The 144,179-nt window shown below is 40.0% G+C and overlaps 6 protein-coding genes and 1 long non-coding RNA gene across 8 annotated transcripts; 3 read left to right on the plus strand and 4 right to left on the minus strand.

The window, feature by feature from the left end:
• Nucleotides 1-5,364: 5,364 nt before the first annotated feature.
• Nucleotides 5,365-9,489, minus strand: LOC102789454 (gap junction alpha-3 protein-like). 2 transcript variants are annotated; one of them, XM_087836840.1, is made up of 4 exons: nt 9,421-9,489; nt 8,619-9,169; nt 5,905-6,178; nt 5,365-5,826 (listed from the first exon to the last, which is right to left on the minus strand). In XM_087836840.1, exons 1-4 carry the CDS (start codon nt 9,487-9,489, stop codon nt 5,365-5,367), a joined length of 1,356 nt encoding a protein of 451 aa, XP_087692966.1. The 2 variants fall into 2 exon arrangements, with proteins under 2 accessions (XP_087692966.1, XP_006804141.1); XM_006804078.3 differs by having other exon boundaries at nt 5,365-6,178.
• Nucleotides 9,490-15,634: 6,145 nt separating this feature from the next.
• On the minus strand, nt 15,635-19,803 carry LOC102789163 (gap junction beta-2 protein-like). The gene is made up of 7 exons (XM_087835814.1): nt 19,776-19,803; nt 19,609-19,657; nt 18,807-18,978; nt 16,730-16,882; nt 16,343-16,491; nt 16,060-16,266; nt 15,635-15,913 (listed from the first exon to the last, which is right to left on the minus strand). Exons 3-7 carry the CDS (start codon nt 18,975-18,977, stop codon nt 15,826-15,828), a joined length of 768 nt encoding a protein of 255 aa, XP_087691940.1. The 5' UTR covers nt 18,978; nt 19,609-19,657; nt 19,776-19,803; the 3' UTR covers nt 15,635-15,825.
• Nucleotides 19,804-23,105: 3,302 nt separating this feature from the next.
• sap18 (Sin3A associated protein 18) lies at nt 23,106-28,760 on the plus strand. The gene is made up of 4 exons (XM_087836103.1): nt 23,106-23,279; nt 27,593-27,702; nt 28,253-28,375; nt 28,483-28,760. The coding sequence occupies exons 1-4, from the start codon at nt 23,208-23,210 to the stop codon at nt 28,637-28,639; spliced, it is 462 nt and encodes a 153-aa protein (XP_087692229.1). The 5' UTR covers nt 23,106-23,207; the 3' UTR covers nt 28,640-28,760.
• An 8,145-nt stretch (nt 28,761-36,905) lies between these two features.
• On the plus strand, nt 36,906-40,419 carry rtraf (RNA transcription, translation and transport factor). The gene is made up of 8 exons (XM_006804076.3): nt 36,906-37,080; nt 37,556-37,680; nt 37,811-37,910; nt 38,735-38,815; nt 38,948-39,036; nt 39,429-39,497; nt 39,633-39,681; nt 39,832-40,419. Exons 1-8 carry the CDS (start codon nt 37,020-37,022, stop codon nt 39,984-39,986), a joined length of 729 nt encoding a protein of 242 aa, XP_006804139.1. The 5' UTR covers nt 36,906-37,019; the 3' UTR covers nt 39,987-40,419.
• A 59-nt stretch (nt 40,420-40,478) lies between these two features.
• nid2a (nidogen 2a (osteonidogen)) lies at nt 40,479-94,482 on the minus strand. Its single transcript, XM_087835599.1, has 32 exons — nt 93,417-94,482; nt 91,753-91,938; nt 91,436-91,552; nt 80,657-80,758; nt 80,145-80,284; nt 79,494-79,626; nt 76,029-76,334; nt 75,561-75,672; nt 72,927-72,966; nt 72,483-72,592; nt 72,253-72,386; nt 71,371-71,482; nt 70,847-71,047; nt 70,536-70,766; nt 61,144-61,284; nt 59,644-59,772; nt 57,974-58,099; nt 57,433-57,566; nt 57,176-57,281; nt 56,418-56,545; nt 55,996-56,101; nt 52,338-52,471; nt 51,923-52,028; nt 50,907-51,036; nt 50,702-50,802; nt 50,424-50,596; nt 49,568-49,697; nt 49,281-49,452; nt 45,120-45,277; nt 44,782-44,905; nt 44,561-44,673; nt 40,479-42,715 (listed from the first exon to the last, which is right to left on the minus strand). Exons 1-32 carry the CDS (start codon nt 93,618-93,620, stop codon nt 42,705-42,707), a joined length of 4,350 nt encoding a protein of 1,449 aa, XP_087691725.1. The 5' UTR covers nt 93,621-94,482; the 3' UTR covers nt 40,479-42,704.
• A 9,821-nt stretch (nt 94,483-104,303) lies between these two features.
• On the plus strand, nt 104,304-118,980 carry ptger2a (prostaglandin E receptor 2a (subtype EP2)). Its single transcript, XM_006804075.3, has 3 exons — nt 104,304-104,463; nt 106,987-107,833; nt 115,896-118,980. The coding sequence occupies exons 2-3, from the start codon at nt 106,988-106,990 to the stop codon at nt 116,169-116,171; spliced, it is 1,122 nt and encodes a 373-aa protein (XP_006804138.2). The 5' UTR covers nt 104,304-104,463; nt 106,987; the 3' UTR covers nt 116,172-118,980.
• Nucleotides 118,981-130,769: 11,789 nt separating this feature from the next.
• On the minus strand, nt 130,770-139,815 carry LOC148096264 (uncharacterized). Its single transcript, XR_015717232.1, has 4 exons — nt 139,760-139,815; nt 138,281-138,350; nt 133,204-133,300; nt 130,770-130,949 (listed from the first exon to the last, which is right to left on the minus strand). It is a non-coding gene; the product is annotated as an uncharacterized LOC148096264 (long non-coding RNA).
• Nucleotides 139,816-144,179: the final 4,364 nt, after the last annotated feature.

Here is a 144,179-nt window from a genome sequence, read left to right on the forward strand (position 1 = left end):
GCAAAACTGATGGGAAGGAAAAGTGCAAATAAGAAGAGCATGTTTTTCAGTTAAAAAAGACCCAGCTGGACGCAAAAAAGGCTCACAAACAGTGATGGCAGATGCAGTAAAAGATCTGAAAGAGTATCTCAAGGTATCAAGCACAACATATGGTGCAGTCCAAGGGTTCCAGAGAATCATTGACTGCACAAGATTTTAATTTTTAAAAAAATGTAAAAAACAAAACAAAAAACAAAACACTCCTTGCACTTAAAATGATTGTTGTTTGTCCAATTGAAAATGGGGGACTATGTAGAATCACTGAGGGTTAGATTTAATGTATCACCAAAAATTTAATTAAAGAATCTTTAAGTGTTCCCTTGGAGCTTGGAAATAACTAGAAGTGGCTGTGCATAGTGTACATCTGCACAAGTAAAGAAGAAACAGATAAATAGCCCACATTGGCTGAGAGGCAGAAAAAAAGACTGATGCAACAAAACCATGAATATGCTAATTAGCACTCTCAGTTCAATTCAGTTTTATTCATAAAGCACCAATTCACAGCAGTCGCCTCACGGCTTTGTAAAGTAAAGGCCCTAAAATATTAGAAAAAAATCCCAACAATCATACAACCCCAATGGCCAAGCACTTTTTACCAGGAAGAAACCTCTAGCAGAACCAGGTTAGGCTAAGTTTTAACTACTTTCCATTGAAATCAATTGGTGACATTGCTCCGGACCCCAAAATATTCCAAAACAAGCAAGAAATATAGGTATGGTACAAAATATTTATTGAGTAACAGTTCTGTAAACATCTGAGGTAAATCAACATTTACATCAACATGTTCTTCAACAAAAGGTTCAGACAAAAGGCCCTTCTCTTCAAAGACAATCATTTTACAGTGGGAGTAGTCGCAGGGGTTATTCTGTGTGTGCTCCTGCTTGTGTAGATGATAAGTCCATTATATAATCTTCATCATTTCCCATCAGAAAGTCTTTGATTCAAAGTACATCCACTGGTAAAAGCTAGAGCCAACATCTCTTCAACCATTTTCAGGACAGAAAAATATCACTTTAGTTTAATTTCTTGTCCATTCCAAGTCTAATTGTGTTTGTTATTTCCACAAATAAACTAAATATGTTAATAAATCCCTCTTTATACGAAACCCTTCTGATTTTTGCTTCTCTCTAAATATTTCAATGTCTTCATAACTGTCTAACTGTGCAAAACTTTACCTACATGTCAAAGATACTAAGAACAACTTGGTACAATAAAGTTAAAAAAAGAACATTTCAGCAATAAAAAAAGATAATACCTTATTTCAAAAAGTCATCTTTTTAAAAGAAACTCTAATATAATGTATTTTCTGTATTATCTCTTTGGTGGATATTTCTTTGGTTTGGTTAAATCAACACATCACAACTGGCAACTTCCTCTCTAAGAATAGATTAAGTGGTTCAGCATCTACAGTGTGCTGAATTTATTGTCACCCAAACTTGATCAGAGACATAAACTCTATCCACAAACAGCATTTATGGGGGGGCTTATTTTATGCATTACAAAATGATTTGCTCTTAACTACAAAGTATGTAGAACAAGTTCCTTTCGCAGTATATTGACTCTAATTCATCACCTTGTTTCTTATGTTCATTTATGCACTTTAGGAGTTGAACTCTTGACAAGATGGAAATCTTTAACTCCGAACTTTGAAAAGTTCCAAACATGAACCTGAGGGTGACCCCATCAATGGTCTGATGCCATCTAGTTTTACAGAAAATACATTCTTAATCACAAACTTAATGACTGCAATAACATCATAGTCAAATAAAACAGAGGTAACACTCTACGAACAGATTCAATGTCACTTGAGGCATGTCCCATCTCCAGCGAATAGCAAATATTTGGCAAGTACTGTGGCATTCTCCTTCACTGTTTTGATATTGATATTGGTATTAGGCCATTAAAAAATACCCTAAGGATGTCAACACTTTTAAAGATTGATGAAACCTGAAATGTGACATAGTTAATGTCTGAAAAGGGCTCTGGTTTGTACCATGAACGTGGTAGATGCTTGCAAGGGATATTGTATTTTGGGGAAACAACCACATTTGCTATGTTTTTTAAAATTTATACTAGACAAACGATCCAGCAGATCCAATTGAAGCGCTATTTATCTGTGAATCTGTAAATCCAAAAGATAGGTGGTTGTGCTAATCAATATGGCTGGGAGCAAGGGTAGCTATATATAATATATAAGCTAGCAGTCTAGTAGCGGCATTAGCATCTTTGGAACAATAGGTCAGACCCTATTGTTCCAAATTCCTGAGGCAAAGCCCCTAAGGCTCTCTGAGCAACGGAAAAGGGAAGGGGAGCATTAGTGAGTGTCAAATCCACAGTCCAGGATGAAACATAGAGCATCCACGAATACATCAGGAGGATGGACCCCTGAGATAAGCAGCTGCAAGAATGCCTCTGGCAGCTGAAGACAGAGGGCGATAGACGACCAAGCATAGGATGTACCATCGACAGATAGAGGAACTAGATGACATCAAGATTTCCTACTAGTGGCTAGAAAAGGCCGGCCTAAGGGACAGCACAGAGGCACTGATCATGGCAGCACAAGAACAGGCCCTAAGCACCAGATCCAGAGAGGAAGGAGCCTACCACCGCCAACAGGTCCCAAGTTGCAGCCTGTTCAAAGGTGCCCAGGAGACTATCCACCACATATTAGCAGGATGTAAGATGCAAGCTGGGGCCATTTACACTGAGAGGCACAACTAAGTTGCTTGGATGGCGTACAGGAGCATCTGTGCTGCATATGGATTAGAAGTCCCCAAGTCCTGATGGGAGAACAGCGCCAAAGGTGACTGAGAAAAACAGGTTGAAGGTCATGTGGGACTTTGAGTTCCAGACAAGCAGATGTTGGCCAACCAACCAGGCATAGCGGTGGTTGAAAAGGAGCAGAATACTGCAATCGTGATAAATGTGGCAATTTCAGCAGATAGAAACATCAGGAAGAAAGCGCTTATGAAAACAGAGAAGTACTGAAGGAACAACTGCAATAGGAAGGGAATGGAAGGAGCTTTAACCCTAAAACTGGAAGAGTGGCTCCAGCAGATTCCAGGCACAACATCAGCAACATTCAGTTTATTCTGGAAATTTAGAACTTAGCTTTATTAAGAATATTAAGTTGACTTTATCCACTACACCATGTCTACGCCATCCAAAAAGTGGAAAATATGAACCTTTTCAAATTGAAATGAATGCACATTATCGAACAATCACTAGATCTATGTTTATGCATTTGGTTTCAGTATATGAGCATTACTTAAAGCACTTTGATATTTGACAGCTGAGGTGTGAAGTATGTGAGGAAAAAAGTGTTTAAATTCAAATGTTAATCACTGACTGTTCTTTGGCAGGCTGCATTTTTTTCAAGTGTGTCATTTATAAGCAACTCAAATCTGTTCATAGAGGAACACAAAGTTGCAAAAACACAAAACACAGTTTGCTCCAAACCACTCTCTCTTGCTGTCCTGATGCAAGGCTGACTTTTACCCCCCCCCCCCCTCCCCCCCATCCCAATGGATAAAATTGGGTAAATTAAATCTTTAGGGAAGTTACTAATAAGCAACATAACAACCTAGAATGCATAAACCATTATCTGTATGTTTTCTTGTGTTTTTAATCTGGCAGGAATTAATAGAAAAACAGGACATAAATGAACATTCCTATGTGGGATGTGTTAAGTAGTGACAGCAAAGTAAAAATGAACACTTCTTAGATCATATTGCTTTCTTTTCTCTCAAAAAAATCTAAGCGCTACAGCATAATCTACAGCTCATCTAGAAAATTAACTTAAGAGTCCTCCTAAACAAAACAGCTCCAGGGAACTCAACACTTCTGTGCCACACTGCAAACACAACCAGCAGAAAGAAGGCAGTTTTTATACTCAGTTCAAGCTGCAAAACTTAAACCTGTTCAGTAAGGAACTTTGAAATACTGTCTTATTAGTCGACTCAACTCTTATGCTAAGGGGTTTTGCATAGCGACAAACTTTGGCTCAAAGTCAGTAAAATGTTAAAGCATTTATGGTTTTTGGTTTCTTATGTAAAACTGCAGTTTGATCAGAGACAAACTTTTTAAAAACATAGGTAGTTCTGTATAAAGTCTTGTCGTGCATATCAATGCTGTTAATTATTATATATTTACATATTTATATATAGTTTACCCTGATGTAACTGCAGAGATATTATTTTGTAAACACGAAACATTATAAATATACCTAAATGCAGACACACACACAGCCTGTAAAACCTTAGAACTACATCTCTGGGTGGGCCTGCTTTATGGTCACCTGCTATTTCCTAATGCTGGTGAATCCCTCTATTTATTAAAACTACAGGCTGTGTAGAGAGCATACACAGAGATGGACGAGTTCTACACACTTACGACACTTCAGCTCCACCATCACATCACAAGAAAAATTAAAGCTCAAGAAACAAAAGTGCAAACCTTTCCTCTGATGTCTCACAGGAAAGAAATAAAAGAAAGATGAAAATAAAAAACTGCACAAAAACTTATTAGTAGGTCCAGTCATCATCATCATCACAATAACCTTTCCTTATTTGTATTTTTGCTGGCTGTGTGGATATTTTAAGTGTGCAGTTACATTAAATATCATCTAGATTTCTTATCCTGTATTATTCTTTTGTCAAAGAGGAGTGAGAGAATGGCCAGAGAAGCAAAATTAAGTAGCAGCAAAATTGACTTCTGCATTTCTGTCTTTGTGTCAGTAAACTACTAAAACAATGGATTTGATATGATTAGCTTAAATTGGCTGGGGGCTGTTTTAGTGATACTTTTTCAGTGGGCAATATCATGGCTACAAGAAAATTCCTGAAAACTCTAAGCTGAAATGACAACCATGGCCTGACAGGATTTTTGGTCTTGAAAGATCTATATACAAAAGATATAGTTTCTTGGTCTATTTAATTTCGCCTCTAAACCTAATAATAAAAAAATAAAATAAAAATAATCTGGATGTTTTTATATGTTTGTAAACGAAAAAAATGGACCCCCATGTGCACAGCCATTACTCTAAACAATTTGAACCTCCTTTGAACTGAAAACTTACACGTTAAGAAACTAATGTGGACATACCCTGTTGAAATATCTATGTAGGGCATCATTTCAGATTCGCAATGCTGACTATAAACTAAGCAGCCAACTCCAGTAGGCATCAGGCTCATGCTGAAGTGCATGCTTAGGTGTGGTTTTATGCTGCAGTGCATATTAAAAGAAAAAAAAGCAGGTGTAGGCTCTCTCTGTGTATAGAGCATGCATGCATAGTTGGGTAAAAGTGTGAGTGCGTGTGTGTTTTAGCTACACGGCCAGGTCATCGGGGCGAGCTCGTCCACCGCCACTCTTGCTGGCCCGACTTGGCTTGCGGTTGTCTGTCCCCGCAGCAGCAGGAGGCTGATGCATCTCCGCCCTGGTTACCACAGTGAAGTCATTGTGCAGGACCTTAGGTGCTGTGATGACAGCGGTTTCCTCTTTCATTGCTGTCTCCTTTGGCATGAGAGAAGAAAGAGGGGTGTTGCGCGGAAGTGTGGGAAATGCAGATTGCTGCTCCTCTGGTGTTGGGGTCTTTTCCACTTCAGGAGAGGAGGAGGCTGAGGCTGAATTTTTTCCATTCAGATCGTGGACTTCCAGCACCATGTTGTTCCAGTTCTGCTCCATCACCACCAGCTGTCCTTGACTTCCAACACCCACTTTCTCACTGCTGCTATAAAAAGAAGCAGCATCCAACAAGAAGTCGTCTGGGTGGAACGCCGTGTTGTCCATCTTCATCCCAGCAGGCACAGGGGTGGTCGCAGCGTTTAAGGAGGTCACAGCAGGGGAAGACTCTGGTGGGCTGTAGGCCCCTCCCTCAGCTGCCCCGTCTCCCATCACACTCACGCTGCCAAATGTCGGCAGACAGTCGAGCACCAAAGGAGAGGTCTGCTCAGGGATCGTCTCTGCGTCTGTGGGCTCATCTTCAGCCAGAATCAGTGACTCGCTGTCAGGTGCAAACTCATTGGTGACCCCTCGCTTTACTTTCTTCCAGCCTAGGTGATAGATCTCCAGCAGGTTGAGGACCAAAGAGACACAGGCAACGACCAGCATAAAGATGATGAAGATTGTCTTTTCAGTGGGCCTATGGCAACAGAGGAACAAAAAGAGGTTGTGATTAACAAATCACACCAGTGTATAATAGGAAATGTAACATTTAAAGAAGAAGAAGGAAGAAAATCCAATGTTATTGTTGGATTTCTCATTGTTAAAGCGATAAAGGCTGCAGTGGGAACACTTGGTGATAATCAATTTTAAATAACCCAGAAGGGCAAAAATGTTAGTATTTGAACAATATCTTCATAGACTAAAGTAACTAGCTCCTTACTATTCAATATACTATTTATTCATACTGTGTCCTTTTACTTTAGACTCCCTCTGTAAACACAAAATCCTCTTGTGTTAACTGAAATGAACCTTATTATACTCGCTGTACGCTGTACTTCCAACTGGGTCTCTCTCCTAGAGTAGCTTTGCATGATTGTCAGTTCAAAATAATTCAAAATAATCCTTGAGCCTTTTTGCAGGCCCTAGATTAATCCACATATTGAAATAAGGCTTCTCTTTAAGCCCTTTGCTTTGATTCATACTGACTGCCACTTACAAACAAAAGATTTGATTTGACCATGCTAAGGTTATCACTATTATTGACATCATACAACATACAAATGTGATACAAACTGTCTGATAATGAGTGTTAAGAGCATTTTGTTTATTTATAAATAAACTGACTTAACTATTTTAACCTTTAGCCAAGCTGGCCCCTTAATGTTTTTAACATAGTATTATGTGCTCGTGTATAAATGTAATTTAGCTTCTTTAGCCTCATTCTTTTAACACAGAATCGCAAAGCTTTAGTCTTGATATGTAGCTTTAGCCTTACACTTTTTTTAAGTTATGTACCTTATGCCTTACTCTTTGAGTATAATTTAAACTAACATTAGTGTCACCTCTTTAAAACAGTGTGTATATTTCAGTGGCCATGGCCCAGATTGGTAACAAGCCCATCAGCCTTGTTTAATTATGGGCTGGTTTGTTTTACGCATGTGCAACACACCTAGAGCAAATAGTCAGACTCACAGCTACACACTAGCATGTCATCAGCATAGAAGCCCTTCAATGTGAGTGATGGAAAGTTTGCCAAAGTAAGCTGTAGGAGGACCAGTGCGAAAAGCTTCTTAAAAACAGACCTAATCAGACACTTAAACCACCCTCATTTAGCTCATTATTTCTACCTCTTCCAGGAAAGGAAAGATGATTCGTAATTTGTTTTGTTTTTTTTTGCCCCTGTGGTATTAAAATACTATTGGGTATCAAAATTCTAGTAATGTGGCAACCCTGTTGGACACAGGTATATTAATTCTTGTTTTCTTTCAACTCTTTGAAGCAGTCTATTAGCCACAACACTACAACTGATCAAACTGCAATGCCAGCCAGAATTGCTCTTTTTTATTTAGAAACAAAAGGTCCCACATTGCAGACAGGTCTGGACCGGATCTGGCATCAAGCTAGCACTTCTGACTGACTGGTGTCATGGCAGGATGTATGTCTACCAGATGTGGGCCAGGTCTGGCAATGATGGCACTATTTATGTTCCTATTTTCCTATTTTAGTTAGAAGACCCAAATGCCATGTTGCAATATTATACTGCTATTGTAGCCAACGTTTCAAATGCAGGTTTGACAGGTTTGTGAGCGTACACTTTATCCAAAACCTAGTGAGGGTTTACTCATGTTTATCACTACTGATTGGAAGGTTAGTGGTTCGATCCCTGGCTCCTCTAGTCTGCATGTCAAGAGTGTGAATGTGTATGAATGTAGTTAGGAAGCACCCAGTTTAGAGAGAGTGTGTGATTGGGTGAATGTGGAGCACTTTGAGTAATCCGGGAGAGTAGTAATGCATTATCTAAGAATCAGTCCATTCACTGTCTGAACAGAGTTTCGTCATGTTACTTTTGCACTATTATGTTCTGGCACATGTTGTTATTACATGGCTTGATTAAGGTACACATTAGGCTGACATCTGGGGCCAGAGCTGAAACTGTTCTGGGCCACCACAGGGCCAGCAGTGTGTCTACAACTGGCCCATGGCTGCACACAACTTACACATGGCCCACATACCACAAAGAATGACGGCCCTTTGGTATCCCAGATCTGGTTTGCCAGAGGTAATCCACACATGGGCCAGCACAGGACCACCAGTGTGTCTGCAACTGGCCTTGTGCTGGCCCATGTGTGGGCCACCTCTTGCAAACCAGATCTGGGCCACCAAAGGGCCGTCATTCTTTGCGGTATGTGGGCCATGTCTAAGCACATTGTGTGGGCCAGATCTGGGCCGTACCAATTTTGCTATGTGGGGTGTTGTTTAGACTATTAGTGTTGTACAAGAACATAGAGAGTGATAGACTTAGTAAATATAACTAAGTGACAGGATGTATGTGTAGAGTATAATGAAGAATTATTAAACAGACACAAAGAAAAAAATCTTTGATTGTGATGCAAAACAATAAAACTGAACTTTCTTACCTGGAGATGAAGCAGTCCACAGTATTGGGGCAGGGCCAGCGGCCACATTTATAGAGAGGCCTCAGCTGGAATCCATACAGGAAGTACTGCCCCAGAATGAAGCCCACTTCAAACAAAGTCTTGAATATTATGTTGAAGATGTAGGTCCTCAATAATGCCCCGCGTATCCTGATTTTTCCATGTTCGTCACGAATTGGGGGTTTCTCCTTTTTCCCTCCACCATCACCAACTCCATTGTGATAGAGAGGGTCATGGTCGTCCTGGTGTCGTCCGGCCTTTCTGAGCTCCTCTTCCCTCTCCCTCCTCTTCTCCTCCATGCGAACAATGTGTAGTACATGGCCCAGGTAGATGAGGGTTGGTGTGGAGACAAAGATGATCTGCAGCACCCAGAAACGGATGTGGGAGATGGGAAATGCCTCGTCGTAGCAAACGTTTTCACAACCGGGCTGCTGTGTGTTACAGGTAAAGTCTGATTGCTCGTCACCCCAAACTTCTTCAGCTGCTGCACCCAGCACCAAAATTCGAAAGATGAAGAGGACTGTGAGCCAAACCTGGGTCGGACAAACATGACAGTTAGAAACACAGTAGTTAGTACTTCCTGGATAATGCAGAGGGTAACTAAAGCTTGTGGTTTCTCCACAGTGTCAGTATGGTCTACCCTTTACCAAACTGAAAACCAGAAAATGTCGTCAACAATGTTGGCGTATCAAAAGTTCTATGAAAAGGAAATACAGTAAAAATCATCAAAAGGTGAGCTTAATATGTTTAACAGATCATGTTTTTGTTATCAATAGTCGGTCACCTTTCCAATCACAGTGGAGTGTTCTTGAGCATTCTCCAGCAGTCGCCCTAGAAAACTCCAGTCACCCATGCTTCTCTCAGTTGCCTGCAGAGAGACATGAGAGTCTATGGTGAACAACAAAAAGTCAATTAAAGAACAATACCACAGAAAGTCAGTATTTAGGGTCTTATCTGAACTTTTATGGCTGATACTGTTTTACCTTGTGTCTCTATATCTGATTGTAGGTGTGTGTGTGTGTGTCTGTGTGTCTCATCACAGCAAATCATGTCAATATGTATCAAAATCTCTGAGGAATGTATACAGCATCTTGTTGAATTCACAAAGAATTAAGCCAGTTCTGAAAATCGGTACTAGCAAGTGTCCTAATCAAGTGTTCGGTAAGTGTATTTTCCATGACGTTTATGAGGAATCATTCGATCTCCGTCAGTCTGTTTCCCTTTTTTCTTATGCCAAACATTCGCTTTCTCTTCCTGTAATCAGTTTGACACATGAAACATAAAAAACTAGCATTGTTCCATTTTTAGTCTGTGTCAAACACAGACTAGAGAGTCCTAATGAGATCTAACGGCCAGTTCATCTATAAACTCTTTAGCCTAGAAATTTTTGAAAGTATTCATCTATGGTAAATGGCCTGCATTTGTATAGCGCTTTTCTAGTCCTTAAGGACCCCAAAGGGCTTAACACTAGATTCAGTCATTCACCCACACATTCACACACAGGCGATGGCAAGCTACATTGTAGCCACAGCTGCCCTGGGGCGCACTGACAGAGGCGAGGCTGCCGGACACAGGCGCCACCGGGCCCTCTGGCCACCACCAGTAGGCAAACATGGGGTTAGTATCTTGCCCAAGGATATTTGGCATGCAGCCAGGAGGCAGCCTGGGTTCGAACCACCGACCTTCTGATTAATGGCTGACCTGCTCTGCCACCTGAGCTACAGCCACAGTTATTCATATATTTAGTTCAATTCCATTAAATTTTATTTATATCTCAACAGTAATTGTCTCAAGGGGCTTTATATTATAAGGTAAAAACCTTACAATATAAAGGCTATCATCATCAACAACAAAATTCTTTGATAATCTGAAATATTGCTTCATATAAACGAGTGCTGTTAATACTTACCAACAAAATAATTGCATTAACATCTCAAGCAGTATCTTGCCTTACAATACCTAGAAATATCTTCTTTTACCATTTAAACCTTGGTGTTTCACTGTAAAATTTTACAAAAACTTGGCTGCTGCCCAAAAAGCTCTTTTCAACTGAGCACAGAAAGCATAACTACTTTCGAACTCCAATGCTAAAATCAAGAAGAGAAAAGACTTCAAAATAAAATTTCAAATAAGTTGGATTGTTTTGAAAAAAAAAAAAAGACAAATTAAGCTGACTTACTAAAATATAGTTGTGTTGTCAGTGATAAATCCATCGACCAGAAATCAGAACCAAAACTATATCTGGAAGGAAGACACAAAATGCTTTGTGTTAGCTTTTTAGGCTCATCATCATACAGACATCACACAAAAAAGGATACAGGGCTTTTTGATGCTGATGCCAATATGAATCTTTTTTTTAACCAGAAACATTTTAGTGCACAGTAGGTACAAATGATGCCATATACTTATAGTATGGCATCGGAAAGGGTCTTGTTACTCCTCACCTGATGCTAGGATTAGTACCAGTGCTAAGAACTGTCCAAATTTTTTAAGCAGTTCAGATATTTTAAATTATCAATCACACAGGTCTATAGAGTGATAACTTCAAAATTAATTCTGCAGCATGATGAAAACCCCAGAAACATAGCACAAGACATAAAGAACTAGCTAAATTGAGTCCGGCAGCGAATGGTATTACCTTTCAGAACATTCTCATTCCCAACATGTAGCATAACTACGATTTGTCACGTCCCATGGCATCTCAAAGGTAACCTTCCGCATCCCTATGATACGCTCCGGATTGTGGATGGAATCCAAAAGAATGATGCTCGCGGAGGTAACACACATTCCAGCTGTGTATTCCAGCCCTAACCGTAACCTTAACCCTAACCTTAACCATATCAGATAGTGTTTTCCAAAGCGATGCATGATCAGAACGTAAAATAAATTTACATGTGTAGATTCATTCCAAACGGTTCTCGTGCCTCCGAAAGCTTAACATACCGACAATCTATCTCATAGTGTCGGTATGTTACGTTTTGGGATGAGAATGTGTTGGACCTTCACAGAGTCCAGGTTTCAGCTTCATAGATTCCATGTGGAATTACATGAAAAAAGAGAAAGAGGTTCCACAGAGGACCCGGAACAGTCAAGTACTCTGAACAAAGTGTACTACTAAGAATTGGTAGCTGCAGTTTAAAAGCATTCATTTATCACTATTTTGATTTAATTTCACTCTTTTTCTTCATCTGACATTTTGGTGCAATCCAATGCTCACAGTAGCACTGCATGTGTCTGATTGTTTGATAGTTATTCCATGGTATACATTTGCTTTTGTGCCAAATTTGTGTGTATTTGCGTTGGTATGTGTGTGTGTGTGTGATGCGAGACTGGCTGGTTAGTGAACAATGGCTGGCCATCTGTGAGAAGTGAAGTGAGTGAATAACAGGTTGTCGCTGTTGAATGCCGGACTCATCACATCCCAGGAATGCTGATGGGGGCAAATGTTTGCCTGGGATTGACTGATATGAACGCACACAAACATATACACGCATTCTAAAGTTTCAGCAGTGTTCTGTACTCCTGCATACTGTGTAACTTACTTTCAAAATAAAATGTAAATCCAGGAATTTGTGTCTGATGAGAGGTAGGTCAACTGAGTAAAAAAAAAAGAGAAAGAGAGAGAACGGAAGCTCCATAGACAGAAAGGAAATATCGCGGTCATGATTTAACTGTGTTCTTAAAAAACTGCTTAGAAACACAAATAAATAAATAACAAAGACTTTTCAGATGTCTTACACGTGAAACATATTCTCAAATGACAAATGGCTACTAATTCACCGGTCTAACAGTGGTATGTGTACATGTACATGATGTGTTGACGTGATGAAATACCATCGGCCATGGTAGACAATAGGGAAGCTGCCAGATGGATATTGTTCTGGCTGCTGTGTGCTTTTGATGGATCAGAGGTCTTTGTGCTAAAACAGCCCAAACAGTTAACTCCTGGCCTGCCATTTGCACAACGAAATCCGAAAATATGCACAGTCACAATAAAAGACAATTCTGTTCATTACTCAGTTAATCAACTACCCTATGTCCAGAAACTTGAGAAGACCGTGCTCAGTGTTTAAGCAATTAGTTTCACATGGTGTGGAATAGTACTGAAGATGATTAAATGCAGTTTGCCAGGAAAGAGAAGATATTTTTGATACATATATTAAAAATGTAAATGTATGTCTAAAAGTGCCATTCCAAAAATGTGGAAAGAGTTTGTAACTGTACACACAAGTGAATAAATGGGCCCAAAGTTGCCTAAGATACTAAAAGTACAAAACATGTTTTTTTTAAAGTGTGCAAAGATTTATAGAGTGGCACACAGCATCTAAAGAGAGTATGGAAATAATCAATTCAGCAGCTGGTTGGCTGGTAAGGAGCAGCAACTTATTTCCTCCATTTACTACAGCAAGTCAAACAGTACAATTCCAACAAGCAGAAAAACTACAGGAAGGTTCTTCCTTTCGTGGTAACATTAGACAGTGTGTCTCCTATACAAAAGATAAACAACTAGCACTGGGTGCATTTAAATAGCCATCAAAACTAAAATGTAAGCTTCCCTGCAGTTGACCTCAAATTTATTTAAAAACAAAAAACAGTCCTACCGCCTGTTTTCCATTAGTTTCTTGTCCATGACTCTTTAAAAAAAACTTTTTTTTTAAACTAAAGTATCAAAATCTAGCCTAAGACCCCACAAAATGCATTCTTTTTTTCCCAAAGATATTGGGATATTGGTTTGGATTTGTGGCTTCCTGTCTGCCGTCTTTCCCACATGGATGTGAACGCACCATGAGAGGTGCTGATAATCCAGCAGGTGGAAAGGTGATAATCCCTCTTCCCTCCCACTTCAGCCTCCAGCATCACTCTACGGTGACCCTGCTTACCGTTCGGTACCGCGTTTCTTTTCTTCTTTTTTCTTTTAGTCCCACGGAGGTTCTCGGGGCAACCAAGACAAGATTAGGCAGATTGATGGAAGGGAGAAGGGAGGGAGAGAGACACAGAGAGAGAGCAATACACAGAGTAACAGAGAGAGGAAGTTAACAACAAAAAAGGAGGGAAAAAGAAAAGAAGAATACGCGAGGCTAGTCTAGTCTAAAAAAAAGGGCGCGTGTGGAACCTGTCCCGCGAAGGCGAAGCACAGCGGCTGCGTCCCGCGTGGCCAAGGCCATCCGCCACTGTCAAACATTGGTGTCCCCGTGCAAGGGGCGCACGAGGGGGGTGGTAAGGGGAAGGCGCGCGTTTGAGTGCGCGCGAGTGTATATGTGGTGTAACGCAACTATCACACTCCTGACCAGACAAAAATTTTCTTTAAGAACTTCTGTTAAGGGTAAAATATATATTTGGATTGTTCCTTTTTTTTAATGCAGTATGAGGTAAAACACCCTTTAGCTAATAACTTACTAGTTTTTTTACTGTCATTACAAATAAACATCAATATGGAAGATTACTGATGTCAAAAATGGAGAAATCAGGAAAAAAAATAGACAAAAATTGAAGTGTAAAAGTAAGCTCATCTTTCTACAAGTTCTTCATATTGCAACAGTTTTTAGCCCCCAAAAGGAATTACATGTTAAAGTGTTACATTACATACATGACATTTAGTTACAAGTAAATTACATTCCGTTACTCATTAAGGGTAAACCTCACTTACAAAGATGATATTTTAAATGATTTAAAAGAATAGACACATTAAACACCATCAAGTTTTAATAATAAAAGATACAGAAAAACAGAAATTAAACACAACAAAATACAAATGTAAAGACAAAAACAATATAAACAGAAGCAGAAAACACAGAAACTAAAATCAGTTATCCCAAGCTTAGTACAGACATGAAAATCTTGCAGCAATAGTCAGCCGTGTGGCCAAGCTTAATATGGCCCAGAGCACCAGTGTACAATAAAATGAATTCTATCCACCCAATGACAGCCTTATAATTAAACACTGACATATAGCCCATTTTCACATCTTTTAAACAGAAAAGACTACCTCAGTATTCATGTGAGATTAAGTGATTCATAGTATAAATGTTGACTGCAATAAATGTGAAAGGTAGAGTGATAAATAACATCCAGTCTTAAGAATGCAGGCAGAGACAAATAAATTATAAATGTCACTGTAGCTTTTTTAAAAAAAACTTTTTTCACTCCAAAATGTTGCAAAGTTTTTTCTTTTTCTGTACAAGAAAACACGTTTTTGTTGTTGCTTCTTAACAACTACAAAGGATGGGGTGACACCATCTATTCACCTATGTTATCATTTAGTTTTGTGTCACCCAAAGAAAGAAAAGCATCTGGACTTCTTTAAGTTACTTGAAGACGTTTCACCTCTCATCCGAGAGGCTTCTTCAGTTCGTGAAGTTCAGTGAAACGTCTTCAAGTAACTTAAAGGAGTCCAGACGCTTTTCTTTGCAAGCTCCTTTGACTACGATGACCTGGATGACTGAGAACCTTCACAGACACCCAAAGAAAATCCCTCTGGGTAGGGGAAGGAATTGTTGCAGACCTGTTTGCTCACCAGCAGGGGTCAGCAGAGTACAGTACCTCATTACAGAACAAAATAATTCATGGGTTTGTCTTTTTCATTCCTTTAAAAACAAACATCATAAATATCATAAGAATATACTACATAACCAGTCAAATGAAAAGAAGATTAAATGTTATCTGGAGAAGTTTTACATTCAATTAATTATTATGAAAAATACAACTTTTTGTAAATATTTGTACATCAGTGGCTTTTCATCAGGACCTTTCGATCAGGACAAGGCCCGGGGGTTGGGGACTGCTGCTTTACATTACTGCCTTCTTGTGGTCTGCTTGTTTTGTACTCATAGGAAATTGTAGCTGTCCCCATTTTTTTCTTTCTACAAACAATTTCTAGAACATGATTCTGGACATTGAACAGAATAAAAAGTATTTAAAATGACCTCAACATTAAACACATGTAGTTAAATACACATGATCTATTTATATTTTTATTTGTTAAACAGCTTATCTACATACAACATGAAAGTATAGTTTTAAGATGCTAACATCCTCTCCACCCCTTGATTTTCTATAGAGTATCATCAAAAATGTCCGATTTGTGAGTTGTATTTACATTTATGATTCTCACACATGCATTATATCTCTAAAATGACAATGTTTTTATCAATTTCTTCTCCACCCTCCGTCTTCTAGCTACATTTCAAAATCAGGTTGAAACAAGTGACTTCTGGTTAGTCCTGATCCGCATCTTCTCTCTGCTGCCTAATTTCCTCTCCTTCTGATCACAGAGAACCCTGCAAGAAAAAATAAATAAATTATATATAATATAAAGAAGTGCATATGGAATGCACAGCTTAAAGCTCAAAAACAAAAAGAATGCAAAAAACAAATTGCGTCAATCAGCTGATTAATCACCTGACTGTCTGATTAATACTATTACCTAGTGACAGCCTTGATGACAAGATATACAAGTTCAGCCATGTTAAGGACCATGCAGATAGATGAGGTAGTGGCCATGAAAACAGTGAAGATGGTTTTCTCAGTTGGACGTGAGATGAAGCAGTCCACCAGGTTAGGACATGGCCATTGATCACATTGCACCAGCCGCGGCATCTGGAAACCATCGTACACCACATACAGAGCATACCTGGAGACACAGATATCGTACCATCAAACCAAAACAGCCATCTGAGACTGATGGAAAAAGGAAGGACTGATCTTACATGAATCCTGCTTCAAACAGCAGCCTGAACACCAGGCTGCAGGCATATGTCCACCAGAGGGCACCAGCTATTGGGAGCCTCCGCTTTTTCAGAGTCTCCAACTCCTCATCTTGGCCCTTTGCGCTGAGAAACCCAGCTCTACCAGGACTCTGTCGCACAGGATGAGATCATTTGAGCACTCAAAGAGCTTTCTACTACAAGTCTCATTCACCCAAACACACACATTCATACATGCCTAAATGCCTTTTTATCTAGTATTAACTTACACACACTGATTGATGCATTGGGGGCAAATTAGGTCTCTGTCACAGCTGCCCCAAATGACATCATCATTTTGTCTGTCATCACGATGACTTTGCCGTAATCATAATAAAACAATGCACACACCTGAAGGAGCTTCCTCTTATCTCTGTGGTTACGATAGGCCACATACATGGCAACCAGGAGTGTTGGCGTGGAGACAAAGACAAGCTGAAGACACCAGAGACGGATGTGGGACACAGGAAAGAACTGATCATAGCAGACGTTTTCACAGCCAGGCTGAGGGGAAAACAAACCCACCATGATCGTCACAATTATGACAACATCAGTGTATAGTTAATAGACCCTGTGCACGAGAAAATGCTAACTTCCTGGTTTGAGACCGGATGTGGGGTTGTATATTTCCGGCAGCTTTACTTTGCGGTCAATCGCTACTGCGAAGATATACTCCACAATCATGTCCAAAACTCGAAAACTGAAAGATCGCGTTAAGTTACAAAGAGCAGAAGGTGGGAACACTCACCACTGTTCTGTCATAAAAAATCTAATGATCAATTTTGACGTTTAAAGAGTTTAGATCGATCAGTTGTTTACATCACTCAACACAAGCAGAACTGCAGCAGAAGACACATCGTCCACATTCAGAAGCACATCTCTGTATAGTGACTGGTCTTATGATTTAAACAGGCAAATGTTCAGCATTCAAACTACAGGTGAAGAATAGTCAAACCAGATGTTTCCCGTTATGTCGATATCAGCTAGTCAAGTACACACCTACACAGCATGTCAACAAAAGGTGAAAAAAGCCACACAAAAAATGAATGATTGCTGGTAAGGGTTTCTATACATTAGTATTTATGAAGGGTATGTTGTGACTTACCTTAAAAATTACAGCGGTCCCTCGCTATAACGCGGTTCACCTTTCACCTCGCTGTTTCGCAGATTTTTTAGTGCAAGTTTGCATGCTTATTTTTACGTCACATTGTGTCCTGCGTCCTGATCACTGCAGACAATCTCCTCCGTGACGTCTCTCCTGTACAGTACAGAATCGCTGCATGGATCGCTAGCAGTGTGACTCTGAAGTGCAGTACTGTATGTCCACGATGTCCACGAAACGTTTTGCACCGTCAAAAATATAAAATTGGCTACTTGATTTCACCCATCGCTGGTTATTTTTAGAACATAACACCCGCGATAAACGAGGGACAGCTGAGAAATATAACATTTGAATCCCTTTTCTCTTTTGCTCTGAGGCTCAGGGAAAAATATCAACAAGTTGATGAACATCATTTACAGATATATTGGGTAAATGCCCAAGACATCTATAGAAATGTAAATCGCCGCTTGATTCATTCATTTGCTTAACTTGTTTTGGACCGTAAACAAGGCGAGAATAGGACACCGGAAACAAAGCTCCCCACAGGAGTTTCCGCACCGGAAGTAGCAAATGCTAACGTGCACATAGTCTATCTCTTTGCCTGGTCCACTGAAATCAAAGCTCAGCTACTGAGTAAAAAGTAGGTGGAAGCTGCTAATAATTATCACACTCTGTGTCATCTTATACGTCTTGTCCATACGTTTGTACCTGTGGACAGTTTATTGCAGTACAAATGTACAAATTTATGCTAAAAGGCCAAGATCATTCTGCTTTGAGATAGTCTTTGTGTAACTAAACTCACCAGCGACTTTGTTAGTTACACTTCACAAGTACTGGGATGAACCTGTTTTTGCCTTCAGAACTGTCTTAATTCTTCGTGGCACCAATTCAACAAAGAGCTGGAAACACTCCTCTGATACTGCGGTCCATGCCATCACTCAGCTGTCATTTAAAATTGTCACAGTCTCCGTTTCCTGTTCCTAGCTGACAGGAGTGGCGCCCGACACAATAAAAGCACAATAAAAATATTAAGTGGTGATAGATAGTGACTACTTTTTAGATTATTAATACTTTATGTTGTATAAAACTTTACAGTATAACTTTGAAGTCAGTTCTTAGACAGGAAACCAGTGGAGAGAAGCCATCTGTTAAAACCAGTGAGAAGAGTAGATTCTGTATTCTTCGAGAACTAGGGGTGAGAGAATGATTCTTTGAGCTGCAGAATTCAAGCTCAGACAATAAAACCCAAATCTTATTTTAACAAATAAGTGTCATTATGACTTACATCCCATGTGTGGATCAGATATAAAAATGGACACGTCCTACCTGCAATGTGTTACAGGTGAAGTCAGACTGCTCGTCCCCCCAGACGCTCTCCGCGGCAACAACCAGCACCATGACCCGGAAAATAAAAAGCACAGAGAGCCAGATTTTACCCAGGCTGGTGGCATGACGGTTCGCCCCGACCAACTGAGTGTACAGAGCGGGCCAAGACATCCTGGGGGAAAGGACAGTGACAAGGGAATGGGAATGCTTGCACTACAGAACAGGGATTCATCAGCATACTCTTTTGCATTTCTTGTCATTACACGGTCGTGTTTATCTGCTTCTTTTACAGCCTCTACACGTCTGACACATGGACACCGATTTCAGACATTTACAAGGAAGTCAGTGGCAAACGATGAAAGCAGAGACCAGCGCTGAACAAAAGACGAGTTTGAAAGAGGAAGGGATGAAAAGGAATGAAAGTGAGAGGAGGAGGGGAGAAGGTCCACTGCCAGCATTCATGTGAACTGATGAACCTCTCTGCCCACTGTGGACTGTACTGAACCGAGCCCACTCATCTAAAAGCACACTGAAACACACTGTACAAGCACACTGCTGCGGTTCTCACTGAGCTTCACCGTTCACACTCGGTCACTGATTGGTTCATTCATATTTTTTAGATGATGTGTACTTGCACTGAAAGAACCTGGGATATACTTCACATGACATGCTTATTAAGAGGTTTGTTTCTAGCTGGAGATGTTTTGTCGTAAAGTAAAAACAGAAATTCTGATAAAAACCTGAAGCAACTATAACCAAATTAAGATTAACCTTTGCTTTGTCTTTGTTGTCGTTTTCTTACCTTGTGTCTTCAGTGTCAGGATTTCTCCATGAAAGTATTCCACATGATCCTTTTCAGTATGAAAGCACACACACACGCGCGCGCACACACACACACACACACACAGCCTGTTGTTGCATCAGTCACATTTAAAAGAAAATCTCAGTCTAAGAAACTAAAACACAAACCTGCAGCTCCTGCTTCCTTTGCATGAAATCAAAGATGCGCCTCTCAGTGTGAAGTGAGCCAGGATGATGTCTGATAACTTCCTGTGATGACTTTCAAAATAAAGCAACACAGTGCAGATTGTGCATTTTAGGAGGAAGAGATAACAGAGAGGAGAAATACAGATAATATTTTTAGCAGAAATGTAGCAACAAGAAAAACTCTGGATTTTGACAAGAAGCACTCAGAGAGTTTTGTTATTTGCTCTGTTAAAACCCATTTTAAAAGGCTTGACATAATTTAGAAATTATTTTTATGTGGATATAGTGCATTTATTTTATTACCTAGTAAAATCAGTTTTATTGTTTAGGAATCAATGTCAAATTTAAAACGTTTTTGATCACAACCTTATATTGTTTTCAACAAAACCCTTATTTAGGAACATTGTGCAAGGATATTCATATTGTTACGTATTTAACTGGTCATAGCCTGTTATTGTAATGTACATGACAAAGTCCTAATGAAATAAATGTTGGTAAAAGCTGATTTTTAAGCATGATTTTAAGGATAAAAGGCATTTTATTAAATTTTGATCTTATTTGACCTCAAGAAGAGGTCAGAGATCCAAAGAAAGGTGATAGCTAGAATCCCCATATATCACTCCCTATATGTCAATATACATATAATACAAACAATGGCAATAAGAAACATAGTTTTAAATAGCCTTGTCTAGAATTATTATTACTTTGACCTTCAGATCAATCTACTGATCTTGAAGCAGAGGCCAAATGTATTTTTATTCAGTGCTTTCTGTATGTTGATAATACACACCAAAACTTGTAAGATTCATAGTTTCAAATTATAAGGTTTTTGTCCATTTTCCACCAGTAACCATTAAGTTGACCTTGAAGTCCTCGATGGATGTAAATCAACTTATAATGGACTGTTCACATGACCTCACTCTACACCGCTACAAAGTTTTATCAAAATCTAATCAGGAATATGAATTCAAAGTAGTAATGAGATGAAACACCAATTATTGATCACGACTAATAAGGATAGGGCGTCGTGTGCAGGCAGGAGTGGTGAAATGGAGGACCTACAGTGCAGACTCCAGAGACAAAACACAAACTCAAAAGTAACAAACTTCAAAATACAAAAACTCAAGCATGCAGACAAAACACACAGCTTGAATGAGGGTGGATCACGACACAGACAGATGAAAACACAGGGCTTAAATACACAGAGGGAACAATCAGGGAATGAGAGACAGGAGGGAAACACAGCTGAGGCAAATCAGGGCTGACGAGACAAAGGAAGCAAAACCAGATAACATGAGACAGACTTTCAAAGTAAAACAGGAACTACAGACTGAACTTACAGACACAGACTCACAAGCAGGCACTGCAACAGAGGGAACAGAGACGTGGGACCAGGGCAGACACAGTCACTGACTGGACACAGAACAGAGGGAGTATGGAAACCAAAACTTAAGAACTACATAATCACACACCAAGAAGAACTTGGGAAAATAGAAATGCAAAACAGAAACCTAAATCTTCACAATAATAAACTAAGATGAGAACACAAATAAAAGGTACAAAACTAAAACCACTGGGTCAACGACCCAGGTACCCTAACACAGAGCAGGCAATTACTAAAGAGGGGGAAAAAAGATAACCTGGGCAGGAAGTAAAAGAACAAAGGGAATGCAAGAAAGGTTTGCTTCCATTAAAGTTTCATAGAAATTTTCCACTTTTAGTGCTCTTTGGAAAACAGCTCAGTTTCATGTGCAAGATGAGTGGGACTAGTCATGTTGCCTTTTCTTTGACATACTGGATTTTCCCAACTAAATAAACTTGGTTTGGATGACCATCCACTGCACCTCCTCTGCAGTGTGGAAGTCAGAGAGCAGAAAGAAGCAAAGCTGCGCTGGGGTTTAATGTGTGTGCGCGATCTGTTTGGGGCTGTAAGCTGAAACAGGTAGAGTCAGATGATTTTTCAGGTCCAAACCAGGACTTGGCAACAGTCACCCTGCAGGACAGAGCAGCTCTGTTGCTGAAGGCTGTGACCGATGAGCCTTTCCCACCGTTTGTCAACGTGTGGGAGGATAAAGCGCAACTTCCTCAGTTTACAATAAGGACGCTCAGAAATGAAGACTATTGAGGAAGCTCTAACTGGTTCTGCATTCTGTGCTGCAGTTCGAGTGGTACGGATATAAACTGTGAAACAAATATTTTGCAAACAAAAAGGTGCCAGCTTGTTAAAAGTTGACGAATGAAGCAGGAGCGTCCCCGTGCAGAATTGCAGACATCCTGGCTGGAATCTCATGTGCATAACTACACGTAACATGACCCAGCATGATGAGGAGACAAGAGCTGAGACAGAGAGGGCGTTAGTGATTGTAATGGAGTCATTAGGGGAATAACAGCGGCATTTATTCTTGATGCATATCAATGAATGAGTATCAGTGTCAGGGCCCAACTCAAAGAGCCACTGTTTGATCTTTCAGTCAGCACAGGGTGAAAACAGAGGGGTGAAAGCTGGCAGATTGGCTGCCCATTCTGATGAGAGGAGGTGGTGATGCAGTGGTGATGGTGGGGGGGGGGGGGGGCTCAAAGACACGCACACACACACAGTGAATGGGTGGAAAGAAAAAGAGAGAGGTAAAATAGAGCTGATTGTTAGAGTAGCTTCTGATCAGCCACAACTGCAGGAGAACAGAGAGGGGCACTGTTAGGATACACACACTGCACAAACACACACACATACATACTGTACAAAGACGCACTGTACAACCCTCACATGTATGTTACCCAGAAATCTACACACGCTCACCCTCACACCATGTAATGAGTGAGGGGGAGAGCAGCATGTGACTGAATAGCAGGTTTCACATCTGTAGGTGGACTTGGCTGCCTGATCTCAGATCAGCCACTCTGTGGAAGTTTGTACAAGTGCTGCAGGATGAGCATTTACCCCCCTTCAGTAACATCATCTGAAAGGCTACTACAGGTGTTTCAGACAGGGGTGCACTGGCCACCCCCACTCCATATTGAGAGAGCGAATTCAGATTTCAAAATCGTATTTGCTTTCATATGTACCTATTTTCAGTGATATTAACTTTAATAGCAGGAAATTAACAAGGCATATAATTCTTTTCTTTCTGTCTTATATAACTTATATTTGACAACAACATAATAAAACCGCTAATTCTCTTTTTGGTGTACCACCCAATATTTTTAATGGCTCTCCATACAGCCGCCCCTGTGAAAATAAATCTGGAGCCGTCCCTGACCAGAAGGTGGCAGTAACTTATTCTGCGGTGGACGAAAGCACACGGGAAACGGAAACTACATGCTATCCGCCTCATTTTTGGCTGCAGCCTAGCTGAACTATCCAACACGGAGGCACAAGTCACCTAACTGAAGCAGTAAATTATTTAAAAAGTAGCAATGGCACTTGAATCGCGGATCACACAGGAGGAAATAAAGAAAGAACCAGAGAAGCCAATTGACAGAGAAAAGGTAACCAGCGGATTTTGATTCGCGTGCTGTTTTTGTTATTAGCTCCGAGCTAACCTGAGTTAGCCCTGAAAGCTAACTGGTCAGTTTGATGCAGACTGGCTGATGTTTGCTCAGAACTGTCGCAGTTTTAGGGGTAAAAATAGATAAAGCTGCATTTGCGCTTTGTTTTCAGGATATGCAGCGTTAATGCTCAGAGAGTCGCCAGTTTGGATGGAAGTGTGCTAGTTAGCTAAAAGTCAGTTCGATAGCATCCAGCGGCACTGTTGCATATGATTTATGCAATTGTTTTCGTTGCATATATCATGTTAACCTGATATAATTTTGCAGCTGATTAGTAACTGTTTGCTTAGTGTTTACGTCGTAAAATAGTAAGAAAAAAATTAAATTAAATTAAAAAAGCAAAGCTGTTATTGAATCGTAATTCACAGCTGGCAAAAGCACGAGGCATTTCTTTCCTTTTTTTTAAAGCTAGAATACCTTTAAGGTCTTTATCGAAATATTGGCGTTTTGAAATGTGCCTGTAGGCAATTGCAAGCAAAAGCATTTATCACTTAATTTAGCTCAGTTGTCCTGTTAGATTTAGCGTTCAAGAATTTCAGTGATGTCTTACTATGAGTTTACTTTTGTGGTATTTTGAGTAAACAAGTAAAATAGCTCTGCAGTTTAAAGTTAGATTTGTAAGCAAAAGTTCAGAAATTAGCAATCAGGGAAACATTGTGAAGTGCGTAAAATAAATCGGTCAGTAAAATATGAAGGCTCTAATGTCAGGGCTCGCAAAATTTCAAAATCCCTGGTAGCCCTTCGGGCAGGGACTCTTCAGTTTTTGGTAGCCCAAAATAAATTTAAGTAGCCCGAATAAAAAAGAGAGCAATTTTTTTCATTGATGCTTTGTTTCCTGTTTTGTTTCATTTACAATATTATACATTAAAGTATAATATTGTAAGGGAAACAAAACAATCAAAAAAACACAAATTACAACATTGTATAAAAATTACAATCATCAACTCAAATACTTGGTTCTAATTGAACAGAAATTTCTATGAACTTGTAAGAACTGTGTAGAACATGAATCAGTCTGTGTCAGATCCTGAATTTGAAATTTCCACTGAAGTCACGGGTAAGAGGCAAGTGGAACCAAGATCGAGGCCATTTGCTTTTTGAAGTTTGCAAAGACTGCTAAATTGTGCCAGTGGTAGTTCACTCTTTGCAACATAGTACGCTGATCTAAACAGATGTCTCAGGTTTATTTTTAGTATGTTATTTGCAATTGGTGTTGGTTCTGGGAAAGACATTGCAGACTGAGCAATAATGCATTTCTTGCATTTCTCATGGGTTCTAATGGGGGCCTTTCTTAAAATTACTGGTCCCAGTAACAAAGGCGCTTTTCGACTCAGAAATCGAGGGAAAACCAACAACACACCTGGCAGAACATTATGTTATTTACACGGGTGCACATAAGTGGTCCGCATGTGCGCATTCGCTGTCAAAATAAAAGACGCGCACCAGATAAGAAGTTGCAACGCGCGTTTGCGTCCATATAAAAGGCTGTTTTTGTCCGCTAGAGTGGGATTTTCACGGCACATTCTGCACCACATCTCTGTGCGTTCATCATTTGCTTGAAGCCAGCTCACCTCCTGCAACCTGCGACCGTCGTGAGGGTGTCGCCGCAGTTTCTCACACTGCGCACGCGCAAACACAAATGTCAGCGAAAAAGACGGCGCAGCACGGCAGTGCAGCGTGTGATCTGGACACAAGCGATGGAGGCACTTGTAGAACTTTGGAAAGCTCATCCGAGCCTTTTCGATGTGGCCTCACAAAATTATCACGACCACAACAACCGTGAAAATAGTTGGATTTACATTGCTGCTCAATCACAGCTGCCTGATCAGTGTTTTTCATTAGCAATTTAGCAAAGTTGATGGTGGTGGTGTGTGTCTGTGTGAGTGAAAGACAGAGAGGAAGAGCGAGCGACAGAATTTCTGTTATAACCTTCATTTTATGGACGCACAGTGTGAGCACTCGGGTCGCATCAGAGCATAGGGCCGTATAGTGTGAGACCCTGCATCGTGACCTACGAACTTTTAACCCCTGCGAGTCAATCGTACAGTTTGAGCAGGAGCCGAATCGCGCGACTGACAAAATCGCACAGTGTGAGCCCGGCATAAGATAGCCCGACGGGCAGGGCAGAGATAGATTTTGGTAGCCCGACTGGAGAAATCGCTAGCCCCGGGACGTCGGGCTAGCGATTTTGCGAGCCCTGAATGTAGAGCAGGGCGATATGACCAAAAGTATTTATCACGATATACATTTGAAAATTTGCGATAACAATAAAACTGATGATATAATTGACACTAGACAAAATACTTTACAACTTTATTAGTGCAAAACAAAACAAAAAATCAATGTATTTTCACTTAAACAAGCAGCTGTTTTTTTTTAATGTGCATTAAAAGTTATATAAAAATTTAACTGTGCAAATGCAAATTCCTTGCTGACAGTTTAACCAAAAGGCATTTCCAGTGGAAACTGGCCGACAGATCCTCAGCATAACCATGTATAATATCTATAAAACTTAAAAAGAGGTTATACACACACAATATGGTAATATTATGTTGAAGCACAGTACATATTACTACGCGAGGCTCCTATGTATGACAGCCGTAATGCTCCGACAATCCATCAAGGGGTGCGATCCACTTTCGCCCTTCTCATTCTCCGTCGCCGCCATGCTTTTTCCGCCATTTTCGTATGAAAACAAAGGCACTGCACATGCGTTTTACCCATGTTCTATCGCGATATTTCATTTTCTTATCGTTGCCCAACATTATACCGGTATTACCGTGAACGGTATGATATGGCCCAGCCCTACTCTAATGCGTCTCTTACATATCTTTAGAACAGTCTGCTTGCACCAGACAAAATGGAAACGCATTGATCTTATTACTGTGATTGAATGGTGTGTAAACAAGCCTGTGCCTCAATCACCATAGATTCCCTTTGCTTGCTTTCTTGATTGAGATTGGGAAGTAGATCTTACATCTTTCAATGCAGAATAATGAGATGGAAGTCAAAGCAAACAAAACTTTCACTTAATTTAATCTTGCAGTAAAATAATTTTGACCACATTTCCATTAACTGGCTTCACTTACTGTGACATTGGTAGTGAGAGTTTATACAGTCTTTCTATCAACTGGAAAGTAAACCCAGATTTTTCCAGTCAGACTACATTGTGCTCACATGAAAGGAGCTGCCTTGGCCATGCTAGTGCATTACAACTGTAAAACAATTTGTACCTTGTTCTTTCAGCTGCAGCCTCTGGAGTGTTTAGTGCTCTGACAAAGTAAAAAATAAGAATGAGAAGAGTGAAAGTGGATCGTTGAATGAAACGGATGAACCAGAATTGGTTTGTAAAAATGCTGCAATTTCAGTGGTGTGGAACTGGTTTAGCTTTCGTCCCTCAGATACAACAAAGCACTATTTTTGGTAGAGCATGCTAGCGGGCCGTTGTTATTACCATGTTGTTTGGAAAATACGGCACACTTAAAATCAATCCTTTAATTTTTCTGAAAATCGACAGTTCCCCTTATAATCCCGTGTGCCTTATGTATGAATTCTGGTTGTTTACTGACCTCGAAACAATTTTATGTCGTACACGGCACTCGAAAATCTGTCAAATGTTTTAGTACGACTTTGCCAAGCTACAAACCCACACCGCTTGATGGATTGTCGGAGCATTACGGCTATATTAGGCAGGCGCCTCGCGGAGTGATACGTACTGTGCTTCAACATAATATTACCGTATTGTGTGTGTATAACCTCTTTTTAAGTTTTGTGGATATTATACATGGTTATGCTGAGGATATGTCGGCCAGTTTCCACTGGAAATGCCTTTTGGTTAAACTGTCAGCAAGGAGTTTGCATTTGCACTGTTACATTTTTATATAACTTTTAATGCACATAAAAAACAGCTGCTTGTTTAAGTGAAAATACATTGATGGGGTTTTTTTTGGGGGGGGAGTCGTAAAGTATTTTGTCTAGTGTCAATTATATCGTCAGTTATATCGTTATCGCAAATTTTCAAGTATATATCGTGATAAATATTTTTGGTCATATCGCCCTGCTCTAGTATCAGGTTCTGTTATTTTGTGCAGGGTTTCTTAGTAGTCATTTAAAAAATAACAGAGAATACACACCTGAATTATTTGAAATCAATATTTTTTTATATCTCTTATGAATCAAATGTTTTCATTGTGTTTCTTCCATTGTAAACTGAATTTGTTCAGTAATATTATCATTATGTTTCTTTGCTGCAGACCTGCCCCCTTCTGCTGCGAGTCTTCACCACCAACAGTGGGAGACACCACAGAGTCGATGAATTTGCTCGAGGAAATGTTCCTTCCAGCGAACTGCAGATATACACTTGGTAAGATCACAGATGTGTCACTGTTTTTTTTTGTTTGGTTAGTTGGTTTTTTTGTGAGTGTTTTGGCTGGAGTCGAGGATTTGCCAGTGTTTTAAGCTGAGTTTGTAAAACAACAGAAACATAGTGTTATGATGCTCTTCGGGGTTAGATAATTTTCTCAAATCAGTGCTCCTGGCCATCTCCCTGTAGCATCGCTGATCAGTGATAGCATTGTTGCTGTGGTGACAGAGGACGTTGATTGATTTGGCAGTCGTGGTTAACATAATTGGAAGCACATCGGCTAAATAGTTTAAAGAGGACTAAATAAAAACATTTGCAGGCCCTTTACTTTTTAAGTTAGAGCTATAGTTCTCATGTATCATCCAGTTTGTTTTCTCTGTGTCATATCCCACCTGTCTCTGGCTCTCTTTTCATATACGGTGGATTTTTCCCACAGACAAAAACAATATTGTGAAAAAGTTAAGGAGATAAGGGTGTCGTTTTTCTTCTCTTTTTTTTTTTTTGAATAAGGACACTGGAGCTGGTCTCTGATTGTGTTTATGTGTTTCAGGATGGATGCTACACTAAAAGAGCTGACCAGCTTGGTGAAGGAGGTATATCCAGAGGCCAGGAAAAAGGGCACCTACTTTAGCTTTGCCATTGTCTACCCTGATCCCAGAGGGAAGATGTACAAGTGAGTATCACACCAAAGACTGCGCTCTTTGGATTCACGCAGCTAAAGAATGTGGTGATCTATGTATATTGCGTCTTTAATAACCTCTCTTCTCCCACCTCCTTCAGGTTGAAAGAGATTGGCAGTACTGTGTCTGGCAGAAAAGGTGCAGATGACTCAATGACACTGCAGTCTCAGCGCTTCCAGATTGGAGACTATCTGGATATAGCCATCACACCACCCAACAGAGCACCGCCCCTTGGCACACGCATGAGGCCATTCTGAAAATACACATGCACAAACCTACACCTTCTGTATTTTGTCTTATTTTCATCATCTTGGATGATTTTGACTCAGTTTTTTTTAGAATGTGATCTGTAATAAAATTGTCCCTTTTTTTTCCAAAGTCTGAATAGTTTTTTCTGTGTCACTGTGAGATGATTATTGAACTTGTTAAACTAGCAAAGAAACAGAAGTGAAGCAGGGAGCTTGCCTCTTCCTTGAATGCTGTATTAATTTCCAGGATTGGAAATGTAGCCATTTACTGAATTCACATTATTTCGCTACCTTTGTATTTGTAATCTATAATATTAAAATTAACTGAATTGCATTTTAATTAAAAACATGAATAAATATTACAAATTAAGTGCAAACCAAAATTGAATGCCAAAAAGTTCATATTCAATATTCACAGTACCCACAAATCACCAATGTCAAATGAGTCCAAGCTACATGTAAGGCAAGAACTGCTTGATCAAAATGTTCTTTTCTTTTGAATGCAAATCTATAGTTAAAGCTCAATGAGAAAAACATGGTCGCCATCAGTGTTCCCTCTAAACTGCGCGAGTGCACAATTGCGCACTGCTGGCACGAAAAAAAATCTAACCTAAATTGAAATTAAAACTAACAATTATGTTTTGCAGTGTTAGTGACTGTCTGCTCCCGTATGGGATTAGAACGATGCTACCTTATCCCATAGTCCAGCCAATAATGCGATTCACAGCTAATCAACGTCGTTGACAGGTTATAACAGCGTCCTTATGGGCTGACACATCCATTGGAGATGTGAGCAGGACAGACGGAACAACTGACGGAAAAAGTGTGGACTTTATACCAGTTTTTAAATTGTGTTGATAGGCCACGTAAAACCAGAGTTATGATAAAAATATCTGCACTGTTTGGTTTTCTTCCTGAATACTATCGTTTATATAGTTTATTAAACCCCTCAAAATATGACTATCCAGAGTTGGGACCAGGAAGCAGAGTTGCAGTCTTACACGCCTCTCTGCAGCTTCTCTCCTCCTGCTACCCCCCCCAAAAACCCATCTCCATAGAGACTGTGTCTGCTTCCAAAAAGACAAAAAACAAACTAAAAACCAGCAACAAACAACTTAAACATTTACAAAGAAAGAACAATACAGTATCCACATCTGAACCAAAGAGTAAAACAGTGAAATGTGGATTATTAAATATTAGGTCTCTCTCCTCCAAGTCTCTGTTAGTACATGACTTAATAATTGATCAACAAATTGATTTACTCTGCCTTACAGAAACCTGGTTGCAGCAGGATGATTATGTTAGTTTAAATGAATCAAATGGTAAATGGTAAATGGCCTGTATTTGTATAGCGCTTTTACTAGTCCCGCCTAGGGACCCCAAAGCGCTTTTACACGTCCAGTCATCCACCCATTCACTCTCACAGTCACACACTGGTGGAGGCAAGCTACAGTTGTAGCCACAGCTGCCCTGGGGCAGACTGACAGAAGCGAGGCTGCCATATCGCGCCATCGGCCCTTCTGGCCAACACCAGTAGGCGGTAGGTGAAGTGTCTTGCCCAAGGACACAACGACCGAGACTGTCCGAGCCGGGGCTCGAACCGGCAACCTTCCGATTACAAGGCGAACTCCCAACTCTTGAGCCACGATCGCCCGATCACGATCAACACCCCCGAGTCATTCTAACTACCAGAAATCTCGAAGCACAGGTCGAGGGGGCGGTGTGGCAGCAATTTTTCACACCAGTCTATTAATTAATGAAAGACCAAGACAGACTTTTAATTCATTTGAAAGCCTGATGCTTAACATTGTCCACCCCAGCTGTGAAACTCAGAAACCAGTCTTACTTGTTATCATCTATCGTCCATCTGGGCCTTACACAGAGTTTCTGTCTGATTTCTCAGACTTTATATCTGATTTAGTTCTGAGCTCAGATAAAATAATTATTGTGGGTGATTTTAACATCCATGTAGATGCTAAAAATGACAGCCTCAACGTGGCATTTAATCTGTTGTTAGACTCAATTGGTTTCTCTCAAAATGTAACAGAACCCACCCACCACTTTAATCACACTCTAGATCTTGTTTTAACATATGGCATAGAAACTGAACATTTAACAGTGTTTCCTGAAAACCCTCTCCTGTCTGATCATTTCTTGATAACATTTACATTTACAATAATTGATTACGCAGCAGTGGAGAGTAGACTTTATCAAAGTAGATGTCTTTCTGAAAGCGCTGTAACTAAGTTTAAGAATATAATCCAGCCACTGTTATCATCGTCAATGCCCTGTACCAACACAGAGCAGAGCAGCTATCTGAACGCTACCCCAACAGAGGTCGATTATCTTGTTAATAATTTCACCTCCTCACTACGTACGACTCTGGATACTGTAGCTCCAGTGAAAACTAAGGTCTCTAATCAGAAGTACCTGACCCCGTGGTATAATTCTCAAACACGTACCCTAAAGCAGATGACTCGTAATCTGGAGAGGAAATGGCGTGTCACAAATTTAGAGGATCATCATTTAGCCTGGAGAAATAGTTTGTTGCTTTATAAGAAAGCCCTCCGCAAAGCCAGAACAGCTTACTACTCATCACTGATTGAAGAAAATAAGAACAACCCCAGGTTTCTCTTCAGCACTGTAGCCAGGCTGACAAAACGTCAGAGCTCTTTTGAGCCAACCATCCCTTTAACGTTAACTAGTGATGACTTCATGAACTTCTTCACAAATAAAATTTTTATCATTAGAGAAAAAATTACCAATAATCATCCCACAGATGTAATATTATCTACAGCTACTCTTAGTACCATTGATGTTAAGTTAGACTCTTTTTCTCCAATCGATCTTTCTGAGTTAACTTCAATAATTACTTCCTCCAAACCATCAACGTGTCTTTTAGACCCCATTCCTACAAAACTGCTCAAAGAAGTCCTGCCATTGATTAATTCTTCGATCTTATATATGATCAACCTATCTCTAATAATCGGCTATGTACCACAGGCCTTCAAGGTGGCTGCAGTTAAACCTTTACTCAAAAAGCCATCTCTAGACCCAGCAGTCTTAGCTAATTATAGGCCAATCTCCAACCTTCCTTTCATATCAAAAATCCTTGAAAGAGTAGTTGTCAAACAGCTAACAGATCATCTGCAGAGGAATGGTTTATTTGAAGAGTTTCAGTCAGGTTTCAGAGTTCATCACAGCACAGAAACAGCTTTAGTGAAGGTTACAAATGATCTTCTTATGGCCTCTGACAGTGGACTCATCTCTGTGCTTGTCCTTCTTGACCTTAGTGCAGCATTCGATACTGTTGACCATAATATCCTATTAGAGCGATTAGAACATGCTGTAGGTATTACAGGTATTGCACTGCAGTGGTTTGTATCATATCTATCTAATAGACTCCAATTTGTGCATGTAAATGGAGAGTCCTCTTCACACACTGAGGTTAATTATGGAGTTCCACAGGGTTCAGTGCTAGGACCAATTCTGTTTACATTATACATGCTTCCCCTAGGCAGCATCATTAGAAGACATAGCATACATTTTCACTGCTATGCAGATGACACCCAGCTCTATCTGTCCATGAAGCCAGATAACACACACCAATTAGTTAAACTGCAGGAATGTCGCTGAAAAGCTTAGAAATATGGTATCTAACCAGATTCTTACTCTGGATGGCATTACCTTGGCCTCCAGTAACACTGTGAGGAACCTTGGAGTCATTTTTGACCAGGATATGTCCTTCAACGCACATATTAAACAAATATGTAAGACTGCGTTCTTCCATTTGTGCAACATCTCTAAAATTAGAAATATCCTGTCTCAGAGTGACGCTGAAAAACTAGTTCATGCATTTATTACTTCCAGGCTGGACTACTGCAATTCATTATTATCAGGATGTCCAAAAAACTCACTGAAAAGCCTTCAGTTAATCCAAAATGCTGCAGCAAGAGTACTGACAGGGACTAGAAAGAGAGAGCATATTTCTCCTGTTTTGGCTTCCCTTCATTGGCTTCCTGTTAAATCCAGAATTGAATTCAAAATCCTGCTCCTCACATACAAGGTCTTAAATAATCAGGCCCAATCTTATCTTAATGACCTTGTAGTACCATATCACCCTATTAGAGCACTTCGCTCCCACTCTGCAGGCCTACTTGCTGTTCCTAGAGTATTTAAAAGTAGAATGGGAGGGAGAGCCTTCAGTTTTCAGGCCCCTCTTCTGTGGAACCAGCTTCCAGTTTGGATTCGGGAGACAGACACTATCTCTACTTTTAAGATTAGGCTTAAAACTTTCCTTTTTGCTAAAGCATATAGTTAGGGCTGGACCAGGTGACCCTGAATCCTCCCTTAGTTATGCTGCAATAGATGTAGGCTGCCGGGGGATTCCCATGATGCATTGAGTTTTTCCTTTCCAGTCACCTTTCTCACTCACTATGTGTTAACAGACCTCTCTGTATTGAATCGTATCTGTTATTAACCTCTGTCTCTCTTCCACAGCATGTCTTTTATCCTGTCTTCCTTCTCTCACCCCAACCGGTCGCAGCAGATGGCCGCCCCTCCCTGAGCCTGGTTCTGCCGGAGGTTTCTTCCTGTTAAAAGGGAGTTTTTCCTTCCCACTGTCGCCAAAGTGCTTGCTCATAGGGGGTCATATGATTGTTGGGCTTTTCTCTGTATCTATGAAGCGCCTTGAGGCGACATTTGTTGTGATTTGGCGCTATATAAATAAATTGAATTGAATTGAATTATATTTACTGCGGGAAGAAACGCTCGAAAGCACTCTCTGCCCGTGAGCAAAACCAAAACCAAAAACCCCACCTTTCCTATTCGACGAAAAAAGTACCATGTCGACCAATCAAAAAATGATATGGCAACATGGCGTTATTTAGGAAGAGGGAAGTTTTTGGAGTGACAGTGGTGTTTTAAAAAATGCCATTTTTAGGTAAACAGCTGCAAAAACTTTGTTGTTTGCATAGCTCAGTTACTTTTTTGAAGAAGTAACTATATAATCAATTGCCCAACATTGGTCATTATTTACTGTATTTTGCAGACAGAGTTACAGGACTCTCTCCCAGACCACAGACTCATAATACAAGTCAGAGCTTTATTGAAAAGAAATTAAAACAACAGCAGCAAGCTTGATCAGCTGTTGTTAGAATTTATTTAATATTACTTTCTAGTATCAGCTGATGTTTGCTGGAGCCACAGCTGTAAAAGCTGCTGGTCATGATATGGATTTTGGATATGTGGTGAGAGGGAAACATGAAGATGATACAGATCATACATATATACCAAGAAGACAGTGTACATCACTGTCACAACAGCGTTTGTTTTAATTCAAAGGCTTTATGGTTTTTCCTATAATACCTGGTGGTGTAGTTGGCTGATTTTTTTTGTCAGTTCAGGCTTATAGACCAAAACAGCCAATCAGATTTTTTTGCATCCAAGTCTGTGATTGGCTGGTTTTGTGGCACAACTATAACGGTGTACAGAAAGAGTTGAACGCGCACGGGCAGAAATGTTGAGAGCAAATGCAACACATTGCAAGCAAGGCAAATGCAAAAACTGAGCGAGAGGGGCTGCTATTGTGCGTGTGTGTGAATAATAGCAAACACTGAAATACATTTTTTTGCATGCAGCAATGAATTTTGTTCACTCAAATTTAGCTTTTCTTCGCTCAAAATAAATTTCTCCTCAAAATGCAGCACTTGCACCTGCAATTTTTTTTTACGTGCGCTCAGAATAGTGGCACAAAAATAACGCCAAGGGACCGCTCAGGGAGTTTGTGTGTTTGCTCAGACACATGAAAAATTAGAGGGAACATTGGTCACCATTCGTTTAATTTTGTATAAACGAATTTAAACGTGTTCAAATCAAGCTACTCTATTAAAAATAACCAACTATAACTAATCTAAGTACAGATTTCCTCTAGGCTGACTATAATTATTTTGTAACTGTTTTAACCCTCTACAGCATAGCGTTGCCCTGAGGCAACAAACCACATTTTCATGCATTACACTGGCCCTTCAAAAAAAACCAAACTTTTTTTTTCAAATAATGCTACCAGACACATCTCTTTCCAATAAAATGATGAGTTGAAGGTGGTGTGACTTTCATTTTGGTGGGGGAGGACCCCTTTCTGCAAGCTGCACTGCATGAGGGACATCTCCATTAGGAGGCAAGATAAAGATCACTATTTTACATGTTTATAGTGAAATAAATGTATATTAAAAAATACTTGTATGTGCATGAATATGTTAAGAAGCATATTTGATTGTTTGTTCTACTTTTGTAAATTTATTTATACAGTAAAACTGTTAATTTTCATTCGTTGCCTCAAGGCAACACTGCGCAGTTAGCCCAAAATTTTTCAGGCATTATAATGCATTTGCATATGAGTGTAGAGATGTGTTTGTCTGCATTTATATGATCATAGTCAATGTTTTTTACTTTACAATCTACTCATAATTACAGGACATGGATGTAAATACCTTTTATGGAAGGAAACCAAGGGAATGTGCACTTTCTGTCCTCAGAAAGTGAGGACAGTGAGCTTCCAGGGAGTGACATTGAAGTAGAGTAGTGGATCCCTGAATGAGGTTTGGGGGATACTTAGGAGCTCAGGGGTCAGTTGGTAAAGTAACTGTGTCTGTGTGTGTGTTAGTGCCCACATAGCAAGCAGGTCTGGCCAGGATCTGGTATCAAGTCGGCACTGCTGGCCGACTTCTGGCATGATAAGACGTATGTCATCAGGCCTGGCATAGATGGCACTGTCTATGTGATGGCATGCCATATCTGGCTTGATTGTGGCTTGGTTTATGTGGCCCAGGCCTACAGAAAACAGGTCTGGCCCAGATCTGGCATCAAGCTGGCACTTCTGACTGACTGGTGTTTTGACAGAGTGTATGCCAACCAGATGTGTGCCAGGTCTGGCAATGACGTCACTGTTTATGCGATGGCGTACCATATCTCAGGTGGTAGAGCAGGTTACAAACTGATCGGAAGGTTAGTGGTTCGATCCCTGGCTCCTCTAGTCTGCATGTCAAGAGTGTGAATGTGTATGAATGTAGTTAGGAAGCACTCAGTTAAGCAAAAGTGGGTGAATGTGGCATGTTGTATAGAGCAATTTGGGAGAGTAGAAAAGCGCTATATAAAAATCAGTCCATTCACTGTCTGAAGAGAGTTTCGGCATGTTACTTTTGCACTGTTTTGCATGTTCTGGCACATGTTGTTATTGCATGGCTTGATTAAGGTACACATTAGGCTGACATCTGGGGCCAGAGCTGAAACCGTTCTGGGCCAGCACAGGGCCAGCAGTGTGTCAACAACTGGTCCGTGGCTGCACATCGCCTACAGATGGCCCACATACTGCAATGAATGACGGCCCTTTGGTGGCCCAGATCAGGTTTGCCAGAGGTAATCCACACATGGGCCAGCACAGGACCACCAGTGTGTCTGAAACTGGCCTTGTGCTGGCCCATGTGTGGGCCACCTCTGGCAAACCAGGTCTGGGCCACCAAAGGGCCGTCATTCTTTGCGGTATATGGGCCATGTGTAAGCACATTGTGTGGGCCAGATCCGTGCCATACCAATTTTGCTGTGTGTGTGTGGAAGTGTATTACTTATCGTTGTGGGGACACAAAATTTGTTTACACACTCCCATTGTGAGGTCTCGCCTACTTTATGGGGACAAATTGCAAGGTAAATCATTTAATTTTAGGGTGAAGGCTTGAGTCAGGGTTAGGGTAAGGTTCAGGCAGGGACTTGTGATGGGTAGAGTCAGGATAAGTCTCCAGGAAATGAATGTAAGTTAATGTAATGTCCCCAAAAGTGATGGAAACACAACGTGTGTGTGTGTGCGCGCGCGCGCGCACGTGCATGCGTGCATGGGGTTACGGTCAAATGTTGGATGTATTTTGGTGTTTTATTGTTCTGTGAAATGTTTGCATTGTTTATTTGTTGTTTATTTATTTGTTCATCCTTGTTGTACTAATACAACTTATTATAGAATATCTTGGAATTTTACTACCCTTGTCGCACAGTGTTGCCTTGAAGCAACAAACCCATATCTGTTTGGGGGGGGGCAGGGTGTCAAATTTTATGATTGATATATTATTAGGGACCCTAAAGCTCCCCCAAAATAGGGAGAAATATTTTTTTCCCAAAAAATTAAAAAGTCATGCAGTAGAGGGTTAACTAATTAGTTTACTCTTGTTAATGTCTAACGGCGGTAGTCAGTGTGGGAAAAGTTTTATTTTGATACCTATAAGAGGAAGTCGTACGCTCTCCGTCAGCGCATGCGCGAAGCTACATACTGAAGGCTAGCAGAAAATCCAAGTGACTGTTAGCTAAAGAAACTATTTGGTTTTCGTATTAAACACGGGGTGAAATGTTTCGGAGAAAACTGGGCGCTCTGGATTATCACAACCCCGACGGCTTTGACTGCACAGGTAAGAATAAACTTATGAAAGAGCAGTTCGGTTGGTCAGTTGAGTTGAACGTGGAGCCGGCTAACGTGTCCTGTCTGTATTGAGACAGAGCTGCCAGATTAATAACGTAGAACATATATGTTCAGTATGAGACAAACGTGTATCTTTATGAAAAAAGCAATGTACAAGGTGCTTATGCTCGACACTTTTAATAATTTTAACTAGTTTTGACTATAGGTTGTTTGCATTTTACACGCAATAAACACACACTCGGGCTTCATTAGTAGGTAGGCTGCAGATACCAGCTTAGCACAGTCATACCAGTAAGTTCAAACGCTGACTACTCCCTGGTGCCAAAGTAAATTGTTTGCGTCCTGTAGTGAGTGATTCAGCAGATATGGTCTTGGAACCTCAGTTTTATTTATTCACTCCTTCACTTACTTGCCATGTGTCGCTGCTGATGTGTTGTTATCGGTATTGTCTCATTTCTGCTCAGATGAGACTCAGTTTAGGAACTGCATTGTGTGGCTGGAGGACCAGAAGATTCGACATTATAAAATCGAAGACCGAGGCAACCTGAGAAACATCCCCAGCTCAGAGTGGCCCAAAGCCTACCAAAAGGTAAGACTGCTGAATCATCTGAAAGTAATCACTGCTGTTATTAATGGCTATTACTAACATAAAACTGCATTTCTGATATAATATGAGGAGCACGGTGAGTTGTGTTTGAGTTTTCTTTACCTGTGTGCAGTACCTACAGGATGTGAACTGTCCATTTGAAGTCGATGAGAGGAAGGAGGCTGTAGATTGGTTACTGGGCCTTGCTGTGCGGTATGAATATGGAGACAATGGTAAGGGATTTCATTTGGGTCACATTTACTTGTATAGTGCAAGAATCCCTTAAAAAAAAGACTCCTGGCAGAACCAGACTGGAGGTGACCACCATCAAGTGCAAAAGTGCAAGTAGCTACAGTAAGGGAGTTTTTCCTTCCCGCTGTTTTCCAAGTATTCTCTCAAAGTTGGTCATGTGATTGTCGGGGTTTTCTCTCTGTATTATTGTAGAATCTTTGCCTTATAATATAAAGTGCCTTGAGGTGCCTGTTGTTGTGATTTGGTGCTATATCAATAAAACTGAATTGAATGCAGTACATGTAGAGAGCTGTGCTACAGAGCAGAGGTTTATTGGGGAAACCTGAGGGTTAACTTGGATTTACAGGTTTGCAGAGGGGCTTCACATCAACACGGTTGTGCTGCACTCCTAATCGGACTTTTAGTAGGTTATGGTTAGGATAAGGGATAATGTGCACAAAACTGCCACCTACTGGCCAGTCAGTTTCCTGGAAAAAAGTATCACCAATCTATTATTGCGTACCCTTTAAGTTGTGTGCATATAACAGGTTACATGAAGACATTTTTTGTTTTATTGGTGCCACTAGAACAAACATTTTTCTGTGTCATTTTAACCTGTGTCACTAGTTGAAATGCCAACGATGACCAGGAGATGGAGACATTACAAAAGGAATACTTTTTGCTAAGTGTCAGATCATATGTCTACTTTTACTGCAGAATAAGAAGAACAAATTGTTACTCTTCTACTCGTTACTGTGAGCTCCCCTGTTAATGTAGTGCAAGTCAGTCTGTTCATCAGTGACGTGTTTTGTGTGTCTCTTCACAGTGGAGAAGTACAAAAACTGTCAGCCCCTGGCAGCTTCCAGCAACAGCAATAAAGCCGTGGACCCTCTGGTGAACCTCGACAGTAAGTAAAACTTGGATTTGAGCTTCCTCTGTCCTGGCATTCTTTCTTCTTTCCCTCTTTAAATCTTTGCAGGATAAAAGTTAAAACCTGTGTGTGTGTGTGTGTGTGTGTGTGTGTGTTTGTTTTTTTCAGGTAATTCTCCAGATTTCAAAGCAGGAGTAACAGCTTTGTCCAACATCCTCAAGATACAGCGGCATGACGACTACCTGGTTATGCTTAAGGTGAGAGCGCACTAAAAGGCTCTTTAATACTGTAGCAAAGCTTACCTGGGCACAGAGGAAGAACAAGTTGGTCAGTTGGTGAAGTTTGCGTTTGCTTCACAATAAAAGCCCTTAAAATGATTTAATGCTTTCCATGTGAGCCGGCAGCCCTGAGTCGTTCTTTTAATGCAGGGTAATGGTCAGACTGATAACACGGAGATAATAGTTGGCATTCAAACAATGCAGAATAGAAATTTTGCACTCTCACTTGCCACTCGCAATAGAAAGTAATCCTGTTAACCATATTAAGGGTATGGTTTTTTTTTGTTTTTAAAAAATGGAAGTCTTATGTATTAGAATGATCTCAAATCATTAAGAAGAGAGTTTTTCTTGTTTTTCTTTGCAACTGCCAGGCTATTCGTATTTTGATCCAAGAGAGACTTTCTCCTGAAGCCATTGCTAAAGCCAGCAACAATAGAGAGGTAAACTGAAGACACATGTGCATAATATGCATCAAAAATCATATGTCTGTGTATAGACTGCTGCAAGTCTAGAGTCATGATTTCAGCGGCGTTACTGACAAAACTCAGCTAGCTATATTTTCTTTTTTCCTACAGGGTGTTCCAGTAGCTTTAGACAAGCACATCTTGGGTTTTGACACTGGAGGTGAGTTATTTATTTAATTAATTTTTTCAGCAGAAAGGCTGAAAGCCGATGAGCAAATGCTATGACGTTCAGTCTGCCCACAGTTCACAAGAATTGCTTCTCTTAAAGTATTGGTCAGATTTTGGTAAAACTTCTGTCTTTTCTCCTCAGATGCAACTCTAAACGAAGCGGCTCAGATCCTGCGCCTGCTGCACATTGAGGAGCTGAGGGAGCTGCAAACCAAGATCAACGAGGCCATCGTAGCTGTTCAGGCCATCATAGCCGACCCCAAGACAGACCACCGGCTGGGCAAGGTTGGCAGATGAGAGCGAGGACGGTGACGGACCGCAGAGGAAGTGAGGGACAGAACCTGATTTGATTTTTGAGAGGAAAAACCTTTTGTTTGGTTAAAGGACATCAAAGAATTTTTGTTTTGTTTTTTTCCGTTGTTGCATGAGATCGGACTGTTTAAATTGGGAATCTCATAAATAAAAGACCCACGTGTTCATGTGTGGACATGCAGCCTGGATAAGTTCTTAAAACTTAATAATGTATAAATAATAATAATTAAAAAAAATGGTTTCCATTAATTATCCAGTAACAAAGTTTTAAGCTTCTGAAACAGCATCTTTTCTTCTGCAATATTCAAACGGACTGTTATATTTGTTTCTGGTGTTTTTGATGAAATATTTTTGGCAGATGGACAGAAATTGTTATTTTGAGGTGTGAGGGGAAAATATATAAATCCAGCTGCACGCAGTTTGACTCCTGCGCTTCTTTTGTGGTGAATCAGACAAATGTTCAAAAAGCATCTCCCGTAACAAGTCACATTTTATTTTATAAATATCACACCTTATGAAAAAATTAAAAAGCAGAAGAAGAAAAACTATTTGCTAAAAAAATGTCATTTGTGTGAAATACAATTAGTAGTGCAGATATGTATAGTAGGGCTAATTGGATGGGGGAGGCTGGAGAAACATACTCCAATTATAGTAATCGGATTACAAAAACTGGTAAGCATACAACAGTATCAGTGACAAGGGTTACAAGTATCATGATTCCTTGGCAGGTATCGATACATTTGGGGAAAAAGATGCTCTTACATTTTACTTTGCTGATATAAAAGAATCAAGTCATCTTTAATCTTTAGTGTTAGGTGCTGTATTTTATCCCTGCTTCCACTCGTTCAGTGATTGTAAACCAGTCTTCTCCTGACTGTGGCTCTATGTTTAAGCATATACTGTATATAAAAGAAGAAAGTAGCCACTGTGACTTTACCCACTGAGGCTATGTCCCCACGTACCCGGGTATTTTTGAAAACGCAGATTTTTCTATGCGTTTGTACCTTTCGTCCACACGTAAACGACATTTCCGGTCACTAAAAACAGAGATTTTTAAAAACTCCGGCCAGGGTGGAGATTTTCAAAAACTCAGTTTTTGCATTTACGTGTGGACGAGGAAAACGGAGAAAACACAGCGTCAAGGTGTGCGCCTTTTTTGACGTCACACTGTGCGCCATGTTATTGTTTCGGTGAAATGAATTTCTACAATGGCGGACTTTAGACAAAATACTGTTAATTTTACTGTTTAAATGCTTACATATATACACACAGTTTATGTCCCTCCACACATAGGACTCAGTTCTGCTTCTATGCGCCATCTTTGTTTACTCTTTCCCACCCAGGCTTCTAGGCTTCTGATTGGCCAACATTTCTACACGGTTAGGAATATATCGCCACCTATTGTTTTGGCATGTTCCTAGCAGCGTTTTCCTTCGTTTTTGCGTTTACATGTGGACAGGATTTTTTTTTAAAAAAAAACGAAAACGGAAAATCTCAGTTTTCAAAAATACCCGTGTACGTGTGGATGTAGCCTGAGTGAAATGCCAAGGTGTAAGATAGCATGGCATAGATCTGACTGAGAAACTAGGACTTTGCACGCTGAGAGTTTAATGTCTCAGAGTTCTTATTCTCTTAACTGTTATTTCTTACAGACTGTTTACAAGACAGTCCAGAATGAAAGGGGCTCAGTGGAGCAGTAGCCAGACAATGTCTCCTAATAACAGTCACCAACAACCAACTTCTAAAGTCTACCTAAAGTCTAACATCAATCAAGCATTTTCTGATGTAAATCTTTAACAGACATTAGCATAATGCTAGCATTTTTTGGGCAAAACTAGCTTCAGTGTAACAAAGACATAAGTGTTGTTTTATTACAATTTGGACACATTATCAAACCACGTAAAGTGCTGCAACACGAAGTGCGCAAAAGTCGCCAAAATCTTCTAACTCAGTAACCGCCGAGTTTCGAACCTCCTCTGTCATTAACATCAGCACAAAAAGCTGTGTGCTAGGAACTTCATGGCATGGGTTTCCATGGATGAGCAACTCCTTTAGGTGTAATGTGTGGCAAGGACTTTTGTCCATATATCGTATATCCAGTTTTGTCTTAGTCTGTGTATTTGGTTCACAGATGTGAGTGCAGTGTTATTCCCAAAAAGTATTCCCCAAAAAGCCAGACTGCACCTTTAATGTGCAGTTGTTCTTGTTGTTAACCAGAGACCACTATGAGTGCAGCTGTAACTTCTCAACTTAATGGCCAATGTTATTTGTTGATATATAAAAAAAACCCAACAGCTTGATGTTAGTTTTCCCAAAAGGAAAAGCTTCAAATTATTCTTCTATTATAAGGAAACCCCCCAAAAACAACAACCATGCATTTTAACATCTGATTTCATTGTTCTGCACCTTTATTCAACAGAAAAACAAAAATCTCAAGCAATACAAAAATACAGTAGAAAAAAACTAAAAATGAGGTATAAAACAAATTTACAAATCATTTACTTTGGGTTACATTAAGGTGAGATACTGGGGTTGGCGTGGGCGTAAATTTGCTCTGATTGCTGATCTGGCTGTCGGAAGCCATCTTTCCTCCCTGCTGAGTGTCCTTCTTCCAGAGGGACACCAGAGGGCCTGGACCTGCCCTATGTCCATGAATCGCCTCAGAACTTTAGCACCAAAGCACACTGCGGGTGCAGGCTGTCGTTAGTGGCTCCCTGTGACACACACACACAAAGATAAAAGCTCATCACTTTGAATCATCATCCCATAGTGGAAGTACTTTAAGGATAAGTTAAAATGAGAGGTTAAAGGTTTCCTTTTCTGTGTGAATCCAAATGTGACAGGATGAAAACTTGGGCGCTGCAGTGCTCTAATGACAGAACAAACAGTCGTGCACTTTGTAACTGGAAGCGACTGAGAATTATCTCTGTAAAGAATGTGTGTATATTTATGTATTGCACAATAAGAGCTTTTAAGCTTCTCGCAATCTCCTCCCAAAACTTCAGGATCTGTGTTTTAGACCTGTCATCATGGCAACAATTACACCACACATCGTCATCTTTAAAGCTAGCGACTATAATCTAGTCTGACTGTTGAAGGATGTGACTTTTACAGCAACACACACCAGTGATAGTGTTCCTTCCGACTGTTTTCAAAGGCAGATGCATTGTGACGAGTTATGTACTCTGCAGATGTGTGTAGCTTTAATGGTGACATTTGCCAAAGTGCTACTTTAGGGATTATCCTGTGTACTTTGTACTTTAACGTGAGGCTTTGAAAGGACTTGAAGCCATCTGCAGACAACAACACATCAAACATGATACGTGCAAAAAAAAACAGGTAGAGGGTCGCACACAGCTGTGTAATCTTTGTTCTTTGGTCTCTCACACACGCAGGTCACAAGTAGAGGGTCACAGACAGCTGTGAAATCTTTGTTCCTGTCTATTTCATGGGTGTATGTGAAGTCACCCCTCAGACACATATATCTGCAGAGTGGTGGGTGTTAGCCAGCTGTGTGATGAGTGCAGAGTGATCAAACACGAGCTGTGATTACTTCCAACAACAAAGACTGACCAAAGAAACCAGTTTGATTAACCTTTATCAGTAACATGGATTTCGGAAAAAATTAAAACGTACAGCTCTGCTATCACTTCCAACATAAATGATGGCAGGAAACTAAATAGTAGTGACGTTTGTAGGGTTACTGAAGTTGGACTAGCTGGTATATAATAAAATGCTGTGTGGTGGCTAGCTAAACAGCTATGGTTAGCATAACATAGCAAACACAGTGAAGCTGGAGGATGAACGCTAACTTTTTTCCACTCGATAAAAGTTAACATGAGGGTTCCTGATGGTTAGAGACAAATGATATCGCATGGCAGGATGCTGTAAATGGACTAAACTTCAGTCAGGAGAACAACTGAGATAATCCATCCACAATATACTGCTGCATGGGCTGGGCTGTAGTTACATCGTAAGGTTTTAAAAACTGAGCACAGTAGCTGCATGTCCTGGTTAGAGAGAACAATAATGGGTGATAACCATTCTTAAGGATAGCAACAGATGGCAGAAAGATACCCTACTCAGAAATGTTTCTGATGAACTGAGATAAATGTAAATCTCACACAAGTAACACCATTCATTTCAGAGGAACTGTAATCAGTGGATATGCAGCCTGCACAACATGTTGCTGAAGGCATCTAGTTTCATTTCAGTCATACTGTCAAATGTCATATGTTTTTCAAAGGATCTGTGAGATTATAGGAAAGTGCAGTGCAGGAAAAGCAAAGTTGGTACACAAACCAATAAGTTCACTGTCTGCAACTCCTTTAAGTTAGAGTGTGTGCATAATACAGTTAGTTTTCCTTCAGTTTAGCCCATTGACAGACTGGCAGCCTATCCAGGGTATATCCTGCGTTTCACCCAATGACAGCTGGGATAGGCTCCAGCTCTGCCCCCTGCCATAACTCTTAACTGGACAAGTGGTTAAGAAAATGGATGGATGGGTGGATGTTCCTTCAAACTTGAAAGACTGACTCTGATTACACAATATATCTCACCTGGTAGGCAGTGGGTCGTTGCTACGGTGATGCCATACAAATGAGAGCGCTGCTCAGGCAAGTACTCATCAGTGAACAGACTTCTGTGTTTGTTCACTGCAATCACGCCATCCCTGTGAGTAACAGGTTTGAGAGGAATGATATCAGCGATATACACATATCAACTTATTGAACTGCAACCACCACTGTGATCTGAGTAGAGGGAGATGAATGAAGACTACCTCCGCCAGTCAGTGTAATAGAAGTGGTTCCTGTAGTAGACCATGCTGAATGGGTAGTTGAGGTTGGCGTGGATTACTCTTCGACCTGAACCATCTGAGGATATACACTCTAGACGCTTTGTACCTGACAGACACAGGAAGACAGCATGGCTCATTACAACATCAAGAAAATATAGGTTAGGTAAATTCTAGAGTATTAACTATCTCAATAAGCAAGATATGACAGTATATAGTCTGAGAGGCAGCTGTACACTGTTTACAGATGTCTTAAAACCCTGGGACAATAAATAAAGGACCAATTGACATGAATGCAGCATCAGCATAGAGGCCATGTTTACCTGCATCAGCCCAGCAGATCTGTTCAGAAGCAGAGTCATATGTTAGAGCATTTGGCAAACCAATCCCATCAGACACTATCACCTGGCGATTTTGACCATCCACTGATGAGCTCTCGATCTTAGGGGCCTCTCTGTTCCAGTCTGTCCAATACAGAGTACTGCAGGGAGACACAGAAAACTTATTACTTATTACTCTTACTCTGATTGTTCCTTTACTCTTTTCTCCATAAAGACAACATTTGATAACCTCCCCCGAAACCATGATGGCGATTTTTTTACACCTCAGAATATATAATATATCAATAAAGACATGATTTGACGGCTGTTAGAATAGTGTCCAGGTTTTTCCAACAGGTAGCTGCATATGCAGAAACCACCCTCATTAATTTCTGATGCAAACCCAGTCATTTCATTCTTAAGTAGGCCTGGAATATAACAGAAACTACTCTGTTGGGAAAAGAAATTCAAGCATTTCTTCTAGTGAGCTTTCAGGGACTAAAAGAGTTAAAAGGGACCTACTTGTGGGAGTCAAGCAAAGCTACTCTAGAGTCCAACATTAAAAATATGGAGCTGGACATGAGCAGAATGAACCCCTTTCCACCCTCTTCCATCTGGATTGTTGACTACAGTCATTTTGCATTGATTTGTTTCAGTGCCGGGCACTTATATGAGTGGTAAATCACACACACACGACTAAAGGGACCAGTGGTCTCCTGATAATGAGGTCAAGGTCAGGCTTATCTTTTTAGTTTTTAGTCATGCTTTATCTCTTTATAGAGAACGTGGACCACACTGCCTCACACATGCAGGCATATTTATCAGTGTTTTCATATTTTCTGTTTAATGAAGATTTAAATAATATTTTAAACTGTGCACTGTGTGTGAGCTGCTTACGTGCTGGCAGTCCTCTGGGAACTACAGGTAATACACACCACATGAACATTCAGCTTATACACACACACACTTATGAATTTGGTGAAGGTGCAGGGCAGCAGATGTCTGACACGTTCACACATGTGTATATGCTTTTATAAAGCCTTTGCGTGTCATTTTTTTGTGTCTGCTTCCCTGAGTGTCGTGGTTAGGGATGAGAATATTCAGAGACCCTCCCCAATTCGGTCTATTCGCCTGATATTGGTTAGGGTTAACTGCACGTGTTCACTTTACAGCCTAAGAAACCACAGAGGACATGCTTAATCATAAGTGCATAAGTGTGCCCGTATGGAACAGTAATTGCTTTTCAAACCTGAGTTTTTGTCAGAACACACACACCTCATATATTTACCCCTAAGTCAGAAACTAAGCTGTAAAATCAATAATGTCAAGCAAACATTTCAGGTTTTATGACCAGGGTTATTGCTGCTGTGTTTAATCATTTGTAACAACCACATTAACCAACACACACACACACAAACATGCACGCGCATAACTGTTGATTATGTGATTAGTTGCTGTGATGAAGAGCAGATGTTATTCCTGGCGAGTTGGCCAATCAAGGCCTCTTGCTTTCATCCTATGAGCGTGTGTGTCCAGGATTAAAGGCATCAGTAAATTCAGGACAGTCTTCTTGGCTCAGTTTGCTGTGACACACACAGAGACAGCACTAAAAGTCACTTGTGATAGAATTAGCAAACATGTGTTACTAAAGACAGACTCCACCTGAAAATCCCAATTCCCATATTTTTTCTGAGTGCCAGTCTCATAATGATGAAGTCATGTTTTGGTCACAGTCTAAATCTTAGAATCCAGACTCAACAACCCCCCTTACTGCCAAATAGCTTTAAAAACAGAGTTTGCACTGTACTAATGAATTAGGTACAGGCCTCATTGAGTCATAGCCTGTTAAAGAACTAGTGTTTAATTTTCATTCTCGTAGTAACAGACTGAAAACCATCTGTGCCCTCTTCTTCCATAAAATCTCTGTGGATACAGTGAAGGCTATCTCAGCAGAGCACCTCCAGGTTGTTGCAAGACAGTGTGTGGGCTCTTGTTTGTTTCTTGTTCCGTGTCTGCAAATCCAGATTATGTTAACATACTTTTCTTCATTTCTAAGTAGAGCTTTTATGCCTTTCTGTATTTTTTTCCATATACATATGTTGTGATGTTGTTGAGACTTCAGACTGCTCTAAACACTCAGCCAAGGCTATCCTTATTTGTATGGGAGAACTGAGTGGTAACCCTGCAAACATTTCAATGTTCAGTACATTTTATCCTATATAGTCTGAAAAATACTTTCAAAATGAAAGCTGTGCAGACACTGAGATGTAAGTTTGCCTTCTTGAACATCACCTGCATGCCTCCGTTTGACTGTTCAACAATGGTATTCTGTGTTCAAGGCAGACTTCATATTATCCCTTCTTACAATTCTTCTAATTCTTCAAACTATGACGAAATAATTTAAGCAAAATATTCTTGATAGTGACATCAAAAAGCCCTAACCTTTTTTGTCATAATACTGCAGCCAGTTTCAACCCAACAGATTAGATTGCATACGCATATCTCTTACCCAAGCTATGGCTAGCAATCTGTATCCATGAACATATGGTCGATGTTTTGTTTTTTTAATATATATCTTAAGAACAACTGGCTGCTTTGATTAGCAGGTCTGCTGACAGCAGATGTAGCTATTAACTGTTTGCTAGGTCTCTTCTCTACTAATGGAATTATCTAACAACTTGCTATGTGGCACAGACTATCAAGAACTCTGTTAGCATTAGCTGACAACTCAACATTCAGTCATCTCATCCAAATGTGATTACGTCAGGGTCTAAAAAAACAACATAAGTGTAGCCAAATTGCTAATGTTGAAGCTTTCGTATGGGGAATCCAGAACCCCACAGAAGACGTCACTGTGACTCCATTGCTGTGTCCCAATTCAGGGTCTGCACGCTTGAAGTACGCATTTTAAGTGCGATTACGTCACCGCCACGCGACGACGGCTGTCCCAATCAGTGTTGCCAACTCCTCAGTAAGAAAAATCGCTATTGGTTGTCCTAAAAGTCGCTAGAAGTCGCTAAATGACGTCATCACCTAATTTGCATAATTGGTCATGCTAATGTAATTGTAACCTATGCTCCTGGAGAGAGAAATAACATCGTGGACGAGACATAAAGTGAGCAAAAAACGTCCTAAATGCATTTAGAATTTATTTAGAACTACAAATTAAATTTCTTTTAGCAATTATTGTTTTTTGTAATGTCTTTCACGTCTTTTTTTAGCGACTTGTTTTAGAAAAAAAGTCGCTAGGGGGTCTGAAAACTCGCTAAATATAGCGACAAAGTCGCTAAGTTGGCAACACTGGTCCCAATTCGAAGTGTACTTCAAATGCATACTCCAGATACGCCGTCGATTTCCCCAAATATCAAGCGTGGTCCGGTGCACGCTTCGTGGTCCCATATATCCCACAATTCATAGCGCGGCGGTGGGTGTGGATAATTTTGCCGCAATATACGGCAGAAGGGAGCGGCCAAGAGTGAACTGTCAAAAGTAAGTACTGGATATGACGTCACTTAATTATGTGCGAATGTTTAATAACGAAGAACATTAAAACATTGCTGTTGGCCACATGTTGGCAAAGTTGTGTGACATTAGTGATGTTTGTACTTACAGCGTTAACTTGGTTTTAAAGCCTCTATATATATATATATATATACAGAAATGAAGCCCAACAATCATGTTTTACAGTCCCGTGGCCTCAGCCTCAGATACTCAACTAATCAAAGTGATGTCATGACAAAATATTTTTCTCCTTCATTTCTGTCAAACAATGCTGTATGTAACGTTTCTCACGGTTAGTATCATGGTTGCTAAGCAACCTGAACAGTGCGACGAAGCATTTACCGTCCCATTTCACAAGCCTCTCACTTCCGCACTTCTTGTACTTATAGTACGTGCCGTATGTAGTACGCATAATGCGCGTACTTCAAGCGTGCAGACCCTGAAATGGGACACAGCCAACCTGTTCAAATCTGCTCTTTGTGAGAGGCAGTGGGCTTAAGGGAAGGAGAGCAAGAGTTAGAGGAAGAGACGGGTTGCTTCAGACAGTGCATCACATTGACGTCAACAGCAAGAAGGACAGTTTTTTTTCAAATAACACTACGGATCTGGAAATTGGCATTTTGAAATTAGTGAAAGCAAAGAAAGATGAACAAATGGTTTTACCCGGTGGAAGAAACCACTATGATTGCACGGGGGTTGACCAAGTCTGTGTCAAACAGGGTCCTCCTCCCACTGCCGTCCAAGTTGGCTCGTTCAATCACATCAGGAGTAGAGTCAACCCAGAACATCAGCCGGCGTTTAACATCCACTGCCAAACCTTCTGGACTGACGAGATCTGCAGAAGCGAGAATAACGGAGATCCGGACATCATAGAGGAGATATTGAAATCATTTAAGGCATTCCACAACAATCATTACAGGAACAAGCACCACACAACTGTGAAAGCTTACTTGTGTTAATGAGAACCTCAGGCTCAGCACCAGACACCATTGAAGCTCTGTTGATTGATCTCGCAGACAAATCTGTCCAATAGACTTGGTTTTCCTTGCAGTCATAGGCTATACCAACAACTATGGAACCCTGGAGACACACACATAAATACAAGCTTCACCAGTGTTGACATACATCAGTTCACACAAGTGTACCTCGAAGATGAGAACTCACCTCCAACATTTTGGTCATGGTGTGAACCAACAACAAAACTCAAAGTTAGTTATAGATACTATGAACTATGTGCTTTTCTTCTATTGTGGTCTCTCTTTCCCATCACCAAATTGGTCGAGACAGCTGCCTCTCCCTAAGCCTGATCCTGCCAGAGGTCTCTTCCAGTTAAAAAAGGAAGTTCTTCCTCCCCGCTGTCACCAAGTGCTTGCTTATTGGGGACTGCCTATTCACTGGGGTTCTTTCTCTAATATTTTAGGTAGTTTTTCCTAAAGTATAAAGTGCCCTGAGATGACTAAAAATAACTAAACAAAATAACTAAAACACCATACTTATATATCTGACAGATTTAAAACTTCCTACCCAAATATGTAATGCTTTATATTTATATACATAATATTTATTATACTAGTCAGATATTTTCTATAATCGAGGTGCAGGGTATTCACAATGACATACAATTTGAAATACAGGATGTGAAGTCAGTTTTTACTTATAATTCTGAGACATAATTCTGCTTAAGACATAATGCTGACAGTTTTTTTCTTTCTTTCTTTTAAGTAGCAAACAAATTTACTACAAAAATTAACAAAGATTAAAAAAAATCATTTTATAGAGTATGTGATCTACTCATTAATTTCTTACATGTAGAGCCAATAGTGTTTTGGATCGTCTTTCGTCTAGTCTGGTCCCGTTGAGAGGCAGCGCTCCTATTTTCTGGCCCTGAGCGTACAGCAGTGTGATGCCAGTGTTTGTGGGAGGGGTGACATCTGGACGGGATGTTGGACGCACCGTAGGCGGTGGCACTGACGAAATGCCTGGGATGTGATTGGTTTGATAAAAATGTTTGAGTCATAATTAGTGAAAGACAAAACTTATATAATACAGAACAATGACATGTATCTTTGACAATTATTGCTTACATGCAGGTTTGACAGCATCATCTGATTTGGTTCCGGGAACCATGTGTCCACTCTGGTCCACACACCAACAGTAGTTGGTCTCCCCGTAACACTGGACTGGACTGGGATGGTGCAGGCAAACGGAAAAATCAGAAGATTTTTAAACAGCAATGCAATTATTTTTTTCTTGAGAACTTCCTTTGATGACTGCATATCTGCTGCTTACCTGAACTCTCCATCTGGCTCACACTGAGGTACATACTGCTGTGGACCAGGTTTTCCACCATAGTGCTCAATCAAACTGGCTCTCCATCGCTCACACATGCTCTCAGGGCGTTCTGTTGGAGTCACTGCAACTAAGGGGAAGCCAAAAACCCCAAAACAACCCATCAGTACTTCCATTCATAAAGCTAAAGATAAATTACAAGTCAGATGATATTCTTCGGTAGTTCATCATTATTTGATCAATTATACTTTCAGGATGTTCCCTACTTTGCTGAGTTTATACTACAGTGTTAGTTGGAGGCTAATGGTGAGGGGATGCCTCGTGTTTAAAGAGGCACACATATACACACATCGTACTTTTGTCAGCATTTCTGGCTTCTACTTGTGTTTATGCTAGCCTCACTCTCTCTGTGTCAATTTTGAATGTGAGACTTTGCTGTTTGTAGACTGAGAAGGAGAGGAGGACACAATTTGAAAGGGAACAGTTCTCTATTGTGAGATAAAGACAAACCAAACAATTAAATGCAGTTAGCTTTTCCAGAAGTGTTTATTATAGTGGCAGTTAGCATGTTGCAATTTAGTCTTCTGGATCAATTGGTTTTGCTTCTATTTAATGTTCAGACTACCCACTAAATATGGTGGTTTGGAAAAGAGCAACAACTGGATGATCCATCAGTTCCATCTGCAGACTGGCAAACTAGGATGGCAATGAGTTATGTGGAAGCAGATAAAAACAGATAGAAAAAAAGTTTACAATTGAATTTGAACAAAATAAATTTGTCAGTATGACTAAATCAGACAAATTGCCTGTGTGGGCCAAATATCTTCAGATCCTAAACCAAATGTGAGTGAGAAATGTTGTCATTATGAAATAATAAACCTCGTTTGCAGTTCATAGACTATATATTAAAGATGTACTTGTTTGGCAGCTACAACTTAGGCATTTTGTCTGTTGTATTCTTGGTGATTTAAAACTGGTTGTGAGAGGTGAGGGGGCTGGGGGTGAAGAAGTCTCACCTGGTCTGTCACAGTCTACAGGTGCTGCACCAGGTGGAGTCCTGGTTCCTGCTCTCTCCTCTCCTCTACTGTCCACACACCAACAATAGCCAGTGGAGCCATGGCACTGAAATAAAGATGAGAAATACATTCCATTTTGGGGAATTCCTTGACCTTTATTTGATAAACAGTGAAGAGTTTTCAGACATGAAAGAAGGGAGGAAGAGTGGTGGAAACCACGCAGCAAAGCTCCGTGAGTGAGAGTCGAACATAGACTGCTGTGTTGAGCTTTTCAGCATAAAGTTGCCTGCTCAACCACGTGAGCTAAACTAACACCAATAAAAACAGTCTTAAGATAAACAAAAAGAAATCACTGATAAAAGCCAAAGAAGAAACTGTAGTTATTCACTAAATAAATATAAAGTCAGAGTTTCACCTGCTGAGGTAGATAATGTCCTTCTGCATCACACTGTGGTTTGTAGACTCCAGTTATGGGCTGTCCATCAGCACTGGTGGTCTTTACACTGTCGCTGTGGTGCTCACAGTGAGTTTTAGCACGCTCTGGTTGAACTGAATGAGAAAAAAGAAAAAAGGAAATTGATGCCTTGTTGTGCCAACAGGAAATAAACCTGAATAAAAACAATCTGAATGAAGTACGGGCCACTGGAATACCAACAGCACCCAGAGAGAACAACTGCTCCTGAAGGAAAAGGGCTCCACTAAAACTTTAATATTTGTGGACGCTATTATTACTGCGTGTCACCCCTCCCAGGGTATGGGCCTCCAAAGGTACTGTAGATCTCCAGAGATTTCTGTCCTGGGCCATTATTTCTAGTTGGATCCAGATCTTTTTTGCTTCTGCCTCGAGGTCCTGTCGTCAGGTGTTTCTTGGGCGGCCTCTCTTTCACTTGCCTTGGGGATTCCACCTGAGAGCCTGCCTGGTGGTGTTGGTTGGTATTTTGCGTAAAGCGTGCCCTATCAAGTACTAGGGCTGGGCCATATTATACTGTTCACGGTAATACCGGTATAATGTTAGGCAACAATAAGAATATAAAATACCGCGATAGAATATGGGTAAAACACGCATGCGCAGTGCCTTTGTTTTCATACGCACATGGCTGAAAAAGCATGGCGGCAACAGAGAATGAGAAGGGGGAAAGCAGATCGTTGAGTGAAACGGATGAACCAGAATTGGTTTGTAAAAATGGTGCACCTTCAGTGATGTGGAACTGGTTTGGTGTTTGTCCGTAAGATACCCACCAAAGCACATTTTTTTTGTAGAACATGCAAAGCTGGCCGTCGTTATTGCCGTATTTATCGGACTAAGGTGCTCGTAAATCTGGGTCCAAAACTCCATCCGCTTCTGGTCCCAAAGTCAAATGAACACTGCGGCACATTGAGAGTTAAAAACTGTCTAAATTATTTCACCTTTAATAAAATGATCAGCATTGCTGCTTTACCAGGTGTAACAATTAAGTTTAACATCCAGGCATCTATGAAAACAGAATTTATTACATTTAACGGAGTTAGAAGTTAGCAGGAAGTTTGAGGAAGTTTGAGGAAGTTTGAGGAAGTTAGGTAACTAGCGAAACTAGCAAGCTAATCATGATATAGCATGTTCTGACTGGGAGATTTCTGAAAAAATTTAAACGTACAGCTCTGCTATTACTTCCAACATAAATGAAGACAGGAAACTAAACAGCAGTGATGTTTGTAGGGTTACTGAAGTTGGGCTAGCTGGTATATAATGATGTGCTACGTGATCGCTAGCAACACAGCTATGTTAGCATAACATAAACAGTGAAGCTGGAGGATGAATGCTAACACTTTTCCATTCGATAAAAGTTAACGTGAAGGTTCCCGATGGTTAGAGACAAATGCAATCGCATGGCAGGATGCTGTAAATGGACCAAACGTCAGTCAGGAGAACAACTGAGATAATCCATCCACAATACGAAGTTAGTCATTAATATACTGCAACAACATGGGAATAGAGCAGCTGTGATAGAAAAAGCATTAATGAATCAATGGTACAGAAGTGGAGGAAGCAAGAAGAATGAGTTGAATAAAGTTTGATTTATTTGACCGCTTTGTTTTGCTTAATGTGCCTTATAAACCCATGCACCTTATGGTCCGAAGAATACGTATTTGACTTTTTTATTTGGCACACTGCAGTTTAATGTTGCAAAGCATCTCTTTTTAAACCATTGTGGTGTCCTCGGGATTCCCATATGCTTGTTTGCCATTCACCTAGGGACCATTTGTGATCCAAGGACACCACTTACCTTTAGTGGATATTATACATGGTTATGCTCAGGATATGTCAGCCCATTTATACTGGAAATGCCCTTTGGTTAAACTTTCAGCAAGGAATTTGCATTTGCACTGTTAAATTTTTATATAGCTTTAATGCACATAAAAAACAGCTGCTTGTTTAAGTGAAAATAAATGGATGGTTTGTTTTGCGCTGGTAACGTTGTGGAGTTGTATTTTGTATTTTGTCTCGCATCAATTATATCGCCAGTTATATTGTTATCGCAAATTTTCAAGTATATATCGTGATAAATATTTTTGGTCATATCGCCCTGCTCTACTCAGCACCATCTTCTCTGCCTGATTTCTTCCTTAGCAGCGAGTTGACAGGTTATTTCCCATAGTTTGATGTTACTGATTGGGTCTGGCCAGCGAATGTGGAGAATCCTTCTGAGACAGCTGTTGAGGAATGTCTGGATTTTCCTATTTGAGATTTTATTTGTCTTCCAGGTTTCAGCCCCTTACAGCAGTACTGACTTCACGTTGGAGTTGAACAGTCGGATCTTGGTAGTCAGGGTCATCTCTCTGGATGCCCAAATGTTCTTGAGCTGGATGAAGGCGGCTCCTGCTTTGCCAATCCTTGTCTTGACATCTGCATCGGTTCCACCTAGTTAAGTAAAAGAGTGTATTTCCTCAGGGGACTTCTACTAAGGATGACTGGGTTGTTACTATTGGAGTTGATCCTAAGGATTTTGGTCTTCTCCTTGTTGATGATGAGTCCAACCTGTGCTGATGCGGCTGCCAATATGCTGGTCTTTTCTTGGAGCTCCTCAAAGTGTTCAGACCATCTTTTCATCTATTGCACTAGTTCTGTGATGGCCTTTCCCTCTTTGTCCTTGATGGGTCGTTCTGGCTTGCTGTACTTCCCAGACAATTTCTTGATTATTGCGTAAAGGTGTTTCATGTTACCATTGTATGCTGCCTGTTCTGCTTCAGCTCCCAGTCCATCTATGTAGACATTCTTGTCTTTCCTAATGCTCTTCGTCACTGCTCTTTGGGCTTCTGCCTATTCCGCTTGGGCCTTGGCTTTATCTGCCCTAGTCCTGCTGTTGTTTACTGCCACCTTCTTGTGTTTTCTCTCTTATATCTTGCCCAAGGTCTCAGCTGTGATCCATTCTTTATGATGCTGTTTCTTTATTCCAACCACTTCTTCACTGATTGTTCTCAGTGTCTTCTTTATGGTCTGCCAATTGGCCTGTATGCTGCTTTTCTCCTCTCCCTGGTGCAGCTAATTAAGCACCTTGATCTTGCTCTTGAACTGAACTCCTCCCTTTATCTTTAATTGACTGACATCATACTTTGCTCTACGTTGTGTTGTTTTTGTCCAGTTCTTCTTTAACTTCAGCTGCATGTTGGCTACTACAAGATGGTGGTCAGATGCCACATCTGCTCCTCTTCTCACCCTAACATCCTGGAGAGATCTTCTAAACTTCTTGCTAATGCTGATGTGGTCAGTCTGGTTCTCTGTCACACTGTCCGGTGATACCCAGGTTCTTTTGCGGATCCACTTGTGCGGGAAAATGCTACCTCCGATGACCAGGTTGTTGAATGCACACAAATCAACGAATCTCTGCCCATTATCATTCATCACTCCCAGCCCATGTATCCCTATGATTTGATCATATCCTGTGTTGTCAAACCCAATCTTAGGTTCACATTAAAATCTCCCATAAGGATAATGATGTCTCTGATTCGGAACGCTAGATTGCTAACAAACAGACAGACAGAAAACCAAACAAATGGAACTGATTACATAAATCTTTGGGGGGGAACAGCCTCACCTGGTCTGTCACAGTCTACAGGTGCTGCACCAGGTGGAGTCCTGGTTCCTGCTCTCTCCTCTCCTCTACTGTCCACACACCAACAATAGCCAGTGGAGCCATGGCACTGAAATAAAGATGAGAAATACGTTCCATTTTGGGGCATTTTGACCTTCATTTGATTAGCAATTAAGTGTTTTCAGACAGGAAAGACACACAGCAAAAGCATCTGGGACAGAATCAAACACAGGACGCTGCATTGAGCCCTGTAGTTTACATTTGCCTGCTCAACCAGGAGAGCTAAACTGCCACCAACAAATGATTTGTTAGGAAGAACAAAAAGAAGTTATAGACAAAGGTCAAAGAGAAACTATAGTTATTCACTAAATAAATAAAAAGTATAAATATATAAAAACGTAATATATAAAAAGTTACAGTTTCACCTGCTGAGGTAGATACTGTCCTTCTGCATCACACTGTGGTACATAGACTCCAGTTATAGGATTTCCGTCTAGACTGGTGGCCTTCACGCTGTCTCTGTGGTGCTCACAGTGAGTTTTGAGACGCTCATCTGAAAGAGAATATTTAAACACTGATCTAAATCTCTCTGTGTCAACAGCAAATAAACCTGTGTAAAACAATCTGAATCAAGTACGGGCCACTAGAATACCAACAGCATCCAAAGAGCACCATTGGTCCTCATGGGCAAAGGCTATACAAAAACAGTGATATTTTGTTTTTATTATACAAAACTTTATCATCATTATACAAGAATGTGTAACAAAATCATTAATAATTACATTTCATTACAACATGCTGACGTCAGTCTGGTTTTTAAGGTTAGCTTTGACCTTGAGTGTTAACAATGAAAGTCAAAGTCAATTGGTTAGCCAACCTCGGTACTCATGTCCCCCAAGACCCTGTATATTGTTATGAAGTTTGAATGTAATCTGTATAAACTGGTGAGTAACATAAAATGTTTACTACTTTTCACATTTGGTGTGACCTGAACTGATTGTCACTAAAATGGAATTAGCTCAAGCTGTTATTGTGGTCTGCCATCACAAATCATACACAAAGGCCAATCCAAAACTATATATTCGCAACAGTGGACGCTAGTTTGCTAACAAACAAACAGAGAGACAACCAAACCAATGGAACTGATTACATACATCCTGTCTTTGGAAGGAAACAGTCTCACCTGGTCTGTCACAGTCTACAGGTGCTGCACCAGGTGGAGTCCTGGTTCCTGCTCTCTCCTCTCCTCTACTGTCCACACACCAACAATAGCCAGTGGAGCCATGGCACTGAAATAAAGATGAGAAATACATTCCATTTTGGGGCATTTTGAACTTTATTTGATAAACAGTGAAGAGTTTTCAGACATGAAAGAAGGGAGGAAGAGTGGCAGAAGAAACTGTAGTTATTCACTTAATATATAAATCGTCACAGTTTCACCTGCTGAGGTAGATACTGTCCTTCTGCATCACACTGTGGTACATAGGCTCCAACTATAGGATATCCATCAGCACTGGTGGTCTTTACGCTGTCTCTGTGGTGCTCACAGCGAGTTTTAAGACGCTCCAGTCGATCTGAATGAGAAAAAAAACACAAAGACAGAAAAAAGCTATTAGGAAAAATAACAAACAAACCAGAAAAAAGCATAAATTCCCGAGTTGCAAGAGACAGTCTGTCAACATCAGAAGTTTCTGACTGGCAAAGACACCTGTTTGGAAAGTCAAGGGTGAACAGTTCAATTCCACCTGAAATCACAAAGCCCCTCTGGGGTTAAGGCACAAAGAGCTTCTAGTGTAAAGCTATGAACCAAATCAAAAGCCCTTGTCAGCAGGGACATATATTAGCCCTCGACACAACCCCTTAGTGGTTAAAATCAGACTGAATTGGAGTCTTTGCCTTTAAACCAAAGGCATCTTTTGGAAAGGCACTGGTTGACTAGATTTAGAATACAATAATACAATATCCATGGAGTGCTACTGACCTTCCTGCTGAGAGCAGTAGAAACCATTCCCAAAAAACCCCAGCTGACACTGACACTGGAAAGATCCCAGTCCATTAATGCATCTGGCATTGATGTGACATGGAGAAGAGCTGCACTCATCTATATCTGAAAAAGAGAAAAAAACAGAAGGAGAGAAAGGAGTCAACAACCACAACTGGACTGGAAACTGCACTGCCAATACAACTAAACACTCACACAAAAAATACTACCTGGCTGCTTAATAGATGTTATTTACTTCAGTGGTGATTTATCAGTAGTATGATTATCTAAATGTAAAGTATTATACTTAGTGTTATTTTTTCTTTTTTTTTCTTCTTTTTTTTGGGGGGGGGGGGGGGGCCTCAAAGAAAGTTCATCAAAAGTTCACACTGTTGCGTGAAAGGAGGACATGTATGCGCGCACACATTCACAGACAGACACACAAACACACACACAGGCAGGACCTTGCTCCTCCACACATTCCAAAGCAACAAACACATTGTGCCATTGCTCCATTTGTCTTTCCCTTAACCCCCACCCGCCCTGTCTAATCTCACCCTGTCGTTCTCACATTAGTTCTGTTCTCACATTTCTCATCTATCCTCCCCTCTGCCTGTGTTTTCTAGCTTTTTGCAGCTGTGGATGAAGAAATGTTGTAGCTCTGCTTGGACAAACAAGTGGACCTTTTTCCAAATATTCAACTCATTTTGGAACTTGGAGGACAAAATGCTCCGAGAACACTTCTCAGGGGGGCAGTTAGTCCAGCTGACAACGGATAAAATGCAACAAAGGCAGAATGGAAGAATGATGTGGTTGCCACAAAATATATGTGTGCACATATTTGGTTAAAATTTGCATTTGCATCAAAGGTACGGTATGTGAAAGCACACAGGATGCCACAGCTTAAAAAGTCAGCAGAAACCCACACGTTTCTAAGCAGAGATTGATAAAACTGACACGGTGTTATGGCTTCCAGTTGATTTCTTTGCACACAGGGGATATTCTTAAGTGGGAATTCTGAAATGCTAAACATTCGGTTTAGTTGAAATTAACTGTCTGTTCGCTGAAGCTAATCATCAGCCCTCCACCACCGTCATCATCATCATCATCAACCGAGGGACTGGATCCTCTCTAGAGAAGCAACTGAATAACACCGAGCGCCACAACACCAGTCACCTGGCTAGCCAGCTGACAAATAGTGAAAAATTTCAAAATAAGAGCTCATAAGAAAGGGTTTTCCAACAATAAACTGATGATAGATGATGTAACACATGTCAGTTCTTATGCAGAACAACTGAAAATGTTCACACTTGTTGCTGATGATGTGATTAAACTGATAGGAGGCAGTTCAGAATGTGCCGGCTGCAAGTGTCGCAAGGAAGTTGATATCAGCCCTTAATGTAAACAATCTGAGAGGCAAAAGACGAAGAATTCATGCAAGAGATAGCAAAAGAGGTGGACGAGAAGTAAAATAACATAGAAAAGAAGCACAACATTTTTGGCTTCTAATGAAATTATTGGATACAGTTCCATTGATTGATGTCAAGACATTCATGTTTCCCTCAGAGCGACCCGTAATAACTGATGAGATCTACTGACTTTGCAAAAAATTTCCTCTCACATTTTATACAGATGTTTTGTGCATTTCTTGAAGGAATTTCCAAACTCACCAACACAGGTACGCCCATCGTAGCCAAATTCGTAGCCCCTCTGGCAGTGACAGCGGTGACTCCCAGGCAGGTTCACACACTCAGAATTATCCCCACATGTGCCCAAACCCTCAGCACACTCATCTATGTCTGCAGAGAGGGAGACAGAGAAATTAGCTTTTCTTTACATTTACAAGTCTGTAAATCAGGAATTCCTTGTCAACACATGTAAAAGCTGTAATTAGGGCTCATTACTGGTGCTTTTACTGTATAAAAAGAAAAAGCAAGGTTTCATAGGACCCTGTGCAGTCTAGGAGTACACCCTTAACAGCTTCTAAAGGAATTAAGAGGGTAAATAACAGTCAGGTGCTTCCCTTGATTAAGCGATCATCACCAAGTTTGAGCACCTCTAGAAAAGCAGGGGTTTTGGCAGTTTGCTGTTCTGACACATCCAGGTGTGTGCTAACACAATGCCACAATCTTCCAAGAAGTAAATGGTAGTCAGTACAACTGACGAGTTACAACTCAGACTCTACAGACCTCAGTTAGCATGTTAAATATTAAAGGTTGGTGGAGGAGTGATGATTCAGGGTTAATTTGAGGGACCTGGGGACTTTGTAGCCATTAAGTCGACCAGGATCTCCTCTGCATACCAAAGTATTCTAGACAAATGTCAGGCCATCTATCTTACAGCTGAAGCTTGGACATACTTTGGCTATGCAAAAGGATAAGAATCTCAAGCGTGCCAACAAATCTACAACAGAAATGCTGAAAAAGAAAAGAATCAAGGTGTTGCATCCAACCATTCGAAGTCCAGATCTTTACCCGATTAATATGTGTGGAGGGACATTAAGAGAACTGTGCATGAACGAATGCCTGCACACTTCAATGACCTGAAGTGGCACTGCAAAGAATAATGAGCCAAAACTCAACAATTACTTCAAGTTATTGCTGCTAAACTGAGAAATGGTGGCGAGTCTTGTGCACATTTTTTTCCTCACATGACTGTAAAATGCATTGTGTAATACAACATGGAGATCATCTGAGCAGAAAGGCGCACTGAGGCCCATCCATGAGAACTTAGGATGAGCCTGGGGCTTTCTTTGCTGTCAGCAGCGAAAAAGACCTGCTGCTGGGCTAATGACAGACCACACACCAGCTTGAAGTCCTGAAGGCCCTTTTAACTTGAAAATTAACCTTGAAGAGACGAATGGAGAGGAAGGATGAAGAAAAGAAAAAAAAAGAAAAGAAAAGAAAAAAGAAAAGAGTGATTACAGACGATTCTGCTCAACCAGCCTGTACTTGACCCCTCTACACTGGCTGGACAGATGTTGATAAAACACAGAAAAACTGTCTTGGACTTCGACATTTTGTATGCGACAGAAAACGCTAGACTAAACAAAGGCAGAGGAAGCACTCTGAAATGTACATAAACCATCTCATTGCTGCACAGTATATCCACAGAAGAATTCACTCTATGTGCTTGTTCACAGAAGGACTGACACAGACACAGATAGATACCGTAACAGTTGTGCCCATCTCCTGTATAACCAGTAGCGCACTGGCACTGGAAAGCCAGGTCCTCTAACGGGATGCACTGGGCTGTGGTGTCACAGTCGTGGGTCCCGGCATAGCAAGGGTTGTACAGCTCAGGGCCTGGAGCTTCCATTTCATGAGGGAAGAAAAAGAAAGGATTGTGTTTTTAATCACAGTGGATGCAACTTAACAGTGACTGAGAGTGACAGTGAAAAATTACTCCAAGATTCCTAACAGTGCTGCTGGAGAGAGGATCCGTTTGGACACCAGGTGTCTATGATTTTTAGGGTCGAGTACAATAACTCAGTTTTGTCTGAATTTAGAAACAGGTCATCCAGATCTTTATGTCTTTTATACATGCCTACAGTCTAACTAGTTGGTATTTGTCATCTGGTTTCATGGATAGATAAGCTGGGTATCATCTGCATAGCAGAGAAAATGTATGCTATTCCTTCTAATAATACTGGCTAAGGATAGCATGTATAATGTAAATAGAATTGGCTCTTGCAAGGAATCCTGTGGAATAATTAACCTTAGTGTGTGAAGAGGACTTCCCATTTACACAGATAAGTAAGCTTAAGTACTTTTTATATGCTAACTTTCATATAACTCCCTGTAACCAGTGTCTAATATAATTTCCTTATTTAATATAATATATATACTTCTGCCATGTTGGATTTTTCATGTTCAAAGTTTCATTTGAGGTCAGCCTTAAAAATAATTCAATATTTCCTCTATTTCAGACATTATTTTGTCTTACACTGGCTCTGTATGATGACAAGGAGAGACCATATCCCTGTTCTAGTCATCTCAGTCAAATTGTTTTGGCTATGGTTACAGAAGCCCCACCCACTTGCTGGTAAAACCTTCTGTTTAGGAGTAGCAGCCAATCAGACGAAAGATGGCCTAAAGAGCCAAAAGCAGGTAAAATGGCTTGTTTCAGGTAACCTGATGGAAATCATGCAAAGCTACTCTATTAGAAAAAAAATTGCTTGTGTACTGTCAGTAATGTCCTGTTGTCCATTTGATTTCATTTTCATTATCTAGTCTTTCAAAGCACATTAAAAGTGGCACCTTCAACAAATGTTAAAAAAGAAAGAATTTAAAGAAGCAGACAATAACATTAACAGACATTATGATCTGAAAATAAACTGCATTAGACATAAAAGAGCAACATTGTTAAAGCTGGTGTGAGAAAATTCAACCAGACAACCACACAAAATCTGCTACACACCAAATATCCTGAACTCAGATCAACTGAGGTCTGGATTATTTAGTGAAACGTCAATGATTAGGGCAATGATTACAGGGCAAGTTAACCAAACACACATGTAAAATCACTCCAGACAAACTCCCACAGGACGGACTCCTCTTAGGAAGCAACTCCCTTCATCTTCATGTTCTCTACGTTCAACATATGGACAAGCTTAGACGCATATGGGGGGGGGGGGGGGGGGGGGGTAGACACATGGACAGAGGGATGAGTGAGCGGATGTGAGTTCAGGGTTTCTTCATACTGCTGCGTGGCTCAGACAGACAATTTCAAAAACAAACCTCAGACTAATTTTGAGAAAATCAGAAATATAAACAAAAGAGCAAAGAAAACCATGGGGGAAAAACAGAAGTGTTAAAGATGAATAAATATGCTTCAAATTGTCTCTGTACAGCAGGATACAGCAATGATCCTGGCACTGTTATAAGAATGCTCCAACTCTTATTTTTTTGTATTATTATAACTTAAGCAATATTATAGTGTCGTTAAAACAAGTCTGAGCATCTTTGATCGATAACTTTGGTCTCGTGTCATGTAAAAATATTATCTAATGTAAAATACCCCACACTGCTCAGGCATTCTTTAAATATTCCTTCTACCCACACAATTTAAATATTGGCCCAAATATGGAATTTAGATTCGGCTCAAACACAAACCTTCAGTTTCTGCATAGTTTCGCTTTTATTTCAAGGACATCTATAGTTAGTCGGGTCCAGTTGGCTGGGATGTAAAATATTCTCAGTTATGCACATGAACACATCTGTTATAATATCTGTTTTTAATAATCTTAGAGTGTTTCATGCTGGGCTTTTGCTTTACTGTCAGCTTCATCATATGCCATAAACAACAATACACTTGCACATAAACAAAAACAAACACACACACACACAGCTTGTTTTCATCTCCTGAGGCCAGAGAGCAATTTTGGCTCATTATCACAGAGAGAGAGAGAGAGAGAGAGAGAGAGAGAGAGAGAGAGAGACCTTGCAAAGTCTGAATGTGGCGGTAAAGAAGGGGAGATGAGAGGGTGAGATACACATGGACTGAAGAAAAGGCTGAGGGATAATTAAAGAGAGAGAGAATGGGAGAAGCACGCACGCATGCACACACACACACACACACACACACACACACATCATCATCATCATCATCATCATCATCATCATCATCATCATCAAAGTGGTGAGTGCAGTTTCCCACCTGTTGCTTTTCAAAAATCTCCTCCACACACACATAAACACGTAGACACAAACAAACTGGGTTTATGCACTGGACACTTAAAGTCCAGCAACACTGAATCATCTGAACGCACTAAAAGCTGGATTTAAGTGGTTTATCGGGCAAAAAAAAAAACAGCACAGCTAAGGAGAAAACTACCCAAATGAATCCATAGTGGTGTCAACAGTTAGCTAAAGGGAGGCTGTAAATAAAAAACTAACTGCAGGCATGGTGCTTAAAACATGGGGGCAATTAACATGCAGTTCTTTTAAAATATGCAGCTTTGGCTTTTGCACTACGGGGAATGTACAACAGGGGCCCGAGTCTCATTAACAGACTCAGACTCTTTAAAATGACGAGATGTTTGTTCAAAGCACAATCCAGATAATTAAGACGAATATGAATCATTTTAGGTCTAAAATGCAATCTAAATTGGCCATAGGTGTGAATGCGGGAGTGAATGTGAGTGCGAATGATTGTCTGTCTCTGTATGTTAGCCCTGCGACAGACTGGCGACCTGTCCAGGGTGTACCCCGCCTCTCGCCCTATGACAGCTGAGATAGGTTTCAGCGCCCCCCGCAACCCTGAAAAGGATAAACGGAAGCGAATGGATGGATGAATCATTTTAGCGGCACCGTGGCACGGTGGGGTCTTTCTGTACGGAGTTTACATGTTCTCACAGGGACGATTGTGGCTCAAGAGTTGGGTGTTCGTCTTGTAATCGGAAAGTTGCCGGTTCGAGCCCCAGTCTCGGTCGTTGTGTCCTTGGGCAAGACACTTCACCTACCGCCTACTGGTGATGGCCAGAGGGGCCGATGGCGCGATATGGCAGCCTCGCTTCTGTCAGTCTGCCACAGAGCAGCTGTGGCTACAACTGTAGCTTGCCTTCACCAGTGTATGAATGTGAGAGTGAATGAATAGTGGAATTGTAAAGCACTTTGAGGGGTCCCGAAAAGCGCTATATAAATGCAATCCATTATTATTATTATTATTATTATCACCATGTTGCGTGGGTTCTCCCCGGTTGCTCCGGCTTCCTTCCACAGTCCAAAGACATGCAGTTAGTGGGGATAGGAAAACACTAAATTGCCTATGGGTGTGAATGTGAGTGCAAATGGTTGTCTTTGTCTATCTGTTAGCCCTGAGACAGACTGGTGACCTGTCCAGGATGTACCCTGCCTCTCACCTTAAGACAGCTGGTATAGGCTCCAGATGGATGAATAATTTCAAATATTTACTTCAAAACTATTTACTCCAATACTTTAAATAACAGGTGGCTACATTAGATTCAATTAAATCATTGAAAATAGGGGGCCCTCAATAAACTATACCACAACTAGTTAATTTGCAGTTTAATAAAGCGTATGCGTGAGTAGAAAGCCAAGTGTGCTAGTGGAGTAGGCAGGTCCACCAATTTTAGCTTGACACTAATGTACGTAACAATGTAACAAATCTACTGGTTTACCTGTCAGTTCAGCGTCTTTTCTTCCACAATTCTCATGACATCACTAGTCAGCTATTCTACCTGGCAACCCCCATTCAAGACGACCCCCCCCCCCACTCCACAGCACACATGTATGCCCTCTGTGTGACAGGCTCATACTTAACCCATGTTTACAAAATCCCTTATCCCCAAAAGCTCTTCCAGCTGTGGTCTGGGTGGATCATTGTGTGTGAACATGTGCATGTGTGAGATATGTCATCATAACGTTTTTAATCAGCGTGCTGACATCTCAACGACAGATTCCTGGTCTGAATCCAAAAACAAGGTGGTGGTGTCTGTCTCAAATTCTTTTTCAGACTTATTTTTCCCGTCATCTTACAAGATCACGTATCCAACTGTCACTATCTGCTTTTCAGCAGACAAAGTGGGTAAAGACAGCACAACTGCTGCATGTTGACAGAAAAAGAACACAACACATGTTCTGTCCTGTGTTTATATATCTATGAACATTTTTTCTTCCATTGTTTTAAGGAGAGCAGATGAAGGTAATGGACATAAAAATTAAAAACAATGCGGGAAAAATGGTTGAAAAACTTTTCATCTAATGTAACATAATTCATCTAAAAGGATCTTTTCTTTGGCTTAGCAAGCCACAAAGACCTCTGTGATTCTCAAAGTGCTTGATTTACCATTCACTTGGGTGCAGTAAAGCTTGAACAACGATAAAACTGTAAATAGGAAAGATTACATCAAATATGCCTGTCAGCCACACACACTCCCCAAACACATTCAAATCCAACCCATACCTTGGATAGCACTGGACCTGACTGCCTACAGTTACTATTCTGTGAACAACGCAGCGAAAAATAAAATGTAAGTTGTAGGACGCAGTTGAATTCCGAATGATCCTTTATTCTTTTGATACCTAAAGACCTTCGATCAATTCAATTTCATCACTTATTTGAAATCATGTCAAAGTTCTAGCAGAAGTGCCCAGATGTTCTTTTCCAAGGTCATTACCTCCAGCTGTTCTTTCCCAGGCCATCAAAGAAACATAGTAAATGGTAAACTGGTTCTTATATAGCACTTTTCTACTCTTCTGAGCACTCAAAGCACTTTACACAACGTGTGCATTCACCCAAGCACATTTTCTTAATTTACACACAGATTCATACTACAATGGATGCATTGGAGAGCAATTTGGTATCTTGCCCAAGGATATTTGGCATGCAGACGAGGGGAAGCCAGGAATCGAACCACCAACCTTCCGATCAGTAGATGACCTGCTCTACCGCCTGAGCTACTTGATTCAATTCATCCATCCATTCGCTTCCGCTTATCCTTCTCAGGGTTGCAGGGGGCACTGGAGCCTATCTCAGCTGTCATAGGACGAGAGGGTACACCCTGGACAGGTCGCCAGTCTGTCGCAGTGCTAACACACAGAGACAGACAACCATTTGCACTCACATTCACTCCCGCATTCACACCTATGGACAATTTGGATTAATCAGTTAACCTATCCCCACAAACTGCATGTCTTTGGACGGTGGGACTAAGCCGGAGTACCCAGAGGGAACCCACGCAAACACGGGGAGAACATTCAATTCATTTCAGTTCAATTCAATTCAATTTATATAGAACCAAATCACAAAAACAGTTGCCTCAAGAGGCTTTGTATTCTAAGGTAAAGACCCTAAAATACTACAGAGAAAACCCCAACAATCAGATAACCCCACTCTCTTTTAACAGAAAGCAGATGTCTTTGATTTGTCTTCCTCCCCTCACCCCCAACCGGTGGTAGCAAAGTCTGCCCCTCCCTAAATTTCTGGTTCTGCCAGAGGTTTCTTCCCATTAAAAGGAAGTTTTTCTTCCCACTTTCTCCAAAGCCTTAGCTAATAGGGGGTTATCTTATTGTTGTCTAAATTTTTAGGGTCTTTATCTTACAATATAAAGCCCCTTAAGGCAACTGTTGTTGTGATTTGACATTACGAATAAAATCAAATTAAAATGAATTGAAGAAAACTCCAGCACAGCCAGGCTCATGGAGGTACAGCCATCTGTTGTGACTGGTTGGGGAGGGGTAAGAAAGGAAGACTGAACCAAAGAGACAATGTGGAAGTCAGCCAGAGATTAACAATAACTAATGATGAAATACGATGCTGTGTCCCAAAAGGTTGATTCTGTTCATCTGGACGTAGCGTTTTCTGGGAGAAACGTTTCGTCACCCATCCAAGTGACTTCTTCAGTCTCAGCTGACTGCAGGTTTCCCCAATCTTATAAACAGTACATTTGCATAATGACTGAAACCAGCCCACTGAAGGAACAATGGGCTGTGAGGTCAGTTCCTTGATCATTAGATTAAGGTGAAGAAGAAGAAGAAATGCTCAGTGCACCATGGGAAACCCCCAGCAGCCTAAGTCTATTGGGACGTACCAAGGGAGGGTTCAGTGTCACCTGTCATCCAATCCTTACTATAAGCTTCATCAAAAGGGAAAGTTTTAATCTTAAATCTAGAATAAAGGCTGTCTATCTCCCAATTCCAAAGTGGAAGCTGGTTCCACAGAAGAGAGGTACTTTTAAATACCCTCCTTCCCATCCTGGAGAGGCCATCCACAGTTTCTCAGCTGAGAACCAGAGACTCAGACTCTGAGCTGCTAATTGTCAGCCACCACACACAAGTGGATCCTGTGTGAAAGTGAGTTTACTAAAACTCACATCCTCTGCCTCTTCATGGCTCCTAAAAATTCTGTCCATAAAAGTTGTAAACAGGGTTAGTTGCACCAATAATACTTTAATAATTATAACAATTACTGAGTAGTATTCCAAGCACATTACTTTTTTATTCCTAGGTTGCAGACGATAAGGCAGAACACAAACTTGGGGGCAAATGCCACAGAACCAAACCAATCTGGTTTGGTGGTTTTGGCTTGTGCTCTGGAAACAGAAGGTGCTTTTAAAAACAGAGTCCAACAGTAAGGCAAATCTTTTTTTTCAACACTGAGATTTTTTTTCCACTCATGCTAAGTTCTCATTAAATTCTGTTGGCCTGCTCCTTGACCAGCTCTTTAGGTTAACTGTGTTAACACATGTCTGGATTCATCTGCAGCTGAATTTGTTAAAATCCTTAAAGACAGCTGTGACAGCTGTGACGTAAACTGTGGTTCAAATTATCCTTAAAAGGGTCTGGTGTGTCTGCCCCATGGTAGACACTGAAGTGAAAATGGAGACATTATGACAACATTTTCTATGGTTTCAATCTGTAAATCCACAGCATGTGTTCTTAAACCTGTGCTCTATCCAACTCTGTGCCATTGGTTTGGCTGAGGTTTCTGTGGCAACCCTGCAAAAATTAATAGCTGAATGGTTAAAGGCTCTGAAAGAGAAGTCATGTTTCCAACACTGTAGGCATTGACTGAAGCTGAAAGACTGAAGTTACAAAATATGTGCTACAAACATTCTCGGGACTAGTCTGGCTTGTGTTGTTGGTCCATCCAAGTTATAACATACAAAGAACTGAAGTGAAAGCAAGTGTTAAAAATGATGGGACATGTCCACTGCAGTCACTATCTGTGGTTTTCATATTGTATTCTTTATTATTATCTTTGATGGAGTTTTGTGTGCTTCTCTCTTTCCTCTGCCGAACTCTGTTGCGACTCCCTTTGCTGTTACGGCCCACTTGTCAACCAGTTAGCATTCGACAACAGACAGCTTGATCTGCATCCAGCAACGTGCAGTTGGGTTTTTGGAAGACTGCACAGGAAGATGTTTGCGGTGGGTGAAAACCCCTCACCAGAAACTGTCCATATGGAATGCCATACGCAAACAGACACAACTGGTAGATCATAAAATATACATGAGAGGGATGGTCTGAAATCCATTTAGCCATTAGAACCATAAGATTTGTTGATTTAAACTTTAAATTAGATTAGATTAGATTAGATAAAACTTTATTAATCCCTCGGGTGGGTTCCTCTGGGAAATTTGTTTTCCAAAAAGCACAGCACCGACAGAAGTTACAGAGTTAAGAATATTATATATATATATATATATATATATACACATATATAAATACAAAGACATATATAGATAAAATATACGAAGGGGATAAATAGAATAAATAGGAATAAAAATAAAAATAAAAATACAAGTGAATTGCACATATCAAATATGGAGTCTATTGCACCGCTGATTATTAACAAAAAGTATTGCACAAAAGGTATTGCACAGTGAAGTGAAGAGGCACTACAGCTTAGTTGTTCCCCCCTCCTTTGTCCTCCTGTTTCCCCTCCCTCTCCCCTCCAGAGAGGAGTTAAACAGTTTGATGGCGTGTGGGACAAAAAATTGTTTCAGTTTGGAGAACAGCCTGTTTTTTTGGTCATCATGTATGACTGTATCATGTATCAGAGTATCTAATAGATGTTTTTATGACAGCTTGTTGAGAAACAGTTTGAGTAACTTGTGTGAACGTGGCATATTGCATGGAGGGCTTTGAGTACTCTGGGAGAGTAAAAAAGCGCTATATAACAATCAGTCCATTTACCATTTAAAGAAAAATGTCAGCTCAAAAAATTGTCACAGTCATCGACACCTCCAGTCATTAAGTGAACTGCAGTGTCAGTTATCTTTTCATGAGTTTAGGTTCATAAAATGTGTGCAACCTTGTAAACACTGTCCATTGTACCATGCGTTATTTATCTTATATTACAAGTAGGGGAATGGCATGTGTACTAAATACCTATATCTATATACCAAGTATCATGAAAATGATAACTTTTTCACTTTTGGCACAAAAAATGCCAGCTGGCCTGCTAACCACACCCATGCTGGCAATTACAGCGTGAAGCAAATGTAGTTGATTTACCGAATACTTTTATAATTTTATAACAAGGGGAAACTACTCAAGACAGTATTTTCTTATGTGAGCTTGCAATCTGTCTCTGTCGGCAGGGAAAGACAAATATTATCCCGAAACCAAACAGTCCCTTCATGAATCAAACGCCCTATTGATGTGGGCCATAGCAATCACTTGGCGAGCACATTTCTGTCTAGACAGACTTCAGTAGACAAATTCTTCCTGCTAATGTTAGCTAAAATTTAATGTTATTCTTATTATTATTTATTGCTGGCCAATAAATACTTAAATAAATACAGCACTTCAGGTTTTTAAACTGCTGTTGTGTTGTGTTGTTGTTTGCTGTTCATGTGTCTAAATTTGTTGACTTGATTTTATAAGAACTTTGCATTACGTGTGGTCAGAGGCTTGACAAGTCGCAAATGTTCACTTTACTTCAGGTCAAAGCACAACTTGCTATGGTCGATTTAAGAAAACACTACCATGTTAAAACTTACACATTATAGAACTAAATATGTAGTATATACAGTAACTGGACCACCTGTGAATTGCTATTAAAGTGTGATCTCTGTAAACATAGTTTGTCTCACCTCTAACTGGGCTGATTTTGTTGGTGATGGCGTATCTCAGGATCCACTCCTCCTTCACGAACATGACAAACACCCTCTCCATAAGGATCTGCAAAGTCTCCGGGGTGGCAGCTTGGTTGTTGTGTGGGCAGTCACGGTAGGTGATATTCTGTTTCAGCTGGAAAGAGAAGGACTCGGACCCTCGGTCTGCTGTAACCACTGAATACTCTCTAATAGAGGTGGAGGTTGCAACTGTAGAAAGAGAGATGGAGTCACTTTAAGCAACAAAAAGGGCAATCGAATGATGTATACTGTTCAATCCTTGACTTTACCTGAGGGGTAGTACTGGTAAGTCTCTTTGAAGGGCTCCATGGTAACTTCAGCACCAGGAGGAAGGAAGGGCACACTGCCGCTGATTACAGTACCCACGGTTAGGTGGTTGTGGTCATCGAGGCCACGGGCCGTCTGAATAATTAACAAGCGCTGGTTGCCAGGGTAAAATACAACCTCTGCGTGACGACTGAACTCAGCACCTTGTAACACAAATAATCATCAATCTTTTATTTACTGGTTTATATATAACAAACATGCAGAAGCTACATTTCAAAAAAAGTGCAGTTTCTACAATGGTTACACACTAACACAACCACACAGCTGTTTCCCATTAGTGAGGGGAGGGGGAAGACTGATATCACATCACATCCCTGGAGACACTACATCTGGCTGGGAGACCAGAAACACACACATGCAAAGAAACATACACATGATGTCCTTGCTATTAAGGAGTTCCCTCATGTCTCTCCAGAATGTCAAGAGTCAGGACGTACAAGGCAAAAAACTGTGCAAACATGTTTACCTGTCAGTTTGAATCCCGCTTGGCTATTCTGCAGCTCCAAAGCAAACAGCCATCCAAATAGCTCTCCAATGGGTGCAACTGGCATCAGTGCCCAGCCCACTGGTTCTGGTACCTGACCAAGAGAGATAAAGTTTGCTAAGTTGACTAAGTTTACGTAAATGATGCAAGACATTAAGATGTTAATTTTTTCAGAGGCTTTTTAACCAACATATTTCAATTTCCTTTCCTTAAAAATGATTAAATCCAAGGTGGATTTGAAAAAATTGTGGTTGAAAAAAATACTGAAACACCAAAAACTCAAATTCCCCCAATGGACACTTAAGGCTGAGTGTGAAATCATCCTATATACTTTGGTACACAGAGGAGTTTATAGTTGACTTAATGTCATGACATTAAACATTGATGGGCTCAGACTCTACAGGCCTCAGCATGCCCACGCTGCATGCTGTAGAGTCTGAGATGTAGTTCTTGGTCTGACATTGGAATGAATTCACTGGGATTTCCATTATGTTAACACACCTCAATGCTCCAGACCAGCAAACTGACAAAACTTTTATAGAGGTGCTCAAACCTGCTGATGTCAATTAATCAAAAACATTTGATTAGCCAAGTATTAGGGTTACCCTCTTAATTCCTGTGGAAGCAGTAAGGGTATGCTTAGTTTGTCTTATGTCAACGTGCAGTCCTCTGAAAACTTTCTTTTTCATGACTGTACGTTAAACCTTGCTCCTGATCTCCTGATCTGATAAGTTAGCCCCACTCTGAATGCTTACCAGATTGGTTCCTTAAATTTGTTATGGAAAAAGTACTGGCTGTCTTAATCTTAATTACAACATAGAAGAAGCTTGTACACGATTAATGGGGCTGTTTTTCAGGTTGTACCTCGCTGATGGCAGTATACGCCCTCCCGTCTCCCACCACAATGTAGGCATGGAGATCAATGTTGTTCAGCGATACTGGAGTCGACCCCACATACACAGTGCCGCTCACCTTACCGCTAACACGCTGGGGGGCACCTAGATGAGCAGCACAGAACGCACACAACAAAGCAGCTTTAATATGTAAAGACAACCAATGGGCACAGCACTTAGAAAAAATGGCCAAGATCTAACCATCAGGCAGACACTGGCGTCCATTTCCATAGAAGCCTGGTTGGCAGTGACAGCAGAAGCCTGTGGCATAGTCAGTGCAAAATGCATTCTGGGAGCACTGCTGCAGGAATCTAAATGAGAAGGAGAAAGTTGTAGTTTTAAGTACGATCGGTGCTTTTTTGATATGTATTCATGGCATCAGACAAGGCATGAGAATGGACAAGTGTCAGATCAAGCAGACACTAACTTAAAATATTATTTCTGCAGGAAAGAGCTTTTCTTTTTTAAGAAAGATCTTCAGATTCTGAGAAAGCAACTTTTACTCTTTACACTGTTTTGAACAAATCTCAGTGTTGTTAAGACACCTAATATAGTCGTCTTTGATGTCTTTTCAATGTCTTACCAACAATGTCTGATTGGCTGTGTAGGTAAGCAAATTAAATTGCATGTCTACTCTTTACATACCTGGCACATGTTTCCTTATTCTCTGTAGTATATTGAATCACTATGAGAGAAAAAAAAACTAAGATTAGAGGAAACATGATACATAGATAATACACGACATTTAAACTCATTAGCCTAATGTTTCCACTCTAATGCTTCAGTTATACCCACTACATTGGTTAGTTTGCGCTCCACTGGTGACATCATCACTCAGCCATATTCATTTAAGCTCTCTGTTATGGCGCAGGTACTTGCAGTATTCTCCTGAACAGTAAATGTTGCTACTCAGACAAAAACCTTCATATTGCTGATGGTTCAGGGGGAGAAGAGTTTTTCCGACTGAGTCTTTATCTTTAAAGTCTAAATTTATGAAAAAGAATTTATAATGATCAACATTATATATTATTTTTATGACTTTTACCTGAAAATGAGCGATGGGAAGATGATTCACTTGAACAATTTATATTTTGTCTCCAATCTACACATTGTACAAAAACTTCAATTCAAATGTATTTGTATAGCACCAGATCACACCAACAGTCAGCTCAAGGCGCGTTATACTGCAAAGTAAAGACCCTACAATAACACAAAGAAATCAGATGACCCCCTATGACCAAGAACTTAGTGACAGTGGGAAGGAAAAACTCTTTTAACAGGAAGAGACATGCAGACATATATGCATACACTCCAAGATGCTATAGGAAAAGAAAACCAGCTGCTGCAGTCCTGCTTCAAACATCCACATATGCACATCTTTCCTCTTTAATGAGAACCTTCATTGACATAATACATCGTGTAGTCTTGTAACCCTCACCACTCACTGGCTAAACACAACCCTAAACTAAGCCAAATATTAACCTAAACCTCAATACCAAGTAATAAACAGTCCTTGGATGTGGCCAAGATGAGACCCAATGTCTTCACAGCATATACATGTTCTGACTACGACTCTAAACAGACTCTAAACTAAAAGACTGTTTATTTGTTGAAAGTGTCTCTGACTTGAATGCTGCTCAAATTTCTTTTTTGAATCGACAAAAAAATAAATAAATAACTGAGTCAGCAAGAAAACTGCTGACTTAAGATATTTTGCATGAAACCTTAAATGCCTATTCTTATTAGAACTGCTCAAGTCTGACCACAACCTCACATGCTTAAGTAACTTCACTTAACAAAAAACATCACATGGAGCTTGCATAACTCCTGAGCGACTGCATTGTTCTCTTTGACTTTCTCATTTTCTTTCTCTCTTTTTGGGGGGGCAGGATGTCGGAATTTTCTAGGGAGACAAAGATGTAACAATTCCACTCCAAGTTTCATAAACATCAAATTCATAAAAATGCCGAAAAATATAAATGTGCTTTCTAAAAACTTCAAAACACATAAATATAGCACTTGACATTTGACATTTTTAAAACCCGCTTGAAAACACACTTGTATTCTTTAGCTTTTTATTGTGACTAGTCTTTCATTGTTTTTTTTACTATGAATGTTTACTATTTCCATTATGTACAGCACTTTGGTTCAACCCGTGTTGTTTTTAAATGTGCTTATGAAAAAATTTGCTTTGATTTGATTTGATAAATATAGCCAAATACTCTATGTACGTATACTAGTACATGAAGTCTGATATTCTTTAAGTCTACAAGATATGGTCTAAAATGGCCTTAGCAGCACGATGCTCCATATCCCATCCTGCCTGTTTCCACTTTTACTATAGCTCTATAACAAAATAGTGAGCTTAAAGACATATCTTGTTTTCCTAAAAACATGCATAAAACTGTCAGATGGAACATTAAACACTTGGCCACAGATCTCGAAGGCTTCTCAGAAAAAACTGTTTCTTTTTCCCAAACTGACCTAATAAGATGAACTCACTTACACAGACAGTTTGCTTGACCTTATATAAGAGGTTTACTGAGAACACATTCTTATTTATGGCAAAATCCTGTGGGAGCAGTTTGAAGGGGAGGGAGCGTGAGCACACACACCTGGTAGCTACACAGCACAACGGCAGTATTGTATTAGGTACCGCTTGGCAGCTGGCCAAGACAGCGAGGTAGCGTTTTCCATGAAACTAATTTCAAAGAGTAGAGAAAGTGCAACCCAGGTTATTTTGTTATAGCTACAATGTACAGATGTCCCCAAATACATCACATGCAGGCAGTGACAAAGTTACTGATATGAAAAGAGGACAGCTATGAGAATTCACTCTCTGTATATGTGTATGGGTTTGACTGTGCCTGTTCAAAATGTGGCTGTGTGAAATAGGCACATTGTTGGCTGTGACTTTCTTGAGAATGGCTCCTCAAAACATAGTCTCGTGTGACTCACTTCATTGTCACAGGAATCCAAAGACAAATAAATAAATAAAATTGCATGAAAAAAAACAAACATAGTGTGTACTTGCCCAGTTATCACTATGACAACTTGACTGTGAAAAAGATTGAACTTTTGACCAGCTGTCCTTTTTCTTCTGACGTCCTTTAAATGGCCTATTTTGGCCTAAGCTTGGAAGTAACTTGGAAAACTGTTGGAAAGTGTATCTAGACGATTCAGATAGGTACCACATATTGATACTCTGTGCACTTCTTTAGGATGAAGTTTGCTGATAAGTTTTAAAAAAAGAAAAATACTCATTGTTTTTTTTCTTACCTCCTGTGTCAAAATTAACCTGTTCTTCATCCACACTGACCACATGTGCTCCAGGGGAAAGAGGCAGAGCATTTCTATGTGGGGTGTGCACATTCACCACTTCCAGAGGCAGCTGCAGAGGAAGACACAGGAGAAATATGTTCTGGCATTGGAAGCAATGTAGCCTGTAGCTGTAATTCTCTACAAATATCATAATCCAGAAAGTTATGATCTGCGCTATGTTCTCATTATTTTGTTGACAACACCATTCCACTATGACCATGATATTTTCTTAAACTGTCCTTTGAATTTAAATTCCTTTTAACACCTGACAACCCTGCGGTTTCAATTCCCTTTTTTCATATCTAACTAAGGCAGTTGTGATGGCAAAAGGTGTGCATAATACCAAGTTGTGCATGATAAATGGTTAGTGGGTTATACTACAGTTCTTTGCACATTTGAACCACTTGCCCTGTTTTTCAGTGTTACCTGTGGTTGCTGTTCCTGGGGCTGCTGAGCACCTCCCTCTGCGACTGTCTGTGGAGGATTAGGGGAAGCGTACTGCCTCTCTGGTGGCTCGAAACCATACACAGGTTCAAAGGTCAATGGTATATTGTCGCTCCCATGATGGTTTTGCGGTAGAAGGAAACTTGATCGGTCACCATCAGCAGGTGCAGGTTGGAATTTAGGGTTCCTCCCTGTTAAAGGATAATCATCTTCTCTTTCTTGGGTATTAGGGTCGAACGTATTCTCCACATATTCTTCAAACTCATCATAGTCTGGGGTGGTGGTGCCCTGGAAGGAAAAACAATGGAAAAGTCAGAGGAGTAAAGAGCAGCATGGGTGTCTGAGGTTGTGGTGGCAGCTAATAAAACTGATTGGACTGGGGATTATCTAAAAAAAACATCAGAAACAGTGTGTAAGATAAAGAGCAGTGAAAACCAGCATAACAGGAGGGTTGTGTCTGACTGTCTTATCTGTTGGGAAGCCCAAGGTGGTAGAAATGTCCTACACTGGTGCCAACTCCACCCAACACCCAAAGAAGGGTCACACCAACAGATTGTACTGTTAAACAAGTCTAAGCCCTCGATCAGATGGTGGCAAAACTTCCCCTATGCAATAGGAGCAGGCGGTGGTTAACTGAGGGCAGATGGAAGAACTGCAGGCCCAGGCCGAGCGGCACAACCTGGTGCTGGAAAACCTTGTGGTCTGGTCTGGGGCCGCAACTCAACTGCCTCTACTTACCATGGTTCTTTGATCATGCCACACAAGACAGTGGAGACGTATGACCGCAGCTGGTCTTGGATATGTTTGAGGATACAGTGTTGGAGGCTGGTAAGCAGCTGGTGGAGGAAAAGGCTGTGTGGCTGCTTCCCCTATTGTCTGGGGAAGGGCAGGCAGCAGCGCTCAGCCTACCAGCGGTTTTTCAGGGGAACTTTAAAGATGTCTGGAAGACTGTGCTGGACTGCTTGGGCTACTCCCATAAAGACCACTGCTGCCAATTCCACAACTCCAGACTGGGAGTGGGAGATCAGCTATTGGCCACACCCAGCTGGCTGTAACTAGGGATGTTGTAGTGGGAAATGTATATCCTGTTGCTGGTGGTGCTGCTAATATGATAAAACCACAATAAAATCATGACCCAATTCTTCTGGATGAGTCCTACTTGGAATGCCAGTCAGGTCATTTCACTGGAGTGCACAAGGATATCCTTTTGTTTTTAGTCTTGGTGAATTATGCAACACAATATCATGAAGAGGTGGCTTTGTGAAGCATTTCAATTTCTGCTGAGAGTGTGGTGCATGAGCTGTTTCTGGTCATATTCTGAATCCCAAAAGAAATATTTACTGACCAGGGCAATTTTTTCAAATCTCACACATGGGCTGGTGGAGTGTGTGAATAAAGCATTAAATTCCATGATGTTTAAGGAGAAGTTCATTCACAAGGATGAATGAACTTGGGACTGGTGGTTAGACCCACTGTTGTTTCCACTGTAGGAGGTGCCCCAGGCCTCCACTGAATTTTTCTTTTCCTTTGAAATGCTGTTTGGCAGAAAACCACGTGTGGTGTTGGACCTACTTACAGAAAACTGTGAGAAAAGTCCAAGCAAAAATAAAAGAAGAGAGGATGTCAGAGGATGACAACAGAGAGGCTAGACTCAAGTAGTTTACACCAGGAGGTAAACTACTTGTGTTTCTCCCATCCTCCAGCTGAAAAGTACTGGCCTAGTAGTAAGGGTCTTTTGTGGTCACACATGATGGGTGGGTGATGTCAATTATGAGTTAGCACATTCTGCCAGGGGTAGAGCCACAAAAATATACTGCCTGAAAGTGCAGAGGCAGGCAGATCCTGTTTCTCTGGTGAGCTTGATGAAAGACAAAGATGGGTTGGGGCCCATTCCTTCGTGACGACCATCTCACACAAGCCCAGAGAGCAGATGCCGTTAGGTGGTTCTTGGAGCTGAATGGGTTCATCATGAACTTTGCAGAGCTAACTAGTCCCCTGACCAACCTCACCCGAAAGTGTGAGTCAGACCTGGTCCATTGACAGAGCAGTGCCAAGGAAGCTTTAAATTCCATTTGACTAGGTAAAATAAACTCTCTGGGGGTAACCATGCTCCATACTCCTAACTTCTCCCTGAGGGCAGGTGGCCGTTTTGTGTTTGCAGGTGAGGGGATTCGACTGAGGTATACATTGGTTGTAAGCTGTCAGAGCGCAAGACTAAATACAGCACAGCAGATAAAGAATGTCTGGCCATTCTGTAGGCAGTTGAAGCCCTCCACTGTTATCTCCTGATATGCTGATTCACCCTATGTTCGGGCAATGTTTTGCAGAATGATGGCTCCATTGCACGAAGGATGCCAACACCCAGATCATCCAACGATATCTAGCTTGACAGCCTTTCAAATTCAAGATGATCCAAAGGCTTGAGGTATAGATGGTTGTGGCTGATTTCCTCTTCTGTGGGCGAAGGAAGTTTAGGCCGGATGGCTCCTCATCCCAGGTTGGGCGATCGGGGTATTTGGTGGCGGGGTGTGGTTTTGGCTCAGCTCCGGAGGGCTGGAGCAGAGGGTTCTTTGGGGTGGCTGGCACAGCTGTCAGCAATTGTCTCATTATGTCTCTTCTATTTATGCAGTAGCTCGCTGGGACCAAGGTGTGTATAGCAATCACTTGGACTAGCAGCCAGAAGAGCTACTAGAGCTGATAAAATTGAGTGGACATGTCACTGTTAAAAAAGGGTTAGAGATAACACTGAATGAATAAAGAAAGCAGCATAGCAAGAACGTTGTGTCTGACTGTGTGTGTTGGGAAACCCATGATGGCAGAGATGCGCTACAGCAGGTGTGTCAAACTCATTTTACATGGTGGGCTACATGCAACCCACTTTGATCTTAAGCGGTCCGGACGACTGAAACTCCCCATTCTGTAAAGAAGTTACATATTTAACAGTTTTTCTACATGTGCCAATAACAGAAACGGCTCTTTGGACTTAAATTGTAAGAAATAAAATTAAAGTAAAAGTTCTGGTAGCCCATTGCTCAGACTTCCAGTTTTGTGTTATTTGTTTTTTTAATTGTTTTTTAATTGTTTTGTTTTTAACTGTAGTCATTAAAAATGAAATATCTATAGTAGAAATTGAAAAAGAAACTTTTCTCTTTTTCACAAAGTTACAGAGGTTTTACTAAAGACATGGCTAAGCATTTTGCAATTTAGCATAATCTGGAATGATTTATGAAAATTGAAATTTCTGATGTACTCAATAGCAGAAATTAGGCTTTCTTGTAATAATATAAATATAAATAGTGGCCGACAACACTGTACACAGCAGTAGACTGGTGCATAATAAGCAAGCAAATAAGGCAGAAGATATAGATTTTTGATGCACTACAGGTATATTTCAAGAAGATATATTGTTATCGTCCAAAAGCTAAATCAAGCAAATAACAAAATTACCATATGGGGGTCATATCCTACAGTTGGTGGAGTAGAAACAGGACCTTTAATGGATGCAGGTACAATGTTGTCAAAGGAATAACGGTTTCCAGTGTGGAAAAGCCAAAGGCCTGGAATTCCACTGTTACCAAACCTAGAGCAGAAGAAATCAGACATTCACAGAAGGATGTAAATAATTATGTGCACCACAAAAAACCATTTTCTGTTGTTATAAATGTCCTAAGCTTCTCCTGCAACAGCATTTGAAGGTTCAACAAAGCACATAAAGCAAGGCACATAACAATGAATGTGAACATCTTTTTTTGAGTCACTAATTTTAGCTTTACATTTACAACCTGTAATTATTAGCTATCTGCCCCTTATTGTGCTATACATGAACTGTCATTAGCAAGCTCTTACTACATACACATTTATTTACCAGTATTTGTTTTAGCAATTACTGTGTGTACGCATCTTGTTACTAAAAAGTTGCATTGTTTGCATTGTTTAGTAAGCATGTTAGGTAGTTAGCAATAAGCGAATGATTTTATTCTGTGGAGTTTGGATATATTTCGATTCTGATCATGGAACAAGTCATTATTTGCGTACATCTAATTCTAAGGTTAAACTGTTGGCTGCAAAGAAATTTATGGTTTAACCTTTTTTACTTACTGGTAGAGGTTTTTAACACTCTGCTCATTACTGGTGACACTGTAGTAAGGGCTTTCACTTTGGTAAATTATACAATTTGGAATTTCTCCTCTGCTGAAGCCAACTCTTGCTGGAAGCTCTATCTCAACATTATACGACTCCTAGAAAAATTAAAAACAAAACAAACAACCGAAAAACAGAACAACATAATAACCATGTTCTCAAATAAAATAAAATAAAAGAATTTGTCAAATATTTAGCAACAAATACTAACAATAACAAAAATTAGGAACTATATAGAATAATTCAATAGTCATTAAGGAACAAAATCTTACAATAATATGTAAAATCTGAGCAACCAAAACGTGCACACAGATACATCTTGAAGGGCTAACATAACCCTGGTCAGGTGCTAAAGCAGCAGTGGCTATGTGAAGTGATAAAAATAGTGATATAAATACAATGGTTCATTTTGCTCGTGTACATTTTGCCCTACAGCTGTAACAGTGATGACTTAACTCTTGTTTGCTTACCTTAGGCAGTGTGCCAAAGAAGTTCAGACCGCCTTCAGGGTAGAGGAAGAGGACATATGAGTCTGTCTCATCATAACCAATAACAGCCTGGAACGTATTGACCTGTGGAGGCAAAAGCGGATTACAACATGGGCAGCAAGCAAAAATAACCCTAACCTGCTCAGCCAGGGTTCCAAGCGATCTGAGCAGGTACTAAAATAATAATAATAATGGATTGCATTTATATAGCGCTTTTCAAGGCACCCAAAGCGCTTTACAATTCCACTATTCATTCACTCTCACATTCACACACTGGTGGAGGCAAGCTACGGTTGTAGCCACAGCTGCCCTGGGGCAGACTGACAGAAGCGAGGCTGCCATATTGCGCCATCGGCCCCTCTGGCCAACGCCAGTAGGCGGTAGGTGAAGTGTCTTGCCCAAAGACACAACGACCAGGACAGAGAGCCCAGGGATCGAACCGGCGACCTTCCAGTTACAGATGCGCTTCCCAACCCCCTGTTCCACGGTTGCCCACATGTGACATCATCACACTGGATGCCACCGATTGGCTAGTCAGTGGCGTCATTCCATGAGTCATGAGAGCGTGTCGTTCAGGAAAATCAAAACCACATTTTTGAAACCTCGCAACAAGGCCGAACAACGCCGTGTTCCCCCGAGCAGCAGGTATAATCTTGCCTCGAAGTCCACTTTTATATGTTTTGTGTTGCATATTGATTACATTGTGGGACGCTCAGACGCGTTGCTATGACGACAACCACGTCCATCAAGAGGAACTATATTGTAATGGAAAACCAGTCGATCCATGTCGAACCGATCTGAGTAGCTACTAATGGAAAAGGGGCTTGTGTGGTGTCAATCAAACACTTTCCAGGTGGATCAAATCTGGAACATAAACAGATATGACAAGGTCCCCAACGCCATTGGCTGACATGCAGCTCCTAACCATGACAAAACCTCCAACGTGTTTACAAATGGTTATAAACTTCACTGTTGTATTCTCTTGTATTGTATGCCTGTGAGACTGTTCTATATTTGCAGTCTTTCATCGATTGAACTAAATGAATGGAAACACAAGTTTTTGTGAAAGGCTACTAATAAGAAAGTACCTAAAGTACAGTTTAATTCAGTTCATCGCTTGAGCCTTGTTTTCCCCTTTCCCTTTTTTATGCTTGAACTATTCGCAGGTTAAGTTACTTAACCCAAAAAATAAAAATAAAATAAGAAAGTCTGGCTCACTGGAAGCAAACTACACTACATATTTATGTTTTTCTGATTAACGTAGTATGAATCCAGTTTTTACACATCTATAAAATCACCTCCAGTGTGTCCTGCTCAGCTTAGCCTCCCTCAGATTATTCATTATTTTTACACTTACTCCTCATGTTTAAACTTCACACCTCTCCTCGCACCGACCCTCTCCTCCTCCCTGTGTAGCCTGCTCTTCTTCTCTCATCTGCTGGGTCCCATGTTTAGACTTCTCACCTTTCACACCCCCCACGCCTTGCGGTCACCAAAACGACTACTTAATCTCATCTCATCTCACAAACTAAGCTGAATTAAATGAATTGAGTCTGCATGGACTGACGAATGAGGGAATTCCATTTACACGGGAGACTGTGACTTGAAGAACTTATCTCCTACACGTATGGGGGAGGCCAAGCCCACTGCTCAACCACAGTTGAACAAACACAGATTTAGTGAATGAAGGAAACACTGTGAATGTTGTTTTCCTTTGGGACAAAATCCATTTATCCGTAGACTCACACATAAAAAGAAAGCAACAGATATACACACACCTCATACTCTCAGCCCCCAGCCCAGATGTTGATCTCCACAGCTGTCTTCCTGTGTGTCTGAACATCTTTCAGGATGACTTTACAACATGCAAACCAGAGACCAGCTACAATGTGAGCCAGGGGCCATGGAGGGCACACACACACACACACACACACACACACACACACACACACACCTACAGATGTTCCTCCACCTATATTAATCTCATGTGAATGCATGTGTGTGTCCCCCACCTTGTCTACATCAACATCTTTAAATGCTCTTGCTGTTTGTGGGCGGGAGGGATTTCGGAGCCTCTGGGCTCTGCGCAGTTAGTGAGGAGGGGGGCTTGTGTTTTTCTGCTTTCTGTCTTCAGGGAAGGAGGAGAGGACGCTAGAGCAACATGACGTGATTTTTTTTTTTGGGGGGGTGGGGGGGATTCTGATACTCCAACTAGATGTCTGTACTATTCTCTCCTGTTTTTGTTGCCGCTTTCTTGGGAGCAGGAGGAGGAGAAATGAAGGACACAGCGAGAAGCAAAAGGAGCACTAAAATGTAAGGTTAAGATGAGAAAAGCAAAAGGAAGTTTGTTTGTTTTTTCTCTGTCTACATGTAACATACACCAATCAGCCACAACATTAAAAACAGTGACAGGTAAGGTGAGTAACGCTGATCATGTCTTTACGATAAGGTGAGCGCTAGGAAAGCTTGGGCCTGACATCCATGTGGATGTTACTTTGATAGGTACTATCCACTGAAATATTGTTGTAAACTACAACCCTATGAAACCTAATAACCCCTCAACTCGATGTGATTTACTCCTGAACTATAAGTGTTGCTAATCAGAAAAAAGGATTGCATCAGCACTGAAAACACAGATAAAAGAAGTTAAAACACAATTTTGGGGAGCAACTGAAAGTAGCTGAGAATATTTTCTCAGCCACTTTCCCAAGTGTTCGAGCAAACAACAGCCTGTTCCAGCCTGTAGAGATAGAGTGTGGTGATGGACATGAGGGGGGGGGGATATAGATGATGTTCTCATTTTCACAACAAATAAATCCATTCACAAAATGCTGAACTCAGGCTACGTCCACACTAATGCGTTTTCGTTTGAAAACGCATCGTTTTCTCTCACTTTTGGCCTCCCGTCCACACTGAGACAGAGGAAAACGCAGCGTTTTGAAAACGCTCTCAAAAACGCATACATTTGAAGACGGTGCTTCAAATGCAGTGTGGACAGCGAAAAGGGAGACTTTAGAAAACGATGATGCACATTAGTCATATGATGCAGTCATGTGACCAATTAAACTAAGATAGCGGAGGGCATTGTACAGCAGTTGTTTTGTTTACTCTCAATTTTGACAGCAATATTAAAGATTAATATCAGTTTGTACATGCTTCAGATAGCTTTTCTTCAAATTCTTTAACTCTCACTCGCTTTTGCAACTTTGTACTTTTGTGTTACTCACAGCAGGAACTCCACCTCATTGTTAGTCCATTTAACAAACTTTTCCTCAACACTTTGCCGTGATGTTTCAAAGAACCGGAAAGTAAATAAACGGCAGACAGAAATGAGGCAGGTTGAATCTCCCTGCGTTTCACGCATGCGCAGTACTGGAACGTAAGCGTTTTCAGCCGTTTCAATGTGGATGCACAACTCTGTGAAAATACCGTTTTCAAATCTATCCAGGCTAGTGTGGACGTAGCCTCAGTCCTGTAAGGTCCTCTGTGCTGGTCCCCATCCCGTCTCTGTCTTTGCACTCATGTGTTTGTCTGTCTCCCCAAGTGTGTAAAGAAGTCTCACAGCTGGAGAACAACAAATTGCAGCAAACACACATCAAAGACGTTTAGACTCTGTAGCTCAGTATGCATGTGAGAGGTTCCCCGCTCCACACACACACACACACACACACATACATATACAACAGTCAGATTCCCTACAGGCGTTGTGTCACACCTTTTTAAAGCGTTTCCTCACACTCTTTGCTGCGAGCAGACGCGGGCACAGACGTTTAATTGTCTCTGGGACCAACAAATGTTTCTTTTGGGGGCCATACTGACTGTTTTAAGGTTTAGGTGGTAACATCATCCATCTGCTAGGCCTGCCTGCTTCACAGCAGGAGGTGAGAGAGTCTGAAAACACCTCTAAAGAAAAATACCGGAAGTTTATTTAGAAAGGTGATAAGCACTTACATAAACTTGGCTTTATAGACCTGTGTATAAATCACATTACAGTCAATTATGTTTGATTATCATGGGACCAGTTCTCTACAACCGCTGTCGCAAAGTGATTTTTACTGCACTGTAAGGAAACAAGCCTACAATATTCGAGAGATACGCCCAACCTGATCACGATGGTGGGAAGGAAGAACTCCCCTTTAACATTAAGCAGCCATCTGCAGAACCAGGCTCAGAGAGAGGCGGCTGTTCGCTATGACAAATCGGGACTGAGGAGACAGAGAAGGTAAAAAGAAGAGGGAATGAGACCAGGTACAACAAACAGGACAAAACAGAAGAGAAAGAAGACTGAAACCTGTGTCAAGTTTTGTTTTCTTCATTATTTTTGTCTCTCAATGGCAGCCTATGAAGTGTCATTTGTTGCATTTTGAGTGGCCCGGTGATTTATGTGATTGCAAATACCGTAATATGATTCATAACAATCTTCCTTCTTTTGGCGTTTTACTTTTAAAGGAATAGAATTAAAATTAAAATATTGATATCACTTTTAAGTTTGCACTCTAAATATGAAGCTAGAACTAGCTTAGCTAGTTAGCTACGATTAGCTTTGCTTAGCATACAGACTTGATACTATAATACTATTTAATAAGCTTTATTCTGTATACACAGATCGTGTAAGCAAGAAATATTCCTCATCAGCCCTAATCTAAACAACATTTTACATATACTGTAATATAGATCCAATTATTTACAGCTAAGAAGTTACTTTTGCAAAAGTTTGCTTAGCTGATGCCAAGTAGCAATGAAAAAGAAGCCAAAAGGAGTCAATCCAAACACCTAACTTATTTTCTTACAGCCTGGTACAAAAACTGTTTCCCTATTTCTAAAAACTATCTGATATGATAATATTCATATCACTCACCCTATCAAAATCTATTCATGTTTAATGTTGTTAAACGACCACTTTAAAATGTCATCGCTTTCAGCATTCAGTTGTACTAAAAATCACTTTAGTGAGTTGCTTCCTCAGTTTTTCCACCAAGTTAATTTTGCTTTCTAGGATATTTCTTGCCAAAATTAGCATGCCATACAACATTACACTAAACTACGTGTATGACAACATCTCATACAAATATGGTCATGCATGGTCAAGACTGATTGCCAAACTACAAACTTAGAATTCATGAATCCACAGTGCTGTGTAAGCACACTGGCTGTATCCATCTTTTATATACACTCTTTTCTTGACACTACGTTAACAAGGCTTTGAATAAACGACAGCAGCCGCAAACATATATCAAACTGTTGTATAGAATTAATTTTAGGACTCTCTCAGTTTACTCAAAATAGTTTATCTTACTTTGGGCTTGTTTACTATTTACTTATTTATTAGTAGTGTGGTTTACTGCCTTGAGATGAGTTGAGTCTACTTTACCTCACATAAATGAAACTGAAGACAGTTCCGTTGATTTTCCGTCTCATCTAGCTTTTAAATAAATGACTCAACACACTGTAGCTGATGTTCTGAATCATGTCACAGATATTTAAAGCTGGAACCCAGTCTGGTTGCCTGGAACATCCCAGGGAAACGAGTTCGAGATAAATGGACTTCACTTGTTTGTCAGTTGCTGGTGTTTTATCTCGTCGGCCGCACAGCTGCAAGCAGGCAGAGTGAGGCAGACAGCAGCTGCAGCCCAGTTGCCAGCCTCACCAGAGTGCTACAAACGGAACTGCCTGCAGCGTGGGAACTGGCACACACATATACACACATACTGACTACAGCCCAACACTCCTGTCAGTATCTTACTGTTGTCATATGAAAATCTCTACACTAATTTTTTTTTTTTTTTACCTTCAGCTGTTTATAGCTGAAAAAAATCTGTCCAGCTTTGGGGCTTTTGAAAGCTTTTCAAAAGCTTTTTTTAAAATCAAGAGCAAATGGTGGTTAACCATAGCTGCTTTTCTTAGATCCTCAAAGGTTTGCGAACATGAATCTATTACGTAACTACAAACCAGACAGCTATGAATGTGTACTTATAATTACTAAAGCGATGTCCCAAGTCATCATGAGTCATTTTTTGGACATCACAGAGCAGTACACGAAGGCAAACTCATTTTTTCCCCTACTTGTCCACTAATAAGCAGAATCTTTCTCAGGGCGTAAAAGCAGAGTAACATCTTTTAAAACTTAAAGTTCAGTCAGTCTGCTTTGGACCGGGATGAACATATTTCAGGGGGATGCCTCCTGTGTCACTGCAAGGAGCCACCAGAAATAACAAATAACACCGATGGCAACAGCACTTCCTATTGTGGTACAGTAACAAGACAGTTCAGCTGGCAATACCTTTCTTTTTCCACATATAGCAAATGCAGAGGACCGATTTATAAAACCAGAAAACATGCAAAGATATATTCTAAGATCAAATCTTCTTCATGTTTCCTCTTAAAAAGCCAGGACGATTGCTAAGAAATGACTGTGTTGTCACTTTGAAAGACAGTCATGTTACATATGGCACCACGCGCTATCTGAGTTGATCTACATAATACTTGTGAACTACGTCTTGAACTGAAGCTGAGTAAAACCATATATAACTATACAAAATGATGGATGGCACCTATTGGTTTGTAAATCCAGCTGTTGAGCATTATTGCCATCCTCCGTATGGGTGAGAGACGGATCTAGCTTAGAAACAGAGGGACACTGGACAATCACATCATCATAAATTCATCAGGTAATGAGATAATAGGTTAAGGGAGCCGAGAATCATTTTGCTATTGACTTCTATTATACACCTAGATTTTGTTTTTATGACCAAATGACTCCCCTCATGCCAATCATTAGCAAGAGCACAGGTTTAAGGCACTCCAAAATCTGTGAAAAACAGAATCAATTTTTTAAATATTTTTGCAATATATTAAGTACTGTAATGATATATAAATTAAGATTTACCACCTTTTGTTAACCATAAATTATGTCTTCAAAGTTAAACTTTGTCAGTATCTATCTTATGTAACAAGATAAAGTTACCTCACTTATTTTTTCCTGCAAATTCAGATTGACAAGCATACCAACGCTGTCAATAAACCTGGCCAAATGTTGCCATAGGATGGAGTCAGTCTGCAGACAGTCTGCAATTGAATGGGGTCAGGTTCTCAATTATGCGCAATCTGTTTCTGATAATCCAGCAATTAACAGGGATAAATCATTGAAAATGACATATCTGTAGCTGTTTACGTAGACAGAAATTCACATTTAACTATTACATTTGCTGTCAGCAAACCAAAGGTTCTGTGGGAATATAACCAGAATACAACCAGCGGGCAGCCAGCTGAGTCGAGTCCACTCAAGTCAACTCAAGACTACTTGAGTCGAGTGACAAAGACCTAAGCGTGATGGCAACATGTTGGTAATCTGTCTGCATTTATACATTAAGCAGGAACTCCAGCAACACTTGAGGGAAGATGAACAACTTTAATAATTGACCAACGCCTTTCGGCTTGTGGCCTTCATCAGGGTCATAGTAAAACATTGTAAAAAATTGCTTAAATGCAAGACAGGAAACAGAAAAAAATGTCAAATTAACCAGTCAAAACTTCATAGATCGGTCAGCTGACATATAATAGGTAGGTATTGGTTAATTGGCTAAGTCACACGCAAGTAAATACCGGACTAGATCATTACTGATGAGGGGTGTGTGTGTGTGTGTGTGTGTGTGTGTGTGTGTGTGTGTGTGTGACATAACCCCCCATATGTCTGAAAATAACACATGCATGAAATGCATAAGGAGGATGCTATAAATATACACACAGGTTTTAAAAAAAAGGGGGGGTGGGGGGTCTTTAATGGTAAAAGCATGTTTGAATTAGAAAACAAGATTACATCATCACATAGGAACACATTTAAAAGATCCTTATTTATGTCTCTAAAATGTAAAATCTCTAAAATTTAGACTTAAATTGTAGACTTAAGATGAGATGTCTAAAACGTTACTTCTTTGGCTAAAATAATAAGATTAATTGAATAAACATTACTCATGTGAGAGTAATTTAACTGATTAAAAAAAAAAAGAAAAAAGGAGGTGTAGTTCATAAAAACTCATTGATCCTCTCCATGCACCTTGGAAGCAGGTGAAGTTGTGCCAGAAAATTTTTGCTGCATTTATACATTAGACAGAAGTTATGTGCAAAACTTTGACTCTCTCTGAGAGTAATTGCAGTCTGTCCAAAGACTGTTGTCCTATTTTCAATCGCATGACCGGGCACTTAGCTTGCTCTGAATTAGAGTGTGTCCAGTGTCGAATGTTTGTTGTTTTTTTGGTTTTTTTTTAATATAGCCGATTTAATGTAAGTTTGCTTGGCTAACGTTATCTCAGGATGGTGGTGCATGAGATGAGCCCCTTTGCTTGTAGTATTCCCAGAGTTTTTTAAATGTATTTGATAAAATATTGATATTTGGTGTTCCTATATTGATATAATACCCCCAAGCAAAGTACTGCAATACTATACGGTATCACAACATTTTCCCCACCCCTACAATATATTAATATTAAACATAAATAGAGACATCTGACAGATGAACTGATAAACCTGCGGTTTGCCTCCACTTATCACCTCAGAGAGAATGCTCACTTCAAGGGACACACAGGCGTTTCTGATTGTTTACCTTTATGCTATGAAACATGCCTGTTCTGATGGGAGTCGTGCTTCTAGGTTGACAATGGCCAATAGGACACAAGGAACTGAAGTTATCAAGTTTTGCTTTGATGAACAAGCAAGTTATAACATGCAATTAGTTAGCTTGTGAATCTGTAGCTGTTGTAACTTGCAGAGCCTGGCTAGCTGTTGACCTTTTATCTGGCCTCTGCGTTAAGCTAAGATAGTCATCTTTTTTATCTAATTTGTGACAAGACAGTGAGTATGTGTGAAATGTCAACCTGCTCCTTTAACATCAAGATAACTCTAGTGCTTCTTTGGATGACATATTTTTCCAACTTAAGGCTGCTTAGTGTTACTGATAATCGCTCAAAGTAAAGTCAACACTTCTTAAAAGATCTAAACACTGAAAGCAGTCTTTAGCGAAATGACTGCGGTAATTAGCTAACTGAGCTCCCTGCTAGTTGATGTATGGGTGTGTATTTTAAGTCAAGTAATTTCTGTCCAATTTTGATAATAGCATCTCTAAGGCTAATTTCATCGAAAACACAGCTCAGCTTATTAGAAGTGTGAGCCTTCACTCTTTCGCTTTAATTCTCTCTCTCTTCTGTTTTCCTGTTATTTCATCTCCACAGTCGACATCCAGACGCCACACATTTTTCCCCCTCCCCCTGAAACAGCATCCCAACACCCCCCAGTACCCACCCCAACAATCACACACTTCAGGTCACACACAAACCAATCTGCCCTCCACACACCCCACCCAGCACCTCTGGCTAATCACTTCAAAGGAAGATGCTATCACTCTAACGAGAGACCCACTCAAGCAAATCAGAGAGCGCTCCAATCTGATGAGCAGCACGGAGCGCTTAAATAGCAAAACACGTCACTTCTTGTACTTTAAGAGGTACGCTCCATCCTCTAATTAGCATGTTGTCAAGAACTGAGCTAAGACAAAATTCCAGTATTGGGGCTCAGAGAAAAAACCCTTGTCCACTTGGGGGCTTGTAAATCCCGATCAGCTCCAGCGAAAGCTGTTAAGAGGCTTAATATTGCAGTACCCATTAGACTACTCTATGATAATTTTTTAAACATTCAAGGAGGAAGAAACAAGCCTAAAAGAAAGGAGACCGTGAGAGCAACAAAAAGAACAAACAGAGACGAGGAGGGCTGACAGAAAGAAAGATCCCCTGGTGTTTTTCTTTAAATCTACCACTCCCTTTATTCCTCTTCACCCCAAATTCTGCACACCAAGAACATCAAGGCGCTGTTTGTTTGATCAATAGTAGGCCTGGCTTTACTTGGAGTCTCTCCCAAAGTTGGACTGTAACAAAGCAACCAATGCTTCTCCTGTTAATTCTTCTTAATACAGCTCTTTAAGTTCTGAATCATTTGCTTGGACAGGATTTTAGAAAGTATTAATATTGACTGATATATGTCTGATGGATACACCACTAATTTAAACCCTGCTAGTGTCACTACACTTTGTTACACTTTAAAAGACATGAGCATGTAGGTAGCAGGAAAGGTCTCATGCAAGGGTCACTGCTGAGCTGCATTATGACATTAAGACTGCACTGCTTCTGCACCCACACGAGAGGCAGGAATTCTTAGACTCCACTGATTTGATATTGACCATTCCTGAGAATCATCATGCTTTAGTGATAGCTGTCATTACGGCCATGGTTACACAGCAAACAGGAACTATCAGCGACCAATACTTTAAATGGCAAATACAGCATTTAAAAAATGGCACAATTATCCTAGATTACACAAAACGGAAAGACAAAAAAGGATTTAAAGAGTGAAACACGAGGAAAACCATTAGTGGCGGAGGGGAACAATGGTCAATACATGTTTGTGTCTACTGGTGTGTGAACTGGAGGAGAGGATAAAGAGGGCGGGGGACACTTTGATGACTCTTAAAGATGATCTTTGACCCTTTAAAAAGGTTAAGAGGCAAATTTGATGAAGAGGGATTACAAATAATCTCCCCCACCTTAGGGTGATTACAAGTCATGCACAACAGCCAGGAATTTGGGATTAAGTGTCACACAAGAACCAAAACATACTAGTGTGGGGTATGTGGGCTGTTTACATGATGATAAAACAGAACTCCTCTACACAGGGAGGCCCTGGAGCTACTGGTGTCTCTTCCTCAAAACATCTTACCTTGTTTGGAGGGCTAGGGGGTCGAGTTTGTTCTTCGTATGCCGGGACATTTTCCCACGTTGCCACTACAGCATGTGTGGGTGTGAACTTTGCATCTGGGAACCCCCGGTGTACTTCCTAGGCGAGGAGATGAATGAACGAATGAGGGAGGAAGGGAAAGGACGACACATGAAATAAGGGAATGAAAGACAAACACTGAGCTGATGGATTGAGACAAACCAAATCTGTAGTTAATTAAAGTTCAACAGGTATTTTTTCTCTAGTGTTTTTATAGCATCTTATGAGTTTTCAACACTAAAACTGTAATCATTACACACCTGTGCGACTCTGTTGAGCACACTGGGTGTTTCTGTCACCCTGTAGTAAATCTGTCCGCGCCCTCCGCTTGTGTCAATGTCAGCCAGGAATGGAGCCACCACAGGGAAGTCTGTGGGGAATCCGTCATCAACGTATTGCTTCTCCATTGGCAAGTCCTGGGCTGATATGATGCCATTGGTGGCCACCTAAAGGGAGGGAAAGCTTTAGTTTGGAATATTTGGAATACTATCACGAACCCAACAAACCTCCTAATGAACCCATTCGCCCTTGTAAACCACTAGAACCCCTTCATGGACTCCAGGAACCACATAATGAACCCCTATTTTCCTCAAAAACCACTGGAACAACCTCGGGGTGCCCTCCCAATTTTTCTGATCAAGATTTAGAAAAGTTCTGACCACATGCAGCCACAGCTGTACTCAATATTTCCATTTGATGCTATTTCACAACATTTTAGAAGGAGATTTTTACAAGGCTGTAGATAGATCCCTGTGAGTCAAAAGATCATTTTTTTCTACTCTTGGCTCTGTATGACATCAGTCAGAAGGACTATCCCTAATATGGTCATTGAGAGCCCAAACCTTTGACTGTGAGCACAGAAGCCCCACCCAGCTGCTGTGTTAAAGTGATGTACACACCAAAGCATTAATATTGGTATTCCTGATTATTAAAGTGGCCACGTTGCATAATGAGCCTTCTCACATGTGACAGTATTATTCAGTGCAATGTTGCTACCACTTAACCTATCTATCTATCTATCTATTTATCTATCTATCTATCTATCTATCTATCTATCTATCTATCTATATTGAAATCTTTGATTCTCCTTGGATAGCTTGCATGAGTCACAGTTCAACATAATCTCTATTTATCACATACCAGCCCATGGTGTTGTAGAAGTGCATTGCTGAGACTTAGTTCAATTTTTATGTGAGAATAATAACAGTTTACCACTTTCTTTGGATCTAAAAAAGGTTGTTGATCTCAAACAAGAACAATACAACATCATTAATTTCTTGGTTATATTTTGAGTTATTTTCCCAGATCTGCAAGCTATCAAATAATAGTCAGTTAGAAAATAGTTAAGTAGAAATTTTAAGTGGCTTTTTTCCTTTGAACCCATTGGTTCACTCCTACTTTGCAGCATGGCTACTTTGCAGGCTCTGACAGGAGGCACTCTGTGCAATAATTACTTTTACTTTTAAAACATTAAGTACATTTGACTGAGCAACACTTTTACTTATACTGGATGCTCCTACAGCAGTTATGGTAAAAGAAAAAGAGTTAATTCATTTGCATCTGTTGACATCTGCTGAATATAAAAGTGAAGTTGCTGAAAGATTTGGATTTAAATATTAGGAGCGCAGTTTGTTGAAATCCTATGCAAACATTGGTCCTTCGTGAAAAAAAGAGTACACATGATAATAAACCCAATGTCCTCTGTTGTCAATGTCCCGACTTTTTTTTTTTTTATTCAGCCGTGAATGAATCGCTCCATTGAGCAGAGGGGAAACAGCAGCACAACTCTCCTGCGCAGATTATTCAACAGCTGCAAATATCACCTGAGACACGTGAAGGGGGAACTTCAGCGAATTTTTTTAGGCGCTCACAAAATAGACAACCTCGACTGAGTGCAAATGAATAGTAATGAAGTCATACTTACGTATAGCTGGGAGAAAGGGCAGTTGTAGAAGTACAAGGGTCTGGGAAGGGACAGCACTTTGGACGTCTCATCGTCGCCCTCTCTCAACACCGAATCTCCATTTAAAGTGCCGTAAGGAAACATGTCAGCCCTCTGGATGGCAGTAACCATAGTGCAGCTGCAGCACAGCAACACGCACGCGGCCAGCATCGCCCATCTCTCCATTGCACAGCCTGAGTGATCGAGCAGCGCTGCGCTATGAGAGGGAGCAGCAGGAGAGAAGCACAGCTGGACTCAGAAAGAGATCTTTACTCACTCCTCCTCTCCACCGAGCCCCCGCAAACTCCACGGGGAGGGAAGGAGGAGTTTATGCCCACTGCGATTGGTCAAAGGCGGGGTGAGTGACAGCAGGCCGGGGCTGGAGGTAACATCTGGCTCGTATTAAAGAAAAGACAAATAGAGCATTTTTAATCCGGATGTAACTCTATCTGTTTCACAACACTGAAAAGACATGTGGTGTCATTTAAAAAAACAAACAAAGTGAGAAACATGTTTTCTTAAATAGTTTGTAGGTTTAATTTGAGGTTTTCGAGGAGGACACATTAAGTGAGATTAAGTGGGATCTGGAGGACTTCCCTGGGAAACTTTTAACTTGCTTCCTGAATTCTTGTAAAGTTTTCTTCACAAATATTTGCCTTTTTTTGCATTCATTCGTAATGGAAATATCTTTATGTAAAGGAAAACATAAAATTCCGACACATCAGGTAATGATTCAGTATGTTAGGTTCAGTATTCAGTATGTATATAGATCGTTTTTTCTTCGTTTTTTTTCTTTGTCTGTTTTTTTTGGAAGCCACATTTGAATGAGATGAGATATTTAGATGGAATAATAAGGAGTCAGCACTCTTGGTTTTGCACCCTTTGTTTCTAAACATATACCTGTATGCAGTGTTGGGGAGTAACGGAATACATGTACCGCCGTTACATATTTAAAATACAAAACATGAGTAACTGTATTCCGTTACAGTTACAGTTTAAAAAGGTGGTATTTAGAATACAGTTACTTTGTTGAAATAAATGGACTACACGGTGGTACTTCCCTGTTTCATATTGTGGCGCGTCAGGACTGTTTGGGTTTTGTTTGACAGCTACGTTCTGTTGTTCCAGGCGGCAGCGTTACGGTTGCCATGGTTACAGGGTGACGCTCTCTCTGCGTGTTTCCTGGGTGAGAGAGGCCTTTTTGTTGTTGTTGTGCTAAGCTAATAGGCAGAATGCTACAGGTATAGCGCTAAAGAATGTAGCATCATAGGCAGTGTAGTCCGAGCTGCAGGGAGAATGGACTGCCATACCCGTTATGTGTCTGTGAGCGAGGGAGGGAGAAAAAGGAAAAGTACGAGTTGTCATCGAGCAAAAACGGGAGCTGGAAGCATGTAAATATAATAATAACCACTGCAGCCAAGAAGAGTGCCTGACGAGCCCAGTTGTAAGTAAGCTATTAAGACTCGACTGTACACCGTGTTCGTGTTTTCCTCCAAAAACAATAAGTTCGGTTGGAGCAGCCTTTCAACGCCTCTCTCTGTCTCTCGCTAGCAAAGTTGACCCAGACAACAAAGTAAAGCTAGTTTTCGGCTACGAGCCCGACACGAACCCGACGTATTAGCCAGAGGTCCCTTTACTAAGGTTCGGAGCCGCGGACCTTCAGTAACAGTAATAAATCACAGCAATAGTACATTCATGTAGTTGTAAACAGCATGATAATATATTAAGTAATCCAAAGTATTCAGAATACGTTACTCTCATTGAGTAACGTAACGGAATACGTTACAGAATACATTTTGGGGCATGTATTCTGTATTCTGTAATGGAATACATTTTAAAAGTAACCTTCCCAACACTGCCTGTATGATCACCTGACAATCCACATCTGCTTCTTGGATGGGCTGTACCATTAGGCAAAATGCTAAAAACAAGGAAATAAATAAAGCTTACAGTGCTACGTCCAGTTGTCTGAGGTACAGACAACATGAATGGCAATGGTGGTGATGGTAATCTTTATCAGTAGGGCCAGCTGTAAAACTTGTGGAAATACAGCAATAAGTCTGAAATTTTATGCACTCTGTCATATTTTTGTAAAAGCCATCCAGTGGGCTAGACTAGAGTCTTTGCAGGCCAACTTTGGACTCCCAAACCTTATGTTTGACATCTCTGCCTTAGAGGGTGTCACTTAAAATCAAAAAATAAAATGATTAGGAACTTTTCTTAGCTGACTAAGTAAGAAAAAGTAGTACGGTTATAACATAAACAATTCTTTCATGCTTTTTATGGGGTGTACAAATTCAGACACACACTTACAGACAATTTACACCACGTCCAATGTATGAGCATTTCAGAGACTACTTACTGAAAACCCAGAACCATGCAAGAAGCCTTAAAAACTCAATCTTGTGTGCCACCTGGTGTCTGCAAAGGCATACTGCAGCATATGCACCATGCCCCAGCTAAATTGAGTTTGAAAACAGAGTCATTTACAATTTTCAGCAATTGCTAAGAAACGTTTTTTGAATCCATCCATTTAGGACTGAACAGGCTGGGCAGGTCACAGCCCATTGCTTCTCTTGAAAGTTTCCACCCTACATTTACAAAAACACTCTTGCAAAATCTCACAAACACATCAAAACAGCTGTGTTTTGATGTGCTTCAAACCACACCGTTTTATCTGATCATGCATGCAATCAAATGAAGAACATACTGCATAATGCATTCAGAGCACACCACATCAAAAAAATTGAAAACAACTGGTGCAGGAACTGGAACTTGGACCTTTAATCTCAAGTGGTTGTTTCACAATATTACAATGATTACCAAAATATAAAGCAGACATGTCTCTCATATTATTTCTGCATAATAGTGTTGAATTTAAGTCTCTCTCTGTTTTTGTGGGTTCTGGCTTCTATCGCTTCAACTTTTGGCATCTGTGGTCAATGTTCTGCATCGAATTATTGCGCAAATTGTGCTTCAGTGAGTGAGAGTGTGTTTAGTTTGTGGTGTATGGTGTACTTGGGGAACTCCTCCCAGATCTGGACAATCTGAGGGGCAACCTGGCAGCATCAGATGGACCGAGACATAATATCCCAGAGGTGTTCTATTGGATTTAGTTCAGACAAGCTTGGGAACCAGTAAGTAGTATCAGTTCCTAGATCAGTTCCAGATCCTTCAAGAACTGCCTGCATACTCTGGGCAATGTCGTGCACCAGAAGGAACCCAGGACCCACTGCACCAGGTCTGACAGTGGGTCCAAGGATTTTAAACCCTTTACCTCATGACAGTCAGGGTGCCATTGCCTAGCCGGAAAAGGTCTGCACATCCCTTCACCACCAAACTTGTCAAGCTGAATGTAACAGCAGCAAATTGTTTTCCACTGCAGACTCTTTCATATCTGTCACATGTATTCATGGTGAATGTGTTCTCATCTGCAAAAAGCACAGAGCACCAGGCGCCAGTCAGCTCTGCTATTCTATGGCAAATGACAACTGAGCTCCATGGTGCCAGGCAGTGAGCACGGGTCCCACTACAGGATATCAGACCCTCAGGCCACCATCATGAAACCTGTCTCTAATTGTTTGGAGAAAGACATTCATGCCAGTGGCCTGCTGGAGGTCATTTTGCAGCGCTGGCAGTGCTCATCCAGTTCCACAAAGGAGCAGATACTGGTCCTGCTGATTAGTAACTGGGTAGCATCTGTGGTAACTTTCTGTCTCCTGGAATCTCCTCCATGCATTGACACACTAGGAGACACACCAAGCCATCTGGAATTGGATTGCCAGTGCAACCTCTGTAGGGTCCAGGTATGGCTTCATGTTGCCAGTAGTGACACAGAACCTGGCCAAATGTAAAACAAGTGAAAAACAGTCAGAAAAAAGAAGGGGAAAAAGATTCTCTAGTCTAGCTCCTCTACTGCCCCTGTTGTTAATTTCACCAAATCAGGACCAGGAGGAGGAGTTGGCCGTCCGACTGGGGTCTGGAGTGTGGGGCCTCCCTGCTGCTGTGGAGTCGGGGCGGTCTGCTTCTCCCCACCGCAGGGAAAAGGGTAACACCACCTGGGTCTGGGTGCAGTTTCCCCCTCCAGGGGCAAAGGTACCTAGACCCGGTTCTTAGAGTACGCTTGGGGAGTGTGATTGTGTGTACAGTGTCTCTCTATGTCTGTCTCCACGTTGGGTGAGTGTTGAGTAATTGCATATGAGAGCATGAGGGTGGGAATGGATGTTTGTATCTGTGTGTGCCTGTATGTCTGTGTCTATATGTCCGGTTGGGTATCAGACGCCACCTCTCTGGGGACATCTCAGGCCCTCTAAGGTATGGAGGCCTATCTCCCCCACCACTTCCCCTGCCGGTGGCAGACGCCCTCAGACATCGGTGCGTTGGTGGTTCTTTGTGTCTGGGGATGGGCGCCCAGGTACACACCAGCTCACTCCTTGGTGGCTGCTTATCGGGGCCTGGAGCCTGGGGCTCGCTCGGGCCACTTCGGGGGTGGGGTGCCCTCGGCCTCTCGGCCTGGGGCTCGGTCACTCTGGCGCAGCTGGCTGCCGGCGGAGCTCCTGATCCATACCTGCTTCATGCCCTGGAGGACGGGGCTGTGGTCCCCCCACACCCTCTAGCAGATCATTACATGAAGGAACCTTTTAAAAACAAGCGCGTTCATGCTCACAGGTGTACACACGGGTGATCACACACACAAACTGCACCCTTTTTGCCTCCTACCTCAAAGCACACTGTGCGCTGTCGATATTACATGCTGCACAATAATGTTTAATATTTAGAATTTACTGTTATATTCCCATATATCATCGTGATGTTGTTTATTATATTGCTCTTGTTTTCTTCTGCTTGTTTTCTTTTCTCTTTCTCAACAGGTGAGCCAGGTGATTGATATATGTATTTTTTTTGTCTGCTTATTTAGTTGGTTTTTGTTGTTTTGCCCTTTATCCCCGTCCCTCTTCTCCGCTGTTTTTCCCCCCTCTTCCTTTCTCCCTTTTCTTTTCCTCATTCAAGTCTGTCCCGTATCTAGCAAGTGAAAATAAAAAATAAATAAAATAAACAATAAAAGGTGAATCAAATAGACCATTACGGCAAGGCTGGGATGGTAAATTTGGTAAAGTAAATCCGTTGGGCATCTTTCTTCGCCTTTAGACAATAATTCTGATGGCAAAAGAACCAAACGGGACAGGCAAAAAAAAAGAAAAAAAAAAAAGATCCCAGGAGTTTAACTGACTTGATGCTATACTCTGATTAAAACGTGTTCCTTTCATTTTCGTGAGCGGTGTACTATTGTACACAGCCTATGCTTTATTTCCATAGTTGTAGTTCAGATGATCCATATGCTTTGTTCTGTTCAGTGATGGGTAGATTTTTGCTTTTTTGCTTTTTTGTAAAGTGTACTACTTTGTTTACCCAAATAAATGGTCACTTTTTGTTTGAATCTGCTTATTTGTTCTGCCCTTGGGTCCTCTGCAGATAATTCATGCCAGTAGTAGAATGCAAAACGCTGAAATCAGCATCTGACAAAAGCAGAGGTTACGTCTCCCATGGAGAAATATTCACTTTGTGATTCTCCATCCATCCATTTGCTTCCGCTTATCCTTTTCAGGGTCGCGGGAGCCTATCCCAGCTGTCATAGGGCAAGAGGCGGGGTACACCCTGGACAGGTCGCCAGTCTGTCGCAGGGCTAACATACAGAGACAGACAACCATTCGCACTCACATTCACACCTAGTGGCAATTTGGATTATCCAATTAACCTATCCCCACAAGTTGCACGTCTTCGGATGGTGGGAGGAAGCCGGAGTACCCGGAGGGAACCCACGCAAACACGGGGAGAACATGCAAACTCCACACAGAAAGACCCCGGCCTGATGGTGGAATTGAACTCAGGACCTTCTTGCTGTGCGGCAACAGTGCTAACCACCGTGCCACCGTGCTGCCACTTTGTGATTCTGACGGTACCAAACATTTTGACCACTCTGGTTTAGACACTGTTAAAGGTATCCGTAGTATCCAATTATCTGTAGTATTTGGCTGCATGTATGAATTGTTTTGGGAAATGTATCTTAGGCACCAATCAATCAAAGATTCAAGGGAAAAAACAACTTCATATTTTTTAAGATATCTTTTTAAGATAATTTTTTTTTTTTCAATCCCACCAGTGTGATTCACCATCCCTTTTCTCACTCTTCCCCGTCACCCTGTTGTGTGCTGATGTGTGTGAGTGACAGGCTTACTGTTCCTGTGAGACACGGCCTCCAAGCTGCACTGCTGGAGCATGAGCTGACATAATTGGCATATTTGCTCTGCGTTACCTCATCAACAGCTAGCATACTTAAGAACCAGTTTACGTTATAATGTCAGACTTGTAGTGTCATGCTAAATTACTCTTTGTACTTACCAGTTTCTCTTCTCCCCTTTCTTAGAATTGTCTTGGTGTCCCAGCTATAGCCTCTCGTCTCTGTCTCTCTCTCTCTCTCTCTCTCTGGAACTCCTCATGTGGACACAAACCATTCCTCCCTCGAATGCTTGCCTGCCCACTCCCCTCAAACTAGCCACAGCGTGGATTCTTACCTGCCTGGCTGCTCTCCGCCACATGCCAACGTCCTTTCCATCTAAAGTTCTAGCTTGTTGAATAAACTGTTTCAGTGTGTATTGTTGTCCCAGTCTGTATTTTGAATCCACCTATTTTTTCTGGCAACATAACAAATTATTTAGAGTTTCTGTGTTACAAAATGATACAAAACAGAAAAATGTTATACTTTAAAGACCATCATTAACACATTTTAAAGTCATTGTTAACAATAAAACAGTGTAACAACCAGATGATAATATTTACAAATCAGTAATAACATATAACCCGTTACTTTGTATGATATTAGTCAGGTTTGTGTAATTTAGCATACCTCAGACTTGGCCTTGTGACAGCCAGCGTTCCACCGAGACCAACATAAGGATCAGGTCCTGGGTCAAGTTTTTGCTGAATAATTTCCTGTTTATTAATAACATGACTTTCAGACTGTTTGTCCTTTTTAGGCCTGCCACTTCTTGTTTTGTCTCCACTTGTCCACTTTTCATTTCAAAAACCCTGAAAATGCCCCTGTCCAACAGCCAAGGGAAGTTCATACAGGTAGATTCTTGACATTGAGGTTACTGTGTGCAGAACTGATTGCCAAAAAATTAACACTTTCTCCTTTAAGTTAAACCAGACCTAAAAACAGTTGTTGTGAAGTGATGGGACACAAGTGAGGAGTATTTCCTACTGTACATACCTGTATCAGCGAGCTTTTCTTCAGACAGGAAATCCGAGCTTGCACTTACACACAGAAACCTGTAGGTGGAGACAAAGACAAAGCAGAGAGATTAAATTCCACACAGTGTGGGTCGTCTATTAGTCTGTGTGATTTTGCTGTCTGAGTTGTGGTTTACTTTGCACACACAAAACCACACACACACACACACACAGATATTTTAAACCGTCTGTCTATCATGTAATAAAGGAAGACCCACATGCAATCATATCCCATATTTATAATTGGACGACCGTGTGCCATAAAATAAATACACATATATAACAAAGTGCATTTCCCATAGTGTGATTGGAAGGTTTGATGTGTTCATCTTCAGTTTTGCTTTTCACTGTTTCAGTGTGTAATTACAGGATGTCAGTTCTTTATGCTTCAGCTGTGAAATTCAATATTCACTAAAAAAAGAAAAAAGAAAAACAAATCGATGAACTCATCAATGATTCAAACACAGACCATTAGCAGGCTACAGCAAAGCACACACATACAGTTGTATCCTGTTGACAGCAGTGGGGCTTGTGTGTGTTTGTGCAGAAAAGAAATCACGAGAGACTAACAATTTGTACAGCAGCTGTCAGCACTTTGACTGATGCCAAACTCCCAACAAAGGCTGTTTACCAGAGCAGCAGGCCATAGACTTTGTGGATCAAGACCTTGATCAATAATTGATATGGTTCTAAATAAAGAGCAAAGACAGACAACAATGATTGCTATTTATAAATCCTTTGCTTGGATCAATATCCACTCACAGGTGGGGGTGTTACTTGAAAAATCTGGATTTGTAGGTTTTGTACCTATAAGCTGAAAATTATGATTGAGTCTTTTAATTTGTAATGGTTAGGTGATCAAAGAAAGCATGAAATCAACTGTAAATTTAAGGGCAAAAAGTAGAAGGACTGGGAAATGACAAGAAAAAGGACATAATGGAAAAGGTGCTGACAGAGAAAAGGTAGGAAAAAGAAAGGAAAGGAAACAAAATGGGAGCAGACAAGCTGTAAGGGAAGCGAAAGGTATTACAGGAAATAAAAGGGGAAGTTACAAGATCTACAATATGAAAGAGAGCAAGAGACAGAAGGAGTTTTTAAAAAAGGAAGAAAGACCAGGCAGAAAGGAAGGGTGTGTAAAATGTCTGTGTGTGAGCTGTGAAAACTGTAAATAACATTTAGAATTTGAGGTGTTGGGCAGGAGATTATATGTGATACAGTTCTGTGGTTGCACGTGTGCTTTAGACATTCTGAGACTTTAGCTGATTACAAGACTTTTCAAACCAGAGGAGACGAATTGTAAAAAAAAAAAAAAAAAAAAAAAAAAAAAAAAAAAAAAAAAAAGAAAAGAAAAGAAAAAAGGTAAATGGTAAAGAAGTCACTCACTGACCTGAAATCCCCATTGAGCTTAATCTTACAATGTCCAACAATGGCAACATGTTCCAATAAAGGCACATTATTGAATCTTGTTTGGCATTTATTCTGTTTTCTTCTTCTATCTGTTTTATCAAGTGATGTATTGGTTTTGGCATGGAATTTTTCTACAGTTTTTTTGTTTGGTTTGTTTTGGGTTTTTTATACTGATTCATACGGGACAAACACTTTTATTCATCTTCTTGGGAAACTCACCTCAAATGTACGTTAATTTGAAGAAAAAAACAAACCCCAAAAGAATACACAAACCCTACATATGGGAAAACAGACTTTGAATGTCCTAATTGTACATTCGAGATAAAAGCAGGAGACACACAGACAGACAGACACACACACACATGTCATTTTATCAGACAGGAAACAGTCCATGCTATAACTTTTCTTTCTGTTTTTAGTGTTGGGAACTCACCATGAACAGTGTTGGTCAAGTTACTTGAAAAAAGTAATCAGTAATTAATTACTGATTACTTCCCCAAAAAAGTAATCCCGTTACTTTACTGATTACTTATTTTCAAAAGTAATTAATTACTTAGTTACTTAGTTACTTTTTAAAAACATGATTTACAACCTGAATAGGTGATAAAGCGATAGATCTTTCAGCCCAATTCTACTTTTTCTACATAATCCATCATACAAAATGTAATCAAATGGAAAAGTCTCTTTTTAAAACTTGTTTTGTTAGTTTTAATCTTTAAACTTTATGCATGAAGCAAAATTTTAATTATATGCACCATTATCTGACTGGAAGAAATTAGTTTAACATTTAAACCTATTTTCTGCACATTCCAGCACATAATATATATATATATATATATATATATATATATATATATATATATATATATATATATATATATATATATAATTTTTTTTATTTTTTTTTATTTTTTTGTGTTTACACTCACTCTTTCAGATGCAAGTAAAACACAGCAGAAAATAAATAAAGTCAAAGACTAGCGGTCCTTTTGCTCTATTTTCACCTGTAAAGCAGGAGTAGAGTAGGCGGAGGTTTATCCTGGTGCAGGTGTGCTGCAGCGGTCAGTGGAAGGATACCGCAGTTTCTCTGTGAGTTTCCCATTACGTCGTAGCTACTCGGTGCTTGCTTGGAAGTTTAGGGGTTTTTTTTCGCTGTAAAAAGAAGTTTTCTTCCCACGCACAGCGGACACTAATGTTTTTGTCACTTTTTACGGAATCAAACTCAAAGTAAGGTCAGTACTTCCACGCTTTAAACGCTGCACGCTCATACTCTCTCCGCACTCGATATATGATCCATTGTTGATCTGCACACAGCTGTTGTCACGAACATCACACTCGCTTACGTCACTGTCATGAGACATTCTCGCAAGAAAATCACGGTTTTAGTAACGCAGTAACGCAGCGTTCCTACGGGAAAGTAACGGTAATCTAATTACCGTTTTTGCAATAGTAATCCCTTACTTTACTCGTTACTTGAAAAAAGTAATCGGATTACAGTAACGCGTTACAAGTAACGCGTTACTGCCCATCTCTGACCATGAATAATAATGCCATGTACATGTGAGGGTGTTTTTAGTTGTTTAATGAAATATTGCTTTAAGGACTTCAGAAAGAAAGGGAGCAGATTACATTTTTATATAATTACTTCACATTAGTGCTACAGCTGTTTGTTTAAAAAAAAGAAGAATTAACATTGTACCCCAAAATAGCTGCTTGTCGCATTTAAAAGTCTTGTGTACAATCTGGAGAGTGGCCATGTTTCTAAAAACATTGTAAGCCAGTTGAATGCTAGTGTGAAACCCCTTCTTCATTAAATAACCTATTTGTTAGTATAATGCAGCATTTCCGAAAATAAAGACATAATGTTACAAACAATGTAGATAATTCGCTTCTGTGGTACTTTCTTTAACTTAGGAGGGATCGGTTGTCATTCTTACCAAAGTGAAGCTACATTATATAATCCCCGTCATGTGACTGCACTTTGACAGACAAACTGAACAAAGGCTGTTCTGCAGCTGAACTCACAGTGAGCGCTATTTAACAGTATTTTTAAGGTAAGGCTTGCACGGGCACGCATTCACTGCGTGGGTGGACCTTTTGGGTGTGACGTCACCGCACGATTCCCTTTACCCGGGTCCACGCATGCCTGACTCTCACAGCAGCGCGCGCCTCGCTCTCACACCAACTTACCTTGAATCCAGAGCGGCGCCGTAAGTTAAAGAAGCGGAAATATACGGTGGGTATTTTCTTGATTTTTTGCCTGCATTGCGACTCGACTGGGACATTGATAAACGACAAACTTCTACACTAGTGAAGGGAAGTCAAAAAGCAGGTGAGAACTTAATTTTTTTGGATGTGTGTTGCTTCTGTGAGGGACAGTCCCGTTGTTTTCTTGAGTGTGAATGATGTAACTGAAAGCCTTCATCACATGCTTCAAACATCATTTTTTACCAATTAAATAAATACTTTGAAACCAGACAGCAGACCTGTCATGTTTACAAGAAGTCATCGATATTAAATTAAACGGAAGCCGGCTTGTTTGTTTTCATTAAAGCGTGTTAATTAATAAAGTCAGTTTTCCAGAATTTTCGCAACGTTTTAAAATAGAAGTGAAGGCATTCACACCCACAGAAAGTCATGCAAACGGCGCAAATGTGCAATATTAGTGCAGACGTAGACTTTGAAAAATCAGCACAGCTGCTGTAAAAGTAACTGTGTAAAACCTTGAGATACACTTTCTGATTTTCTGCCTGTCAGCTGATATCTCTTAACTGCTGAGGAAAAAGAGGAACAACTTTGAGTTTCACAATTCCAAAAGATATACTAGTGGAATTTTTGCAAATGTAAAAAAGGAGAAATGGGGGGAAAAGAAAATCTTCTTTTGCGCACAGCATGCGTGCGGTCAGTAAGGTCAGACAAAGTCCTACAAACATCAAGTGTGCGCCTTGTGTTATCAGCGTTATTGGCTTCAGTCAAAATGGTGTGAATTTAAATGACACCAGTAAACATTCTTGGCGGCCAACACTGGATTTTCTTGGACCAGTGAGCGGAAGTTAAACAAATGAAAGTTATTTTGAAACTGCTGGAACGTAGCGCTCATAGAGCATTCCTAAAGCTGAGTCAGAATTCAATTTGCTTTGCAGTGAAGATCATGTGTTGAGGTTCATGTTCCCTCATCATGTCAAAATGAACATTAAAACCAACAGTTTTAATGCGGTTGTCGAGTGGTTTAGTACAGGAAAACATGATTTCTTTCTTTCTTGTCTTATTAAGCCACAACTGTGGCACAGAGTTTGAAACACCTGCTGGAGCTGCATGCATTACTTCTGTTAGCTCAGTATATTTTATGATATTGCTCTGTTGTTAAAGCCAGTATTTTATCATTTACATTACACACATAAATCAACAAATCTTTGTATTAAAAGTCCTGGATAAGAGATTTGTAGGCCTCTAGTTTTTTCTTTGCATATACTTGAGTCTGTCTTCAACTGCCAGCAATTCGGTTTCACCCACAAAACACATGAGCAACTGCAAACATGAAAGATGACTATGACTGGACGTAGTTGAGTTATGTAGCATGTTTGTTTTTCTCTGGAGGGGAATCTATCATGCTGTTTCATTTTATTTGTCATCATACACTCTATTATATCATTGACCTGACTTTAGCTTTTATGATGTCACATGGACATCCCAAAGATTCTGAGTGGTGTGAAGGTCCGGAGTCAGTGGTGGCCACAGTATGTGAAAATGATGTCTTGTGCCCCCCGAACTACTCTTTCACAATTTAAAAGGATAGTGTGTAGCTTTCGGGATATAGCTGCACAATCAGGGAAGAAAGAAATGAATTCATGGAAAAATCATTAAGCATATTTAGGTAATCATCTGACCTATTTTTTTTTCTGGGCGCATGAAGTAACCTCAGATCATAACACTGCCTCCACAGGTTTGTAAAATAAGCACTATGCATGATGGGCTCATGATATGTCTCATTTCTTACCCTGATGTTCCGATTACCCTGGAACAGGGTAAAACTGGGCTCATTAGACCACGTGACTTTTTTTCTACTGGTGTAGAGACCAATATTTACACTCCCTATCAAATTGAAGCCTTTTTTCTGGTTAGCTTCACTGATAAGTGGTCTTTTTAGGGCTACATAGCTCTGGAGACCCAATCTCTTGAGTTCTTTACATAATATGTGTATGAAAGTGCCTTTCTTGCAATGTATTACACTTGCATTACACATTCCTCTTTACTCGACTTAAAAGAATGCACTATGGAATGAAATTAGATGCCGGAGAAAGTAATTTGACTGCTTGGCATATTACTTTCTCATTACTCTGTAAAACATAATTACATTTTACTTATAAACACAAAGCCAAACAAAGATGAAAACCAGCCTAAAAATTAAAGTAGAATCGCCACAGTAATTCTATTTTAGAAACAAGAACAGGTAGAAATGGAGGCTGCAGGCTGATGGCCCATCAGTGTGGAAATTCGGGGCCTGGTTACTGTGCTGGAGTTAACATGGACTCGGCTTTATCATCACTCTGGGTTCTTGGCTAGATTTGCGTTTGCATGCTGTCTGTGCAGGTGCTTGCAAAGAGCTGAAGTTGTGTTAGCCTTATAATGCAGTCGGTACAGTAATTTACTTTACTGCATTATAGAAAACTCTAATATGATTACAGTCAAGTGTTACTTTGTAATCACGTTACTTTGTAACTTTGTAACTTTGTAACATGTTACATACAACAATGTTTCTTTATTTAGTTATTTTAATCTAACTGAATTTGTTACTGAAAAATTTGTTGTCAAGACTAAGTCTCACAGATCTCTTTTTCTCTTTTTGGTTTAACAGGATGGGTGAAAGCAACTGCTCAAGGATAGATGTAGACAACGATACATGCCACTTCAAGCACCACATTAACCCTCCTGTGAACCCCCTGATCAGCGCCTCCATGTTTGCTATAGGCATCTTTGGAAACGTAGCTGCCCTGGTGATCTTGGAAATACGGCGACGCAGGAACGTAAGGAGTGGAGGCACGTGGCAGCGCAGCTTGTTCCACATCCTCATCACATCATTGGTGGTTACGGACTTGACTGGAACCTGTTTGATCAGCCCGTTGGTGCTGCTTTCATACTCGCGCAACTTAACCCTGATTGGTATGAGGCCTAAAACTTGCAGCTTGTGTTCATACTTTGGTGCCAGTATGACCTTCTTCAGCCTGGCTACCATGTTGCTCCTCTTCTCTACAGCGCTAGAAAGATGCTTTGCCATTGGGTACCCCTACCTGTACAGCCGGCATGTCACCAAGAAGTGTGCATACATCACAATATTCCTGGTGTTTTTGTTGTGCACAATATTCTGTCTCCTCCCTTTTGCTGGATTTGGGAGATATGTACAATACTGCCCGGGCACGTGGTGCTTCATTGACATGAATGCAGTGAAACCACAGAACAAAGCCTATGCCATTCTGTATGCCACTATTATGCTGGTGCTCGTGGTGGCCATTGTAATGTGTAACGCCTTTGTGGTGTACCAGCTGTATAGGATGTACCAGCGCCGGAGGAGAAATGGCACAGCGATGTCCACAATGAGATCCAACAGTGAGCGCAAGCTTCTGTCCATGTCAGAGGAGGTGGAGCATCTGATCATGATGGTCGTCATGACCGTTATCTTTATCATCTGTACACTACCACTAGTGGTAAGTGACAATGAAGTGTTGTTCTGCAAATGACCTTTGTTCATCAGTTTGTTTGGGCTGAACTGAATCCGTGGGAGCCATTCATGGCCAATTCAGGGTTTTTTTGTCTCTTCTTTTGAGGAGACCACTCTACAGGTGGATGAATCTACCAGAGGTGGAGGATGGACTTAACCATGTTGTTTATTATCTTATGTAGTCTGGGAGTTAACTGAATGTTAGGGCGGGTGGTTTTTTTCTCTGTGGTGGGGTCAGATGGGCACTGGGGTCCTTTTCTCCCCATCCCTAAATATGTCCCTTCTCCCGCTTAATCACAGCAGCGAGTGGGGACCAATAGGAAGGGTCAACGTAGGGCTGGGCGATATGACCCAAAATTCATATCTCGATATTTTTTAGCTGAATGGCGATATAAGATATATATCTCAATATTTTTTTATAAAGCCATAAGGTAAGAACAAAAAGAGAGTTCTTATTTAAAGCTGTGTCCCAGATGTCACATGGGCACTTTTATTAACATACAGCGCAGATGTACATGAAAAAAACTACTCAAAAATAAATTATGAGCATTTATTAAATAATATTGCTCCATAAATAAAAGAAAACTATGTTGTTTTTGTGCATAACAAAGAGCTCACAATTGTGCAGTCAAAATGTAAACTAACAGACGCTGAGCATAATAACAAAGACAGATTTCACAGCTGCTCTCTTTCCAAGTTCGTGACTGACAGCCTGGAGTTTGAAATCCGCTTCATAACCGTGTGTCTTACAGGTGCCATTTATGGTCCTTATACACACACAATACGGTAATATTACGTTGAAGCACAGTACGTATCACTCCGCGAGGCTCCTCGGTAGCCGTAATGCTCTGACAATCTATCAAGCGGTGCAGCTCCGTAGCTTAGCAAACGCATACTAAAACATTTTTGACAGATTGCTGAGCGTGGTGTACCACATTAAATCGGTTCGCGGTCATCAAGCACATACATAAGGCGCGCTGTCGGTTTTTGAGAAAATGAAAGGATTTCAGGCCGTGTATGGCGTTAGCGTGGTTAGCTCGTTAGCGTGGTTAGCGCGGTTAGCTCGTTAGCGTGGTTAGCTCGTTAGCACGTTGACGCCGTCCAGCCCCACGCACGGGGCGATGCGCAGTAACTCGTTAACGGAGATTTGCCGTGTCCATCTTGTCGCTTCCTGCAGGAGAAGCGATGGGGGAGGAGGGGGAGTTGTGTTCAGTGAAGGAGAGGCGAGGCCGAGTAACGTTGGGTAAAGACAAAAGTGGACAAAAGAGAGGCAAACTTGTGGCTCCACAACTATAATTATAACGTAACATAGACTATATCGATATAAAGGATATTGTCACATCTTATATCTCGTATAAAAATATATCGATATTTTTAAAAAACTCGATATATCGCCCAGCCCTAGGTCAACGCCTCCTTCCGTAGACAAACTAAATAAATAAATAAATACTTTTTTTTTTCTTCAATGCCTACAATTTTCACTGCAGTTTTTGTGCTACATTGTTGGTCATGCAGGCTTACAGGCTAGTATTTTTGGACACTTTATATCCTTTATACACTTTGGTGATAGTGATATTTTGGTTAGAGTACTTGTTATTAGGTTCACACTGTGTCACATTACCTTAATACTACACTACCACTATTTCAGACCTCTTAGAACACAAACCACGTTCCACTTATACAAAATTAGAGACAATGTTTAGGTATTTACAAAAGGAAAGCGAAGTACTGGCTTAGCGGTTTGACTGATATGCAACTCGTGTATATGCGTCTCTTTTCAGCTTATCTGATCTCGAGTACTGATTGAAAGATAAAACTGTTTTTTGTTTTGTTTTTTTTAGCCTGGTTGCTGAAAAACTGCTATCTTATCAGATGTATGTCAAAATGTCACCCACAGCCAATACTGTTTATTGTGTGAAGTCTGATACATATGCAAATGTAACCATTTCTCTGTGGACACGTGGTGGAAATGCAATACTCATAAACATTGCAGTAGATTATCGGTTGCTTTGATGCCAATATGTAGACAGGAATTTCTGTAGTGCCTTTGTAAAGCTGCTGGCTATTTTAAAGCCAAAGATGATGCACTTCAGTTTGTGTACAGGGGATTGCTAAAATATTCACGTCTTTTCTTTTTTAACTTTTTTTTGTTGTCTTGTTTTGTTTTTGTTTTTTTTTGTTAAGCCACGTAACACTGGCCTGTGAATCATTCAAGCATACAAAACTGCGTAACTCAAGGGATAAACCAGTGTTTTGTCTACATATCAGAAAACTTAAATGGTATCTTTAGGCACTTTGCCGCTAAGCAGCTACAGCAGAGAAATTGTGTCTGAAACAGTTATCCCCGATAAGGATAAGCGGAAGAGAATGAATGGATAGATGCATGGATGGATGCATGAATAAAATAGACTGGCGAGTTTTTCAGGGTGTTTTCCAGCATGCGCTGCACTAACGGCTATGTTGAATGATCAGCCAGAAATTTGTGTTGAGCCACGCCTCCACAAGTGCTCCCTGCCCGGCAAACTTATGCTATGCTTTGCTCAAAACAGCAGGAAACTACATGGCACAAGCCATAGAAAAGACTGGGTTTCAGAGCGCAGCACAGCACATGCCACTTCCTATGTGAAAGGTTTTATTACAGCTTGGCCAGGCCCCCCCCCCAAAAAAAAAAAAAAAAAAATGAAGAGAAGTTATGTTTTAAGGTCAAGTTATCATCCCAAACAGCAGGCTTCACTTGCAGTATGCTTGGTAACTGGAAGCAACCTTTAAGATTTTATCAGTAATGTCATCAGAAGGCAATTTGGATTCAGGCTGTAATGAGGAGATCAGGAGTGTCTGTCTTTCCAAGTGCAATTAGAAATGTCACTTGTAACAACATCACAAATGTAACAACATCTGTGATGATTGCTCAGGGGATGGTAGTAAAACACCAAAAACAAAACCTCTATGTTAGACTTTGTTATAGGATATTTCTGACTAGCTTAGCATCTTTACAAAGTAGACATATGAGAAAAATTAGATTTCCTAAGCGTCTCTTTGTTCTTTAAATGCTAAACGAGTAGCTTTCCCAGCAGAATATGATGCCATGCACTTTGTTGCAGACATCAGTTATGTGCCAAAGTGCCATCCCGTGTGCTGTTGCTTCTCAGCTCTGACCGGAAATACCGAGTCATAACCTTCAGCTCTGCAGTGTCTGCCAAGTTGTGCATTATACTTAACTTAATATCAGCCACAATATAAAAAGCAGACGACGCCAAGGCGGAAGCCACTTTATGAACTGTGTTCTTACAAGCAGAGCCCTTCCGAGAGTGTTCCTCAAGGAGTATTATTCATTTACGTTATTGTTTGATCGTTATGTAAATCCCTCAAATTGTCACACATCCACTCACTTAAAATTTCTAGTGCTTTTGTAACATAAGCTATTCATACACAGGACTTTTAAAAAATGTCTTTAACACTAATGAGGAGCATAATCATCACAGGATGCCGTAAAACTGAACATTTTGATAGCTTCTAATTGTGTTAATGAGAATCAACTATCAGACAACTGCAGCCAGATGTAGAATTCTGTAGGCAGGTACAAGACACTGAGATCAGGTTTCTTCACTGCCTCAACAGGCAACTAAAATTTAACAACTACATTTGTAAGTTTGCTAAATTCCAAATAAATGAAGAGTCAAATTTTGGTGGTTTTATTTTTACTGGAGAGAGATAAAATAAAAATATGTATTTGATGATGTATATCGCCAGAACTGGGTTGCCTTTTTTCAGTCCATAGAACTATTTAAAGATTTTTATCATATTCTCTGAGTAAATAGTTTTCACTTAGTTGGGGATAATCCGCTTTAATTACGTGTTACCCATAGTAGTCTTTTTTAACACCATCAATGATGCAGTATTGCCTTCTAGCAAGAAAGTGAACTTACATGTGTTGATATCAGTTTAAATGTATGTTATATGTTGAACATTTTCAGTGCTTTTCCTGGTTTCAGATGGCGCTTCTTAACAAGAAGTCAAACTCTTGAACTCCACCAGACTACATTGACAAAACTGCTAATTTTACCATGCAAACCTGATTAGTTAGGGTGTATGATTATGGTGACTTGATGGCTTTATTTAGATGCAAACTTATTCTGTATTTTTTTTAATAGAAAAAAAGTTGGTGATTCTGTTGGACAGACTGCATCTTCACGTCAGTCATGTTCAGCTATTATGCGGCAACAATTTTAAATGGCTGAGTCATCAGACTTTTTACCACCGCTCGCTGAAGTCTTCATAACATTAGTTTCAAACATATTATTCTTTTAATGAATAACATCCGTATTTATAAATCACTTACTTGTAGCTGTCACAGTCATGTCTCCTGTCCTCTCCTGTCTTCATATTTCTACAGAATGGTCACAATAACCCACAGGAATATGTAGAAAACTTTTTACCACATATCAGTCTAGAGGCACACAAAGTGATCTTACAGAGAGCGAGATAGTCCCTTATTTTAAAAGCATCAAGTATAATTCTCTTTCTTGTAATATTGTATGGACAGAGGAGGATGTATTTTACCTCTTAAATGACATCACATGCACAAGAACAAGAGTTGCCCACCATATAGGACGTGATACAGCCCATGGTTGCTATGTAAAAATGTGCTTCCTGACTGGTTGACGATGGTGTCTAGAAGTTTTTGGCGGTCGCTTGGGTGAAGTTGGATGCAAAGAAGTAGTTGCACCAAAAGCTTCATTGCTTTGGTTCCTAGCAGATTGCCATAGTTGCCTGTAGTTTTTCATGTTGGCCTGCAAATACTAGCCAAATATTAGTGCAAATTATCAAGTGCAGCACACATTGAAGATGGAGGTTTGCCTTCAAAGTAGAGTCATACGTTAGCATTCAAGCCAAGTGATAAAACTGCTACCTTTTTCACTGATAACATCTGATGTTGTGGCTGTCATCACTGAGCAGTTCTCTAATAATGACTGTAGCTCAAGAAGGTGGGGCTTGAATAAATATTTAAGGTTTTTTCATGTTTGCAAAATGGTTGTGAGATTCCCAAGCACACAATGATATACTGTATTTACTCTTGGGTGTCCAGATTGCAATGTGAGACCACAGTCAGGATATCAAATACACACAGCCACATGGCAAGATCATATTACATTTTTCTGCGGATATGAAATCGTGGACAGATGATGTGGTTATCTGTGATCGCATTAAAAATTGAAAACGCTAGCCAACATTAATAAGTAACACGATAACATGAGGGCAAAATTAATAATGTCACCACCTCTGACTCAGTATCTGCTCAGCATACACTGTGGCTGTGTAACATTTTGCTCTTCGAAATGAAACTAAAACAGATGACATTAGTTCTCTGATCAATACCCTCAAAGACTCACAACACCGCTTTTATTAATATACTTCCTGTTGGTGCTGTGAGAGAAACGTGGGCTCACGGTGAAAGTCTGACTTCTGTCTCCTCGCATTCTCGTTTCTCACACATGGTGAAGGCTGTCACTAATCAGAGTAATGATCCCATCTGGCTTTGTTTAAAATGGCACTGGGGTTTGCACTTAAAGAACAGAACACGCAAAAGGCACATTTTGTGTTTTATTCCAAGGTTGTTCACATTGTTCCTTCATCATTTGTATTTTTGAAATACATGCTGATTTTTCTTACACCTTTTCATGCAAATTACTCCTTATTTCCAGGTGATAAATTGAGTGCTCTCATAGGTGCCAACACAAATGTAGAGTGGAAAGCAAAAGAGAAAGTAAATAAAAACTTGCAGATAGCAATAAAAAAAGAATTTCAGAGAAAGAGAAAAGGGTGGGTGGAGGACAGGAAGTGAATAAGAGAAGCACTGTTAGGAAATACAGTGAGCATGTAAACTATTAGGAGATTATTGTTTCTTGTTATTTGATCCTTTTAACTGTATATTGTTCCCCTCGATCCCCGAGAGAGAGTAGCAGTCATTTCTAAACCTGCAGACTAGTCACAGCTTCCATGGATTGTATTAACATGCTGGTTCTCAACCTTGTGGTTATGTACTGAGGGAATTTACTGCTTCTTCCTGCCAATAAAGGCAGTAGCTGATTTCATGACATTCCAGCTGCAAAGGAGGAACTAATCAGTGTAATTTGATGCTCATTCTTGGCCTAAGGGGTGCTAATGAAAGCAGCTGTATTTAAAAGCTCAAGTACTTTATAATACATCAATTTTTCTACTACCTTTCTTTGATTTTGACTTTTGAACAAGGTTGGAGGTTGTAGACCATAGGTGTCAAACTCTGGCCCGTGGGCCAAATTTGGCCCGCAGCCTAATTACATTTGGCCAGCGAAGCCATACCAAGTTACTATCAGAGCTGGCCTACTGGTATTATACAGCTAATATATATATTGTTTAGTATTAAGCTTTGCTTGTTCCATATTCAGTTTTTCAACAAAACTTGTTTGAGTCCGTAAGAAAAGATTCATTCTTATATCAAGAGGAAGATTTTTTTCAATAAATATTAACGTTAGCTCGCGACTTTGTTCCAGTTTTGAATTTTGGCCCACTGTGTATTTGAGTTTGACACCCCTGTTGTAGACCGAGGCAGATGAAAATCATATGGTGAGCTTACAAAAACGGAAAAGATCTGAATTTGAACTCAGTCGAGTTTAAAAGGTGCTTCAGTTGGAAGCATGTTTCCTACCTGCAGATCATATGTTTGAGACTCTTTAGAGAGGATTTTTATCCAGACCATGTACAGCTAACCAAACTGCTTATTATTACCTAACCCTAACCAAGTAGTTAACTATATCAGTAGATATGTGATTGGCCTGAGAAATCTTTTTCATGCAAACAAAGTTAAAGGAGGGAACTTTATATCCTGGAACATAAAAAAAAAAAGAAGGAAAATTTATGTCCTAAAACACGGGGGGACACGAGTACATCATGAACTACCACAAGAGTGTCTTAGAGTGTGATTTTAGTTTGTTTTTTAGGTTAGAAAGTACGGAGTTTCATTTTTAATATTTGGTCTGCTTATCCGAACGGCCCGAAGTATCTATGTGCTTTGAAAATGGTGGAGATTTCTTGAATTATTGGTAGGATGAGCTAAAAAACTGAAATATGTAAGCATACTTTGATTTTATTGTTATTTTTGTCTGTAAACTGAGTGAATGGCTGTAAGCATGAGAGCCCATATTTGGGAGTTGCAAGAAATTCAAATATTCTTCCTGATGTAGAACATTAGTTAGTAAAAATATCTGGTGTGTGCATTACTAGGGATAAATTGTAGTGCTATTTATTTTTGAGAAATCAGTTATGCAGACTAAAACCGAAACAATTAAAACTATGCATAATGGGATCAGGTTGTAAGATAAACTGAGCCCAAATTATCATTGGTTATTATGTAATCTAGTTTAGATCTGGGCTTCTATCCTCAGCCTCTTGTGTAAGTGGAGACCATTTCTCCACCTTTTTAAAAGTTTACAGCACTCGCACTAGTCCACTCGCCAGCAACATTTTTGCTGTTGGATTGATTGCTATCATGCTAATCTCACTGGAAGAGAAACAAAGAAAAAGTCTCCAGTTTCTTAGATGTCCCAACAGTATTTCCTCAATAATCAAAATAATCAATATATAGTAGAGCCACAGATTCTGCATAGATAAATAAATAAATGGGCTAGTATAAGTGGATGTGATTTTGCTAGCTACAGCAAAAACATGAAACATGAACATTCGTAGTATTTTTTTACCACTTTTATTCTACAACATTGGCTTTCTTGTAATTTCATCTTTGGATGTTGGCTGGTTTTTGCACTGTTCACTATCAAGATGATTCCAAACCTCTTCCACATGCAGGCAGCATTAAATTAAAATTAAGGCAAATTCAGCCCCCTATATCAAACTGTCTTTATGTGATGGTTTACTATTAAAGGCTTAATGTTTGATTTGGAACCAGGATGCTAGCTGTGGTGTGCCTTTCTCTCATGATGTTCGCTTTGAGATTGTACCTTGGAATCTTCATAATCTCTCTATCCTCACTCCTTGCTTCCTCTTTCCTCCCTCAGATTCGAGTGTACATCAACTACAATGGCGAGAATGATCACCCCTCAGACCTGATTGCTCTCCGCTTCATCTCCGTCAACTCCATCGTTGACCCCTGGGTCTTCATCCTACTCTCCCCTGGTGTTCAGCACTTTTGCTGGACCTCTGTCTGCCAGTCCACCCTGATAGCCCAGAGGGGATCTGTGTTTAAATCATCGCTGGCTAAAGAAAATGCCAAACTAGAACTGTCTCGGCCAACGCTGTACACGGAGCAAATTGATTCAGTAAAAAATATGTGACTGCAGCAGTGCTTTGCCATCACTTGATATTTATGTTTACTGGACATGAAAGTAGACTATGCGCTGTCCTACCTGAGCACCGAAGCTGCAGAAGTTTGCTGGGTCACAGCAGTGTTTCTTTTGGGTAATGGTCCATGCCATCAAGCTGATAAGAACTTCTAAGCAGCTTTATCAGTTTCGGGCCGTCTCTTGCCAATTACTGGGCATTTCCATACACTTCTAGCATTTCAGCTAAATGCACACGGACTTCTCCGGAGATTTTGTCTCCCTCAGGACTTGCATTCTTTATGAATGAAAGAAAAATGGCTGCTGATGGGAAAGGAAATATCCAAAGTTTGGCAGTGATGTCATAGACAATCTGCACGTGCGTTACAAATATTGATCACTGGTATTATGATACTTCTCTTATCAACCCTGAGAGTCTAAACCTTGTACTTTAATCTAGGCTGCCAGATTGATGTTAGAAAAGTCAAAGGGCAGGATGCCTACAGAGTCTTAGATTAAGGTATCTTTTAACCAAAAAAGGTAGAGAGCTACAGTATTTATTTTTTTATGTATAGTGTGTAGTATACAGGATACACTACCATGTTATTAACAACAAGGTTTTCATGTGCAAATGCAGCTGTATTTTGATTTAAGCTTCTTAAACTGTTAAGGAAAAGCGGATCAATAATCTCATGACACGTGGCTGTTATTGTAATGCTTTTGATGCACTTTATGAACTTAGGGTACTTTTTAAAGTGGGTCTTATTAATGACAAAATAATTAAAAATAATGTGATCAAGTTAATTTTCCAGACCAGGTAGGTTTATATGTTAACTATTATAGCATAAACTTACCTTTTCTGCCTTAAATAATACTGTAGATTAAATTATGTCAGCTGTGTGATTTGTAAAGAAATGGCTGATTACATTCAGTATTTATCACTAATGGCAAACAGTTATTGGCAGCAGTTCACTAAATACACGTGCAAATGCATCTTTATGCACAATACAAAGAATATGCAGTGGCCACTTATAAATGCTGTCTCAAAGTTTTCATTATAAATATTTACACAACAAATATCTGAAGTCTTGAGCTTTAGCCTTACATCTACATCAGCTGGTTTGAGATGATACCCTTTTACACACCTGTTTGGCGAATATGTACCACGCCACGCCATTTATTGGGTTTTAGTCTGGCTAAAGTTGCTATGTATCCAACTCATCTCTACCCAACTCCACCTTCTAAGCCGATGATGTGATTTTTGTTTTATTTGTGTTTGCTATGTTCTATTCGTCTTCTAGCTTTCCATAAACAGTTGTGTTCAGAAGTTCTCATGGACATGAATTTCATAGTTTGGGGCGTTTAATGATTTCTTTGAATTTATCTTTATTTTTATAGTGTGGAACGACTGTAACTTTAAATGGAAAGGTAGAAAACACCTGTCCATTTAAATGTTATAAACTTGCCTCATTCACACAAGCAGTTTTTCTGTGCTTCTCAAAGTTCTTTCTATCTAACATTGACACACATTTTCTAATTTATGCATAAAACTTTTTACAGAAGAGGATAAGGGCATTGGGGGTAAAAAAGCGGGGAGGTCTTTTTTTTCTCCCCCAGAGTTCTGAGAAAAAAGTCGGAATTCTGAGAAATTAAAAAAATAAATAAAAAGATGTCCCAATTTTTTTGTGTTTTGTTTTTTTCCTGTAGCCCTAATCCCCTTCCATAACTTTTGACTATAGTGGTTCTGACTGAAATACTGTTGAATAAAACTTTACTGTAACTCAAGTAGCCTAATATGGCAACTTGACTTGCTCATACAAAATTAAGACATTGTAGGGGGGGGGGGGGTCTCCTACAGTAACAGTCTGGTGTTGAAACAAGACATCTTTTTAAATTAGGGCTCACAGCTAAGATCCTCTTAGAAATTCAGCTGGTAGAGCAAAGGTTTCCAATGTAAGTTTCCTTTCAGGTCCTTAAAAATTGTACCCCGCATTAGTCATTTTGCAGTTAGCCTACACAGGTCACGCGCTTTACTGATCAGCCACCCACCATTACGCAACAGTGATGTCACTTTTAGCAAAGCAGCTGAAATCAGATGACTACTGATTTTAATGGAAAAAGTGGGCAGTATTCTCCACTTTGTTTTTTTGTTTGTTTTTTTGCAGACTTTCAGTGGGATCAAAAGTTATATGTGGTTGAATTACACAATATCTTTCTTTTAAAGGAACCCTAATAAAATGTGGAATCCGGGAATAAAATAAAGCTAATGCAAACTTCTGCCAGCTCTCCTGCCATTATCTCTCAAAAAAAGGGAAAACTCTCCCACTGACGTGACTGGGTTTAGGAATTGAAATAGTTTGGTGCTCAAATGAGTACAAAGTGGAAAAATGTTCACAGAAATGTGTGGTAAAGGCCAGGAGATTCAGTGAGCATCAGTGTGAGAATTGCCCGTTGTGTTGTTAAAATCTGCAGTTTATTGCCTCTGCTGGTATGTTGTTGATTCTTAGCTCAGGCTCAATATGTTCAGTGTTTACGACAGAGACTTACTGCTTCCTGTCAGTGGTAACGTGTTCTTTCTGTGTGCGCTAATGCCATTGTGTTCTCTTGTGATTTTGAGAATGAGCGTGTGTATGTGAGTCTTTGCGTCAGTGTGCCTGTGATATGTATCAGCTTGTGTGACAGACAGCAAATGTAATGTCAAACCTGAATGCTACCTACCTGGATTTTTCTGTAATTAAGTACTGTAGATGAAATTGAATGCACTGAGCGCACAAGCTTGTGTGTGTGTTTTATGGCTTGTGTAAATAAACATCTCATCTACCAATTATTCTGAGCAACCAGATTTGTAACTTTTCTCACACACACACACTTTTTATATACAGTATGTGGATGGGTTCCAGATGTAGACAACAGAGTCGAATATGGCAGCTCAAACTACATACCAAGACTGTCTGCTTTGTTTATGATCAGCTCTCTTACTTTTGGATGCAACGTACAACCATATATGCTATGTTATAAAGGTGCTAAAATATCTGTCCTGGTAAAGCAGAAGACGATCAGGACAAAGCGGGGAGATGAATGCCCTTGTTTGAGAGGGAAAAAGTCTGACTTGCACAGGCCCATGATCACTGCAGAAGTACTAAACAACTGTGAAGTAAATTACTAAATCGAGTTTGCAAGTTTTCATTACCAAATTATATGGTTTAATCTAACTCATAGTTACAGTTTATCAATAGAATTCAATTGAGGGGCCACAGTGATTTTATTGGGCTACTCTACCCCTGAGGCCTGTTCAAACATGTGTTTCACCAAGTTGAAACCACTGAGGCAGACTAAATACAGCCTGAGAACAAGTGCAAAAATCTTTAACATATTTTGGAAAATTCTGCAAGTCCTATATTGAGCCTTTGCCTCAGATTTGAGACAAAAACCGGCGTATTTTATTGAAATGTGTGATTATTCATTTAAATTTATTCTTAGACACTCCAAAGGCCATTTAACTAATATTGTTTGCTTTTGAAGGTAATATTCCAGCGTGCACTCAAATGAATTATGGAATGCAAATGGAAAAAGATCACTCCTGCTTTGGGCCAAAACCTATGCAAGCATGGGTGAATAACTTTACACAACAAGGCCCCAACTATTTAAATAAGAACCTTTTTGCCATCATGTAACAGTGCTAACCAACATACTGTGTTGCTAATTTATTCTTAGCTGGGTAATTGTGCAAACTGGCAGAAGAGCACTTGATCTGCTGCAGCTTTGTCCTAAATGAGAGGTGCTACTGCCGAGAAAATGTGAATAATATTTGAACAAGTCAGAACAGGAAACACTGGTACAGTGCTGAGAAAAAACATCTGCCCCATCCAGGTTTCTCTTTTTTTCTTCTTCTTCTTCTGTTTTTTTGGTTTGTTTTTTTTTTGGGGGGGGGGGGGCATATTTATCAAACTTAAATGTTTCAGATTGCTAAACAAATTTTCATATTAGCCAGAGCTAACCCAAATAAATAACAAATTGCAATTTTTCAATGTTGCTTTAATTTATTAAGTAAAAACAGCTATCCAAAAGCAGTAAAGCAGCCGAAGGCCATCACACTACCACTAGCATGTTTGCCGGGGGAATACATTTTTCCATGGTGGCCAATGTAGACAACACAGTGGAACCACGCCATTAACACAGTACTTTCATTTTTAGGACATTTGGAACCACAATATATAATAATGTTCCATTAAAACATCAGCAGTCAGTGTGTATACCAACTTGATTTAATGATAGTACATAATACATGGTTTAATTACTAGAAACACACTAATTAGCAGTCAGGCACATCACAACCAAGTCCTCGATCTACAAACGTCAACCAATAATAAATGAATTCATGAGTCAGACCCACACTGTCATCACTGAAAGCTCACATCATTTGATACCACTTAATAGGAATGCCATTTCCCTTTATAATTACCTGTACTCCACCATGTGTTCTGTTAGTTAATGTCCCAACAACAAACGGCTAACATCCAGTCAGCAGACCAGACATCAGGAACACATTAGCCTTAACTAAGTTTATTCTGCAAAATTGAAAACTGATTAATTAGCCCTGTCTGGTTAATTTGATAATCTCTTCTTGTTGTGTTTCAATTAGGTCAGAGGAAGGAAGGAAGGAGCTCCCATGTGTGTTTACTTTGTGTTTTATAGATTGCTAATTCCAGATAGTGGCATCGTAGTGCTGTGGGCTTACCCGAAGGATGGTGGGTAGAATTACAAATGATACTGATCCATAGCTAGTAGGACTAGAAGACTGATCTGATTTCTCACATGCTGGAGGAAAATTAAAGCACAGGAGGCAGCCAGCTTGACTCACAAATCAGAAACCTCGATATGAGGTTCGGAGTGGAATAGGAAGACAAAAGCAGCAGCAGCAGATAAAAGCTAAAAGGAAGCTCAAGCTGAGTAATTACCAGGAAATGACAACAACTCAGCATTTTGAGGTCTAACCTCTTTCACATCTGAATGTGTGGGAAAAGTTGTGTTTGGTTGAAAGTACAGGCAGAAACGACAACAGTGTGGCCTGTGGTTCAAAGACTGTGAGGCCCAGAATTTCCATTTAAAGTTTTGGGGAAAACCACTTATTTTCAAACAGGCTATAGCCGTGTGTTTTCATTTCAGTTTTGGTGGGAACACGAAGACAAAAATAGACTGTCAAGATTCCTGGTTCTTATTTTGTCACAGGTGAAGTAAGATCATTTTGCATTTCCTGGTTGGTAGCTCGTAGCAAAATGCAGGGCAGATTCTTGGCAGTTGATCTTGCATTTTCAGCCCTGTCTCCGTTTATTTGGAACTTATTAGCTCTAAGTGGTGTTTATTAGCTTTGATTTTATTTTACTAGCCCATGTTTATGCTTATATTAAATACGACCAAAATTGCAAACACTGTAATGCGGTCAGTGTGTCCACAAGTAATTCCTGTAAGAGAAACGTTACGTCACACTTTCAGACTGTTCCTACTCTTGAATCTGCATAATGTCAACAGAGATCATAGGCTTAACATGAGATATAAGTCACAGAAGCCCCAACCCCCCACCCACCTTTATTCGCTTTACAAGAAAAAGTGAATCAAAAGGAAACTGGATTAAAGCAGGGGTGGCCTTGGAGGGAGAAGAGCTAAAAGTGGGTGAGGTGCTGCATCAAGGCCTATATAATATAAATAAGGATTATTCTGAACTGTGTTATACACCACTCTGCATTTTTACAGTGTGTCTTTTGTGGTTGAATGATGTTTAGGAACATTTGCTTTTAGGTTTCAGTAAACTTGTGGTTTACATCCCGCCGCCCCCCTTGTAACTTTGTGTAGCATTTCGAGTAAAACTCGAACCTGTTTCTAGAGAACCACTTCCTCATGAGTAATATTGGTATTAGTCAACCAGCATTCCCATCATGTGTAATCACCCACTTAATTTCAAGTTGCTGATGAATAATCAAAAATATTGTTTTAATATGCAAATTTCACACCTCATTAGTTCTGAGGAAAAACAAGTTGTTAACTTAATGAAAAAAAGTCATGCCTGAGCTTGTAGCTTTATTTCTGCCAGGAAAGAGTATGTATGAAGAATAGCATAGCAATCCCTTTCACTTCCCATTTGTTCTCACTTATTGACTAATATATATATATATATATAAAAATCTGGCAATAGCAAAAGGCTGGAAAAATTAAATGGTACTAAAAAGAAACAGCTGGAGGAGCATTTTGCATCTATTCAATTCAATTCAATTTTATTTATATAGCGCCAAATCACAACAAAAGTCGCCTCAAGGCGCTTCATAGATACAGAGAAAAACCCAACAATCATATGACCTCCTATGAGCAAGCACTTTGGCGACATCTAATTGGCAACATGCCAGTAACATGACTGGATATAAAAAGAGCATTTTAGAGAGTCTCTGAGAAGTTAAAACAGGCAGAGATCCACCCCCCAAAAAAAACAAAAAAACTGCAACTATAAATAATGAAACGATTTCAGAAGAATTTTGCTCAACATAGAAATTTGAAAACGTCAGCACATAAAATCATAATTTCTGGGGAAATCTCTATGTGCAAGAAATATCAGCACTGGATGCCTTTGATTATTGCACAGCATTTAAAGCAGACATGATTCTATCGTGGAAATCATTGCATGGGTCCTGGAACACTTTGAGACATCACTGTCTGTGAACACAGTTCAAATGCAGATTAAAGGTTATCTCTTGCCCAAAGTGAACTGAAGTGGAAAACTGCTCTGTTGTCAGACAAATGTCAATTCTTATGGAAAACATGGACACCGTGTCCTCCAGAGTGAGGACCATCCAGCTTGTTATCAGAGCTAAGTTCAAGATCCTGCATCATGGTGTAGGGGTGTGTTAATGCCAGCTTGCACATCTGGAAAGGGACTGTCAATGCATTTTGCTGCCATCCAGATGACTTCTTTTTAAAATGCATATGTCTGCAGGACAATGCTAAACTGCATACTGCAACTACAGCATGGCTTTGAAAACAACAACAGAGAAGACCCAGCACTGTTGAGCAGCTAGAATCCTTTATCAGACAGGAACAGGAGAGCATTCTTCTCCCAGACATTCTCCTGGAGTGTTAACTGAGATTAGTCTTGTTTTTAAGCTCCTAGTGAGTAGCTCTGCTGGCAACAGAAGCATATTTCTTTCACTTGTGGAACCATCTCCTTTACTTTTCAGGACATTTTAAATTTGTGGCTGACCCATTGTTTGGCTGAAACAGCAGCTTAGGCGTCTATGAGTTGAGTCCTTTTTAATAAAGCTTCATTATTTTTTCACACTTTACTCAATTTGGCTTATTTTTTTTCCTGGTTATACAACGGTTCTTTCCCTTCATCTCCTAGGCCTTATTCGTGGGTTTATCAGATTTTCAAATCCCTGCATTCAGTTTTGATTTGGAATTTTGCATAGTGTCCCAACTTTTTTGGACTTGGGTTGTACACATTTGCAATGTTTCTCTTACATTTCACAGTGCAGTACCAGGGGACAGTCTACGTACAACCAAATACAAAAAAGAAATCTGATTTTAAGGTTTTACTGTTTCTGGTTCTTTTATTTATCATTTACAATTACCTTACCTTCTCTCTGCAGTTATCAGATGATCACGTGGAGATGTCAGTGATTCAGAGGCTAGAAAAGGAAATTTTGAGCAGGTCACCAGGTCAACATGTTCCAGGCAAGTGAGAGTGAGATATAGACTTTGATCTGTGACCTTTTCAGCTGCTGCTGCAGTTAACGATAACACTTAAGATTGTTACAATATTGTTGCTGTGTCAATTTTCAAGGCCCCATCTTAAAGACCTCACAGTACCATATCCAACCTGACAGAGCACTTCGCTCTCAGTCTGCAGGCTGACTTGGGGTAGACGGGTGTTCTTGGGGTATTTAAAGGTAGAATGGGAGGCAGAGCCTTCACCTTTCAGGCCTCTCCTCTGTTGAAACAGCTCTCAGTTTGGGATCAGGAAACACACACCCTCTACTTTTAGTTAACGCTTGATCAGGTGACCCTGAATCCTCTTGTAGTTACATTGCAATATTCCTTCACTCACCTTGTTTCACTCTCTGAGTTTGAGTTTATACACCACTTTGCACCATTTTCCCTCCCTCTCCTCCCTCTCAACCAGTCATGGCAGATGGCTGCTCCTCTCTCAGTCTGGTTCTGCCAGTGGTTTCTTCCTCTTAAAAGGTTTTTCTTCCCACTGTCGCCATATGTTTGCTCTTTGTAGATCTACTGATTGTTGGGGTTTTCTCCCTAATATTATAGTGTCTTTACCTTACAATATAAAGCGCCTTGAAGTGACCGTTGCTGTGACTCTAAGTAATCCCAAGTAATTCTCAAGTCTTAAACCTTTAAATCTCAAGTTACTCCTGTAAAAAACAAGTAAACTCAAGTCCCAGTTATAAGAACCACAATATAAATCAAGTCAGTGATTAAATCAAATTGGAAATCAAGTTGAATTTCCATCACCTAGTGGGGGTGGGCGGTCATAGTTTGGTCCCACCTTCGCTGTTGTGATTGGTGTGGGGGTAGGGACAGGCTTGGGGCGTCGGGGGATTCCCCAGAAGCGTCTTCCTTGGAGGGCTCAACCCGGGGTTGCGGTCATGGCCTGTTAAGGGCTGTGTTGGCTGGGGGTGCTTCGTCTCCGGGCTGAGGCCCTGGCTGGACCTTGGGGGCTTGGGTCCTGGTTGGTGTGTCGCCGGGGTTGTGGGCAGGTGGGTGTATGGGGGCTCAGCCCTGGCGCAGGGTGCCGCTGGTGCATCAAGCCACCTGGGGGGCTCTTCAACTGGTGGGGGAGGCTGTTACATCTTGCAGGAGGTCTCCTCTCTCCAGGAACTCACTCTGCAGGAGGGGGAGATATAGGAGAAGTGGAGGAAGATCTCAGCCTGGGCGTCTATTGTCTTGTATAGTCTGGAAGATGAGTGGATGACGGGGTGGGTGCAGTTTTCTCTGTGATGGGGTCAGGTGGGCTGCCCCGGGCTCTGTGGGGCTGGGCGACGCTGCTGAACTGGGCCCCGGTCCGGATAGGCCTGGGCCCCCTTTCCCTGGTGGGTTGCAGAGTGTGCGGGGCTATGCGCTTACCTGCTGCTCTCTGGCAGGTAGCTCCATCCCCCCTGGGTTTTAAATGCACCTTAGAACACACATACATCAACACTACATATAAAAGCAAAGGTGAGTCAAATAGACCATTACGGCAAGGCTGGGATGGTCCATTTGGTAAAGTAAATCCGTTGGGCATCTTTCTTTGCCTTTAGACAACAATTCTGATGGCAAAATAGCCAAACAGGACAGACGGGGAAAAAAAAAAAAAAAAAAAAAAAGGAAATCAAGTTGAATTTCTGATACTAACATAGTGTGTACTTATCTATTAGTATGTTTTTTTAAAAAGCTGTATTTCACAGGAGAGAACCTGTGCTAAAAGAAACCTATTCAAATTCTCTTTGGATTTAAGCACACATTCTTTGTGTTTATTCTTCACTGTTAAAAAAAACATCTTAAAAAAACGGTAATATTCTGGCAGCTGGGGTGCCAAAATACTACCGTAACATAACAGAAAATAACTTCCTCATAAAAATACGGTTATTTCCAGTAATGACAATACAGTTTGTTGCGCTCATTTTATATGGGATCTTGCCTTTTCAAGTGATGTTACACATTAAATTAGGAACATGTTAATGTGATTAAACAATGAAATCATCTATAAATAGGAAAAAAAAAACATCTTAAAAAAACGGTAATATTCCGGCAGCTGGGGCGCCAAAATACTACCGTAAAATAACAGAAAATAACTTTCTCATGAAAATACAGTTATTTCCAGTAATGAAAATAGAGTTTGTTGTGCTAATTTTACATGGGATTCTGCCTTTTCCAAGTGCTTTTAGACAGTAAATTAGGAACATTTTAACGTGATCAAACAATGAAATTACCTATAAACAAGGTCAATGAATGTGGCAATATGAATCATAATACGTAAATGTACAGAAATATACAGTTAACAGTTGGTTTAAATAATAATGGATTGCATGCCCTGGGACAGACTGACAGAGGCGAGGCTGCCATATCGCACCATCGGCCCCTCTGGCCATCACCAGTAGGCGGTAGGTGAAGTGTCTTGACCACGGACAAAATACCGAGAGTGTCCGAGCCGGGGCTTGGACCGGCAACCTTCTGATCACAAGGTGAACTGCCAACTCTTAAGCCACGATCGCCCTAAACAGCAATGATAATAATACTTATGTGATGTAACACAAGCTTATAGGAATCATGTTATATACTTTTCCATAGCATTACATTTGAATTCAACAGTTCAATCTTTCAAATAATGAACAGATATTTGTGAAATTATGATACATTTGTGAATGTATTTTAACAATCTAAATATGCATATGTACAGACAAATACATTTAAAAAACAAGAAAATTATGTTTTATTACATTTACAGTGATTTAACGTTAATTTACATTTGAAATGTGAAATCAAAGTCTATTTACGTAACTTTAATGATATTCTAGAAGAACAGAACAAAACTGTAAAATGCAGTAAAATACCTTCACATAGGATTTTTTCCTACGGTCGCAGCCATACCCGCGACCTGGTTGTTGTTAGTTCACATTCATTGGCCGATGCTTAGCGTCATGTTATTATGTGTGCCAACATCCAATGGCATGTCACATTGTTTTCATGGCCACACCCTCACCCCAGGTGCAGAGGCCTATTTCTGTTCAGGAATGTTGTGAATACTTGTGAGATTTATATTAATTGCAATTCCTACCACTACTATATTTTTTAAAATATATAATTAGCACAGCGTGGCCGTGCAATGTTTTATGTTTTTTTTTAGTTTTTATTCCTATTAATTATATTTTCACTTGTTACCTCTGAATTATTGAATCAGACCTAGATGACATAAAATTTTCAGCAAAATTATAATTCAAATACTCCTTTAATTATTGATTATTCTCATTAATTTTCGATCATTTTATATATTTTTCCATAGTATTACATTTGAATTTAACAGATCATTCTCTCACATAACAGACAAATATTTGTGAAATTATGATACATTTCTGAATGTATTTTTACAATCTAAATATGCATATGTACATAAAAATATATTTAAAAAACAAGTAAATTGTGTTTTACTATATTTACAGTAATGTTATGCTATCTCACCTTTGACATGTAAAATCACAGTCTACTTATGTAAATTTAATGATATTCTAGGAAGACAGTACAAAACTGTAAAATATACAGTAAGATACTTTGACATTACTATTTTTTGGAACAGTGTTCATTTACTTCAGTGTATTGCATAAATGTCTGTTACAAGCTTAAATATAAAGTTGAAAAAGTGTAATTGCAGCCAGGCTACCCATATGGAAAAGATATATATAAATCTTATAAAGTTTGTATCTGTCTTGTATGACACTTGCATGAAAAGCATACAAGAGTGAAAACAGATATAAGATCCCTTGAAAAATTATATAAATGAGACTTGTATGTTTTGGACACTTACTAAAACAATATATGAAAGTAATGAGAAAGTGGCCACTTTCATGTAAGCCTTATATGATTTATATATGATTTACTCATGAAAGTGGCCACTTTCATGAGTAAATCATATATGTTTTTACTATTTCTTTTCCATATGGGTATTGATCAAGAAATTGTGATTAATCGTGATTAATTACAAAAAATTGTGAGATTAATTAGTTGTTTTTTTAATCTATTGACAGCACTATATGTGTGTGTGTGTGTGTGTGTGTGTGTGTAAATGGTAAATGGACTGATTCTTATATAGCGCTTTTTTACTCTGCCGGAGTACTGAAAGCGCTCTATACAACATGCCACATTCACCCAATCACACACATTCTCACAAGCACTTTCTCTGTACTTAGTGCTTTCTTTTTTTTAATATACTTTATTTTTATTGAAAGTTTTATAGTTTTCACATTCATCCACATAAAAGTTTTATGTGGATGAAGTACTTTCTGACTACATTCATACTCCGATGGATGCATCAGAGAGCAACTTGGGATTGTTATCTTGCTCAAAGATACTTGACATACAGACTGGAGGAGGAGCCAAGGATCGAACCACCAACCTTCCAATCAGTAGGCGACCTGCTCTACCTCCTGAGCTACAGTGCATGTGTGTGTATCTATCTATCTATCTATGCGCCTAATTTCATGTTACCAAGTGTCTGATTCAATTTTCTGCTTCTCTGACTTGTCATTGGGGTCTGGCAGCGGATAAAAAACAGAGTAAACCCTAGGTTGTAAATCAGTCAGAGGACTAACTCTTACAAGTGGAACACCCATGCACACATTCACATTTACAATCCATTTTAGGATCACCAAATAACTATATAACCATTCATTCTTTGCACTGTGGGGCAGAAACTGGAGAAATCGATCCAGGGTCAGGGAAACATACAAACTCTACCACCGTGTAGAGTGGTAGAGTTTGTAGACTTTAGTGTCAAAGTCCATCTATAACTGGTGACACTGGTGACAAAAGCTTCCTTATATTGTAAAAGTCTGGGAACACATTGACAGCTTATGATTGTGTAATTTAAGAAGGAAGTCTACAATACGCGATGCTCTCACAGTATTGTAAGTCATAACCCAGTTATACTAATATATCCAATGAGAAAGTCAGGTAACTGCCAAAAGAAGTTGAGAATCTTTTGTTGTTGTACTTTTCCAGTCTGACTTAGACTTCTATTTGAAAACTGGCACTCATCTCCTTCATCCTCACTATAATTTGGAGACGTTCTTCAGCTAATAGCTTTGAAAACTGCTCAAAGTGTCTGCAAGGCTTTCCTTGCGGAAATCGCATCCTGTCACAATGTGAATGTATGTGCTATTTGAAACCGCAAACACAAACGCTGCAGAAAGCACAGCTTCATTTAAAAGGTTGCTCTCCTCCTCTTCCGTATCTAATTAAGGGGCCTGCTTTTCCTCAGGCAGCTGACAAATTAAGGCCCCTAAATGGCTAAATGGCTTGTTGAAGCAAAAGTCATGAGAAAAAAAAAGCCAGTTTGCAGATTCGATTCAATTCAGTTTTACTTATCTTGTGCTAATTTACAACAACAACAATGTCTAGATGCTGTAAATTGTAAGGTAAAGACACCAGACACCAGAATTCTGGTAACGTGACCGTGAACCATCCCTTAGTTATGCTGCAATAATAGTCTGTTGAGTGGATTCCCAGGATGTTCTGAGTGTTTCTTCTTAACCTCACTCATCTTTTTTCACTCTCTGCGTATTTGTATTTTTCAGATCATTTGACCTCCACCAACCAAAGCAAGCTCATGTGTTGATGTTTCAAGCACCCGAAACTTCTGTAATCTGATACCCACGGCATTACCTCTTGTTAAGGAAAAAAAAAATGTGTAAAATGTGTAAAGCTTGGGTTAACCACAGAGTTTTTTCAGGTATCTAACTAACAGCCCTGAATCGAAAAAAGGAACTTGAAGTATAAGTATGCCGTTACCCCATGGCAACAGCAACTACACAGGGCTTACCTGTAAAGTTTTGGCTCAGACATAAGTCAGACATGTTCCAACATCTGTGTTGCATATCCTTATCTGTATTGTCCTGAATGAGAGGAATTCAGATAAAGGGAGGATAAAAACAGAAATGAATATGTTGTTTACTTACCATGCACCCCAGATATTTGAAAAACACACTTCCACAGTGAAATGTTCTTATTAAGGCTGCTGAAAGAGTGAGCAGGCAGTGAGTTAGGCCGCTGAAAAAAATATCACCATTTACACCTTCTGTGTGAATAAGAGGCCACACAACTGAAATAGTATGTGTATTACATTTTAATGACCATTTTCTGTTATAGCTGATCAAAATCATAAAAACAATTCACATGGAATCTGGTATACCAGGGGACCTTTTAGGATTTGAAATTATCCACACACACTTGTGCTACTTCTCACACGCTGGCATGAGATAAAGTCTATTTTTATTTGAATTTAAAGGCAAACCTAACATCAATATTAAAAGGCTGCCACAAAGCAACTTCTAAACCTGTTGAAAAACAAATATTTCTTACTGAGACCTTTTGAAATTGTACTCTTTCTGAAATTTGCTCTTTCTGAGTAGATCTACATGCTGTTTAGTGACATTACCTCTTGCAGTGCAATTAAAATGTTGTCCAAGCTTCGGTGTTTAATTGTGAACACTGCTTCTGTAAGTCTTGTGTGTGTGAAAGAGGGGGTGGAGGAAATAAGATTGTACCATTGGACCACTGCACATCTTTAAAAGGACTTTGGTTATAATGATCATTAAGATTTTCAATGACAAAATCATGTAGAACTGGACATTTAGCATAAGCAGTAGGGACCATGAATACATAAAATCACCCATCTGTCACTTAAACTGGCCACACACCTAAAAATGCACAGCTTTAGACCTCAATTTAAACTGATGTTTTACATAAAATGAATCTGCTATTCAGTTTTAGTGAAATCTGAAATAAGCTATGATAAGAAAATGCAGAACATAGGACCCAAATGCAGACACGTGGAGACAAACTGAAGTAAACAAAAAGCGAGCTGTTTATTTAGGCAGTTACAGTAAAAAATAAAGGTAAGACATAACTGAAAATTCTCACTAACAGAAACCTAAACTGGGAACCAACACTAGGAGGCAGGACTACTGAAGCTGGGAGACATTTTGACAATCAGCAAGGGGAGACAGAAACTGTATAGACGGCGATTAGGAGAAGTGGAAACACCTGGGGAAAAAACACATAGCAGAACTGAATCTAAGTAATGAGGCAAGCGAAGCAGAACTGAACATAACATAACACACATGAGGTGAGAGACCACAAAATTAAAACAGGAAGCATGAACACTGAGGTAGAGACACACAAACCTGATATACACAAAAGGTAAACAAACAACAAACATGACAGACTGAAGGACACAAAGAGACCAAACCAAGGTTACCACAACACAAGAGGGAACCAAGACATGAGACCAAGAACTAGTAATATGAGAAATAACATTTTGCTTATTTCTCTATTAAAACTGGACATTTTATCATGGTTGTTATTTATATCTTGCTCTCATCTATACGATGTCTTTGTCCTGTCTTCCTCCCCTCACCTCATGAGTCGCAGCAGATGGCTCCCACTCCCTGAGTCTGGTTCTGTCAGAGGTGTCTTCCTGTTAAAAGGGGTTTCCTTCCCACCTGGCTCACATCTCATTTCTGAGGCTTTCTCTGTTTTCTCTGTGTTATTGTTGGGTCTTTACCTTACACCGTAAAGTACCTCGAGGCAACTGTTGTTGTGATTTGGTGCTATATAAAAAAATTTGAATTGAACTGGGAATGTATAGGGAACTGGGGCCAACTGGACCCCTAGTGTTAGTTTAAATTTTTTCAGCTTCCTGTTTAATTCACATACATGAAAAGATAAATAATGTGGACAAGGTCATAATAATTTTAAGATGGAGCCCTGAGCTTTCTTTAATGTACAAAGCTGTACTGACAGAAGATTAGAATGTGTCGTTTTTTAAGATGAAATTACACTAAATCAGACGATTTCATCCGTTTTGCCCGCTAGTAATCATCTGTGATTTCAGTTCTTGATATAGAGAAGATAGTATGCTCCATTTGTCCACTGATTATCGTAACACAGACCACCACTAATTGAATATATTACAGTTTTGTTCAAAATTGTAATATATTCATTCCAGATACCCAATGGGTGGTTGCATCTAATCTGCTGTGCAGATCCAGACAAACGTTTTTAAGGATTATATGTCATTTAACATGTAAGAGATAAGGGGAAATTATCTGCACTATCATGTAGTGGAGAAAGAAACAAATGTAAATATGGGGGAGCTCAGGCAACAGGTTTGTAAGAGAGACACAACCGGCTTTTTAGATGTACTAATTTTGACACACCTCCCACTTTTTGGGGGAGGGGGGGGAATTGGCTGAACAGAAACTAACAGGTCTGGTTGTTGGCTCACTGCTGTAGCTTTGATGGTCTTGCTATAACATGTAATGGAATCTATGACTGGCTTTCCCAAACCATTTAGAAATCTTGCTTTTCATCTCATTCACACGTCTGTTTGGGAGGAAAAAGAACACTTCCAAACAGACAGTAGTTCAGACTATTTGACATTAGGATGTTTGTCCTTTGGCTCGGTCTTCCAAACTCCAGCATCCTTTTTAGTTTTCCTGCTCAGTACTCACATTCGCAACTAACTCTGAAGAGGACCTTTTAGAAGTTCCTTTATTTTCTCTTGTATTATAATAGTGGTTTGTAATGAGGTCACTGTATGTACAGTTTTTATGAACCATAACTCATCCTAAGGGGTGCTCATACACTTTGTCCAGTCTTGATCTGTATGATTTCATAGACATTAAGTATAATTTCTAGGGTAAAGGTGAAAGACATCTTGCTTTGTCTCTGCTTAGCAACTAGTGATCCGGGGTCTACAGGAAACATCTGGAGGGGCCAGACAACCATATAGGGAAAAATGCTGTTGAACACGGAAACTGTCGTTAATTATAACCTATATATGTGATGTTTTGTCTGACGCGAGAAGGGGCGTTAACCCTGACATAATAAAACCATGCTGAAAGTATGTTTTGACGGAAGATCGGTGTTGACAATATAAAGCTGTGCATCTTTCCACACGTGTTTAATAAAATCATTGTTTTGGCACACTTGGACCAGTAGTCGTTTGTCTCACACCGGGACAAATTGAAGACAGGACAAAGACAAGCTGTGGAAGGGAGCCAGAGATTAATAACAACTAACGATTAAATGTAGAGTGGTGTGTAAACAAATGGCGAGTAAAGAAGGTAAGTGAATAAACACTCAGTGCATCATGTGATTCATGAAACCACCACTCTACCCACTTAAGTCCTATACAGCTTAATCACTGACAAACTCATTACTTGGAATTTAGATCATAATCACAGTCATAGACTTTTTCCTAAGATAGATCTCTTCCTCTTTTCCTCTCACCCACCTTAATCATGAAGCCACTTCCTCTGCAAACCACTAAGGCTTTCCTCTTTGCTTACTGTCTCATCAGTCCAAATCTCACTGACACACTTGTAGAAACACTGGTGAAGAAAGAAAGATTAGTGGTCAGTTTGAGGCAGTGAAAAAGAATTGATTAGATACAGAGGGATTTCACCTTTGGTCACAGAGCGTGGAGAAATCCAGAAGATTGGAAGGATTTCACAACACAGAAATATCCAAAATTACACAGCACTGAAAAATAATCTCTAGACCTGCAGTCTAATTATAGCAAAACACAGGCTTTCCCAAACAGAGTCACAAGTGTGCATCAAAACATATGTAGGGAAAAAAACCTTCGTTCTAAAGAAAGTGATTCACCATCTGTGTTAGTCAGTTAGTCAGATTCTCAGAGTGTTGCATGTTGTGTGGCTGGCTGTTCCAAAAGCTGGAGCAGCAGGAATATTTCAACAAACAGGGATAAAGGTGAAAAGGAAACATTGAATAATAATGCTGAAGTCACTCAGACAAAAATAACTGTCCTCGGGGCTAATACAAAATCACAATCATTGTGCATGTGAAACAGAGAGAAATAGGTTAGGGTTACACTTTATTCATGCTGCATGAGCATGTTTATGTTCAGCTGCACGGAAGAATAAGAGTAAAAGACTGACAATGTAAAGTAATGCTCTACTTTAATCTGGTTTTCAATTATTCAAAAGAAAATCACTAGGAATCATTACAAAAACAGTAAAAGGCAGTGATTTCTCTCAAATAACAACTTTTATTTCATTCAGATTGACCATCTTTAACTGTGTCATCAACCCCCAAAGGCCCATGCTGATCCTGAAATATGCGATCAGATAATTAAAACACATTTCACTGGGTGCCTTAAATGTGGCTGGGCTCAGATTTTAAGAGTTATCTTAGTTCAGTGAGATCTTTCACGCTCAAGGGGGATTTGCCCGTCATAATAAGGGCAGAGTTGAGCAATGAGGTGCATAATTGAGCAGGTTGTTGAGAGGGGGAACAGGATTCATGTATTCTTGAAATCTAACAAAGGTAAATTATGTCATTTTCCAGGCAACAGAAAGTGAAACATGCATCAGCATTGAGTTATGGGTGAGTGAGAGGTGGGCTGATACTCGTGTAATTCTGATCTTAGTCTTTTGAGAACCACATGCAAAAAGTATGTTTTAAACAACCAATAATATATATATATATATATATATTTAAATCTAAACAGCCAACTCTAAAAATAAATAAATATTAAAACTGCATTTCCTCTAATGGTCACTTGAGTCTGTTAAAATGTTCAACTTTAAAGGAGAAATTAACAAAATACGTTTTGGTCAGTGTGGCTATTTTTGCTCTTCATAACAACTGGGGACAAACTTTCCACTAAATACATTTACTATGCTAATAATTTACAGGCATAGATGGGAAAAACGACTAATAGTAGCTACAAAAGAATTTGTAGTTTGTAGCCGTATTTTGTGTTTATCCGGAGAGGACACATCTGGTTACAGAGTACAAAGTACAAAAAGTGTTTCTGCACTTTAATGATACAGACACATGGTGTTGTGAGTCTAGAGTTGATGCCAAAGACAACAGCAAGTGTCCACAGTGGACTAGGTCAGAGGTGTGTTTGTGTGTTGTGTTTAAAAAGTTGAGAGGGTGAGAAGTCAGCAGTCTAGACCAGTTATGTCCTGGGGAGAAGTAGTTGTTCTGTTTCTAAGTACTCGTTTTAACTGTAAATAGCACAACATGTAACTTAGACTGGACTCAAAAAGAGGAATGCAGTTACCTTTATGGGAAACGTTGATTTGTGAAGGGCCACAATGAAACCCGCTGCAACCAGAGTGTTTTTTGAGAGGGATGAGTTAGTGAGACGCAACCATAGATTTTACACTTGCGTCGCACTACACACATGCATGCTGGTTAGTGCTGAGTAATGTCACTTACCAAAGTCAAGCACAAACCACTTGAACTTGGAAGTTATGATACAGATAATTCAATTTAAAATGGTCCAAAATTCACTGACACAGTTAAAAGACCCATTTTACTAAAATAGTAATGAAGGTTAAGCCTAGCAGTCAGTGTCCAGCTACAGCTTTTAGTCAGAGCAGCTAAACCCACAAATTTATGTCTTTACTTTAAAAAAATTACCCTCGTGGATGTTATGAAAGGCAAAATTAGCTACAGAGACCAAGATTTATGTGTATCTTTTATCATAGTGTGTCACTTTAACCCATTAAATTCTTGAATATAAAATTACCATAAAATTCCTTTTTTGAACCATTAAAAATTTGTGAAAAAAATAATTAAAATAATGGAAATAATTATTATTTTGATTTATGATTTCTGGAATGTTTTTTTAAATGGTTAAAACTATATTGTGCAAGTTATTTAGGTTTCATCGGGGGAACAAATTCACACTGATGATGTACGAGTCTCAAAAACTCACAAATAACTCTATGTAACGCAAATTATACATTAGGTATTATGGTCCTAACGGTCCAGAGGCAACAAATCACTTTTTGGGCCAGCCTCAAGTGGCTAATCAAGGAGTTGTGCTCTATTTTGCATATGTTACACGGTCAGTTAAATAATACAGGTAAACAGTCTATCCAACATGTAATCCTTATACTTTTAGATCAGACATTATAAGGATTTATGTTGTAAAAATCAATAAAAATCTTCAAGAAAATAATGAAAGAGTGAATATCTGAATATTGAATATAAGCAATGGGGAACATATATGCACAAAAAACAATAATAATGCTTAAAAAAACACAGACTGCTGATTTATGTGAGATTTATAAAAACACTAAAGCAAACCTTTGGTTTCCACCTTTTGAGGTGGAAAAAAAACAGCTGACGACTTCATTATTGTCTCGTATTACCTATTACACAACACTGTCCCAGAGCTGTGTTCTACAAGCTCCTCCCCCGTCTGCTCTTCCTGTGCTGCAGGTCTGAACATATTGAGATTCACTCTAACGTTATTGCAATGCTACCTCCTCTCACCTGCTCTGCTTCACTGAGAGCCACACTTAGTCAGCTCTCCACTGTTCTGTCTGAGAGTTTATTCCAGGTGGATGAAAATGTCAAATGCACCTTATGTCTCTAGCGCTGACTTTAGCCAGGACAAAAGTTAGTTTATTATACACAAATATGTGTTATGTAAGAGTTGCTTAAATGCCATAAAAATGCGTTACTCTTGTATTCTGCGTGGCCTCTAGGACTGAACAACAGGACTGAAGTGGTTTCAGAGGTTGTGATACCCCCCAGCTCCCACCCTATACGAATAACATCACTAAATGGAACAATAACAAGTTCCTACTTTGCAATTTTTTGGACTTGGCACACGTTTAATCACTTTCTCCTTGGATGTTAGGTCCAAGAAAGCTACAGTAATGGCATCAAAAACTGCAGTTCTTATGAACAGAAAAGTTCAGCGTATCCTGAACATTTGACTCAGTAACCTGTAACAGACTCTCAGTTTTTACAGTGTCCTCCAGAGTAAATAGACCAAGCATTGTCTAAGCAAAGGACGAGAGGCATGGGCGAGCCTACTCACCCACTTGGGCCTGCTGATCTTGGCCATCGTTTACAGGTCTCAAAGAGAGGCTACCACCAGTCTGTGAGACACAGAGAGCAGCAGGTCTATTTTCCGGGCCACGGTGTCCCTCAAAATATTTTACGTGTACTCGAACGTAATACGCTTTGGTGATTGCGTCACAAGACAAACAAGACAAGCTGGAGCTGCTGGGGAGGCTGGAACTGGAGAAGACAAACTTGCTGCCATAAGAGAGGTGTGGGACAAGATGTCCAAGAGGATGCCCGTCATGTACGATCCTGGTGATGGTGGACGAGCAAATGATTCCTTCCAAAGGTATAGTATGATTATAATAATAATAATAATAATAATAATACAAAACTCTCATGGTCCGGGTGAGTGGCTACGTTTTTCCACCGTTTCGTTGAGTCCACCTCTGGGCGGAGCACTCATCAACACACCTGTCATACTCACATGATTGTGATCTGGGAACACAGCTCACAGAGGAATAGTTTGCTGTCATCTTGCCCGGGAAGGTCCAGCTGCCCTTCCATAACATCTACCCCGTTCTGATTGTGAGGTCTTTTTGGGGTTGCAGGTCTGTATCTAAAGAGAAAGAAGAGATGGACAGAGTAACAACAATCTACAACCATATTTGATTTGATAGACTTCCTCCTTACAGAGACTGAGGTGTCATGAAGAAATGGGAAATGTCAGAAGAGTTGTAGTGTGCTTCTTTCATGAACTCCTCCCGTTAGGTGCGGGAGGAAAAAAAGTGTGTAGTCAGAAGATGTTTTGATGATGTTCAGAAAAAAGAAAGCCTTCCTTAATATCAATTAGGTGTCTCACTAGGCATCAAGTTTATCTATCAGCGGTATGTTCCCCCCTTGTCAGCATGCTCATTACCACAACAATAATTTTTAATGGTAAATGGCCTGTATAGCGCTTTACTAGTCCCTAAGGACCCCAAAGCACTTTACATATCCAGTCATCCACCCATTCACACACTGGTGAGGGCAAGCTACATTGTAGCCACAGCCACCCTGGGGTGCACTGACAGAGGCGAGGCTGCCGGACACTGGCGCCACCGGGCCCTCTGACCACCACCAGTAGGCAACGGGTGAAGTGTCTTGCCCAAGGACACAACGACTGAGACTGTCGGAGCCGGGGCTCAAACTGGCAACCTTCCGATTACAAGGCAAACTCCCAACTCTTGAGCCACTATCGCCCCCAATTAATATTAATTGCTTCATTTTGCCCATCCCATTCTATAATTGGAGTGAGCAGGGAAACTGCAATTTTAGTGAAAGTTAAGTAAAAATATATCCTGGTTGTACCTGTAATGCCAAATACGCTAAACTAACCGTTCCCCTGGCCCTTTTGCTCTGTGATAAATCTCTTCTATGCAGCAGAGTTTGGCTCATATGTTCTGGCCTGTTGATTGGCTCTTTGGGGTTAGGGCATCTTTACAGGATTCTCCTATAGGTTTCTATTCAGCATGTGACAGGTTAAAGTGACTTACCTCTGCCACTGTCAGCATTTGGCTGCTGGTGTTAGCCTGCTCCACAAATTCCTCCATCGGTAAATCACATCTGACAAACATAAAGATAATAAGTTAGAGAAAATGATCCAAATACTGCCTTAAAAACAACACTGATGTTAAGACTTTTCATCCAAACACAAATGAATCACCACATATTTACCTTAAAAATTTAGCTTGAGAGTAAGATGAAATACTTTTAAGTAGTGTCACAGCGAAGCAGACTGTGTGGAGTGAAGTGCAGACACGCAAGAACAAAACTTAATCTTAACAGAAAACAAGCTATTTATTAAGGCTAGAAAAATAAATACCAACAAAGGATATGGGTGAAACTAAACAATAACCTAAACTGGGTGAACTAAAATTAAAACATGAAAAAACCTTTAACATGGAGACCTGGCATGGATACATAGAAAAACCTGGAAACATGACATGAACTTAGCAGATGACCTGACAACGACTGAACGGAAACACGCAGACTAAATACACACAGGATGTGATCAGGGGAGGTGGAAACACATGGGGAAAAAGCTCATATGAATGAACATAACATAACATGAGTAAAACTAAACACATTGACCATAGAAACACAAAACCTCTTCAAAATAAAACAGGAAACAAAGAGACGTAGACATGAATACATGAGGGGCGAGGAAGAGACAGAAGACACAGGATCGTGACAAGTAGCAATAAGAAAGTCAGATACCTCAAATTTACAGACATTTCATCTTATGTTTGTGCGATGTTTTAAAGATAAACTGGAACTGAAACATTGTTGGAGTCAAATAGTTAAATGTTGTCATTGTGTTACTTAAATTTGTAAGTCTTAGTTCAAACTGTAGGATCAAAGACATTCCTGTGTTTCTGACCACCTCTCCAGCCAGTTTGTTGTAGTGTTTTATTATTTGAAGGTTCTGTTTTCTTGCTCAGTAAACTTCCAGCTTTTATTATCCTTTAGGTAAGCAGGAGGTTCACACAAACGCACCCCCAAACACACACTCACATACATACACTCAAACACACACATTCTCGCACATGCATACACGTGCTTACACGTGCACACACATACACACACACTACCTTATCTTTTGTAACCATAGGGGTTTTACAATGGGAGGTGCTTGTGTGTACTGTAACTGTTTTCAATAAAAGGCGGCAAGGAAGGCTGTTTATTTGATGCTGGCTAGGAGACAGGTGAGGAGCGTTTAGCTCCAAGAGCTTGGTTCCGACCAGTCTCCCTTGCTAGCAAGTAAAAGATGTTCGTCTTGTTTCCTTCGTTAACGGAAATACGTTTCTAAACCAGCGGGGCCTGTGGAAGCGCAGACCCAACAAACATGAATTCAATTGAAAAGAACACAAAGACAAGTACAAAACACTGTGAATGTCCTTTGATTTACTAGAACTACCATTGACCACCAGTTACAAATGAAACAGGTGAAGAAAGCTTGTTTTTTTTCTTACCCTTGATATGTGAGGAAAGTTTTTTGAGCTCCTGGTCCTCTTCATTGAACTCTGAGAGATGCACTGATGGTTTCCATGGTATCCAAAGTTGATTCCACTTCAAAAGGTCCCAGAAATGAACCAGAAGTCTAGAGAAAGGAAACAATACATCAGATCGCTGTTTAATCAGACTGTGCAGCCTCTTCACACACAATCCAATTTACTGTGACATAAATTAACTAGTAAAATCCTCAATTTCTTCAAGCTTTTATGAACTCACTGTACTCTAGAGGACAGGAATGAATTTTTAGGTCTCACATGGCTATAGCATGTGTGATCAAAGCATTCATTACTACAGAAGTGCAAAGAATAGGCACCAGTATTTGTTGGCATAAATGCAGGCTATACCAAATATTTCCTACCACAGACGTTTTGTGGCTCCAACATTTTCTATCACAAGTCAGAGCTACTAAAGTGTGAAAAACTTTAGTCTAGAAGCCTCGGTGGGAAAAAGTAAACAAAGCTGGGGCATAGAAGCAGAACCGAGTTGTATGTGTGGAGGGACAGTAACTGTGTGTGTATATGTAAGCATTTAAACACTGCAGAGAGAACAAATAGCAGTAACAGTGTTGTAGAAATTCATTTCACCGAAACAATAACGTGGCGCACACTGTGACGTCAAAAAATGTGCACACCTTTGACGCTACGTTTTCTGCGTTTTTCTTGTCCACACGTAAATGCAAAAACGGAGTTTTCAAAAATATCCACCCTGGCCGGAGTTTTTAAAAATCTCCTTTTCAGTGACCAAAAACGCCGTTTACGTGTGGACGAAAGATGCAAACGCATAGAAAAATCTGCGTTTTCAAAAATACCCGGGTACGTGTGGACGTAGCCTTAGTTAGTCTGGTCTGAATATGTAAATCCTAAAATACATTGTAAATATTGACATGTTACAGCAACATCAGTGGCACACCATTTTTTAAATTAACCTCCTAGGACCACACAAGGCGTCCATATATGTCACATTTTGGGTTGTCTAGACCAAAATACAAAGTTTTGTTTTACAAGGGCCTGACATCCACTTACGAGGACATTATTCTGCCACTGTCTTATTGAAATTTAAATCGAATGCCCTCATATGTGGATCTCATGTTTCCCAGAAACAAAAATCAAGTTAAAAAAAAATCTAGTAATTCTTTGTTTTTACATTCATCAGGTCCCAATACATCCAAATATCAAAGAGAAAGTCAAAATGCATGCCATGAGAGAGTCTGGGTCTTAGGAGGTTAAAATAAAAATTTATTAAAATATTACACTAAAAAGTCCCCCCATTGTACCTGTTGCTAGGAATATTTATGCATTTTACATTATGTCCACTTTTGGCAACAGTAGATAACTCCAGGCCTTGAGTGCCAGTATCCTGCAGGTTTTTGGATGTGTCCTTGATACAATACAACTGATTGAAATGGCTAAATGACCTCCTCAACATGTCTTGAAGTTCTCCAGAGGCCTGCTAATGAACTAATCATTTGATTCAGGTGTGTTGACTCAGGGTGAGACCTAAAACCTGCAGGACACCGGCACTTGAGGACTACCCCTGCACTAAAAAGTCCTTCCATTGTATCTGTTGCTAGGAATATTTATGCATTTTGCAATATTTATATTTAATTTTAAGACACATTATATTTACTAAATAATCAAACTAATTAAACACTGGCTTTAATATTCCAAAAATTATCCACTCACAACTCTGGCTCTTGTAGTTTTTATTATTGCTTAAGTGTTTGAGCTACTACTTATCTTCACTCAGGCAAAATACTTCTGTAGTGATTTGACTTCAATGCTAATTTATAGGCAGAATATGAGAGACAATATAAATCAATAGCTGAGGTGCTCTTAAGTGTTTAAGCTATCACTTATACTGACCCACCTAAAAACACTTTCATAGTTTTGTCTGCTATTTAAATCCACAAACATAAGGAGAACACGAAAAACTGTGTAAAGATCTGACGTTTAGCTATGTTTGGATTTGATAAAATTAAAATTAAAAATTAAATTAAAAAACTAAAATCAGACATAAATGGGTTATTAAACTTCAGGGAAATCTTCAGGTAAAGTCAGAGGTCCTGTGTGGGGGCTTTGCTGTAACAGATTATAAATCCTGACTATATGTTTTTGCCCATCAGTAAATGGAAACATCACAAAAAGCCAAAGTATTGTATGTAAATTGCCAAATATGCTACACAATGCCAGGCTCATATTGCTTCAGTTACAACGACTGTTTACTTACCAGCAATGGCAGAATCAGGGTTCTATTTCAATTTGTGTGACAAAACAAAAACAAAAATACAGAATCAGACAACTCAAATCAGCATCAGAGTCAATACTGCATCATTCTATGTAGTCAAAAAGATTTGTTTAACTTGGATGATACATTTGTAGGCTTTTACATTTGAGGTCACCTGCATTCAAATTCTACTTCCTAAAAATATTATCAACTGCGCACAGTATCATTTAGAATCATTTAATATGCTGTTATTTTTTTTATCTTATATCTATACACCATATTAATAATATTCATGGCCCATTTTATTTATTTATATCATTAATTTTCCCCAAAGTGAGAAGTTAGACAGAGCTGCAGATTTAGGTTTTATTTAAAAGTGGGCCTGCACAAACAAGCGTTTGTTACACAGTTCTTAAAAATGAAAAAGTCTCCTTCTTATTAAGAGACCTTATTATTCTTGTATTAAGTATGTGTTTTTATCCTCTCTCTCTCCCTTCCGTTAATTAACCAGCATCACAGACACACATGTGCACACACTTGACTCTTTTTCTCCCGGTGTTTGGCCAGAGGCGGTAAAATGGCTCCTTTGATGTTGCCGTCAACTGTCTGAGCAAGCAGCAGCTCTTTGAACCTGCTGCTTCAACAGTCAATCACTGATTCTAAAATGGCGGCTCGTTACATAACCTTACAACCTAATGATGCTGTTTTAACCTACTGATTTGTAAACAGGAGAACTAACTGCAGCTTCCCTAACAGACTCAGAAACACTTAGCACCTTAGCATATGCTACTTCTATGGGATCAGAACGATGCCACCTTGAAACGAAACCGAAAAAAATATTGAAACTGAAAAAAAATATTGTAACTGAAATAAATGTACTGAAAATTCTTGTATTGAAACCGAAAAAAAAAATTACAGTGAAAAACAATTAATTAAAACTGTAATTATTTTGTTTTCGCTTACAATTGCTTTCAATCCAGTTTTCGCTTTCAATCCATTTTTCAGTTTCAATCTGCTGGCACTGTTTTGGCGTCCAGAGGCGGCTTGAGGGGGCGGGGATTCCGACCCGCATGAATTTGCATACATTATAGAGTCCGTCGCTCGTGCTGACCAAGCTGCCATTTTCTCTGTTTGCCTCTTTCAATGGCTGCATCAAGTTCAGGTGGACCCTCTTAACCGCAGGTAAGTAATCATTTTCCGTCGTCTTTCTTTGCTATTTCACTCGACTGGACATAGGTTTAGTTTTTATTAGCTAAATCTGGTGAAGTTGTGGTAAAATGCCAACATTAGCCTATTCGTTGTAGCAAGCTAGCTGGCAGCTAAAATTTGCTAAATTCAATGATGCCCCTGTCTCTTTTGTGAATAAACAAACACTTTATCTTTGAAATGAATTCTGTAACCAGTGTTTATTATGAGCTACTTCACAACCTTGAGGAAGACTGCCTGCTCGACCCCTCCAACAGCCTCCACCTGTTCTGTGCTCAGTACATCTTTGTGGAACGTCTGCATAAGGACCTTGACACTTTCAAGAACGGGTGGGATAATCATGCCCTGCGAACAGAACAAAATCTTACGCCTAATCAACTTTGGACAATAGGACTTCTTCAAAATCCTGTGGCTGCACCAGAAAACACTGAGGTACAACTATAAAATGTGTTATTACAGATGTTTTATAACCCTTAGGTTTTTGTACCTTGAAATTCATGACATGCATATATTTAACATGTGCACCTGTCTTGTTTTAAAGACTTTAACATACCTTTGTAGTTGCTGCATACTATAGTTATACTGTTCATAACAAAAGCAAGTGAATTTTCAGGACATTCAAGAACATTCCTCTTTGGACCTTGACTGTTCGAGATCAGAGAGTGGTGGTGTAGTTCTTCCACCAATACAGTGTCCTTTGGGGCCTGAGGAGATGGCAGGACTGAGGGCAGCCATTCATCCTCTTAGTCCCTCCTTTGACAACGAAAGAGACCTTTATGAGAGTGCTGAACTATATCATAGTTCATTCAGTAACACAACAGAACCCACTCAGTTAGCCTTTCTCCTAGGATTTGACCACATTATTTGTATTGTAATGACAGAATAGCAAATCAATCAATCTTAAGATGTATTTTCAGATTATTTGATGAATGTATCTTTTTTAATTGC

The sequence above is a fragment of the Neolamprologus brichardi genome, chromosome 23 (genome assembly GCF_056152115.1).
Source record: "Neolamprologus brichardi isolate AB-2024 chromosome 23, ASM5615211v1, whole genome shotgun sequence".
Classification (NCBI taxonomy): Eukaryota; Metazoa; Chordata; class Actinopteri; order Cichliformes; family Cichlidae; genus Neolamprologus; species Neolamprologus brichardi.

What these genes read in the sequence shown, in the direction of transcription:
- LOC102789454 (XM_006804078.3), bottom strand. Translation starts at nt 9,489, where the DNA reads ATGGGTGACTGGAGTTTTCTAGGGCGACTGCTGGAGAATGCTCAAGAA. An exon ending in ACTCCACTGTGATTGGAAAG is followed by an intron (nt 9,170 to 9,420) that starts GTGACCGACTAT and finishes TGTCCGACCCAG; the next exon opens with GTTTGGCTCACAGTCCTCTT. An exon ending in GTGGACTGCTTCATCTCCAG is followed by an intron (nt 6,179 to 8,618) that starts GTAAGAAAGTTC and finishes CTGTTGCCATAG; the next exon opens with GCCCACTGAAAAGACAATCT.
- LOC102789163 (XM_087835814.1), bottom strand. Translation starts at nt 18,977, where the DNA reads ATGTCTTGGCCCGCTCTGTACACTCAGTTGGTCGGGGCGAACCGTCAT. An exon ending in CTGTTTGAAGCAGGATTCAT is followed by an intron (nt 16,267 to 16,342) that starts GTAAGATCAGTC and finishes CTGTGTCTCCAG; the next exon opens with GTATGCTCTGTATGTGGTGT. An exon ending in GTCATCAAGGCTGTCACTAG is followed by an intron (nt 15,914 to 16,059) that starts GTAATAGTATTA and finishes TTTTTCTTGCAG; the next exon opens with GGTTCTCTGTGATCAGAAGG.
- sap18 (XM_087836103.1), top strand. Translation starts at nt 23,208, where the DNA reads ATGGCACTTGAATCGCGGATCACACAGGAGGAAATAAAGAAAGAACCA. An exon ending in AGCCAATTGACAGAGAAAAG is followed by an intron (nt 23,280 to 27,592) that starts GTAACCAGCGGA and finishes TCTTTGCTGCAG; the next exon opens with ACCTGCCCCCTTCTGCTGCG. An exon ending in CCCAGAGGGAAGATGTACAA is followed by an intron (nt 28,376 to 28,482) that starts GTGAGTATCACA and finishes CACCTCCTTCAG; the next exon opens with GTTGAAAGAGATTGGCAGTA.
- rtraf (XM_006804076.3), top strand. Translation starts at nt 37,020, where the DNA reads ATGTTTCGGAGAAAACTGGGCGCTCTGGATTATCACAACCCCGACGGC. An exon ending in GTATGAATATGGAGACAATG is followed by an intron (nt 37,911 to 38,734) that starts GTAAGGGATTTC and finishes GTCTCTTCACAG; the next exon opens with TGGAGAAGTACAAAAACTGT. An exon ending in CCCTCTGGTGAACCTCGACA is followed by an intron (nt 38,816 to 38,947) that starts GTAAGTAAAACT and finishes TGTTTTTTTCAG; the next exon opens with GTAATTCTCCAGATTTCAAA.
- nid2a (XM_087835599.1), bottom strand. Translation starts at nt 93,620, where the DNA reads ATGGAGAGATGGGCGATGCTGGCCGCGTGCGTGTTGCTGTGCTGCAGC. An exon ending in GGTTAATTTTGACACAGGAG is followed by an intron (nt 72,967 to 75,560) that starts GTAAGAAAAAAA and finishes TTTCTCTCATAG; the next exon opens with TGATTCAATATACTACAGAG. An exon ending in ATAGTGGTTTCTTCCACCGG is followed by an intron (nt 45,278 to 49,280) that starts GTAAAACCATTT and finishes GTCTCCCTGCAG; the next exon opens with TACTCTGTATTGGACAGACT.
- ptger2a (XM_006804075.3), top strand. Translation starts at nt 106,988, where the DNA reads ATGGGTGAAAGCAACTGCTCAAGGATAGATGTAGACAACGATACATGC. An exon ending in TCTGTACACTACCACTAGTG is followed by an intron (nt 107,834 to 115,895) that starts GTAAGTGACAAT and finishes TTCCTCCCTCAG; the next exon opens with ATTCGAGTGTACATCAACTA.